Raw genomic sequence first — 121,896 nt, forward strand, 5'->3', positions numbered from 1 at the left:
ATTGATCCACAAATCAATGAGGAAGCAGTAGCTTTATGGAAGAAACGTCTGGAACTGTCAACAGAAGATGGATTGTTGATGTGGGGAAATAGAATTGTATTGCCAGGGACACTGCGATGCAAGTTTCTCACTCAAATTCATGGTCTGCACAGTGGTGTAGTGAGATTAAAACAGATTTGCAGAGATTTAGTTTGGTGGCCTAAAATTACTTCTGACATTGAAAGTTTTGTTGCAAAATGTGATGCTTGTCAGACGAATGCAAGAGCTCCAGCAAAAAGACAATTTATATCATGGACACCGACATCACAACCTATGGAACGTGTACATGTTGATCATTTCTATTTCAAAGGTTATTTATTCCTGTTGTGTGTTGATGCTCACACGAAATTTTTGAATGTTTGGCAATGTTCCAATTTAACTGCTCAGGAAGCAATTAGACATTTAAAAAGCCAATTTTACATACTTGGTTCTCCAAAAGAGTTAGTCTCAGATAATGGACAACCCTTTGCAAGTGAACAATTTAAGATGTTCTGCCAAAGGTTGGGCATTGAACTAAAGCATTCCTGCCCACATAAACCTTCGGAAAACGGGTTGGCTGAGAGAACAGTCAATACCGTGAAAAGGTATCTAACCCTCATAGGAGATTTTCCAAAAGGGGATGTTAGAAAATTAAATACTGAAGTAGAATCACTACTGCGTACAGTAATACACTGGCATAACAACACTCCATTGCCATCAACTGGAACATCTCCAAGTTCATTAATGTTTTCTTACAACACTGCAAGTAATATAATCATTAAAGATGACACTAAAAATGTTTATTATCAATGTGAGAAATTTTCAATTGGAAGTAAAGTATATTATTACTGCACTGAAAGAAAGATATATCGGAAAGGAGAGATTATTGAAAGATGCAGTTTTGCTGTGTATAAAGTAAGAGATGTACAAAGTGGCAGATACAGAAATGTACACTATTCATTTTTAAAGATTCTTCATGAAACAGGAGGAGATTCAAATCAGTCAGAAATACCCAAGGAATATGACGATAGTGCATATCATGCATATTTATATCCTCCGATTAAAAATGAAATGCATCGGCAGGAACTAAGCGACAGTGAAGAACACAATGCTCACAGTTCATCTCCGAAGCAAGAAAGTAGCTTATATTCGAAGGAAGCGAGCAGACTTGGTCCAGGAATAAGTTTGTCTTCGAAGGGAGGAAGTGATTTTGTAAGAAGGAAATCTCAAAGAGTAAAAAGGCCAAGAGCGTTTTACCCCTCATAAGTTTGTTTTCTCTAGAAGGGGAGAAGATTGATATACAGGGTGCTCGGAAATTCCCCTTACAAACTCCTAGGGCTAGTAGAGGGGACTGAGTAGACAATATTTGGAATAGGAACCCATGTCCGGAAACATACCGTTTCCGTGCTACAACCATGACAATGTGTCGGATGTGCCTGTGTTGGTATGCAACCGGGTAGGCAGTACAAGACGACAGAAGATCACCTGATGACCTAAAGTGGAATCATTTATTACAACCATGTCAAATGAGGTGTTACGTAAGGTACAGAAGTGAATGACGTGTGACTCAGTCCATAATACAAACAAATTTAATTTTTAACAATGCCAAGGGAACAAAAAAGAAACGTACTATTCATTGAGGAGCACCTGTGTCGACAGTGGAACGCAACAATTTGTAGATGTCACGTGCCATCAGGTGATCTTCTGACGTCATATACTGCCTACCCGGTTGCATACCAACACAGGCACATCCGACACATTGTCATGCTTGTAGCACGGAAACGGTACGTTTCCACACATGGGTTCCTATTCCAAATATTGTCAACCGAGTCCACTCTACTAGCCCTAGGAGTTTGTAAGGGGAATTTCCGAGCACCCTGTATATTATAAAATACATTATTGTATGTGGTGAACTAGCAGTTATGGCCAATGTACGTACATAGTCTGTGCATAGCAACGATTATGCATCTTGTTTATGTGTCTTATTGATGATTTAAGTTTTAATAATGTAATCCACCTTGTTACAAGTTTGAATATATTTAATTATGAAGTTCCAATCTTGAGATGTTTATTTCTGTTTATGTCATTAATATGAGGACATAACAGGCAGTTGGTTTAATTTCTGTTGCAATTAGTTCACCAGGCGACATTATATTTCCTCGACTACACCCCCAGCAAAGAAGAGAAACGAGATGAATAAATACCGGGTGACCAGAATTAAAGTTACTCAACTCAGAGCCCTCTGTAGCCTGTTTGAGGCATCGTAGAACTCTGAAATTTGGTGAATCAACTATGCAGACCATCAGACCATGGGGAAGAGCATGGCGATAAAAAAAGTTCAATTTTCCGCCACCAGGTTGAAATGTGGCGCTGTACTTCCACGATGGGTTGTAATAATGACGTAAACTGCACCTATGGATTTGCCTTTACCTTGCAATCTTGCAATAAACGAGAGATTATTTTCTCCCAACTTCTAGCCACTAACAAATGTCTTTCTAATTATTAACTCGCCTAAATCACTTAATGTGATTATTTGTACAACCAATCATGGAAGTGCAGCGCCACATTTCAACCTGGTGGCGGAAAATTGAACTTTTTTTATAACCATCCTCTTACCCATGGTCTGCATAGTGTATTCACCAAATTTCAGAGTTCTACGATGCCTCAAACAGGCTACAGAGGGCTCTGAGTTGGGTAACTTTAATTCTGGCCACTCGGTACATCTTTATCTCATATATGTATTTTCGATGATATTTTGGTGTATACTAATTATGATTGCCCCTAGGACTGACCCGTTGGCGCCAAAAGGTGGGGGTGTGAGCCCTGAGGATGAATTTCTCAGTATACTACAAATTTTTAATTGTACAAGATGTTAAATCCTTCTAAGGAAGTAATATTAATTTCCACGCTATTTAGATTAGATGTTTGTAGGATTTCAGGTTGGCTTCAGCTGGCTATACTTTGTCTCAGGTATTTCTGGAGCAAGGCAGCGCATAGCGGTAGAGACGGGAAGCTCGAGTGGACAAAGCGAAACAGTTGCAATTCCCTTCCATCTTATGTGTTCATTTATGGAACTGTCTCTCGTCACTACTTGCGGAGAGTCTTGTTTTCGTTTGCTTGCTCCAGAGAAGTCAGGGACAGAGTATATGTACCTGATCCAGGACAAGTTACCCACGTTCACATTATATTTGAAAAATTCGTCACGTCTACGTCACAATCAACACAGCTGAGACACCTGACAGATCCACCTTTATGCGTTCCACCTTATCCTATCCGCAAGAATAAGAAAACTGTAAATATCGGAGATAAAGCACATTGTAAAGCACACACACTTGAAACATTTTAACGTTTACTTTGCTGACTCTTTGTACAGAGCTGCATCTGAGGTTCTACGAGTAGAGTTAAGACACATTCAGTGACGTTTTATATCAGGAACTCGCTCTGCACTTTGAAAGAAGAGCATTCGAATTATTTTCAACGCTAACTTCAGCCGAAATGTAAGCAGAAGTAAATATGCTTTAATCACGTACACATGATTCTAATGCACGATACATACAGTTACCTACAGTTTTGCCTTGTGCACTCAGAACTTTAGATATTCCTAGAAAAGTGACATTTCACATCAAGCTTTGTGCTCTTTACACAGAACCAAATGATTTTTTTCTAATACCTAGATACGTAACCTAGGCTTCAACAAGTCAGATAAGAATTGAGAAACATATAAAGCTCTAGAACTCGTTTTTGGTTCATTTGTGATTTAATGGAACAAACACACATCTATTCATTTTAATACAGAGTGCTATTTGAATGGGGATGGAGGGAATTTCCCCACCTTCTGTCTTGAACAATTCCAACTTCTGCTTATGAACGACACATCCCAACCAGGGACTCACTAGATTTATAAACTGTTTTATTAAATATATCAAACTTATAGAGTTCCAGTTTATTTCAGTTAATTTTTTAGTCTCATTACTATATATAAAAATATCGTCAAGCAATTTATGGCGGACGTGTACCATACTATATCTAGTCTCTTTTAGATACCATTTATTCGTTATTCTCTCAGACGTCTAGAGCGTGTTCCACAAGTACTTATCTATCGAAGAATAAAAACTGTGCCCTGTTGGGCAGCTTTCCTTTAATGCTCTCCAAGCACTTGTTGAGAGCTGTAGTGTTGTGTTGCATCTTTTTACAAACTGAGTCGTGATGGTTTTCAATCGACTCGCGATAGATCCAAGAATTAAAGATTGATAAAACATTTGACATGATAGTTATTTATAATGGAATGACCTGTACTTTACGACGCTCGACAAGTACACTTCATTGAATTATTTTATTTCACTGCCAACTTTCTCAAATCGCGAAGATGGAGATGAATAGTTATAAAACAGAATCGAAAACACATTGCCACCTCACTACAAGACCTTGGGTATCGAATCGAAATTGTACCAATATTTACAGCTCAATGTGAAAGCGGATTCGGTGCTATGAATCTAACAAGATAAATTATTTTTAGAAGTTGTGATATTTTAAACTTGTTTTTTCTTTCAATATTATCTCCAGTACATTGCTTTTCTGCAGGAAAATTTGGAACAAAATGGATCAAATCTAAGCACCACAGTGCCCTTCACAAAGCAACTGGAAAATTATCGAACCTACGGGAATATCTTGTCTACTCACCTGATTCATATAATTTTCTTGTAGTTTATTTTAGAATTTAACTTGGAATGTTGTTGAATTGTATTCCATTCTATGCCAAAATTAGATTTTAAACAGTGTCCAATTAAAAGCTTGCCTAGTGTATAGGTAAAAATATATGGTGCATGCGAGGTTTAAATGAATGAAAACCTGCGTTTCTGGTGAACTATTGTTTGACGTCTATAAGCTTATTGAGATAGTAAACCCACCAAATCCATACCAAGTCGCACCCTGTTTTAATCTAGGAAAATTAGTATTCCATTTTAACTAGGAACGGTATCGGAGATGAGACAAGTCTAGACCCAGTCGCAGCCTCCACTTGTCTCCTGTATGAAGAGGTCCTTCTCGTTCTTGTTTATGCTTTCTCGTTTTGGTATCGATTCCGAAGTTTATAAAAACTTGATTTAGATTCACTTGATGCTCAGATAGGGTGATCAGGACTGGGTGTAGAGTTTAAATATACATATCTTACAAATAATTTATCTGATGAAATTATGTGGCATTTTCAATGCATTTATGTATGCATAAAAGGGAGAAAATGTAAATTCTGTTTATAGTGATGAAGTATGAAAAACTAATGTAATTATATTATTTGATAGGTCGTAAAATTCCCATAATTTCTTTTCTGACAATTGTGGAAGTATTTAGATTAGAAAAACCCTATTTGAAAAATCGAAAGGAATGAAGGAAATCCTATACTATTCTGAAACAGATTAATATCTTATAAATCAATCGACTACCTCTTCAGAAAAATGTAATTCACAAAGATAAATTAGCCTGCCAGTGTGATTTCCTGAAACTAAACTTTATCTTATTCCATCGCTTCACACTTTTTAAAATCAAATTCCATCTCCTTAAAAAGATTTCCAAGATCACAAATAAAGCGAACTGCTGCCACAGTGTAGTAGAATTCGTTTACAGTGGGTTGAATTATATTGCAAAGATGATAGTATTTTTGTGTTGAGCTATTAGAAAGTAGGTTATTTTGACAGAATTTTCAGAATGCCATGTATTCCTTATGGGGAAACAACTTCATCTTCAAGTTACGGTTAATCAAATGGAAGTTTCGACTTTTCTACCTGCCAATTACATCTTCAAACTGTTCTCTTTCCGTTGATATATTTTTCTATGTCATCGGAAGTTTGATATTCCCAACAGAACAAATGAAAATAATACTCCCATGGGCGCAATGATTTTTTTTTCTCCTTGCCTCCTTCCGCCATCCTAGCAGTGTTGCCAAACCTGATGCGCATAAAAGAGCTAAATTTAACTAAAATGGAGTTAAAATTTACTTTCAAGGTAGCTAGATTTACGAAGGCTGGATAAAGATCACCCATCTCAATAATCCACCGATGGTCGTATGAAATCGAAAAGAAAGGATAAGAATATTGTCATGTTCACGTCAGCCACGCGCTATAAAAACAGTAGCTGGGGAGGTAAGAGGGGGTGGGGCGACGCAGCCAATATAACAATATCACGTCACGTGCAATATGCTATATATAAGGCAGAAGCTGGTCTAAGTGGGCCGAAGTCAGTGATATAAGCATCATAGTGGGGCACGGGGTCGGGCGCCCCAGTTCACAGCCAAACGAGTGAACTGAAGAGCCAGATCTGGCTCCAAAAGAGCTAAGTTGGTAACAGTACCGCGGAAGGAAGAGCGGGGAAGAGCCTCGCGAGAACTGTTCTGTAGTGCACGGCTACATATCTACAGGAAAAATAATATTTTCCCAACGGCTCGTATAGCTCCAAAAGTAGGAAGAAGTCATGTAAGTAAACTTTGTTGCCTTCTGTTCGCTTACTTTACTCGCTCCTTAATTTTGAATGTGTTTTTAACTTGGTTATTTTACGTCCCTTTTCTGTCCCTGTTGGTTAATTGAGACGAAGGGGATGAATGGCGATAAGATGAAATCACAGACAAATTTAAATTTGTCTGTAAAGAAATTGATGAAAAGCAAATCACAAAGTAACATGGACAAAACAACAGAATCTGGACCCGACAGAGGTTAATACTGGATTTGGGTCAAGACACCAGTCTGCACTGCAGTCCAGGGTGTACTGTAAGAACATAGGCGTGCGCAAACCCTCTGATTAAGGAGGACGAGGCTTTTGCCCACATTTTGCCTTGATGAAAGTTCAGTCGGAGAAAGAAAAACCTCATTACATCCAGAGGTGCAACCAAGAATTTTTGTCTGGGGGGGGGGGAAGTATTAGGATAAACGTACCAATGCTACTACTACTACTACTAATAATAAAAATAACAACAATAATATAACATTATTATTATTGTAGTAGTAGTAGTATCAAAGACGTTATTATCCTCGCCTCGTAAATTACGCAAAAAAAGGGGTAAAAGTCTGTGCTATAGCATTTGTGTTCGAACAAACGATTTGATTTCTTTTTTAACAAGTTCAATTTCACATTTATAACGGGAAACAAGCACACAAACTATTTTTTAAAGACAGAAAATGCTTCATAAATGCATTCCGAATATAATTATTTTATTGCATTAACATGCATAACTTTCATGCACGATATACATATGTTTCACACATGCAACATGGAGCGACATAAAATAAAAGAAAATACATATGCAACATGCCAACACTAAATTGTGTACGTATTCAAAGTTTCTTTAATACATATATATACACAACATATATTATTTAAATACATTACACAATCAATTCATCTATCTCATAAAAAAACAGCAAAATTACATAAATTGTCTCTCATATGTGTACGCTCCCTTTCCTCAAAACAATTGTTCATGCATTTAAGACAAAATCAATTAAGTGAAGACTTACTTCTCCCTCTGGTAATTTACAATGCATTACAGAAAACAAAAACACACTGCGAGCGAAACGAGCAAGAAAAGTTTTAGATTCAATTTTTTTGCAGACTGAAATCAATATTGATTATATAGGGTACAAATAATTTCACGGGGCGCCATGGCATTCTCTGATTTATAACTTTTTTCACTTAGATCGTTTGGCGCCCAGGGCCGACTCCCGCCGCCCCCTAGCTACGCCTCTGAACTTGATAAGACTAAGAAACGCAGGTAGTGCTAGCGAAGCGAGCAAGAAAATTTTACGAAAAGTATTTTTATTTGCATAAAATTTGAAATTTGAGGCGGCAATTGCCCCCTGTAGGTACCCTTGACCATCAACGTTTGCCATCAGGATTAATCATCTAGGGGTGCTGAGGGGGTGCGGAAAAAAATTAGGGAGTGCGATGCTGAAAATAAAGAAAACATGAAACACGCATGCAACCTTTCAAAACTGGGAGAGGAAGGTGCAAGAACTAGGGGGGGTGGGGGGGGGGCAAGGACTATTTGCTTTGCCTTGGTAGATAAAGTTTAGCATAGTGCGGGGGGCAACTGCACCTATAATCTCCGTCACTGATTAACATAAATTACTGACTGAAATGAAATTATATGTGTGAAATATAATAACTTTGGATTGACATTCATTTTCCAGGGAAGCTGTGCCACCTTGCCCTCCCCCTGGACGTCCATGATGATATGTATTAAGTCTCCTACTCCAAGAAAGTGGTCGTACAGTGTAAACGTTCAGATACACGTTGCAGTCTTATTGAATATGTAGTGAAATACAAAATGAAATTATCCTTGCCTTTAAAAATACAATTTTTGAACCTTTTCAATGTAACCAATGGAGGTACAAAATACATAGTACACTGTACCTTCAGTCTGCCACTTCAGAACAAAACGGACGGAAGTTCATTCTAGGGGAAGCAAACATTGAAGTAAGAAACAAGACTAGGAGAATCGAAGAATAGCAGGACAATTGGATAGCCATGATGGTATTAGTTTTTACGTGTTCCTTGCATTTTTCTTCCAGCCGGTCAAGGGCACTTGCAAGGGGCACAGAGGGGCATGACCCCTATCGAATTCAAAATTTATACAAATAAAAATAAATTTCGTAAAATTTTCTTGCTCGCTTCGCTCGCAATTTCTGCTGTTCTTATAGTCCAAGTTCAGAGCCAAAGCTATGGGGCGGCGGGAGTCGGCCCTGGGAGCCAAACGATCTATATGGAAAAAAAAATGTTAAAGAGAATACCATGGCGCTCCGTAGATTATTGGGCCCTATTCAAACAATTTATTTCTATGAAACTTTGTATGAAATATTAATGATGACACTGTAATCCAAGAAGTCATTGATCAATCAAAGGATTCCTATTTGTTTCTCAGGTGTTAAAACATGTATTTCAACTATAAAATAATACAATTCACACAATATTTTGCAAAATGGTTAACGTAGCCAGTAGGCAAACATTGTCTGTAGTGATGCAAGAGTCTCTCCTTTGAAGGAAATAGAGTCCGTGGTGGACTAAGGACCCATGTTTTAATGTTTTAGCAAGTACAAGAAAAGTACTACAAAGTTTTACACAATTCATCAAAGTGTAGATAATATGTAAGCATTATTATTTAATTAATTTGATTTTTCTTGCATAACACAACACAATGTTGTTGGATTCTCGTTAGATTCCTTTGTGCGTAAAAATCTTGCATACTGGAAACTAGAGGGAAACATTATGAAGCACGATTTATAAAGGGCTCCCTTAATCAGTTTTGCAGAGAGGCCCAAAGCTGTTGGTAGTACATATTAATTCGTCTATCAACATTATCGACCTGTAAATATCAAGTAGATACAGTCCCTATTAACCTATTTATGTTAAACTTTATATTGTTTAGCAATCTGGAAAGGTCATCATCGAAATATTGCTATTTGATGTTGTTGGAATGTTTTTTTTTTTTTGTTCGTTGCTGTTTCAAGATATCATCCCTTTTCTGATACTTATATATTTTGGGGGAGGGGAAAAGTGCATCTGTGTACCCTGCTATATCTGCCAATACGACTCAATATATTAAAAATTTGCCCCCTCTAGGATTGACTTCGCCCCCCCCCCCACAAAGAATTTCTGGCTACGGGCCTGATTCCTTGTTCTCGTATTCGTGTATTTCCAGTTATTTTTTATGCCATTCATATTCTAATGTCTGAGTGATAATAATGTCTCACTGTGCTGGAAGCGCATCGCACATGTCCACACTATCCCAAGAAAGAGACAAATTCTGATATTGTGTACCATACATTTCCATCCGAATCCCGCGGTGGTTTAGTCGGTAAGGTGTCTGACTAACACGCGGCTACCAGGGTTCGATCGATTCCCTGGGTTGGTAAATAGTATGTATAAGATCGTAATTATTCCGGCCTTGTCCCCGCATAAAACGGTTCCGGTAAAGGCTGCCGTTGCGTGGTGCTAATCACATGACCGCCGAAATGACCCAGGCAACGAGAATGTGTGGGGCTACTACATCCACATCTCCTAAAATGTGCCTTCATGACACGGTGCTACATACACGGGTAACTTAGTTTACCTTACATTTCCGTCCGATGAGAAATTCAGAAACTGCAAATGCTATTGAAAAGACAAATTTCAGGTTGCTATTTTATATATGTATATTTATATATATATATATATATATATATATATATATTTGCCAGAATGTTACGAATGTGATTAAAAATCCGAATTATTAGGAATTACACCATAGATGAGCATGGAGGAAGGCGCCATTCCTATATTGATAATTGCAACGTGCCACCACTCGTAACTCCAGGGTATGGAGATCCGATTTGGCAACACACCGCTCCTTGCTCCGGCTGGTCAGTTGGGAGCACCAGTTCTCACCCAGGGATCGGGATTAAGACGATCCACCCTTCCTCCAGGAAGGAAACCACCAAATTGCGACACGTGACAGTAAATAAAATTCCAAATACTTTATAATTAAAATGTCCAATCTTTTATCACGAATCGCGCGCGTACATGCTGATTCGCACAAGTTAAAAAGTATATTTTGTTGGGTCATGCACGCTCGTAGGCAGTGATGAGCAACTTATTTAACACGAGAGTCCGCGCACCACCTTCACAGTAAATAGCAAGACCTCAACTGCTTACCTCAAGCGTGAGGCGCAGCATAACAGATTGTTCTATCTTACAATAATACAAACTCATAACATAAAATAACACAAGAAAAACTAATAATTTGTATAACAGATCAATGTTAATTAGCGATAATAAGCTAAAGTTCAGGTTGGCAACAATTAAAACTGCCAACGTGGAATTTTTTACATAGCCAAAAACACGTAGCGTGGTTCCCCCACTCCTAATATAAACATCCAATAGGAAAACGATATTTTATTGAAAACGAGGGAGAAATATTTTGCTATAATATTACAATATTAAACTATATAGAAATAACTAAACTGATTTTATCAAATAAATCATAGTATTTGCCCTTGCACATAAAAATGATTAAATAAAGATTTAGTTTATAACGAAGACAAATTACTTCAATCTTGTACATTGTTGAACAAAAATCGATATTACGAAGAAATGTATTTAAACAACGAAATCTGCGTGAAAGATAGAAATAATACTAGCCATTTTGGATTTGAAAAACAATGAAAACGTTGCATATATTATTTGGGATAATTATTAGCCTATAAATTCTGAATAAATGTTTAAAAAATACGCGAATAATATTATAACATAAGATAAAACTTAAATATAGACATGAATTATGAAAACAATTAGGTATAAATAATTTAATCCAAGTTCTTAACTTGAAAGTATACGAATAAGATAAATGCTGATCTACGACTGAAATTTGCCTAACATGGCGGTCGTTACATAATGATAGTTCCACATGAGGAGGTTAGTGATAATAACAGCGTTCTTGCAAGACGTGTGAAGTAGGGATGGCCAAATCCGGATTTTTGGAATATATGATCTTGAAATGAGGAAGACGAAACTTCAAATACAGCACATTAAGAGCTTTGCTAATAAATTCCACCTGAAAAGGTTATATTAAATTCGCACTGCCTCCGAAATCCAGATAGTAAAATTTCCGAATCAAGATATAACATTTTACGGAATCCGGATATTTCCGTATCCCATTCTTAGTGTGAAGGCAAGATGTGCTAGGAAAAAAAAATCTTCTGAGTAAGTGTGTCTGCTACCTCGAGAACAAAAAAAAAAAAGTTTTGTCATTTGTTTGCTCATTAGAAAACGAAACATTCGTAAACACAAAACAACAAAAACTACTTCGTGTTTTGTAATTGAAGAAATTTTTAAAAATAAATCGGTATTTGAATCCCAGGATCCAAAAAATTAAAAGGAACAATACCATGAAGCAAAAACAATGGATCCACAGCTGCTCTTTTTCCTGAACTACATGTAACTAAACTTGGTTAAATTTGTGTTTTGCTATGCGCCATTGTATTCATGTATTCTATGTAGGTTTTCTCTGATGCTCTTCATATGTGTTTTTCCTTATTTAAAAGAAGCATTGCACGCTTTACAGTGCTCGAAACACTGGCGCACGCAGGATATTTTTTTCAGGTGAGGGACTTATGTAGAATTGGATGGTATATAACTGCTTTCATTCAATTTCATTTGGGTGTAGAAAGGAGTGCGGACTGGTCGCCCTGCTATACCACGACTTTTGCTAAGACACACGCAGGATAAGAACAAAGAAAGGTCACTCGCTTTTCTCTTCCAATCTTCCATCTTTGTAGCCTACTCCCGCGCAATAAATATCTCTTTAGCTCCCAAGAATAACCGCTGAATGGATTGTGTTTGGCCCTGGTGGACCAAAATATGCTTGCCTGTTAGGCCGAGATGGGTCTGCCTAATTTGTACGATGCACGCCAAAGAAAATGATAGTACTGTACTTACTGCGTGTCGCTTTATCACAAACCCATGCCTCTGGAGTGGAGGACCATATTGTTTTCCATAAGGTGATTGGACTCGGATGATTGCAAATGACACTCACTGATAAAAACGAAGATATATTGATTAAAACAAAAGATTACATGTATGTACAAACTTGCTGCAATGCAACGTGATGGATGGAATGAAATCACCGCGCACACTCGTGTTGCCCACGAGACGAGACGAGACAAGACTTTGGTCTGTCTCGTCTCGTCTCATTTCTCGTCTCGAAAATATTCGTTTGTCCCGTCTCGTGTCTCATCTCGAAGGGTTCTGTCTCGTCTCGTCTCGAAGGGTTCTGTCTCGTCTCGTCTCGTAAAAGTAATGCAGGATATTATGCCAACAAAAGTTATAACTGAGAGACATCGCAAAATATTATTCTCGAAAATGGGTTAAACCTGTAATCACTTTGCTCACTGTAGTTATAGTGAGAATAAATATGATTCCTTAATATTTACTCATAAGAACATGAGTATTTCAAATAAAGTTTGTTGATTATCAATAGCTAGATAGTGTATAGAATCTGCCTTGCTTTTCTGACTCCCATCCACTCTTTATCCATCGTACACGTAAGGAGCTTTCAGACAGAAGGAACACGCGACAGGCCACAAGTCACACGGGGGTTTACACAGAAGTGACAAGCGACAGGATCCCCTTCCGTTCCGTCTATGATAAAAGTATTCACCGCACGGGCAGTATCAACAGATCGAGGCGATTCTACGCTCGATATTAAGAAAACGACCCAATTTCAGCGACACGCAAGCGACAAGAGACACGTGGTACTTCGGTTCGGAAGGTTATGTTTACTGAGGTTTTGTATCCAAGCGAAACATGTTGCTTGTCGCTTCTCTCCTGTGGTTTATTCAATGTGACAAGCGACACAGAAGTATCACAATGAAGCAACGAACGACAGGGACACTTCAGTTTATAAGCAAGCATGCACGGATAACAATCCTCGCGACTATACACGGTATCCAGAAAACGGCCTAAGCAGAACAACAAGCAAGCGACAAGCGAGACGTGCAGCTTCGGTTCGAAGAGTTTCCTGTGAGGAAGATTTCTTCACACCAAAGTTACAGGCGACAAGCGATACGAGTCGCTTGGAAGTGAACTTTCAGTAGTCAATGCAACCTATCGAACAGAAGACACACGAAAAGCTGCACGTATCTCTTGTCGCTTCGGTCCGTTGTTCACGGATGCGGGGTGAATGCTTTCCTTCAGACTGAAGGGAATTGTGTCGCTTGTCGCTTCGGTGTGAATTATACGTGTCGCTTGTCGCTTCGGTGTGAAGTTTCCACAAGATAGCTTTCAGGTTGAAGCGACAGGTGACAAGCGACTCATGGTTTTCGCACCAAAGCAACAAGCAACAAGCTCTTTTAGGGAGATTTCAGACGGAGCGATAAGCGACACGCGACACATGTTACTTTGGAATAAGCCAATCAACAGCAACGTTTCACAGCGTAGGAGCATGGCAGGCCGCACAAACCTGCGTTCGATTGGTGAAATCCTGAAGCGGTCGCGTCTCGCTTAGATGTGAAATCTCCCTAGAGGAGGGAAGGAAGGAGAGCCCCCCCCCCAGTTTTCTATGTTTCTCTCTCTCTCTCTCTCTCTCTCTCTCTCGGGGAGGAGGGGGAGAGAAAGAGGGAGGGGAAGGGGGGACAGGGTACACAAAAGAGAAAAAAAAGGTCATATACCCCTGTGTCCCCCTCCGTGGAAAGGCGAAGGAGCGCGTCTTCTCTTCTTTAGTCTATAAGCAAGCTTTTACTGTGAATTCACTACCAACAGACAGAGGCGACACAATGCACGCTATTAAAAAACGGCCCAGTCCTAACGACACGCAAACGACAAAGCAACACGTGCCGCTTGCCGGTCTAGTCGCTTCCGTTCGGAAGGCTGCATTTATTACTGTGGGTTCATTTCCAAGCGACACTTGTTGCTGTCGCATGTCGCTTATTACTCCTATGACTTCAGGCAATTTTATGTTCGTTACGTCAAAGCAGAGTATCTAATTGCACTAGCTTTTTACTAGGTTTTAGAGCCGCGGTGGTGTAGTCGTTAGGGCGTCTGACTGCCAGGCGGGAGACCCGGGTTCGATTCCCGGAGTGGGTGAATAAAGGTCGAAATTATTCCGCATTGTCCCCGCATAAAGCAGCTCCGGGGCTCAACAGCCTCATATCAATGGGTGCATGGGGGCAATCCTGGAGGACAAAAGAAGCCGGAGTGTGATGCTGATCACTTCGCCTCTAAAATGACCTTTCCCCCGCATCCCGTAAATATACCTTTATGGCACTGTGGTGTGTTACATGTACTTGGAACTTTACCTTTACCTTTACCTAGGTTTTTTGTGCAAAATCTTTGGAGTTTGCAACCAGCACTCGAGACTGCTGTGGATTTTAAGAAGACGGTCGCAAAATGAAAGAAGGGTCTGTTTGGGCAAGAAATTTTAGGACGATTGTCGCCAGTATGGCTGGAACAGGGCCGTAGTAAACAATGGCAATGACTACCTACGGATCGTTTTGCGCAAGGATGAATGGAAGAGAGCTCTTGGAGTATCAGATAGTTGCCAGATTTAAGGTATTCTGAGGAAATGTCAATAGAAGGATACAGGGATTTTACAAGTTGAGATAGCTGGGACACAAGGCTAAAGTCTCGGCAAATTCGTTACGGACAACGTGTGACGAATTAGGATTTTTCGAGGGCGAATCTTACAGATCTTTATTCATGTAATATAAGCTGTTTTGGGTTTCCAAAGAAAATGCTTTATTCCGAATAAATAAATATTTGCAATTGATTAGTTATTTTGTTTATATTTTTTCGAGACTTTCGAGACGAGACGAGACTTTTCAGGAGCCGTCTCGTCCCGTCTCGTGTCTCGTCTCGAAAACGAGACGAGACAGGTGGTCAGTCTTGTCCCGTCTTGAATTTTAAAAAGCCTATCCCGTCTCGTGGGCAATATCAATTATGACTTGAGACAACCGCTTACCCAAAATCTTCATCTAAGGAAAAATCCGGATGTGATGGAAAGAATTTTGTCATATCCGTCATCAGCATTCAAAATACTTCCAGAATCTCCCATTGGTTTGTAAACAACCGAAATTTCCCATCCTTAAATTTATTTTGTTGCGTTCTGTAATAGGTATAAGGGAATGGTGGATATGAGCATTTTGATTGTGAAATTGTGAAAAATCCTAACGTGGTGGCAACATGGATGTCATGTACGTGATCAGCAATCAAAATACTTTCTGAATCACCTATTGGTTTGTAAACAACAGAAATTTCCCTTGATTGTGAAATTGTGAAAAATTCTGACTTCGCTTTTTGTGTCACTTTCGCTAATTTGCGAAGATGTGGATGAATGATGATGTGATGAAATTGATGAATGAACACTCATAAACAATGTCGGAATTCGAACCCGGGACCCCTGGCGTCGTAGCGCGATGTGCTAACCACTCCGCCACGGGGGCGGAGTACCTAGCAGTACCTAGGTGGCAGCACCCCTATTGCGTCCCCACGCTTTTGATCGGCTATTGTTCTCCCATTTAAATACATGCGGAATTTGATGCCGAACGTGCTGCTATGCTATTACATTAAATTGCAAGTTTAATATCATCATGACCTCAGAAATGATGTCTGAACATGATAGTTGAATAATCAGTGCTGTAAGAGTAAGACTTTTAAAAAGACGATCGTCAACAACAGAAAAGATATCGGAACTCAAACAAGCCTTAAAATTTGCACAGCCCTTTTTGCGTCATTTGCAATTTTCACAATTTAAGTGATCTATTGTTGAGAAACCGGACAAAAATAATGCATAATAATTCCGCGCGACTGTACAGTAGAAGAGGTGAGACAAGAAACTCTCCCACCGATGTGCTGGATCGGAAACGCGGCAAGCGCATGCGCAAACTTCCCCTATCGTGCACACAGGCAGGGTTGCCGAACGTCTTAATGTTGTGTGAGCACCGAGAAACAATGCGATCGACTTGCCTGTCTTCATTTAAAGTGTGTGTTTGTTTTGTGTGCAGTGTACTTGCTAGCATGGAAGCTTGCAGTTCAGAGAAAGCAAGTAAACTCGGTGGACGGAAAGTAATCCACAGCCAAGGGCGAGAAATTGTATATAATGTCAATGCATTTATGAAAGACCAGGTGGGAGTTCGTATGTCCGAAAACCAATTGCAAAGGAGGGTGGCTCGCGCATGTGATGTTTCCTTCAGCAGTGTGAGAAGAATTGTACTAATAGAAAGTAAAGCATGCACTACGTTGAAGAAACACTTTCATACGCTCCATAGAACACGATCTCGCCGAAAAATCAAAAGTCATATAGACGAGTTCGATAAGTGTTGTTAGGCGTGTTGTGCACGAATTTCACCTTACGGACGGGGAAGGTATCCGAAGGGTTTTGAAACAAAGAATAGAGTTCCAAGGCAGTGTCTGGTGTGTGCGGAAGATAATACGTGACCTAGAGTTTAAGTGGGAAAAGCAGAAAATAATAGACAATTGCTTATAGAAAAGGACGAAATAAGAAGTTTACGTTCATCGTACCTCAAAGCCATAAAAATCTTTCGTCGACAAGGACGACCCATTGTTTCCGTTGACGGACTTATTTTCACAGCTCGACAACAAAGAAAGAAGCTTGGGTGGATGGAACCGCGGCTGCCGTCAAAGCACCGGTGTCTAAAGGGCAACGTGTAATTGTTGTACATGCTGGAGGTTAATGTTCAAATCTGGAAAATCTTTTGGCGATTAATACCACAAATTTGACACGAAACAGTGTTGTTGTTGTTGACAACGCCTCATGCCATAACGTACAAATAAATCCTGCGACTTCTTCCTCCTCCCGAAAAGACATTATGATTCATTCAGTGGCTCGTTCAAAACAACACCCCCTTTGACGCACACCAGAATTGTATTCCTTGGTGAAAATTAACAAACCCCGTTTGAAGATGTTCAAAATTGATTCCATCTTAGCAAAACGCGGCCATTCAGTTGTATGTTTACCACCATACCACTCAGATCGTCTTGCTTAGTTTTCTTGTGTTCTCGTTCTGCGTAGACATTTGACCCGTTTGCACTGCCAACCCTGCTTCTGTGCGTCCTTCCCCTACGTATGGCTTGGGCGTGAGGCCGCGAGGAGTTTCTTGTCTTACCTATTCTACTGTACATTTATTTTTATAGTTGTTTTTAATAACTGACTTTTTTCACGTAATATAATAATTTATCGTCAAGAATGGTTATTACATAAAATATTTTTTCTTCTGTTTCGTGTCTCGCAACCTCTAGGGCTATCTTATTTACAGGTATTCTAATTTTAAAATTGTTGTTACCAAGAAAAAAAAAAAGGACGAAAATACGAGGGGAGAACATCTGCTTAATACAATGAAAACATACGTTAATTTTAAATTATCGGATAGGGCATAATGTCAGTCATAGTGTATAATAATATATATATCATGCATTTACGCACTTAATACATTATTTCTTTATAATGTTGGAAGTTTCTTCGATTCCTACCCGCCGTTGAATTACACATGCTCGAAACCAGATAAAAAAGCAAAGCATAGATCTAAATTTTTGTATTATCGACCCATGGCAGCTAGAGACGACCCAAATGACGTCATGTTTAGTGTTCTTTGTGCATAAACGTACTATATTTAGCTCGTTTTCGCAACCATTCGGTTGCGCTTTAATATATTAATTCTTAGGTTCTGGAGAATGTAATTTTCGGAAACTTATGACTGGCTACATTATCTTAAAGCTTTGTTAAACCCATTTTAATTATCGATTTACACGAGAAATTCTTACCTTCATTGAAAATGACGTTTGAATAGCCATCCCATCCAGCTCCAATGTAAAGCTTAGGGCAACCAAATGACGAACGAAATTATTTACGGACACAACGGGGGTGGCTCCGCCACCGGAAGAGTTTGGCAATGAACAACCCCATAAAAGGGAAACGCTGCAGTCACACACTTATCCATTTTTTTTCCTGTTAGAGACACTGCCTAACTTGCTCACCCAACTGAATGATGTGCGTGCAAAAAGGAGTGAGGACTGGTCGCCCTGCTATACCACCACTTTTGTTAAGATACACACAGGATAAGAACAAAGGAGGGCCACTCGCTTTCTCTTCTTTCTTCAGTCAGGGCGAGTGAGAGGGATGCGGGAATCCACACTTGCTGGTTTCCTTCCCGTTTGAACGCAGAAATACAAAACGCTCAGGCGCGTGCCCAGGATTTTCGTAAGGGGGGGGGGGTTATGAATCTAACACATTTTCCAGTTCACAGGTCAAATTTCTTGTAATAAATTAGATAATTAATATACTTGGATTTTACCCCCAATGAACGCAATCAATGTATTTGCTATGGATGCTTCATGTTTTTATTGCATCATATAAAAGCACCTGCTTGAATATTTCCAAATTATTAATATTTTATATTTAATTGCTCAAATATAATTTTTAAACAAAAAGTATGTGCACTCAACATTGTAACAACATTAAAGAGATTAAGACTACTTGATGTCTTAAAGACAGTAATAAATAAGGTACCACAGTTCAACAATTTAAATTCTGAAATTTAGGCATCGAGGTTTCTGTGCGAGTTCTGACAGTATGTCGTCACAAGTAACTTTTATATCACGGTGAATGTTCAGAGCAGCTAACCCATTTAATCTTTCTTCGCAAATGGTATTTCGAAGATAGGTCTTCAAGTGCCTCAAAGTTGAGAATGATTTCTCATTTGATGTTGTTGTTACCGGGATTGTACATAATATGAGCAAACGTGTGTTTACCCAGGGAAATATTACTTCACTGCACATATCAATTGCTTCAAGAGCATTTACTAGACGTCTTTGCATTGCTGCAAGATGACGATACCACAGTTTCATTTCAGTGTGAGCGTCGTCGCCTTGTAATCAAGGTGTCCCGGGTTCAATACCCGGTGGAGGCTAATAGTGGTTCGGATCTCACTTTAAACTTTAGGCCCAGTCCCGATTAGCCTTACTGTGCATAAAGTGGATTTAAAAGATCAATTCAATCAACATTGTACTTGTTGTGGAGATGGTTTTGCTAAATATTGTGTACATTTTTGGCATTGTATTATTATATTATTGGTCAAAACATTTGTTTGACAGTCGACAAACAAATACGAACCGCTTCAGTAATTAACATTTTCTACTACAGTGTCATTAATGTGTCATATTCATTTTCATATTAGGTCTATGGAGAGGAATTTTGTATAATGTTAACGTTATGGAACTGCGAAACCAACTGTTGAAGGGGCCACTCCCCCCTTCCGCTCCGAAGCCCAGTACCGCACCACAGGATCTGTCACTGAGCCCGACAAAATCTTGCCAGACAGTGCTCGAAATGCAAATTCGTAGCCGAAAAGGGAGGGGATGTTTGATCGATTTTGGAAATACGAGGGGGTACATCCTTGTATGGATCAACATGGAGACAATACAGTAGGTGGAGGATGCTCAATATGAAAATTATTCTAATTGGGGGTATGATTTGTGAAACTTTCTTAACTGAAGGCAGCATCCCCTACTTCGACCACTGATGCCAGAAAAGATGCTTTCAGAAAATGAATTTATTACTGCACACGTATATTACTTATTGTATTTGTTGCGTTTGTACAAGAGAAACATTCAGAAGATTTGTAAGGAATATTTACAGTTAATAGGATGCCTATCTAGTCTATCCCGTGTCGTAATACAAACTTTATCCCTTTCCTACAAAATAATAAAACTGTCCATGCCAACCGTGATTTTATAATGTGGTTGCATACATATACACTAGCGACATTAGTGCCACTGCTCCGACGCCAGGGTTTCAAATACCTTGGTGGATCTATAAGATAGGTAATATCGTTTTTCGAGGGTTTGTGAACAAAACAAAAAGTAAATGATTTTAAAGTCCATTTTATATTCAGATACGTTAATCGGGTCTGGTCTTAAAGTTTAAATCGGGATACGTACCACTGTGCAATGCACCTTCACAGGGGATCAAACCCAGGACCTCTTTGATTACACCACCATCGGTGAGGCCCCTGAAATCATTGAGGAAACTTGTTCATCATAATGTTCTCTCGCCCTGCGAAAGTTTATTGGTGATATAGGGTGACATCCTACACACGTCTTCCAGACATACACACGCGGGCACACCCCTCCCCTGCACACACACGATTGTATGCTTACAGCACATGCTGTGCCCTCCCAGAAAAACAATTCTAAATCCGCCTATGGATATATCTGCTATCAAATAATGAACGGCACTTACCTCAACAGTTCCTTGACATAATTTTGCAACAAGGTTTGCAATATCTTCTGTTATGCCTTCTTGTTGAATATCAAGAGTCTGAAAGTTCGCACGTTTCACTCTCGCAATTCGGATGGAATTCCTCTTAACTTAAATCGACCTTTTCTGACGTTCTATTTGTGGAAGGTGAAGCTTCAACTTCCATTTTTTGTTTCTTTTTGAAATAATCTAATAATGTATTTCTCCTCTTTTTTCTATCCATCTTTAGTTCCACGTCAAAAATCTATTACACATGCAGAAACGTAACACACAACACGACCACTTCGACTTGCTACCTTGCAGACTGCAACTCGCTGCAACCCCAGTGAACACCAGGACTTGGGAGAAAGATACCGGGCGGTCGAATGTCTGAACCATGCATCCAGCTTGGTCCAGCTCAAATTACGTCACCAGTGTTGACAGCAACCAGTAGTGTCAGTGTCAGTAGTGTTGGCAACTGCTAAATTATTTACGCACAAATTCAAGCGAGATCTTTCACACATGTTACAAGAAAATTCAATAAACTGAAGGCTGGAAATTGGTTGCGAAAAAAATATCTAATTTGTAAAGAGCACAAGAGTAAAACGTATAATATTTTGGCATATTAATTGCTTTTATTTTGTTTATGAAACTGACTGGGCCAGTTGCGCTATATAACGCATCCCTCCCTTCCTCCCGGCATGCTATTGTACAAAACATCGATTGCCTACTTCGTAAAACCATGCCTCGCTACTGCCTGCAACAATTATTATTATTATTATAATTATTGATATTTTGAAATAAATATGCATCCAGGTGCGAAATAAGATTTTGACTTACTTTGCCTACTAATTGTAGTGATTCAAATCTCACAGAACTTTGCTCTGCTGGTATAAATGGTATAAGAAGGGGAAAGAAAGAAATGGGAAGTTAGCAGCACTGTCGTAACAGGAAAGGGAGGGTCATTCTCCTAAGAGGGTCATCGTGGGTGAAAGAAAGGGGAGGAGGGATTCCTTCAGTTCGCATTCCAAGGGGTACGGCTCTTTTCTTGACCATACTGAGAAGGAAATTCTCTTTCCTTTTCAGTGACTAAGGAATGAATGAATGCCTGTGCATTGCTGTAACTCAACTCCAATATTATCAAAAGTAATTGAAGAAGCAATACATTTCTCATTGCCAAATGTAAACATTTTACAATATTGGCAATTTATGAAATAAAATGTATTTCTGCTTTGAATTTTTTTAAATGACGAAACCAATGGGGGGGGTTTAACCCCCACCAACCCCCCCCCCCTGGGCACGCCACTGAAAACGCTCATTGTTATTTTAAGTCAATTTTCTGCTATTTGTGTTAAACATGACGATGAAGATGAATAATGAACTGGAAAAATTAATGATTGGACAAACACAATGACACACCATTGCCTGATCAGTGTTCAAACCTAGGACCTCTTCTCTATCAAAGTTGAAGAGATTTCCTTTGCAAAAGACGAAAATTAATAATAGTACCCGCACTTAGTTTTCTGGTTACACAAAAAATTATTTCCTCTGGTTACACAAAAAAAATATTTTTTTTTGGTTACACAAAAATTTAATACAGTTCGTGTGTTCTTCAAGAACGTAGTGTGTAACCTGACTGACTATGACCGAGCATCTTTTGAAAGGAAAAGTAATATTTTTGCTCATATCACCAAAACAGAGAGAAAATCAAGGTTTGAATGATTTCTCTTCCACCTTTAATGAAGTGCAAGGGGTGTGGGACGCAAATTTTTTGGTTGGGACGAAATCAGGACGGGATATTTTTAAGGTACTGACGTTCAAAACTGGAAAAATTATGTTATTTCCCGACTAAATTAGGAAAATATAGGGGGGGGGGATCAAAATTGCCCCATACTAAAAAATTTTAATTATGGGTGTTCCTGAGTAAACAAAAAATTATTGATCAGACAATTCGATTATTGATGGCGGGGAAAGAACTTACGGTTTGGCGAATTTTCCAATGTAAACAAGTGGAATACAGATCGTCACCGAGCTCATTTTCTTATAAAAGATCGGAAACAAAATAGATCACTTGAAATTTTTGAGTGACGTAGAGAAACAAAGGTACCTAGAAAAGATTGGCAATTTACCGGACCGTTTGGATGCAGATATAAACGGACAATACTAATATTTTCCAAGGCAATGTTGATCTACCATCAGCTTCGTTTTTGAAAAGACTTCTCCAGGTTGAAATGATTATAAACATTGAAATACTTCGATAGCAACAGTAAAAGAAATAATAATAATTACTACCTAATTAAATATATTTTATTCGAATTTAATTATTATTGTTGTTTATTATTATCATGCCATTCGATCCACAAGCCGAGTGAATATCCAGCACAACTATTTTCCATTAATACTTTTACATTTCATAGTTACTATACTGAAATGCACAGTTACTGTATTTTGTTATTAACTTTTGCAAGTGTCGTTCAAGAAAGGACTTTAGAAGTTAGAAAAAATACAAAGTTTATATTGTGTGACCTCTTCTAAAATTATAATTTCTCGAATTCTGAAAACTGTGGAACTATTTATTCTTTGAATTAAATGGTAGAATATGAAAAAAATATCCTGGCTCCTGTATTTTTCACTCATTTTGTCGATCTAATGCATATTTTACATTGATTACTCTGTTCGAATACTAACCAAGTTAAATTTATTTCTGTTATTAACAATAAAAATAACGAACTTCCTGCTTTTTTGCAACTTGAAATGAAGGATGCCAATTTCCAGAGGGGAGGGGAGGGGTCGACTGACCTACCGACGCCCATGGAGAGAGTGCTTATCAACAACCAAAAGGCAAATGCGTTATAATATGATTATAAATAGTTCCAATTTTTAAATGAAGTCAACACATGTCCGTTAGACAATTACAATTTTCGAAACAAGTAAGATATTTTCATTTGATTTGCTGAAGTGCCGACTGCAGAGCCTACTTCCTCGTGTTTGTGTCCAATCTTATCGCTTTTCTGCCGAAATCCACCGATCTTTCAATATCGGTTCTTTCTGAAAACTATGCGTAGATACCTGAGAACAATTGTTTGTACCCTATCTCATGTCGAAACCAAAATCCACACAAATATTGTTGCCATTTCCGAAAAGACACTGCCTTTACACCATTGAATTCAATGTTATTCTTTTCATAACCGGAAGAGCAGTCCCCGCCAGCGCCAAGGAAGCACAGAAATGTAAACATCCGGTGAATAGCGCTCATGCACACAATTTCACCCTCGGGTGATGATTTATTTTGCATTTCTGGAATAAAAGCTGCTAATTTCAATAAATTTTGGACATTTGGTAAAAAATATATGTACGGAATAAACTACTTTTAAACTCTATTATTTAGATTTTCCGAAGTCTGGATCGGAACAGAATTTCTTTCAGGTCCCGACTTTTTGGGTTCTCACTTCCGTTGTCATGACTGCGGAGTCTACTCCTGCTAATGGGCTTCCAATTTTCACGCCTGACAGCTTGAATGCAATAATTTTGGCGCCCTCGATCTCGAGGAAATGGATGAAGAAAGATCTGTGAAAGATTATTTAACCCTGATCGTAGTTTACATCCTCCTTGTACACACCCATTCGTTTCTTTAATACGAGGCGCATCCAGAAAGTAAGTTTCCCTATTTTTTTTTTTAAAAAAAAAACCAACACAGTTTCAGGAAACCATTATTGGCAACAGGTACAGCAAAGGTTCAGCTATTTTTCAACATAGCAACCACCAGAATTGAGACACTTGTCGTATCGTGGTATCAACTTTTGGATCCCACTGTCGTAGAACTCTGCTGCCTGTGAATGGAACCAGCGTGTGACAGACGTCTTCAGCTCTTCGTCGTTGCCAAAACGCTCACCGGAGGATAGGAATTTCTTGAGGTGCAAGAAAACGTGAAAATCGCTGGGAGCCAGATCAGGACTGTAAGGTGGATGATCAAACAACTCCCAACCAAATTCCGTCAAAACAGCTGCTGTGCGCCGAGCCGTATGTGGACGAGCATTGTCATGGAGGAGCACAACACCTGCAGTAAGCATGCCACGCCTCTTGTTTTGAATGGCACGTCGCAATTTCCTTAGTGTTTCACAGTAATGGTCAGCGTTCACCGTTTCAGTGGAGGAAGTCAATGAGCAAAATGCCCTTCCTGTCCCAAAACACGGTGCACATCACTTTCTGTACCGACAGCGTCTGTTTGAATTTCTTCTTGACCGGAGATCCACTATGCCGCCAATGCATTGACTGCTGCTTGGTTTCCGGGGTGAAGTGCGAAATCCACGTCTCATCGCCCGTGACGATCCTGTCGAGGAAATCATCGCCGTCATCATGGTACCGTTGCAGGAATGTCAGTGCTGCTCCTGAACGTTTCATTTTGTGTTCGGGTGTCAGGTTTTTCGGCACCCACCTGGCACACAATTTTTTGAACAGCAGGCGCTGCGTGACAATCTCATGCAACATGGATCGCGATATCTGCGGGAAAAGGCTACTCAACTCCGTAATCGTGAAGCGACGGTTCTCTACGATGCGCTGCCGCACCAGCTCAACCAGATCATCAGTGATGAGGGACGGACGCCCACTGCGCTCTTCATCATGGACACTTTGACGACCTTCCGAAAACTGCCGACACCAGCGACCCACCATCTGCTTACTCATAATGTTCGGCCCATAGACCTCACAGAGCTGACGATGAATGTAAATTGGCGCAATGCTTTGTGCATTCAGGAACTTTATCACCGACCGAACCTCGCATGCGGCGGGAGAAGGAATACGAGCTTCCATTTCGGACCACTGCTGCCTCGCTACTGGCATGCGGCGGGAGAAGGAATACGAACTTCCATTTCGGACCACTGCTGCCTCGCTACTGGCATGCGGCGGGAGAAGGAATACGAGCTTCCACTTCGGACCACTGCTGCCTCGCTACTGGCGCCGGGCGGGATCTGTTCGCCTGGCATATGATTGATACGTTTTAGCTCTGCTGCCCATGCGCAATTTACACGGCTCCTTATGTTTACTTTCACGGGAAAAAATAGGGAAACTTACTTTCTGGATGCGCCTCGTACATGACACAATCTCAGCTCCCTTTAGCGGCATGTTGTGAGCCTACGAACCGGAAGTTGTTGTGCTACAAGTATGGCGTCCGCGCAAAGGCACTTCCTTTCGGTGGATAGCCCCTATCAATGATATATATATATATATATATATATATATATATATAGCTGACTTCCCCTCTCCCCAACGGTTTTATGAATTCGTAACGCATCATTCTATGCAATAAAATTCATTCACTGCTATTAAATTAATCGAAAGTCAGACAAAAATACTTCGCGTATCATGTAAAGTGTACATTTTTTTTTACGGAAAGTAATCGGAAAGATTATAATTAGCAGGCTAAAGGAACCACTGCCTTAATGCAACATAAACAAGAACGTATTTAAGGTCTTCCAGGGGTCCGGACCCCCCGAAAGACTTAGCAAGTACTAAAAATAATGAAAATGTGCTTGTTTACCACTTCTTTATTCTTTTCCACCGTTGCGATCATACGGCTTTGTATGGCACTGCCAAAGAAGATTTATGCACACTACTATTTATAATAAAGTGCATAAGATATTATTCACGAACTTTACTTTTCGTTAATTGAATCTAGCATAGATTTTTGGCTTTTCAATAATTATTCCATTTTGTATCTTTTTTAAAAAATATTCCATTCTTTATGTTAAAACATTTTTTTGTTCCTTATCAGAAAAAATGTTTTAACATAAATTTTGTCGATCTTAACTATGCGCAAGCTAGATAATGAATACAACCCGTTATATCTCTATTCTTAAATCTATTATTTTTATCTATTCATGTAACAGTAACAATACAATATTAATTTATTTACACATAGTTATGAATGAACCTATAAAATATATTAACGTATAATTTTAAACATTAGTGTTATTATTTGGTTCTTCAGCCTCTGAAATATATTTCTGGATACGTGCCTGAATATAAAATATTCCATTCAGTTCGCTTATTTTATTAGTAAATAATAATAGAAACGTTTGTAATGTTAACAAGTTTTTGTGCATCTGAAATTCTTTGAAATCGCACAACACCCATGTTAATTGAATATTTTCCAAAGAAAATAACTTCCCCTGCCTTTTTTTAACAAAGTTTTAATTCCAGGGCTTTTTGAAACTTTGCAGCAGCTATGAAAAATTTTGCCACATTTATTCCTCTAAAAAAAAAAATTTACCTAAGTTGCATTTTGTTTGACAAGTTAACCGACTAATCCAGGGGATATCAAACTGCGCAGCAGTTAGTTACAAAAAATATTTGTCGCCATGAAAAATGCCATGCCATGAATTAAAAAGAAACACTTGTCTTTCTTGCCTTTTTCTATAAGATGATTTCAAAATGTGTTCGTTCAGGCTATACACAAAAAAAAAAACTTCGATCTCAAGTGTAGTGTGTTGGACCCTGTGGCTGAGTGGTTAGCACATCGCGCTGCGACGCCAAGGGTACCGGGTTCGAATCCCGTTCGGGCATGGTTGTTTGTGAATGTCCATTCATCATTTCATCACTCATCCCCATCTTCGCAAATTAGCCAAAAGGCACAAAACGCGAAGTAAAATAAATCAAATCAAATCAAGTGTAGTGTGTTGGGAAATACCTCCTCCATAACATATACGTGGTTTGTCCCCAGAAGCCGTAACTTAATCCTAAATATTTGGTAGTGGTGGTCAAGATTGACAATATTTATTTTTACGCATGATGTATATACTTCTTGAGGAATTGAGGGGGCAGAAAGTCAGCGCCTATGCTTGTTCCACAAATAAGATAATAGTATACAAATATGTAGAATGAAACAGGAACTGGCTTCCTTTCACGCATTCTCACATTTCTAGTAAGATATACATAAAATAGTTACGTATTTCACAGTAGAAATGTAGGTACACAATTAATAAATACATATCTATGAAAGGAAACATCCGACCCTGGCTTTTCCAAGGTTATGCAGTTATATGCACTGCAAGAAATAACCATATTTACGGCTACCGCGCATACAGCCAACGGGTTCTTGCAGTACACGGAGACCTCCTGTGTGACTTCACTCGTTCGTGGCGCCATATACACAGTCCGTCCAGTAGGAAAGGTGACTAATTTTTTTTGCCACGGAACCACCAGTGCCATCTATAGAGAAGTATATGTACTACGTAGCGACACATTTCGACTTTCTTCCGGCAAAGTTGCAAAGCACTAGAGTCGACGGTCGATGCATACGGATCTTGTGACTGACAGTACCTGGTGAACGTCGGTCGAAAACGGAGCAATGTGCCAAGATTAAATTCTGTTTCAAATTGGGTAAAAGTGCAACAGAGACGTTTCAAGTGATTCAAACTGTTTACGGTAGTGAGGCATTGAATCGTAAGAACGTGTTTAAGTGGTATGCAAGATTTCGTGATGGTCCAGGGTGCAGGCCCCCCAAAACCGAAGAAAGTGCGCATGCAGAAGAGCCGAATCAAAACCCTGCTCACGGTTTTCTTCGAATCCAAAGGCATCATCCACAAGGAATTCACTCCAGACGGTCACACTGTGAACGCTGAGTATTACGTGGGTATTTTGCATAGTCTATTGGCCAGGATTCGTAGAGTTCGGTCTGAATATCTGGAACAGGGCTCATGGTCTCTGTTGCACGACAATGCACCCGTGCACAAGAGCAGGTTGGTACGCCAGTTTTTTGGCCAAAATAGGGATAGTGGAGCTCAATCACCCCCCATATTCTCCAGATTTAGCTCCATGCGACTTCTGGCTATTTCCAAAACTGAAATTGGCGTTGAAAGGAAGGGGTTTCGACACCATTCCAGACATCCAAAAGACTTCGACCGTGCTTTTGGAGGCAATTCCGAAACAGGAGTACCAACACCGCTTCACAAAGTTCTACAACCGCTTCAGTGCATGTATTGACTCAAAAGGTGTATATTTTGAATAAACGTTATCGTAAACTACCAGTCCACAACGTCTTGTCTTTCATTCCTCATTAGTCACCTTTCCCACTGGACGGACTGTGTATATATCATTGGCCCTTATAGAGGACACAGTTCACCCCCCATCGTGCGAGACACTACCGCCTGCTCGATTCTCAGAACCTGTTTGCCCTGGCTGAAAATGAGGCAGAATTCGGAGCTATTGGGCACAGAATAGAAATATTAGGTTTCCGCATTTAGGGCCGTGTCCGAAAGGTGCAAGACCGTACTTGAAGCGAGCATCCTGCGAGTATGGTCTTGAAGTGTGGTCTTCAAGTCGTGGACTGGAAGTGTTGTCTTTCGAATTGCACTTCCACTGCAGCGCCAAATACGATCAGTAGATAAAACTCGATGTTTTCCTCGCGTTTTAAACACTTATTTTTCACCATAGAAATCACATAGCATTTTCAAATGTTCGTACACATACATTTCCACACATTAGAAGAACCATAACCAACAACATGCTGGCCATAACGTATATCTACCTGTGTCGCTGGCTTTCTACCTCCGTGATTTTAAACAAGTGAACAACGAGTGCGGAAACCACGTAACCTAGTCACCAACCATCTGTACTGCAAGCTGTGCACTTGCGTACTTCTGTTCTTGGCGCTTTCGAACTGTACTAGGTGAATTCACTTCCGACAAGACCATACTTCAAGTCTGTACTTTGTACCTTTCGGACAGAGCCTAGGACCGTTCGCCGGGAGAGTTCTACACTGTTGCCAAACTTAATGTAATTAAACCAAGTATCAAACCATTTGTCTTACAAAGAAAATGAATGTACGGACCATGAAACACACCTTTCAATAATGTCCCATAAAAATTTGAAGGTCGCAAGTCCAATAGTTAAGGAGAAAAGTAAAAACGTTATTGTTATTTTTGCATGGGGAAAACTTGTCTTTCTGGGAAGACGGCCGCGCTCGAACGAGTGGCATGACTTCACCTTAAGGCCCTATCACACAGAACTGGATTTCTAGTAGGAATACACTAGTTGGCGCTGAACTAACTTTCTAGGTAGCAATCATGGCCGCCTGGCTGACTGCTTGACTGGTTTGGAGGAATAGGACATGTTCTAATTGCTACTTGCTTTCCTCGACTGGATTCTGTGGAACAGCCAATCAGAGCAAAGTTTCGCCATGTGAAGATATTCTGTGAGTGTGCATGCAAATGAGCGTTTTTGTCTGTGGTTTCCGAGTGTTACTCCAGCAATGTATAACGTATACAGCATGAAAGGCGCGCTGAGTTACATCATCTATGCTGAGTGCACGGTGTTTACATTTGAAACAACTAAAATATTCTTCCATACGTCTACAATAAATGTTGTAAAGTATGTATTTAAGCAGCGCCAATGTTTTGTATCTAATAACGTTTTATACTAAACGTTATTCCTCTCGGTTGAATAGTTATCGGCTTTTAAAAATGTGAAGTGATACATTGTTTACATCTCAGGCGGCCGCCATTACAACTACCCTCGCATGGGAACAAAGGTCTATCGACGAGTACGCTGATCAGGCCCGTAGCTAGAGGGGGCCAGTGCAGGGACGTCGTTAGGGGGGGCACGGGAGGGCACTGGCCCCCCGAAACGTTCACGTGGCCCCCGCAAACTGTTCTACATTTGCTGAAAATTTTACTTTCATGACAAATATTGTAAAATAGTTTTTCAGTAATTTTTTTTTTCAGTTAGAAACACTGTTCTTAATTTGAGTGGCACGAACCCAAAACCACATTTCTTTCTCGTTTTCCTGGTTCTAGCTATAGTGGATGTCAGTGTAGGAACCTAGAACTTCGTTGTTTCTCGAAATTTTGAGGGAGCGATCTTTCCACCCCTAGCAGTCGCAGGTCAACAACAGGCAGGGTTGGGCGTTGAGTGTTGCCGTTGCGTCCAAACAATGTTTTGAGATTTAGTAGATTGAAGAACGACCGCTTATGCAGCGGTAAACCACAGATATGCAAACAGTTACAACTGGTCCCGAATCAGAGCGCAATACACGCTAAATAAGTATAATGGTGGCAGGATGCCTCATATCTCAGGGTAAGTAGTATTATTCGCACCAAATATCTATTCTACTATTGAAACAGTTTAAAACACGCAACGTGTTAAAAGTAATTATCTTCACAAACTGTACGATTTCTCGAGTCACATATTTTTCTCGAGACCGATTTTGAGAATCCTCCTTAACAAACGATGCCTCCCCGATTGCGCAGTGATAGCGTTGTTGCCTTGTAATCGGGGGGTCCCGGGTTCGATACATGGGTGGAGGTACACAGTGGTCCGGATCTTACTTTAAACTGTAGGTCCAGTCCCGATTAGCCTTACTGTGCATAAATTGGACTAAAAACACCAACTCAACTCAACTCCTTAACAAACTTTTCGAAGAATCGAAAATTTAAACAAGAACAAGTAAATACATTTTTGTAATTTTGAAGTAAATTATTATTATTATTGTTATTATTTTGGGTATTTTTGGTTCGTATGAATCTGCCTCACACAGTAAGCTTATTTTGTTGAGTCAAGTACAATAACAAACCCTTGCAATAAGTCACTGGAAACACATGTGAGGTTGCACATATATTTAAGCATCTATAAATATATAATAACCCGTGGGTCGACAGCCCTGGAAGGGCCTTGGTCTATCTCCCGACTGCCAGTCCCTCCCACAATCCTACCTATAATTTTAGAGGTGTAAAGATCTTTAACCAGTAATGGGGTGACGTGGAGTCAGCATGCCGAACCCACAACCGTTATAGGGGATATCCGTAAAAAATAATTATATTCTTGTGGTACGGAGTCGTTGTCATTTAACAAACTTTATTAATTTTTTCCATCAGCATTATTTAAAATGTAGTGCCATACTGAACTTACCAACTTAACAAAGGCACATTGATTGCTAAATGAGGCATTTTCCTTGTGTTGCAGAGCAGGTTCAGTTTTTGGAGTTTTGCAATGTTTTACATAGTCCGTTCGAAGAATTTTGAGAATATTGATGTTTTGTCAAAGGGACCACCCCCGAATAAATATCTGTGGATGTTTTACAGGTTTCATCGTATTTAAGAAGGTAATTTTTCCGGTGCAACTTTCCTCCGTACAACATGTCTTCTGCCACTCAAGCTGAAGAGCCGATTCATAGGTGCAACGACCTTGGCAGAAAGAAACTCTCATTGGCACCATGTTGACAAAAGACTCAAGAAGTCCCTCAACCGACAGAACTCGGATCCTACGGTGACATACACTTTGGTTGAACACAAACGGATGCATTGGTAGGAAATGCAGTGATTTTATGGGCCGTCCCTTTCTGGGAAGTCTGGGACCTTTTGAAAACACACTTTCGCTTCATGCACACCAGGGGGCCTAAGCCAGGTCACCCCTTCCCACAAAATCTTCTCTTCATCTGGCTCTGGTTATCGGCCGCACCGAAACGCACTGCAGGTAGCTAGGACTTTCTGGGTTAATTACTTTACGGTCCACCATGGACATATGCTTTTCAAATTGCAAGACACAAAATTCTACTGTTTGTCCCTTTTCTGGCGGGAAATGAATGACAAAGATGTCGCGGTTCCTTCAGGTTCCCACACTCAACCCTTGTGCTCATAACCTGCAATGAAGGGAAAGGCCATAATAAGCCTTTGTAATGTATCGGCTTTATATCCTTCCTTGGTAACTTTCCACTCATTTTCAAGAAACATCTGCTTCTTTTGGCCTACTGTGTTGATTGGTCGACAATTGATGACTGTCAGCTAGTTCGAAGAACAGTTTGATCCAAGAAGTGGTTTCATAGTTAGCTTCTGTAAAGGTAAACGTGAGATTCCGGTAGGATCACGGAGTGCTTGAGATCTCATTTTCATGCTTTGCGAGTGAAATTTCGATTGATTTGGTTCATTTTACTTCGCTCTTCTGCCACACTTGGCTAATTGCGAAGATGGGGATGAGTGATGATATGATTAAATTGATCAATGGACAAAACAAACAATCATGCTCAGTCCGGAATTCGAACCCGGCACACCTGGCATCGTAGCACAATGTGCTAACCACTCTGCCACGGGGGTACGCGAAGTGAAATTTCGAGTGTGAAGCTGCCAGCTTGTTTTCCTCTCGAAAAAGGTGACGTAGGATCGACTGATCAACCAAATGTCCAACACATTAACTTTCTAAATTGGTGTCCGACTACCACACAGGAGACCGCGTTTGACTCCCAGGGCGGTTGATCTCACATGTGATGAAGAATAAGTCACATTTCAATTAAGGAAGGAAACGAGGTATGTAGTCAACTTTATATAGTAGTGTGCATGCTCTAGAAATAATACGTTTCAAAATTCTGCATATTTTGTGATTTTTCTTTATTTAGCCTCCACCAGGGTTGTCAAAGGTCCATCTACCCATAAGTTCTATGGGTTGTATTGGGTTCCGTTGCAGGACCGGAACCTTTCTTCTCGCACAATTTAAATTCGGTCCTAGTAGTGTATTGTTCCATTAAAAAAAGTTACTGGATCGTATTTAAATTGATCCAAAAAAAAAATCCTGCACCGAATTTTAATCGATCCTGGAAAAAATGTTCTTGGACAGTGTTTAAATTCAGCCGCAAAACAAGGTTCATGCACCGTATTTAAATTTACCGAAAAAAGAGTTCCTGCACGGTATTTAAATTCATACGGAAAAAAGGTTTCTGGACCGAATTGAGGCCTAGAACCCGTTTACACTTGCTGATTTTCTCTCCCGGATGTGAAATGATGAATTTATTTACAATACCTGGACCATTAACAACCCTGGGATTGTTAAAGATTAGGGAACGCATACATTCTAATCCCATTATAGGACCGGAATCTATTCTCTCGCACAATCTAAATTCGTACCAAGTTGCGAATTGTTTCATTTCAATACGGAACTTTGACCCTTTTTAAACTGATCCGGAAAAAAATGTTCCTTGACCGTATTTAAATTCATCAAGTAATAAGGTTCCTGGACCGAAATTAAATTCAACTGGAAAAAAAATCATGGACCGAATTGAAAACGTTACAGATGAAGAGGTTCCTTACGGTCCAGAACCCATTTACGCTTGCTAATTTTCTCTCCTGGATGGGAATTGAATTTATTTAATATTCCTGGACCTTTAACAACTCTGGCCTCCACCCGCAAATGCAGACGCTGTGGCTGCTGCTTAAGCGGGAAAGTTGACTACACATACAAATAAAATTTATCCAAAGGTATATAGCGAATAATAGTTGCTTACATAATAATATCATGAAATACGGAGAGCCAAATTACTTATCAAGCATTTGCTGTTAATTGCCTATCCTAGTGGGAGCGAAAATCATTTGCCCTTGCTGGTGAACTCGGTTCCTGCAAATTCAAGACGGCGTTTTCTAATTTACATTTCTATTTGGGCCGACAACTCCGTGTTGGAGTGGTTAGGAGGTTACGCTACGAAGCAGAATGTCCCGTGTTCGAATCCCGGCCTGAGAATGTGTCTTCTTTGTGATGGTCCTTTCATCAAGTTAATCTTAACTCATTCTCATCTTCACGATTAGCCAAAAACTGTCAGAAAAGTGAAGTAAAATGAACCAAGTCAATCAATAATTTCTGTTTCGTTATTTTACGCCGCTTTTCCACCTCTTGTGTTAAATGCGACGATGAGACTGAATGATGATCCGAAGGAATAGCGATGCGAGACATGATGCAACCACACCTGTCCAAGGTCCGAACCTTGGACCTCTGGTTTCGTAGTGCGTCATGCTCGTGCATCGGGAGTGGAATCCTTTGAATGAAAAACTATAAAAGTAGGGTGAAAGAAAACAACATTGTACTGTGCAAAAAAGCCATGTTTAGGTCCTCTAAAGAAAACTAGTTATTCAGTAAAATTAATTTTGAAGGACAAAGGCTCCGAAGTGTTTTTCCATTCGGTGACGCGTGGTCATCACATCGAGTCCCATCTAGCTTTGAGAGTGGAATTCGCTTACATATTGATTTCAAGTAGCTTCTCAATTGTCCTCACGATGTTAGGCCATCACAGAAATTTTGGAGTTCCTACCAGGGATCGAACCTTGAAAGACTAGAGCGCAATAATTTGAGCGCGCGGGAATTTTGTTGTTTCTATTGCCATCAGATATTCAGTTTTGCACGCGCAAAGAAGATTACTTTTAAGAAACTAGATGTGAGCATAAAATTTCGTATATATCGTCATCATTCTCCAATGTGAACAGTACGACGCCACAAAAGACTCGTGCATATCCCATAGAATAGTGGTTAAGGGTGTCGCCTTGTAATAAAGGCCGCCGGATTCGATTCTGGTATAAACAATATACATGGGATGCCTATCTTGAACTCATTACACAAACATTTCATTTTCGCACCGTTGTCATAATTGTACACCTGATTCCAGCACCCTTTTATATCTAAACCCACGGAAGAGAGTTTTCTCTACTTCTCAATTTTCTTCGAGCAAATTTACAAATCTAAGGAGTAACGACAAATGCCATTGTTCTTGGTATCTCAAATCTGACATAAGAGAAAATACATGGATTTTTAAAGACTGTCTAGATGCCATTAAGTTAATGCGTTCATTGTGCATTTAGATTCCCGAATAATGGCCGTGGATTTCGCGAGTCTATATTCGTAAATTTTAGGGGGCTACAGGAGAATATAATGTTCTCTTCCAACAATATATATATATATATATATATATATATATATATATATATAAAGCACACACACATACTGTACATATATGTAGGCCTATATGGTATATTAATAGTTTGTTAGTTTATAATGGTTTGATAGAAAAAAATCTTAAGTTTTGGGCCCCCCCCGAACTGATCAGCCTAGCTACGTCCCTGGGCCAGTGAGAGCCTCCTTTGCCCCCCCCTCCTGTGAATAATACAGAACACAATCCTACCTGTTTAAAATTATATAATGTGTTACTCTAGCAACATAACAAAGACACTAATTGATGTTGTGATTTATTAGGGTGTATGGGATTCCGTATAATGTCGTATCAGGATTGGGGGGGGGGGTGAAATTCCCTTCCAGATTTAAACTTCGGGAACTTTATATATATATATATATATAAAGCACACACACATACTGTACATATATGTAGGCCTATATGGTATATTAATAGTTTGTTAGTTTTTAATGGTTTGATAGAAAAAAATCTTAAGTTTTGGGCCCCCCCGAACTGATCAGCCTAGCTACGTCCCTGGGCCAGTGAGAGCCTCCTTTGCCCCCCCCTCCTGTGAATAATACAGAACACAATCCTACCTGTTTAAAATTATATAATGTGTTACTCTAGCAACATAACAAAGACACTAATTGATGTTGTGATTTATTAGGGTGTATGGGATTCCGTATAATGTCGTATCAGGATTGGGGGGGGGGGGTGAAATTCCCTTCCAGATTTAAACTTCGGGAAATGATTTCACAATTTTCAGTATCTAAAACAGTTGTGACATTTTGAGTAGTCTTGTATTAATGGTGCCGAATGTGTTCGGATGTTTTTTCTTGGATGTGTTGCTATGAACTGGCAACTGCTTAAATTTTTGTTTCCCAAGTCTACCTTTTGGCAATAGTGATTCATGTGGTAGAGGGAGGGAGTGGATATTTTAATTTTGTTACTTAGCATTGCTTTTCTGCCACTTCTAGCTAATTGCAACAATGAATGATGACGTGAAATTGATGAAGAGACACTCACAGACAGTGCCGCAACCACAGGGGCCAGCGGGCATATTCCACCCCCTCCCCCCCCCCCCCGGACCTTGGACGGAAGTTCATTCTAGGGGAAGCAAACATTGAAGTAAAAAACAAGACTAGGAGAATCTAAGAATAGCAGGACAATTGGATACTCATGATTGAATTAGTTTTTACGTGTTGCTTGCATTTTTCTTCCAGACGGCCAAGGGTAACCTACTTGCAAGGGGCACACAGGGGCAATTGCCCACCCCCCTAGATTTCATTTTTTATACAAATAAAAATACATTTCGTAAAAACTTCTTGCTCGCTTCGCTCGCAAAGTCCTCTGTTCTTATCAGTGGCGTAGTATGGGCATTTCGGGTGGGAACGCCAAGTCCGAAGGAAGGGTCGGCCCTTTTTTGCTTAATATTATAATTTACTTATGATATTAGTCGCCACAGGTATGGTTTATTTGCCTGAAGTCAGTTGGGTTTTCAATAAAACATCAGCCATGCATGTTTTAGCTAGAAAATGAGATGCCTCACTTTGCAACAAATGTTTTGAACTCTGGTGTTTTAAACTTTTCGGTATGACGCAAATCATTATAACACCTACCTGAATCACAAGCGCCTGCACAACAGTAGACGTCATTGTTGTGGAGGATCCAACTACTGATTGATTTGGTTTATTTTACTTCGCTTTTCTACCACTTTTGGTTAATCGCGAATATGAATATGAGTGATGATATTGATGAAGGGACATTGACAAAGAACACCCGTGCTCATGCCGGGAGTCGAATCAGAGGCCTCTGTCGTCTTGGCGCACTGTGCAAAACACTCTGACACGGAGGTGGGCGGATGATCCAACTACACTCAAGTGACGTTACAGTGCCGATTAGTAATTCAGACCACTGCTTATTGCATCTTGAGAATGCTGATGAACATTTTAAAATAATTTTGTCCAGAGATCATTCGATGTTAAGTGTTTTCAAATGAATGCTAAACATTTCCATTGACACAATATTAAGCAGTTAGATAATAACGAAAAAATAATAATAATTAAAAAATAATGGTTTTGCGGGTTAAATGGTAGAGCAGCTGCTTCAGAAGGCAGGAAAGGTCACATGAACCAATCACGTAGCGTAGCCCTCTGCTCCGTACGCTGGCGTACGAGAGAGCATTTGCGCGCGTGCTGTAGAGATCCAAGCTTCCCCTTCAGATAGACAGCAAGGAATATAGAGTCCTTTACGCCGAACCTGCCCAGCGTCCGGCCAGGAAAGGGATTGAAAAAATGCTAGAACGAGTGTTGTTAGTGGAGCGTTGGAAGCTGATCGTTAAAATAGCTATTATAATGCCATGAAGGTCAAAGATATATGAAATTAGTCGTTTTACTTTATATTTACAGCATTTACGCATTTTTGAAATTTTAAATCGGGGAACGCCGGGCGTACGGGCGTACTATAACGCTACGCCACTGGTTCTTATATAAATCGGGGAACGCCGGGCGTACGGGCGTACTATAACGCTACGCCACTGGTTCTTATAAGTCCAAGTTCAGAGCCATAGGTACGGCGGGAGTCGGCCCTGGGGACAAAACGATCTATATGAAAAAAAAAAAAAGTTAAGGAGAATGCCATAGCGCACCGTAAAATTATTTGCGCCCTATTAAAACAATTTATTTCTATGAAACTTAATATCAAATATTAATGATGACACTGTAATCCAAGAAGGGATTCCTATTTGTTTGTCAGGTGTCAAAACATGTATTTCAACTATAATATAATACAATTCACACAATATTTTGCAAAATGGTTAACGTAACCAGTAGGCAAACATTGTCTGTAGTGATGCAAGAGTCTCCTCCCCTTTGAAGGACCATGTTTTAATGTTTTAGCAAGTACAAAAAAAGTATTACAATTTTTTGCACAATTCATCAAAGTGCAGATAATATGTAACCGTTATTATTTAATTAATTCGATTTTTCTTGCATAACACAACACAATGGTGTTGTTGGATTCTCGTTAGATTCCTTTGTGCGTAAAAATTTTGCATACTGAAAACTAGAGGGAATCATTATGAAGCATGATTTATAAAGGCCTCCCTTAATCAGTTCTGCAGAGAGGCCCAAAGCTGCTGTTAGTCATCAATTAACATTATCGACCTGTAAATATCAAGTAGGGTGGAGGCACATAGTGGTTCGGATCCCACTTTAAACTGTAGGTCCAGTCCCAATTAGCCTTACTGTGCATAAAGTGGACTTAAAACACCAAATCAATCAATTACAATATCCAGTAGGTACAGTCCCTACTAGCCTATTTATGTAAAACTTTATATTGTTTGGCAACCTGGAAATGTCATTATCGAAATATTGCTATTTGATGTTGCTCGAAGTTTTTTTTGTTCGTTGCAGTTTCAAGATATCGTCCCTTTTCTGTTACTTATAGCTTTTGTGGGAGGGGGGCAAGTGCCTCTGTGTACCAATGCGACACAATATATTAAAAATTTGCCCCCTCTAGGATTGACTTCGCCCCCCCCCCTACAAAGAATTCCTGCCTACGGGCCTGACCATAGAGCCTGACGCTGATAAGTATCGTGTGAGGCGAAAACTAGCAAATTGGTAGCCAGTCCAGCGCCAACTAAGGCATACCCATGGGGCATACCTACTGGAAATCCAGTTCTATGTGATGTGGGCTTTAATAAATAAGATTTCTTTACACTAAATTTCTAAGTGAGAGTATTAGGAGGGGCAACTCCCCCCCCCCCCCGTGTGCACACCTATGAGTACAAACAAATGAAGGGCACAATTTTAGCAGAATATTATGCCATATTGGTATAATTTCATTCTGAAATATGAAATCTAACCGAGCCTCCAATCCCAGCACAATCAAGAAGAAAGGTAGACGTAAATTTCAAGTCTAAAGTCGCTCTGGCTAGAGTTTGGACTTTAGGAACCCCAGACTTTTCGTCTCCACTTGTGCTAGTGTGAAAGAGGGGAAAGCGGTGTTGCCAAACGTCTGAGAGTCTTGATTTTTTTGTCCAGTCGTACAGAACATCTTTTCCTGTCAACATGCACCCTTCGCTCGCTCGCTCGCATTTCAGGCAGAGGCAGGGAGGCGGAGACACACGCATTCGCTTGCTACACCGCGGCAACCGGCTTCGCCGTGCTTGGCCTTTTTGGGGGTGGAGGGGGTGGACGATGAGCTGAAAACTCGGAATTATTGCGGAGGGTTAGAATTCTTTCTAGGGTATTGTGGAGACTGTTCGTATGAACACCTCACTGCAATCAAGGTTTAGGGTCCAGTTACTTGTCGTGGCATATTTCGTTTTGATCGCCGGTTAAAATTGCACGTCGAGTTCCGATTACTCAATATTATCCATCCTTTATAGTTTATATTAATTTCATTGTTGTCTACATAGCGATATCAAATAGTGAATTGTATATTGATTGGAAGTGAACGAACATTATGTGTTTTACTGATATCCTCACAAGAGTATCTACAGCATGTTTAGTAAGATCCTGAAATTTAGGTTGAATTCAGAATTTATGCGATATAGAATGGGTGGTTGGGTCGAGAGGGGGACTCATGGGGCTGCAGTTACCTCCCGAAATTGAGAAATTCAAAAGTTTCAACTAAAAGTATATATATAAAAAAAGATAACACTTTACTATACCAGAGACGGATTTCTTCAAATTTACAGGAGAAAGTACTTACGCAAATCATTTTCTGTAGCGTTGTTGATGTTCGGGAATGTAGTTTTGATCCATTTTAATGCGAATGCATGTGGTTTTCTACGAAAATCTATTTCCGATGCGCTATTGCTGCTGCCGCCATTTGCTTTCTGCACGGGAGCACAATACGCTCCCGTATTTTCCGTATATGCTAATTTGAACGAAAGGAGTGCTAATGGAACCTAACCTAACAGGCCTAACCTAACCTAGTAGGCATACCTCGTCCCCGTGATGGTTTGTGGGGCTGTCGTGAATTTTTTGGGCTAACGTCAATGGCTTTTGGGGCTGCCCATGGAAGGTTTGTGGGAAATAAGGAATAACAGTAAGTACTCGTTATTGTAAGAAATAAGACATTATTTTCGTTAGAAATTCATTATTTCACCTAAAGAAATGTTCCGCAATGCAGAATAATACGTTAGCAATGTAAAAAATTGCGAAATAAATCATTGATAGGTGTCTCCGGTATAGTAAAGTAGTACCAAAAAAAAAAATCAGGAAAACCAAATTGGTAACTGAAGAACCTCTTAAATCAACCTCCCAAATATAATTTTTGCCTTTAAACCACTCTTAACCGTGGTATCAGTATCGGAAGATATCGGTTGGATTATATTTACCGACACCGGCCGATACTTTTCCAACATTTTAATCTTTCGCGAGGCTTGCAAATATGCAGCAAGCACTTTCAGGGTGTCCTTGAATTTATGCATAATTCCAAGTTTCCGTTATTTTGAACCAATGTTGTATGGAAAAGTGTATTTTGTGATTACGTAATAGTATTTTCAGATTTTGATGTAATTCTTACGTTTAAAGCACAACCCTAATAAATTGATACACACAATTGGAAGTATTTACTTACACACTAATATTAGTCAATATTTTGAACAGCTTTTAATTAATACGCGTCATTTTCAAACAAGGGTATCGGTGAGATAGGTAAGAGAATCAGCATGGGTATGGATATCCGTTCAACTCTAATAATTATGAAATGTTTTATTACTTATTCCGACCCACGGGAAAAAATGCAGCTTTGTAACATCCACATTTACAATTCCAACCCTCCGAAATAAAATCCTGCTTACTCCAGTGGTACTATAGCATGTTATGATGCGTCTGTCTCCATTAAGCGGGACTTTTCCTTCCCGATGGACATCACGGACGTTCTGATAATTCCCAGAGCAGCTGCTGTTCTCCCGATCACTTTTTTAAAACGGAATAAAAGGGCCATTATTATCTCTTTCATTTTCAAAATAATCTCGCACTGCACATACTAATTCACGAGTCTGGCCGCGCAGAGGAATACCATGCCCGACAACGTTTTTTTCCTTCCGATTTCGCCGGTGTATTCGCGTTAGGCTCATCATCTTTCAGTATAAAAATCACAGATACGAAAAAAAGCACAAACAAAACGCACAATAACGCCGAACGTTTGCTGTCAGGCATACACTTGGCAACGCAGAATACCACGAGAAGTCCTCCTCACCACGGCATTCAGTTATGTCAAAGCACATGATATTAATGTAGGAAATGATAGAGTGGACATATACGCTAAACAGGCCAGAGATTTACAACTCATAAGTTTCAATAGGTTAATGTATACTGATTTATTACCACGAGTAAAAATCAAACTTATGGAACAATGGAATGAATGGTGCAAAGATCAATTTAAGTTTGTGGGCAACACATATAGATGGATTGCAGAATTTAAATCTAAAGTCCCTTGGTTCAATTCATACACACTCCCACGGCAAGTCATAGTTTTTATTAATAGATTAAGAACAGGACACGTACGTACACCAGCACATTTAGCAAAAATAAAAATTAAAACTCAAGAAAATTGTAAATGTGGCAATAATAATCCTGATGCTCAACATTTAATTCTAGAATGTCCAATCTATTCAGATCAACAAATCATACTCTACAAAGGTTTTCAACGTTTAAAAATTCCATTTCCAATATCACTATCATCCATTTTAACAGATTTATCCCCTTCATTAATATGGATGCTGTATGCATATTCTCGAAAATGTAGACTTGAAATATAAAGTGATTTTTAAGAAACAGCAAAATAGACAAAAAAAAGTGAATTATTTATAATAATTGTTATATATTTGTGATTCCGATTAATTTGTGAGACTAACTGCCAACTTTAGAAGAAAACATTAAAAAACAATAACGATGTCCAAAGTCGACAAGATAATGCTGACAGGGACAAAAAGAAGAAGAAGAAGAAGAAGAAATCACCACGGCAACTGGTCAAAGCCGATTGGTTCAGCGGTTCACGTGACCCTCCCTAACTTTCGACAGAAAAGACAAAAACAGAAATTCCAAGTCCATTGTTTGGGCGGAAGCATTTTACTTTATGCACAAAAAGGCTAATAGAGACTGGATCTACAGTTTCGAGATTCGAACCACCCTTATTCCCCCTTTGGGTTTGCACCAGCAATTCCTTAAAAGAACGGGAAGTGAAAGCTCTTTCGGGAATTTCCCGAATTGAGAGAGGCAAGCAATACCGCACACCGCGGACCAAATAAGGTAATGGTAACGCCCAAGGTTGATAGGGTAGCGCCACCATTCCTCGCTTTTCGGAAAGACCAGGCAATAATTGAAGACGGATAATTCCATGTTGGCTACTCAGTGGAAAGGTAAGGAACAATATTCTTCGTTGTACTTGAAATTACAGTGTACACAACACATATGTAAAAGGTATTTTATTGAAGAATGGAAGGTATTTTTTTTTGCTTCGAGTTTTACAATCAAGAGAGAGATTATTTACTGTAGCATCAAAAATTCTACCAAATAACGCATGTATAGTTTCACGATTTATTAAAATTTCGGTAACCACCAAACGTCTCTAATTCCCTTATTTTCGTATTTTTCACATTGATACTTGCATATTCTGCATTCGTAAGGATTCTTCTATTTCGCGTTTTGTTTTTTTGACGCAAATAATGTCAATTTTAGAAATATCGAGTATTTTTATATTGTTCGCTCTCGCTTGCGTTACATGCGATATGGCGGAGAAATCTTGACTAGCATTGTCCATGATCAGTGGTTATGCAGTGTTGCAACCTTCTTCATAGAAAAATACCTACTTTGGTGTTACTGATTTTGTATTTCTTTCCAGATTCGAAAAACGCAGGAACCATTCATGGATAGCCCCACGAACCATTCACGGATAGCCCCACGAACCATTCACGGCAAGGTTAGGTTAGGTAGGGTCACGTAGGTTACAATAGTTAAATTTGTTTTTAAAATTAGAAAAATATTTTTTTCGGGTTCGAAAACCCCACGAACCATTCACAAATAGCCCCACGAACCATTCACGGATAGCCCCACGAACCATTCATAAATAGCCCCACGAACCATTCACGGATAGCCCCACGAACCATTCATGGATAGCCCCACGAACCATTCACGGATAGCCCCACGAACCATTCACGGCAAGGTTAGGTTAGGTAGGGTCACGTAGGTTACAATAGTTAAATTTGTTTTTAAAATTAGAAAAAATATTTTTTCGGGTTCGTAAACCCCACGAACCATTTATAAATAGCCCCACGAACCATTCACGGATAGCCCCACAAACCATTCACGGATAGCCCCACAAACCATTCATGGATAGCCCCACGAACCATTCATAAATAGCCCCACGAACCATTCATAAATAGCCCCATGAACCATTCACGGATAGCCCCACGAACCATTCATAAATAGCCCCACGAACCATTCATGAATAGCCCCACGAACCATTCCAATTCCTTCAAAATTCCATGGTGAATTTCAAATTGTACAGGATCTTCAACGCCGTGCAATTTCACCACGCATCCTGTGCACGTCATGTTGTCGCAAGTTCATAATGACAAATGATGAACAGTAACGCACGTTTATTTACGTTCTACAACTGTTACAGTTACAAAACCGCGTATTTGGAAACACTGACCGGTTGTGACGTCATTAAACGTTCGCAAATATTTGGTTCACGTAGTAGACGGACAGCAAGGGAACAGCTTTCGTGCATCGGAGTGAAATTAATGTCGATATGTCTAAAATTTAGATTATTTGCATGCAAAAAATGAAAAGCGAAATAGAAGAATCCTTAGGAATGCAGAATACGTAAGTATCATTGTGAAAAATAAGAAAATAAGGGAATTAGAGACGTTTGGTGGTTACCGAAATTTTACCATTAAATTAATAGAAATATTTGAACATACCTACAAGAATTACGAATAATAAATGGTGCACAAAAGAAAAACAAATTAGACTAGAGGATCCTTATAAAAAATTGCTTCATCAAGAAGACAAATTATGCATTGAGAAAGATCCGTGATATATCCGCTGAAAAAAAAATAAGTGGGGAAGCAGAAATATTTTCAGACTGCAGTTTTATTTTTTATGCACATAAAGAAATACAAAAATGGATATTTGGGTACTACTTTACTATACCGGAGACACCTATCAATGATTTATTTCGCAATTTTTTACATTGCTAACGTACTATTCTGCATTGCGGAACATTTCTTTAGGTGAAATAATGAATTTCTAACGAAAGTAATGTCTATTTCGTACATTAACGAGTACTTACTGTTGTTACTTATTTCCCCAAAACCATTGACGTTAGCCCAAAAATTCACGATAGCCCCACGAACCATCACGGGGACGAGGTATGCCTACTAGGTTAGGTTAGGCCTGTTAGGTTAGGTTCCATTAGCACTCCTTTCGTTGAATTTATCATATACGGACAATACAAGAGCGTATTGTGCTCTCGTGCAGAAAGCAAATGGCGTCAGCAGCAATAGCGTGTCGGAAATAGATTTTCGTAGAAAACCACATGCATTCGTATTAAAATGGATCAAAACTACATTCCCGAACATCAACAACGCTACAGAAAATGATTTGCGTAAGTACTTTCTCCTGTAAATTAGAAGAAATCCGTTTCCGGTATAGTAAAGCGTTACCGATATTTGCACTACAAGCATGCTTATTTACCTAGTTTATATATTTTTTCACTGGTGAAGAGCGAAGTGGTCCTTCCACCTGCACTGCATGCATTGTGTCCAAAGCAGATGCATTGTTCATTTTTGGACACCTCCCATGTGGTCGCTAATTTTATGTTAAAATGGTGTGATTACCATTTACTCTGTATTTGGTGATTATATTGGATCTCGAGGGGGAGAGGGACTTTTGCCCGTAGTCCCCTTGATCTGGCCAAGAGGGACTTTTGCCCGTAGTCCCCTTGATCTGGCCATTGTGCTGCGAGATTAAATATCATCTGAGTTTCAAATTGATTCAGAATATGAATTAATGGTGATCCCCTCCCCCCAAATTAGACTCCAGGATGGAATTGGGTGCATCAATAATGCAGAAATTGTTAGGTTGTCTTGAATACCATATCGCCCTCCTTTGCAAATAATTCCTAAATTGGCAAGGGTATGGCATTATAGGCTTCTCTGTCATAAACTAATTCCAGCTAGAAATAGAACCATGAAAGAAAGAAACTTATTACATACTTCATTTTATGATTATACCCATTGACTCTGGACAAACCCAGGTTAGGCACCTTCCAATTTTCTTGAAACAGGTTTCTTTTACGTCCACTTTATACTCAGTTAAGGTAATTGAGGCTGGACCTACAGTCGAAAGTTGGATCCAATTCACTGTGCAATGTGTCCTACTGGGGATCGATCCCAGGAGCCTTGATTACAAGGCAATGGACTGGTTAAGTCATGACGTCACTTCCGTTGATAGGCAGCCATATTGTTTCTAAACAACTGGTTGCTAAGGAAGCTATTGAAGGGAAGGTGCGTTGTTTTTAAGACTACGTTATGACTTCGATCAAGTTCCATGCAATTGTAGAGTACTTCCACGACGAAGTGAAACTTGTAGAACGAGGTGAAAATGTGGTTGATTCAGGCCATGTCGATAAAGTTACGTATGATGGAGATATGTCTTTTCTTCGTGGATGCATCAGCGCCAGCATGAAGAAGAAAAGTTACGACGTGGAGGTAAGTGAAATGTGATTAATGTTCTCTCTCAGAGATCCTTTATCAAGAAAATTGGGTGCAATTTGTAACTTTGCGTCGTTATAAGCTGCAACATATTGCAGACCATACTGTGAAGAGAATGTCTCATTATTACTAGTATGTTGGACAACCCATTATTATCAAACTTCTCAGTACAAATTAATGTAACGAGTGAATTATTAAAATATTATTCGTTTCTCTTAACACTTCCTGCATCAATGTATTTGTTTGCGAGAATTTGAACATGTAATATTGAGCAGCAAGGGCGGGAGTGTAGCAGATATTAGTAATGTACAAAATTACTGTGAATTAACGGCCCAATTTCTTTTGGTTTTATTGCGATTTTATCATGCAATTTTAATATAGTTTGATTTTCATTTACTTCTGTTAACACTTACTGCGAAGTTTTAGCGATTACTTAAGTTTATATATATATATATATATATATATATATATATAATATATACCTTCGTAGTTAGGTTAGGCAGACCAGGTTTGGTTCTCTTAGCATTGAAAGTGCCTGAATGCATTCTACTAAGGTTCCGATTTACTTCTACATTAATTCCCACAAGTCTACGATACTTACCGTTGCTTGTCAATGAAAAATGCATTATCCATGCGAAGCATGCATGCGTAAGGTAATTTTGAAGTTGTGTTTTTCAACATAAATAACTAGTTTTCGAAATCCAAACAGTGCTCATTACTTTAAGGAAGGTTCAAATTTCGTGTGACAATGATTGCAAATTAGTCTTCATGCTAGGAGAATTTGAAAAACAATCAGAACCGTGACTGACATGTACACCCTCGAAAATTTCAACTTCATTAAATTTAATAGACAGATTTCAGTGTTAACGTAAAATAAAATATTAATTAATTTATTTTCCATTCATTAGATCATAATGTACATGATGTTGAACAGGTCAATTCATTTACAATAACATATATCAACACACTATTACAAGGTTTTAACATTTCTAGTAATTACATATGAAGGGCCAGGGGGAAAAACGATGAAAGTTCATTCGAGACAATTTGCCAGGAAATGAAAAACAAAGTATTTCTTTTCATAAGTACGTTAATATATGCCAAAATAATAATGCGTTTTTCAGGCACTTCTCATCGTTTCCCAACCAAGGCCATTCTCATTCTTATAGTACAGCTTCTGAACTATCAGATGGCGTTGCGATCTCAAAATGGGCGAAAAATCGACATCCATCGTTTCTCCCCCTGGCCCTTCATATGTTAGAATACATCAAAATTATTTTACAATTTGACAAGTTAGTAAAAAAAATATGAAAAAAAAAATTAAAATGTTATCATACATAACTTTGAAGTTAAAAATATTAAAGTATTATATTTTATTCTTCCATATACTCACTTCGATTGTACAGAGCTCTGAGTTAAATATATTTTTTATAGTTTTGTTTCAATATTTTTCATTTACATGTGGAAACTACATGCAACCAAGATGTCTAGTGGGACCAACGTCTCACCAATTCCTCAGCAGCCTGAACTCCTTCATATTTCAAAAAATTTCTGGGTGCACCTACTGCATGAAAAACATGAGTCATATGAACTGTAGCCATTAACTATTAAAAAAGTACTCTCAAACTTTAGTAAAGAGCTTGATTTTCATGAAGGTCAATAAAATATGTGAAATGAAGTAGATTCAACCAAAAACAGGAAATGTAATTTAATATATCATAAAAAGTTTCTTCTTTCATGTACAAGTAACAGTGTTTAGTGTGCTGTCCTTTCATGGAGCACAGCAAAACTAACGGTAATAGTATGGTATAGTGAAAACACTTTCACTCCTTTATTTCCTAATTATTTACATTTGTACTTACCTGTTATGCATAGGGGAACATTTTTGAACGTGGGATTGTTTTTTGCACTGAAAAAAGCGTAATTTTTAACATTACAAGTATTTATTGTTCGTTGCTAATTCGCTTTCGTTACACACAATATGGCGGGCAAATCTTGACTCATGTTGTCTATCGTCAGCTGATATGCAGTGTTTCCAAACTTATTAACAGAAAAATGCCACACAAACTATTCAGAGAAGGTTTTTAAGCGAAAATTGATCCACAAACCATTCACGGAAGGTTAGGTTAGGCAAACATAGGAAATTAAATTGGAAAAAAAAAATCACAATGCAACCTTCACAGTTCATTTAGTAAAACTATCGCGTGGTTGCTACACTAACAGGGGGTTACATAATTGAACTCGCGTAACATTTGATTCACGTAGTCGACGGTAATGGTCTCAATAGCTATCATGCATCGGAGATACATTTATGTCGAAAAATACATGATTTATCGGCCGAATAAGTTGAACGAAGGGAGAAAACACTTCCACGAGCTTAAAAAAGTCTACAGAAACTCAGTTCCGTAAGTACAGTAGTTTCTCCTGTAAATTTGAAGAAATGTGTTTTCACTATACCATACTGTTACCAAACTAACACTAAGCCTTCATTTTGAAGTGGTTCATATTCTCTTCTATCCTTGTAAACATTGCAGTGTATTTATCCAATTTTTCTGGCAAATCTTACACATGATTTAGTATTCTATAAAAATTAGTGTTATTTGGAATAGAAGTTAGTTAACAGAGTTTTTGTTTCTTTTTAGGTCAATTTACTCTCAACGGGCAAAGTGAAGGAGGCATCTTGTACAAATGCCACCACATTGCAGCACTACTAGTATTTGCCTGCAGAAATATTTCAGCAACAGATAAACACTGTAGTTGGAATGTAAAAAAGAAGGAAGACTGTGCAAAGAAAGTATTCATTGCGGAGGACCTTTTTCCTGTCTCCAAAATGTTTAAAGCCACTGTCAGCAATGTTCAAGCGAATGATAAACAGTGGTTAAAAAACAATTTAATGTCTCTTGGTGGTTGCTATGGATTTACATGGCTACTTAGTGATGAGCCACCAATCACCGAGAATGTGTCGTTACCATCAATGGAGGTTTTATTTTTTTCTGAAGAATTTGCCCAAGCAATGAATAAAGTTGAATTCATTGCAAGTAAGTGCCTTGTCAGTGTGGATGTGATTAGGGAAGTTGTCAGCATGACGAAAGGGCAGGGTGACAACCACTTGTGTTTTCAAGCCAGGAAGTACAGGCTTACAGCCAGCAACTTCGGCAGTATCCTCAAATCTATGCGAAATAAGAGATTCCCTCCCTCTCTCTTCAAAACTTTGTGTGCCACATACAATTTGGACAGAATTAAGGCTGTGCAATGGGGCAAGATCCATGAAAAAAAAGCCATTGATGAATTTAAAAATCAGACTGTTTTACAAGTGGAATCAACTGGTTTCTGGCTGCATGAATCAGGACTTCTCGGTTGCAGTCCTGATGGAATAATTGACTTTGACAATTCCGTAGTTGAAGTCAAGTGTCCATTTAAATATAGGAACTGCACATCGATTGAAGAAGAACTGAGGAAAGAACACTTGTATGTTGTTAAGTGTATTGGTGATCAATATATTTTCAACACTGACCATCCGTATTATCACCAAATACAAGGACAAATGCATATCACTGGGAGGGAGAAATGTTACCTAATAATCTGGGTGCCTAATGACATGCTAGTTTGTTTGTGTATGAAAGATGTAGCATGGGTAGAAAACATGGTGCACATAAAACAATTCTATTTGCAGCATTACCTACAATACTTGATGAATTCTCTTGGTATTGGGCCATGTTTGATTAGGGAAGGCAATTGAGATTCTTGTCAGAACCATTTTTTATAATCTGTATGCTGATATGAGTAGAGCTTATGTTGTTCCTGTAGAATAGGTAGGGCTGCAATGAGCATGGGGTCTCTTCTCAAGATTACTGCCATAAATTGCAGTGTGTCTGCAAACCTTCACCAACTTATGAGAATTTCCATACAAGGTACTGAGCTCACGACTGACAGGTTGGCAATCGGGTAACAGTATGATATAGTGAAAACACATTTCATTCGTTTATTTCCGAATTATTTACATTTGTACTTACCTGTTATGGATAGCAAAACATTTTCCAACTTGGGATTATGTTTTTTACACTGAAAAAAGCATAATTTTTCACATTACAAGTATTTATTGGTCATTGCTAATTCACTTTCGTTACACACAATATGGCGTGCAAATCTTGACTCACGTTGTCTATCGTCAGCTGATATACAGTGTCCACAAACCATTCACGGAAGGTTAGGTTCAGTTAGGTTAGGCAAACAGAAAATTAAATTGGAAAAAAAACCACACACTCTCACTTTCACCTTCACCCGTCATCTTGTAAAACTAGTGCGTGGTTAATACACTTCGAACGCATGGAACATTTGAGTCACGTAGTCGACGGTAATGGTGGCATGAGCTATTGTGCAACGGAGATACATGAATGTCGAAAATTACATTATTTACCGGCCGAAAGAAACACTATTCCGAGCTTCCAAAAGTCCACAGGAACTCAATTCCGTAAGTAGTTTCCCATCTTTTCTCCTGTAAATTTGAAGAAATGTGTTTTCACTATATCATACTGTTACCTGGCAATCACTTACATAACGGGTTGTGTTAGGTTAGGTTAATACCAGAAATATACAAAGTAAAATACTATGTCCCACAAAATGCACAATCTCATGCACTTGTGTCTGTATCAAAACATGGTTATTTACATGTGTACTCCTAGTTTGTAAATTTTCATTAATGCAACCTAATCCCCATGCATATATGTGTGTGTGTGCGTGTATTTTTTCTTCTTACAATACTGCCTACTGTATTTGTAATTGAATGTACTCGTGTTTCTTAACAATGTCTATACAGGGTCTGGAAAACCTTGAAGTGTTAAGGAATTTCATTTTTTTCTGAAAATGTCAGGGGAATTTACTGTGTTTGTGAAAAAAATCACTACAATAAAACCAGGATTTTGAAGAAAAGAATAAAGAAGAAATTTTGCATTTGTTGTGGATAAACAATACTTCAATTTGGTATATTGAATATATAGGTAGTTACAGTAAGAATAGCATATTAAATACTCTAGAAAAAGGGCTCTATTTTTTAACTATTTTCAAATGGAAATGTACTACAAGTGGCTTTTGGCATTTGCCACTTTCTTGCAATATTTGGGTTGTTTTTGATTGATATTAGGATTAATTCATATATTACTGAATGTTACTACAATTATGTATTGTTTGTAAATGGGTGTAAAAATAATTCTTTGTTTGCCATTAGTCAATACATGACAAGTAATACGTAAAGAGCTCACCACAGATGTCTCTATCCAGCAGCTAATTTCTGTTCAGTTTTCTCTCTTGTTATTACTAGGGAGCAGATTTTTTAGTGAAAGCATATTTTCTTGTTGCTACGGAAGTTAGCTATACTCAGTAGGAGTACCAAACATATGACTGCAATGTAATCTGCAAAGTCTTATTTTACATAAAAATGCATATTTTTTGCTTTCACACATAAAACACATTTGTGTCGGAACAACACAATATATACATGTTTTAGACATTCCGGACAGAACAAAGTTCCCAAATTCTTTGTGTAATTACATACTTCGGAGTAAATGCATTACTATCCTATTTGGGTCTCCACAACATAGCGTACACCACTGTTGGTGTTGTTTTGTCAACCATGTGCTGAACAACATTTTCAAGTCACCTAGTGCCGACCCCTGTGGTGCTATGGTTAGTACATCACATGTAAAGAATGTAATGATGTAGAAAATATTATGTGTATGTGCTCTTGTTTGAAAACATAATAGTACTTATAAAAATAAAATATGTAATTTTAGTTATAGGTACATTTCTATACTTACATAAAAATGATAACAGAATATATATGTAAAAAGATTTTGCCACATTATCATGGGTAACAAAGAAGAAACATTTAACGAATACATAATAATCACCATGCACAAGGCTTTTATTTATACACAGTTACCTAATATCACTAAAACAAGAAATGTCTACTTAATTTGTAATGGAATAAATCTTCTGTACAATCATAACATTCTCTTAGGAACTGGGAATGATGTTACACAGTATACTACAACATATCAACAATACATGTTAAGTGTTTCGGAACGAGTTTACAATACCCAACCACTCTCCAATTTCTATAAAATTTCGCCCACTCATTAATTGTGAACTCCTAATCACAAATCTGCATGTAATAATTGGCGGTGAAGTATGGAAATCGAGAAAAAAAAATGAAAAAAACTATGTTTTCTTAACGTAACGTAACTCTACCATAAGAACAATAGCTCCACGGAAGATGCAATTTTCTCAACATGAAGAAATCAACAGGCAAGACAAGGTATAGCTCTCTTAGCTAAAATATTAATTTTTATTTTTATTTATGCTAATGGAACCTAATCTAACATGCCTAACCTTAACCTCGTAGGCATTCCTCGTCTGACGCCAGCAAAATTGTTGCGCGTAAGGGAAGACCATTAACGAATTGCGAAAGAAAGATGGTTCCGAATTGCTGTCCATGGACAATCACCATGGTAAATTGCAAGGTTATTTTACAAGTTCTACATGTAAATGTACAATTTTAACAAGTGACCGCCAAATATGAAGTACAGATACGTAATCAGGACACTGAAATGAGTAAGTAGGCGAAATTTTATAGAAATTGGAGAGTGGTCCGGTATTGTAAACTCATGTCAATGTTTCACATAATGTAGAGAATGAAAACACACAAAAACATAAGGGAAGAAATGCTGTGCCAGAAACACTTGTACTTTCAAATAAACAAAACCTTGGTATTAACCTTTATTTCAATGTAGGTTTTACACTTCATGCCAACATGGATGCTGTTATTTTTGAGCCACAGCACAGGTCTGGAAAATGTAAATTTACACTTATATGAGAGAGCGCATTATAGGTGCACTGCTTCTTTGCTTATTCCGCATCAGTAGATTTGTAAAATACCTTAACTTCATTAATCAGAGGATACTGAAAATTTGTTAAGGCAGCACAAACCTGCCAAATTTTGGATACATGTGGCAAGAGAAACTGTGGAATGTAATCCAGAATAGTAAATCCTTTTATCCGGCAAATGGCACGCTCAACATGGATACGAGCCCTTGCAATCGATCGGGTTTGCAAAACCTGTTCTTCAGAAAACTGTGGTGTTGTTAGGAATGGAGGAACATTGACACTAACTCCTGGAGGAACAATATTTGAAATGAGGAAGCCTTTGTCGGCAAGTATCAAGTCACCTGGCTGTAACTGCTCGAGCAAATCACAATTTTGAACTATATCTTTATCGGACGTTGACCCTGCATAAAGATTACTTACAAACGTAATGGTTCCATTTGGTGCAACACCTACCAAGCCTTTCAATGTATTCCTATGTTTGTAATGACTATATGTCAACCGCTGCTTTTTCATGGAGCCTGGTACTGCTGTGAATACTTCGGTACAATCAAGCTCAGTCGGTAACGCGTCTGACTACCATGCTAAAGGTCCCGGGTTCGATCCCCGGCCGGTTCAAATCCAGGAACTTTTCTAACGGTGGAAGCGGCCCCGGCGCACACCCAGCGTGGAATAACATGGGTACCTGGGGGAAACCCTGGGGCGGTAAAGGCGGTCAGGGGCGTGATGCTGATCACATCACCCCACTCACGACCGGATCAAGAAAGTGTGGGGCGTTACCCCCCACCCCCTATACGCCTTCATGGCGTGGTGCTATGCACAGGGGAACACTTTACCTTTACCTTTACAATCAAGAACGATTCTGCAGTTTGTGAACTGGGAGAATGAACTTGGAAAAACAAGTTTGGTTCTTGTATCGGGAAGGAATTCTGTTCATTAGCCCTTCAAATACCACTTCATGCAACACATGCACCCATGTCAGCACAATATTTGACACGGTGCAGTACTGCAGTTGAAACGTAAACCCAGATCTCTGTGTGGCATGTTCAACCGGAGTTTCATTAATGTGAGAAGCAACTGGTCTTCCATCCTCACACATTCCACCTTCCAACCATAAAAATATTTAAATGGAAACCTGGAACAAAAATTTAACAATGTCTTGAAGGTTTCTTGATTTGGGAGTCCAGTGTACATCAAGATCATTTTTTCATCATTCTTGATCACTTGGAATGAAAAAGAATTTTGCATATATTGCACTTCCTTTTGCAAATTCTCGACATCTTTCTGCAGGAAGAAAACTTCAGCCTCAAGTGCAACATTGCTAGTCGAAGGTGAGGAAGCGCATGCTTTGTCATTGCTCTCTTCATTTGTAGTACACTCAGTATTACCAAGTGACTCCTCATCAGTGTTGTTCACTTCAGGATTTGTAACATTAGGCCTGAAATAAAGAACAGATGTTGAATATTCCAAACCTTTGGATAACTGTGACAACAATTAAATCAATAAAGGGACAGTAACGAAGAATGCCAGTCTTCAAACCAGAACTTTAACCTGGTACTCTGGATGGCAATTTCAATATTCTATCAATCAACATGCTTGGTTACACAAGGGCAGCTAAGAGAGTAACAAAGTAAATTTACATATCCCCCCCCGAGGATTCAATTCTTCTGCATTGGATTTAATAAATATCTTTGAACCGAATGTTGCAATATGCATGTCTATTAAACGTAATATATGCATAACAGTAGCATGTGCTGCTCAAGTTCAAAATGAGGAGTATCTCACCATGTTGTAATGTTTGAATTGGAAAAAGAAATATTGGATTAAAACTGAAATTATAAATCACAAAATAATAAATAATAATAAAAATATTACTTCAAGACAGGTTGGCAATTCCTGAAGTGACATAATCTTATTATTAAAATAACAGTTTCATGCACATTTTGTAATTCATTTTTCTACTGTATTTTAATCTCTGAGCTTCGCTAATAGCCGAGATAGCATAGAATACACTCTCCTGTCACATATCTAGGCACACTACCTTTAGCTTTCTTCTTACTCTAAGCACCAATGTTCCAATCTACCAGTCAGCGCCCAAAATGCTATGTGATCCAATGCCAGTTCGCTTGGTGTGAGATCCTGTTAAGGCATGATAATTTTGTAGACATTCATTTTATCCATCATTATCTGTCCTACCCATCTTCCTGATGACATGACAAGATGAAGTAAGTGATATGATTTTTTTGCATCCAAGGACTACAATTTTGTACAAGTAGGTAGGTACATCTGTAGTATAGGACATGTCAAATAGAAATACATATACTAAAGTTTGGTAATTTTAACATAAGATACACATAAAGTAGGTACATTTGTAGTATAGGACATGTCAAATAGAGATACATGATAATTTTAACATAAGATACACACATACTATATATCTGTGTATCATAACCCTTGCATATAAAGATATTATACTTGACAATTTCAGTTTGATGTGCAACAGCTAGCTGTGTATGTATGGTAACTAACCATACCTTTTAACATTTATTCTGTTTACACATACACAAGACCTTGAGTCCTTCACGCTCTGTCCAATAGATATGCCTGTATGCATTCAAAAGATGAGTGTTGACTCTGTATATTCTTGTATGCTGTAAAATGAATGTTTAATCAGCATGGTTTTGATTTTATTTTTAAACCTTTCCACTTTTGGTTCGTGTCTTAACACTCCGGGCAACTTGTTATACAGGGTGGCTCAATAAGTCACTTAACATCCCCGGTACAAGGCCACTGCAGCGCGCAACATGGAAATGGTGATGACCAATCTTTATCAGGCCAAGGGGGAACCACATTGACGCCACCCACACGGTCGGCGGCCATCTTGAATTCAACTTCAGAATTTTAAATGGGAAGGGGGTCGTGCGACAGTGCGACATATCAAAATGGGCTAGAATTTCACGAGAAATGCAGTGGTGAAGGTTTTTTCGACGTATCTTTAACCAGTAAAAAGTTATGACTGAATTATTGTACCAATTTGCTCCTTTTCGAGGTGTTAGAAAAATGCCTTAAAATTTGTTTAGCGCATCGGTAATGCATCGAGATCAAAGTGACGTCTAGGGAGAGACGTTCGCATGCCATTGCACACAATTTTAATCGGATACATCCACGAAGAGCTGCTCATTATGAATGGTTGTCGCGAACAATTTACAGTGTGACGCTTCCATTGAATTAAAAGTCCTTCACAGTGACAAGGCTAATGTTTATGTTCAGAAGGAAGTTCATAAACAGAATATGTGAACCTTGTCATCTGATAACTAACTTTGGACAGAAACTGCTTCACGACGTTCCCATAGCGTTCTGGTGTTCCTCCCTATTGAAAAAAACTCTGTAAAAAGTACCTTCTTCCATAAGCAAGGATGAAAAAAACCTGTTTATTTAACAAATCCAAGTAGCCCTAAGCATGTAAGGTTCCGTTGATGGAAAATTGACTAACCAATCGTGTTCCACACAGCACGTCACACCATTAACTTACCAACACTAACCATTCAGCTTTGATCTGTCAAATATGGGTTATCAGATAAAAAGCATCGAATATGCTGTTTATGAACTTCCTTTTGAACATAAACATTAGCCTTGTCACTGTGAAGGACTTTTAATTCAATGGAAGCGTCACACTGTAAATTGTTCGCGACAACCATTCATAATGAGCAGCTCTTCGTGGATGTATCTGATTAAAATCGTGTGCAATGGCATGCGAACGTCTCTCCCTAGACGTCACTTTGATCTCGATGCATTACCGATGCGCTAAACAAATTTTAAGGCATTTTTCTAACACCTCGAAAAGGAGCAAATTGGTAGAATAATTCAGTCATAACTTTTTACTGGTTAAAGATATGTCGAAAAAACCTTCACCATTGCATTTCTCGTGAAATTCTAGCCCATTTTGATATGTCGCACGACCCCCTTCCCATTTAAAATTCTGAAGTTAAATTCAAGATGGCGGAAATCAAGATGGCCGCCGACCGTGTGGGTGGCGTCAATGTGGTTCCCCCTTGGCCTGATAAAGATTGGTCATCGCCAATTTCAAATTCCATGCCGCAGTGGCCTTGTACTGAGGGTGTTAAGTGACTTATTGAGCCACCCTGTATAGGTCAAGTGCTGAGTTTTTAGGTCCCTTCTTGCAGAGAGTAAGAAATTCAATCGAATTTTATCTTTATTTCTCGTGTTCAGGCTATGGATATCTTCGTTGGTTTCAAAAGTACTAATATTTTGTTTGACGTATACCAGACATTAATAGATATACAAACGTGGTAATGTCAGCAAGCGGAAGTTACGGAAGAGATTTCTGCACTAATATTTCCCATTTACCCCTGCCACAAATCAAAGTGCTCTTTTTAGTAATTTAAACAGTATGGAGCTACATGCCTTGTTTCCCCAGCTCATGATTCCATACCTTATTACTGATTCAAAGTGTCTTCTTACAACATAACAAACTTTCTACTGCCAAGGCATCTTTATGGTGCATAATTAGATTTTTTCTGTTCCCATCAAACTTTTAAGAATGAAAAATGAAGTCCAGTGATTCTTTAAAAATGTGTTTCCCAGTCATCTACTTCTGGGTTATACCATGTGAATCAACCAATGAATTCAACATCACGTATTTTTAGAAATAGGTTACGTGTATATTGCTGAGAGTTTGCAGTTCAGCTGCAATATATTTCTAAGAGCTGGTAATGTAAATATTGGTCTCATGTATGTTAATTTCAACAATATTGTGTTTACATTTTATTCTCATTGCGGTACTTTAGTATTATACGGACTACCTCATTTGGCTACGTTAAATTATATTCCCCTCACAAACATGGTTAGGTTAGGCAAAAAAGAAATGCATAAACGACCATTTGCTTTCTCAGAAAACAGACAGGTCTGAAATCAGGTAGTCCGTATAATACTGAAGTACCCTCATTGCTTTTAAACGTTTGCTTTGAATTGTAGGAATTTATCAATCAAAATATGTTATCAAACATAACCTAACCTAAATGTAACATAAGTCCAGATCCCATTGGCAATTGGCATCTTATTTCCAAATTTTGTACAGTTACTGAGTAGTTGTATATACATGACACCCACACACCCCTATAATATATATATATATATATGTATGTGTGTGTGTGTGTGTGTGTGTGTGTGTGAAAAATAAAAAGGCCCAGTTCTGAGAAAATGGCTACCAAAAATTGAATTGTTGAGGACTTTCATTTGACATTGAGCAAGATGGGGGAAAAAGTACATATTGTATAATGCTGCTTTATTTCACTGGTACCAGTTTCATAGATGGGGGACACATTAAAATAGGATATTTTGTGTTTCGCATGGTTCATACTTACCAATTGTGTATTGTGGAACATAGTTCAAGGTGCCATTATGCTTTTTACACGAAAACAAAACACTTTTTCTACTAAAATAATGCATTTTTCTAACTGCTACCGAACGCACGTAACAGTGCGATATCGCTTACTTCGCAAATTATATTGCTTTTTTTGTTTTCGAATATCAGTGTTTCCAACCTTCTTCACCGAAAAATACCTACTATCGTGTTCGTCACGTGTGCAAATTGTACATTATGCACGGGTAGCTGACGGATAGCTCCACGAACCATTCCGATAAGGTTAGGTTAGGTTTGGTTCGGTTAGGCAAGCATAGTTAAAAAAAGGGGGGTTGGAAAAACTGACATGATTTCCCGGTCAAATAGATACCACGATGAAAGAAAATACCTCGACTAACGTTGGATACCTTAGAGAAACTAATTTCCGTAAGTAGTTTCTTCTGTAAAAATGAAGAAATGTGTCTCCGATGTACGAAACTGTTACCATTTCACTTACCTATATTTTCTTTTCTTCTTTTCTGGAGATGTGAATCTCATATATTTGTCAGCATTCCTTGTAAAAATGCTCGGCCCTTTACTTTTATCCCCGTTTACAAAATGGCAACTACAAATTAAGGAATGTTTCGATGGAGATCGATCTTCTCTTCTAATTTGTCACTAATTTGGTTATAAGAAAGAAACAAAACATAACTCGTATCCTAATATGAAGTAATCTAGCCCAGCAAAGTGAAAAAAAGCAATGGAAATTGCCTATTTTATGGGTCTAGCTACAAGAATTATCTTATGTACGGCTCCAGCTTGCATATGAACTTTTTCATTTTTTTTTGTTTGTAACTGTCTCTAGTAAAGTAAAAACTTAGTTGTCACTATTTTATACACTATTTATCCACTTACTAATTGCATCACATAAATAAATTTTGCGTAAATAAAGAAAAGCATCAGATATGAAAGTGAATAACATTGAAATACTCTACTACAAACTAAAAATGAAGTTTATCCTGCACTTACAAACGAGCGATATTTTTTATTCTGATTTACATGCCAGAATACACTTTCTTTTAATGAAGCATTCCAGGAAACCATTACAGTTATTTTATACCGAAGTTCGGAACGAAAAAAGCTATGAACATGTATTTAATTTTATTTCTACATCGGGATGATGATAATACTATCCATTATGGATATCTTTTTCTATGCATGTGCACAAATTTACTTTGCATGTACCTTATCACCTTCGCCCATTTCTTCTTCTCAACTACGTTCGTAGGGAAACGAAAGAAATTACACGAATCTCTCTCACTGTAATGGTTACAGTCTGGTACAAAACACATAACCATCGTTTTTTTGTTTATTCCTACGCACTGCATGCCCTATCAACTACGCTTATCAGTTGATTGGAAACTAGCATGGCGGTTGCCTAGGCAACTAACCGGATGTGACGCACAACTTAGCCAGTCCATTTCCTTGAAAGAGAATGAAGCAAATTGTAGCCTCTCCTACTCTTCAATTAATTGGTGCAGTACAATATGTGACTAATCAGCTGACCGAAGAGTTACTCCCTCATAGAGTTGGTTTGGTTTGAGTTGGTGTTTTAAGTCCACTTTATGCACAGTAAGGCTAATCGGGACTGTACCTACAGTTTAAAGTGGGATCCGAACCACTTGTGCCTCCACCGGTATCGATCCCAGGACCCCTTGATTACAAGGCAATGACGCTACCACTGCGCCATGGGGGAGGCCCTACTCCCTCATAGAGTTACCAGATAGCTATAAGGGCATGCTGTCCCAAAATGTAGGATATAAAACATTCTCAATAAATAATACGTATTTCTATAGAACACGTTAGAAAGCAATTTAGAAATGACACTTTTCAGTTTAAAAGAATGAATCGTTAATTGATTTTAAATGCAAAATTTCAAAACTTGCAATCATACTAAACAATGCAACTCTTACTACATGATTTAAGTGGTACTTCTCTGAGCAGCCTATTTTTCTAAAAAAATCAGGTTTAGTCAAAATATATTTATGTTAGAGTGGGCAGTCAAACTCTTTGAAATTATAGGGACCAGTACCAAACATTTTACAAACTTTATGAAAAAAATGCATTTGCATTATGATTTGTAATGGCAAATAAATATTCAGCAATTACCATAATTTGAAATGGTTCCAGAGTTTCATCTTGAGTAGTTTTTAGTTCAATTACAGGGTTTCTAAGAAAGTAACAAATCCAGAATTCTCTGGACTCTTCTTGGCCTTTTTTTCGTTTTTCTTAACGTAAAGTTGGAAATTAGTAATAAAAAAAAATGAATATTTATTTAATGAAAAATCCCTACCAAAGGGACAGTTAAGATGAAAACTGAAGCTGTATTTAAGAAGAGAATGAAACCTGCTTTATCTATTAATGCATCCTGGACTGCATTTGGCAGACTAGCAAGGCTCTGGCATCTGGACTCTCAGCCAGTATAATCTTATGTGGGGCTTGTGTCTGTTGTCCCTATATGTTTGTGACCTTACCACCATTCATCCTCATCTTCGCAATTAGCCAAAGAGGCAGAAAAGTGAAGTAAAATATACTAAATCAACCAATCAGTCATTGTGATAGCAAAAATTCTTGACCACAAGAATAATTTATTGCCTTTTTATTGACTTCTTGATTTCTTTGCTTTTTCTTGACTTTCAAACACCAGCAATAACTCTGTTCTCTATATCCCTGCTTTACAATTAAAATATTGAATTAGTATAAACCCTAAGGCAAAAAAATTCCACTCAGGCATTGAACAGTGACATCAGCAGTAAGAGGTCCCAGAACTTTGTTCATTACTTGCTTCCGTTTTCCCATTTGTTTTCTAGCCAGACAAACATTTATTTTCTTTTTGGTCAATGACTGAATATATATATGTTCTTCTTAAAGGTTCACATAACCACTGTTTGTAGATGCAAAATAATGTAACACAGTTATTTTTAGTGGTTTTTATTTTTTATTTTATCTGCAACGTTTCACCCTGGTTTCCCAAAACTTTTTAAAGCTACACCAAGATATACATACAACAACTGATGAATGACTGAATCAAAAGAAATTTCAGTATTGGAAGTGCAGTAATTGACTTGTAACTGGCATGATTTTTTTCTTGTTGCATATTTTCCTAATTAATATTATGTGATGCTCAAAATGTAGGACATTTATGATATTTTTCAAATTCCTCCCGGATGCCGGACATAAGGTAAAATGTAGGACATCTCCGGGGAAAACCAGGCATCTGGTAACCCTACTCCCTCAGCACTTGTCTTTTTAATCTGGAGAACAAGTTGATTTTTAGAGGTGTTAAATTTAAACTGTGAATTGCTATTACTATCAAGTTTATAATGCACTGAATTTTTCTAGAGACTTTTACATTCAAATTAATGTCAAAATATTCATAAATGCAAATTTTGTAAGCAATTGATAATCTTGGACTGACATCTATGACTTAAGCATACAACCTTGATATTTTTACAATGTAATTTCATTATTAATCAAGAGCAAATTAATGGATGGAAGAGGGTATGTAAAATTTTACATGTGTGAGAAATGAATCAAGCAGGAATGTGTAGTTATGAATATTCTTGGTGCTCTAATGCAGTCAGGGTACCATGATTAAAGGGCACACCAGGATCTTACCCAGGAGGCCAGTCCAGACCAGGGTAGCCTCAAGTATTTTTGTTGTCAGGACTGATTTTGTCCACCCCTCATAACAATAATAATCACATTTGTAACAAGTACAATTTGTATTTCTGTTAGATTTTCAGATAGAAACTTATGTTACGTTTAGGCCGTTCGCCGGCGTAAACTGCTTGGCTGCAAGAGGTTATGTGTATGAAGAATGGAATAAATTACTCTCATTGCTCTTTACCAATATCGCGTTCGTGCGCTTTGTTTACGTACACAAAATGCTGCCGAAGCAGAAGGTCGTGTTGCTACGGTATCGTCATCAGAATTCCATCATACTCTGTGTAAAATCACATCATAAAGTGACGTCACGGTGACAAAGGGTCGGCACAATCTTGTATGAGAAAGAAAAAAAAATGTTGCGGCGAGTGCTGTCGCGTGTACGAGATATATTTAATTTTCTTCTTGTTCTGCGAGTTATTGGTGCAGAGAAAAAATAGCAGAATTTATAAGAAGAAGCATAATTTATACGCGTTATTCAGCGAGGTAAAATATATAGTTGAGCAGTTGTTACTATTTCTGTTCGAATTTTCGTCGTGGCGAGGAACTATGAAGGATGATGATGATGATGATGATCGTCTTCGTTAGGAAGTAGCTGTTTTATACTGCCAGTGTTTCAATGTTTCTTGCAGTGTTGTCAACTTCTGATATATAAAGTTCACTAGTTGTGAATTCTTCCAGATAAAGTCCCTCTAGAGTACGAGGGATATAAGCTTGCACTCCTGAATGTAACTTTAAGGCATTCACATTATCTTCCTCTGTACGTGGTTGATCGAGAGTTACCATTTGTGGTGTGTAAAGTTTCATCCTGACCGATGCTGCCTTTTGTTCAAACCGTTTTCCTTGCTTGATCCCTTCAATTCTGTAATGGTTTTTGTCAAGTCGCTCGATTACTGTGAACGGGCCTTCGTACTTGCCTGAAAACGCTTTGGACGTCTTTGATAAGCGTCGATCGTTCCACAAAAGTATTTGATCGCCAGATTTAAACGCTGCTTGAGAATAGTGAGGATCAAGCCGTGCCTTGTCCGTTCTGTGGCGTTTGAGGAGATTATCTTGTGCAAATCGACGCGAAAGCTTCATGTGTTCCAGTCGTTCATAATTGCTCACATGCTGCGGCGGGGTTTGAAAAATTGCATCCGGTAAGGTGCGGGGATGATAACCCATCAGTAAATAAGTAGGTGAGTACCGTGCAGATGAATGCGGCGTGTTGTTGATAGCTGAGACCGCTGTTGGTAAGAAATTGGACCAATTATTGTGTTTGGCATTGACATAAAATTTGATCATTCCTTCCAGCGTTTGTTGCGTTTTTTCAACTAAGCCAAGGCTCTGATGAAATCCTGGGCTGACAAAGCTTAGTTCAATTTGGAATTTGTTGGCCAATTCTTTGAATAAATCTGAAGTTTGACCTGGAAGTTGGTCCACTATGATTTTTTCTGGAAAGCCAAATGGTAATATGATTTTCGTGTACAAAAAATCCGCCAGAACTTCAGCAGTGAGAGAATGTCTCGGTGCGGCTACTACGTAACGCGTGGCTGCGTCAGTGCACGTGATCACGTAGCGATGTCCCTCTGGTCCTGATGTGACATATGGACCGCATTGGTCCAAGGCGATAATTTGGAAAGGTGCCAGAGAAGTCCTTGTTTGTAGTTCGAAGTGCTTTGGTTGGCGGGACTGCTTAAGTCGTGCACACTGTTCACATTCTTTGCATTTCTTGTAGATGAAGGATTTCTGGGAAGGAAAATAATAACGGTCCTTCGCATAGGCATATGTTTTATAGTATCCAAAATGGTTGAGAGCGTGTGGAGAAGAGTGCACTTGTTCGAACCATATATCTTGTAATGCATGTGGGATGCAAGTCAGTAGCCTTTCTTGTTTGAACTTCGGGTCCTCCTGTAAATAATATCATCTAGGAGACGGAATTGCTGGCTGGTTCTGTCATATTTAGGGTCGGCTTCTTAATTCCAATTAAATGTAGGTAAATATTTTTGAGAAAAGGGTCTGCTTGTTGTTCTTTGGCAACGTCAAATTCACGTGTTCTCAAAACAGATACAATTTCATCTTCCAGGAGAGGAGAAAAAGCTTCATCTTGGATCCTCGTGTTACGGCTAATGGCGTCCGAGGCACTGTTGTCTGTTCCCTTTAGATGTTGAATGACGAAATCGTAGTCGGACAAAAATTGTGAAAAACGCCAAAGGCGGCCTTTGAGGGCAGTTGATTGTCGTAAATTTTGAATACATTTGGAATCGGTGTGTAATATAAATCTTTTGAAAAGGATGTAGTGTCGGAATGCTTTTAAAGCAAATATTATGCCAGAGAGTTCTAACATGTTTATATCTTGTTCTCTTTCCTTATCATTTAGTATCCTGCTTGCATATGCAATCGGCTTAACATTTCCTTGGGGGTCTTCGTGAGCAATGACAGCCCCTAGAGCTATTTTGCTACTGTCCGTGTATATGTGAATAGGAAGAGAGGGATCGTATCTGGCTAATACTGGACTCGTGATTAGTGAATGCTTTAAAGCATTGAATGCCTCGTTTTGTGCTTCTGTCCATCGAAATTTTCTCTCCTTCTTCAGCAGTTGTGTAAGAACTGATGCGTGTTTGGAAAAATGTGGAGAGTAACGACGGGAAAAATTAGCCAGGCCCAAAAATTGGCGTAAAGTCTTCTTGCTTGTAGGTGTCGGATACGACTTAAGAGTTTCTAGCATCTTAGGTGAAATAGCGCATCCTTTTTCGGATAAATGGTGTCCAAGATAGACAATATCATCGTACAGGAATTTTGCCTTTTTAGGAGCCAATTTTAATCCAGCGAGCCTAAGTCTTTCAAAAGTGTGACGCAATATCTTCAAGGAAGTGGGTACGTCATCAGAGACTGCCAGGAGATCATCTGCATAGAAGAACAAATGGCGGTTGTCAACGACGTTGAGGGCTAAATTCAGCGCTATCGCTAACGCTGTTCCCGACGTGACAAATCCTTGTGGGGCATAATTAAAAGCGTAAGTCCCCATCTGCGGCACTTGAAAACTCACTTTTTCATGGCTACTTGGTGTGAGGCGTATCTGAAAATAAGCCGAGAGGATGTCCATAGATGAATAATATTTGAAACCTGCCGCCCTCTCTACGATGTCTAGGAGATGAGGTGCCGGAAAACTTATCTTCTTGGCGATGGCGTTGATTCGACGAGCGTCGAAGCAGACGCGGTACGTGTTATTTGGTTTCTTCACAAGCAAAATAGGAGAATTCCAGCGTGGCGCTAAAATAGGAGAAACGACACCCTGTTGTAGCAGTTTCTTGATTTCTTGTTGCATGATTGGAAGTGTATGGGGTGGTATCCTGTGGGGTCGAGTGTACACCGGAGGCGAATCTCCTGTATCGATATCCAGTTCATACAGGGTGCAACTTCCTATATCGTCCTCTTTCCAACTAAAGACATCAGCGAACTCGTGCGTCAGTTCTAGTAGTTTATCTCGGTCTTCTTCACAGACGTTGGGGTTGATGTCGATCTTCGTTTTGTCGAAGTTGTTCCGAGATTCAGAAATGCGCTTTTGGAGTTCTTCAGAATTTTCCTTCAAAAAATGTCGATGTGGCTTCCTATCGTCGCTGTTATTTTCCTTTAGCGGGTTCCAGATAGGTTCCGTCCTTGCCTCGGCAGGACCGTTTGTGTCTCCCGTTTCCTGCTGGCCAATTATTTCCAAGACAGCATCAGCTCCTATCGTCGTGAATGTCGGAATGGTAACTGGATCATTGGAAAAATTTGTAATGAGGACGTGTGGTTCGTGTTCATGCATGAGGGAGGTAGGTATGCAAGTTCCTTTAGGGGATGAAAATCTAGGAATTGGGTTTAATATATGGCTACTGTCGCTGGTTGTGCAATTTATAAGCTGTACTTTTACCACCGCTTGTTCTCTAGGGTTTAGTTTTACTTCCTCCTGTGTTGTGTAGTTGGGTTGGATACACTGTTCTAAATGTTCCGTGGCGATTTTTGATAATTTGTGTACTTGTTCCTGAGCATTCTTTTCTCTTTGCAATTTCCAGGAGCCAAAACGAGTAATTTGCAAGGTTCGTCTACTTGTGTCTATGACGGCTCTATGTGCCGTTAGAAAATCATTTCCCAAAATGTTGAGGTTTCCTGGCCCTTCATACAGAAGTGCCGTGTGCAGAAAAGGTTGATCGGCCAATTTGAAGTGTAAGTCGGTTTCGTTTGTTAGTGAAAATTTTGAATTGTTAAAAGCACTTAAGACATGAAATTTCTGTTTTACCTTGATATTTCGAGGTAAGTCTTGCCTGTTCATGACAGTTGTGGTACTACCTGAATCTAAAAGCATTGGTATTTGCTTGTTTCCTACAGTTATGTCAACGAAGAAAAGGTTGTTGATTTTTGTTAGAGGAAGTGTGATTTTCTGAAATTTTTCTGAAATTCCAGCGTTAGCTTCCTCTGCACTGGCAAGTGAAGTAACAAGATTACGATTTTGCTTCTGTTTAGGTTTCTCCTTTCTCGCATGTCGTCCTTTCATTTCATCTGTACATTCGGAAAACGAGAACAGCTGTTTGAATTCGCCTTCAAATATCTCTTTGTCAGAATTTGCATGAGTACAAAACGTAATACAGTCTATTTCATCAGGATGTTCTTCTAAAAATTGCTTCGCACATAAAAGGGCTATATTGGCTGCGGCTGCTGAGTCAAACCCGAAAGCACCTGTGGCTAGGTGTGGGAAAGCAATGGATCTTTGGCCTAAAGCTAAGAGTAAATTTAGGCAATTAACATAGCATTTTCGCAAAATTTCAGGGTTCTTGTTGTTTGGAGTGACGGAATGAAAAATATAATTAGCAGACAGATTGTACGCTGGGGTAACTTGGACGTCGCCAGGCTGTGTTTTGTTGAAGATTTTAAGTTCATCGTCCAGTTGCTGTCCGCATGCTCTAGAAAAAGCTAAAGCTACTCCGCCGATAGGTAGAAAATCAGGGTTGCAAGCTGAAACCAAAACATTTGCATCTGCTTTTGTGATATCAGCTGTTATGATGTTAATCTTGCCCGGTGCCTCCACCATGTTACGTTTAGGCCGTTCGCCGGCGTAAACTGCTTGGCTGCAAGAAGTTGTGTGTATGAAGAATGGAATAAATTACTCTCATTGCTCTTTACCAATATTTAATAGAATCACACAAGTGAGAGGGGGGGGGGGGGAGATCACGCACGAGCCAGCAAAATATCTAAACACTGACAATAATAAACCCAAAGTGTCACCACTGTACCTGATTTCCTTCGAGGTTCCTCGGTTGAGTCACAACGTGGCGCTCTATCGGTCCATTGAAGGTGTCCTCAGTGGGTTCGCCCAAACCTTTTAAATGGACCGACTTAACACTGTCACTCGCAACACACTTCGCGCTTCGCTCCCTCGACCAAGACTCCCTCGGCGACCTCTCGTTACCCGGGGACTGCTGGCGTTTTTGATTACACAGCATTTTATTTCCGGCTCGTGACACTTATTCATGAAGCAAGTGTCGTTTCATACTTTGAATGCAAGAACAGACATGGTATCAATATTTGCAATGAGGTGAGACTTGGTAATCTTGTCTTGTTTCATGTGCAAGGAGGTCCGTCTCATTCATGGTCTCACATCAAGTTGTAAAAGTGTATCTTGTTCCCCACTTGATCTCAAATTTAAACCTGAATGCTGCAAAGATAAGCACTAGGGAACGGAACTTTAGGTAAATAAATGTTTTTTTTCTGCGATAAGATAGACCCCCTCGTTTTTGCCAAAATTCTGATCATAGCTTTATATGTCAACACAGCAAATTTTATTTTACATAAAAACACAAATTCTCCAGTTTTTCGTATGTACCTAGTCATATCATAAATACTGACACAACATTGAAAGTGAATTATGACGAAAGAGTTAAAGATACTTTAATGTCCTGATTGTATAGGTTACTTACAGGTCTAACGAACACACAACACCAATCATTTTTCAAAATGGCCACCTTTGGCCTTCACACAGGCCTGAAGTCTCTGCGGCCACTCATCTACAGCATTACGCACTGTCTCCGTAGGGAAAGTCACCACCGCCTTCACCAGGGACCGTTTCAGACTGTCAATATTGGCATGCCTCCTCGTACAGACCATGCCCTCAAGCACTGACCACAATTTGTAGTCTAACGGGTTGAGGTCAGGGCTGCTAGCAGGCCAATCAGCTGGAGCAATGAAGTCCGGGACATTGCTCTTGAGCCACTCCTGGGTAGAGTGTGCCTTATGGGCTGGTGCGGAATCCTGTTGGAAGGTCCAATGTTGGTTCCTGAACAAAGTGTCACTCAAAGGCTTCACAACAGAGTTCAACACAGTATTTTCATACACTCTGGCTGACGTTTTCACCCCTTTTTCACAAAAATGCAGCTTGGTGGTGCCATCGTACGCCATGCCCCACCAAACCATGACTGAGGCCGGATGATGACCCCTCTGGATCTTCGGGGCTTTCTCCCGAGCTTCGTGGGATGTTGACGCATACACCCGGTCATTTTGGCGATTGAAAGTTTCCTCAATGTTGAATATCTTTTCATCTGTGAAAAGAATTTTCCTGTGGCCATTGTTGGCGTAACGCTGAAGGAGGCGGTTTGCTTTTATCACCCTCTGCTTTTTCAGACGTGCATTGAGGAAGTGACCTGTACTTCGCCGGTAAGCCTTCAACCCCAAGTCACTTCTTAACACACGAGACACTGACATTTTGGGAATGTTCAGCTCACGAGCAAGCACTGCCTGCTTTCGTACAGGATTTCTCCGAATACGGGCTGCCACTGCTTGCACTAACTTTTTGGTTCGTACGCTGCATGGGCGGCCTTGCCTTGGGCGATCATCAACTGTCCCAGTCTCTGTGAATCGCTTGATGGTCCGATACACGAAAGATTTTCTGATATTCAACTTTTTAAGTGTTCTGAATATCATGGGGTCTGTTTGACCCACTTTATGAAGCGCTATTACTGCCACACGATTTTCGTAATCGCCCCACTCCATAGCTAACCTTTTACGAACACACTTCCTCTATGACAGCTCAACTCACAATGGCCCACTCCAGCCTCTTGCACAGGAAGGTTGGCCGCGACCTTGAAAACCGGTTGTACACACTGCCTCAAACTTTGTGTCAGTCTTTATGATACGACTAGGTAAATACATATTTTGCGAATTTTCATTTTAAATACATAAAATCGCTCATGGACTTCAGCTACCTCGAAATCCTCGAAGGAAAAATGTTTATTCTCCGCACCTCTTTCATATCGAGAGTGTTAGGTTTGTTTTGTCTTTGAACATGCTCGCTGGCAGACTTCTGGCTCTTCGCCTACGATCCTATTGGGGGAAAAAATAACCCCCACTGGATCTAACGCACAAGTGCTAATGTCTAAATGTACAGAATTTTTTGGGAAAAAGCAAGGTTTTCAAACTTTGTGTCAAATTGCACGTTGTTTTGGAAGGTGAAGTAGAGGGAGCTTTGGAAAACTTCAGCGTTAGTGACATTTCGTGCTTCAAATATGCAAGAATTGTTTCTTGTGACGTGGAGTGATCTTTCTCACAATATAAGATGCTTTTTAAAGATAATTGTCACAGATTTATAATGGAGTTTTTGGAAAAAACTACGGTGATCCACTGCAACTTTTCTAAAAAATAGCTCACTAAGAGGCAAGCATTTAGAAACTGATTTCAGGTGTTCAAAATGCATGTAATATTTTGTTTTTGTTACAAAATGTTTTTTTTATTTTTGTCACATATTTTCCTGTTTTTATCACATATTTTCAACATTTATGACACATAAAAAAGTAAATATTTCTGAGTTTTTTGGCACATAAAGTTCTGTTCCCTAATAATCACGATAAACAAATTATATAAAATTAATATAGATATCCCGTGGTGCAACAGCCTGTGAGGGGCAGGGCCTACCTACCGACTCCTGGCCTCATTTCCACCTGTTGAGGTGGGAGATCATCCAACCACTTAAGGGGTTTTGTGTGGTCAGCATGACCAATCACTAGTCGTCGTTGTAGGTTTCCATGACCGGATTATGCTACCCATTCGTCTCTTTCAAATTTCCTCACGATGGTGGGTGGCCACCAGTCCCATGCACAGGCCAAAATCTCAGGAGAGAAGTTGATATGCTTCCCCCAGGAGATTCGAACCGGTGGCGTCTCATAATTGAAGCCCTGTTGCTTAATGCTGAGCACAGTGATGATCAGATACAGCACCACAGCCAATATTTTTAGTTATTTCCCAGCACATCATTATTTAAATTTTATATCGGTCCACCACCACTGTTATTATTTGCTGAAATAAGGGAATTGTGTCTAGTCCTATATTTAGAAACCTTGTAAACAATAGGTCTAGAAATATATTTTGGGGGGTCAGAAACCAAGTATCAAACCAAGTGATAATACTAATGTTTAAATTAAAATAATTATATTAAATTTAAATAATGTCAATTAAGATAATAAATATATTAAAACTGTAATGGTATTATTACATCAATAGCTAAAAAGACGATAAGTGAATAGATATATAACAGTACTATTATTATCTAGCTTACGTATAGTTAAGATTGCCAAAATTTGTGTAAAAACAATTGCTCTGGCAAGGAAATTATGTGCATAAATCTTCTTTGGTACTGTGAATTCAAAGCAGTATGATCACACAATATAATCCTTGCCTTCTACCAAGGGTGCCCGCAGGATTTTTTTTTCAGGGGGCAGGGCAAGATTTCATACCTTTCCCTCAAGTCATAGAAACTTATGTTTTTACAAATCACAAAATTAATATTAAATTGAAAGTACCTTGGTGGTGTTGTCAAGTTCTGTCTTGAATCCCATATTTAACATAAACATTTATTCTTTGTTAATGAATAATGAATAGTTTTTTGTCTTTCTGTACATTTTCTCAATGCACAGTGGCAACACTGCGTTTCAGCAACTAGTAGCGGAAATTAAATAATACCCACTCAACCCTTAATTCTCCACATATTATAACAACTCTTGTATAATATTAGCTACTGTTTGCGGAAATAGACGTTGGCGAGTGTTGTAAATTTTGTTAATAATTAGGGCAAGACATTTCATGATTTTGCCAGGTGAAAACTTTTCTCTTGCCGACTGTGAATTAAATCCAGGAGACATTGCTTGATTTCAGCATGCTCCAATTGTATCAGTAAAAGTATACAGGAGCTCCTCAAAGTTATTCACTACTAGCAAAGAATAGGCAATTATTTTAATTTTAAAATATCAGCCAATAATTGTTCATTTTAATTCAGATTTATTGTGAAAAACTATTTCAATTTGTGTTTTCAGTAACGATACAGAATACAGTAATTGTTTTTGTAAATTGATATTAAATTGTTCTACATTTGCTATTTCTGCAATAATAATCAAACTGTTTCTTACAAGAGGTGTTCAGGGGCATTATTCTCCATCCCAAACAAGATGCAGTAAATTTAAGCATATTAAACTATAATCCATTAAATTGCTCCCTAAAATTTACTCATTTTCTGGTAAGAAACTAAAAATACAAATATGTTTTTAAAAATCTTTTTAAAATTTTTGTCATCTTTTTTTTTTTTAACTATTTTTAGGTCATGAATGCATTTTCTATTTTGCATGTTTTTAGGTATTTTTGCTCATTAAATGTCAAGCCCTAATAATGATCATTTTATAATTATTCAAGCTTGATTCCTTCATGATTCTCTCGGATGCAAAATGAAAATGATAAAACCATTATGATGATTTATTTCTGACACACTTTCCTTTAGGCCAGCCACACACAGGATCTGACAGGACGTGACACAACAAGACAAGGCACGACGAGTCACTTTGCATCTGACAAAACGAAACAAATATTTATTATTGTTATCATATCATTGCTTTTTTCTGGAAAGAAAGTTTTCGTCACTCTACAAGTTGGTTTACTGTTATTATTTGTTATTGTTTTTATCATAAGAACTGCTCTAAATACTATAGTATATAAATTATCATGCATACATTTACACGCACGCACGCACGCACGCACGCACGCACGCACGCACGCACGCACGCACGCACGCACTCACTCACTCACTCACTCACTCACTCACTCACTCACTCACTCACTCACTCACTCACTCACTCACTCACTCACTCACTCACTCACTCACTCACTCACTCACTCACTCACTCACTCACTCACTCACTCACTCACTCACTCACTCACTCACTCACTTCTCTCTCTCTCTCTCTCTCTCTCTCTCTCTCTCTCTTTTGTTAAAATAAAATTATTTTAGTTTCATTCTCACATATAAAATGTTACTTGTATGGTGTGCTGTTCCGTACCCCTGAAATAGGCACGGATTTTTATTATTATTGCATCCAAAGTAAATGTATAAACACAAGATAGATCACATCTGTCATTTCAGGAAATTAGGTTCTCATTTAAATTTAGTACAAGAACTTTATTTTATTCCTTTCATCTATTCTTCACTAGGATTAATGTAACAAAGAATGAACTTTTGTATGGTGCATTAAATTAATAAAATGGATGTCCAATGTCGCAGCAGGAACAGTTTTTTCCCAGAATGGAGTTCCGGTGCATTCCGGCTCACTTTAAGAGCTCCCCCCCACCTCCAAAAAAAGCAAAAAGTTTAATTTGCACACTGCAACCACATAGTTATTCCAGCAAAAATATAAAACTAGCCTGAAGATTGTTTTTCTTGTACAATTTACAATATGTTTTGTACATTACAAGATCATTTCTAATAAGCCTATTTTTTTCACGTAAATGTAATTGTAATGTAATTCACCTCCTGTGCCACTTCATTCCATAGTGCATCAACTTTGTCTTTATTATGGTGCTCAGTCGATGAATCATACAGTGGAGGCCTCGCTTGCACAAGAACAATTAGCTGCTTTGGATCAAGCTCTATTTTACTTATATATTTGCTGTTAAAGGATACAGTGATGAGTCACATGCAGGTGGTGCACTGAGAAGAAAGGATTTTCACATTCGCAGAGCGTTTTGTCGCATTGTGATCCTACGAGACCAAATTCCCGGGACCTTCACTGATTTGTCGCAAATAATTGCAACGTGACTCGAGTCAAATGTTCCATCCATTGTGGGGCGGCTCATGAGAGCCCCATGTTAAACGTTCCCTGAGTCAGTTTGCAACAAAAATGACTCATCGGATCCGGTGTGCGGCTGGCCTTAGTCCTGTACTGTGATCATGCAGTCTAAGAAGTCATGGTTTATGCTCCAGCTACGGGATGCATACAGGTTCGTGTCTCCTGGGGAAGCATAACAGTTTTGCTTCTGAGATTTCAACCTGTGTATTGAACTGGTGGCCACCCACCATCTTGAGGAAAGTTAGGAACTATGAATGAGTAGCATAACAGGGTTATGAAATCCTACAACCACTGGGGTTCATCATGCTGACCACACGTCACCCCTTAACTGGCTGGATGGTCTCCCACCTTGAGTGAGTGAGTAGAATCAGGTGGGAGTGTGGCCCGCAGTCTGTATGTAGGACCGGGCCCTCAATGGGATGTTGATTATTATGGTTACTCTTTCCTTTAAATATAGTATAATTGAATCCAAGTAGGGAATATACGAAGATATTTTATAATATTGACTAGACTAGTGAGTCAAATGGTGTTTTGACCTTTTGTTTGTTGTACTGCAACACACTGTGGTGCGGCAATGTTGCCAACTCGCAACATCTGATTCTGCCATGATTTTTTGAAAGTGTTCATCTGCTTGCTGACTCTCAGATTCGATAATCTGACGAAGCATGACATTTTTACGTGGTCATTGCAAAATTTGCCAAACATCAGGGTCAATCTTTCAACGGAGAGGGGGCACAATATTTCTCTGCGACAAAGGGCAAGGTCATTGTAAAAGCTCTTACCACAGACCTTACGACTACAAAATACACATAATTTTATCCCATACGATGAGAATTATTAAATATGATGGAAACTGAAATGCAAACACCTCAATTGTCACGTTTAAAGGTAAGAAGGACCTTTATGTTTCACCGCCAATTGTTGTTTTGATAATGAAAAGCAGATTCATATCATTCAATGTGTGCTTTTCCTCTTAACAAGTGGAAATAACAGACATTCAAGTGGTGTGCCCAGGATTTTCGAAGAGGGGTTGGGGGGGGGGGGGTTACGTGTACTTTTTAGTAGTCATTCCTGAAGTCCTCATTTTGCCATCTTCCTGCCTTTTCTTTCTTCTTTTTTTTTCCAAAGAATATTGAGCCTAAGCAGAATTATGATCCTCACCACCCCTCCTTGAGAACGCCACTGGACACTTGGAAGAAGCTTGATGACTCCAGACAAACCCTGCCGTGGTTGTAAACATGGGGATGGGGGCTGAAAAAAGGGTCTGTTATGACCCAGACCTTCAAGAGTGGGGGAAAGTACAGGTCGTTGGAACTGTCTGCCTGTTTGGAAGCGTTCGGATGTTCTCGGTACCAGCAGAGATGAGAGAGATTCGCACCATTCTGCGATGAGCTGGGCCTACGAACACCATTGCCTTCAATAGGAAACTTGGCGGAAGGGTTCGGCGCGAGGGGCATTACTGGGACCTCATTTTGATGCGCTAAGATTAGCGAATCTCTTGCATATTTCGAGCTGTTTCTTGCTGTCGCTTAGCTTATTTCGCACAAATATGCGAGTATTCTGAATTATTATTTTTACTGCTTCTCTAAAATATATAAAATGCAATATTTTTATTATTTTGTTTGGTCATCACCGCATATCTCTGATATAATCAGAACCAGAACCTCTTTATTACCTTGAAGATCCAGGCTGTGTACAAAAGGTCCAAAAAGCAGGCTTGAAGTACAGTCTTATCAGAAGTGGCGTCACCTAGTGCACTTTGAATGCGCTAATTAAACAAGCAATCGAGCCCACAGCATGCATCATTGCAGACTTGTTTACTAGACTCATGCACTTGTTGTTCACTCCTTGAAAATCATGCAAGTCGGTCGGCCAGATGTTGGTTGTAATTCTTCTGATGTGTGTAGGGTTACCAGATGGCTGTAAGGGAAATGTAGGACATGCTGTCCCAAAATGTATGACATCAAGTCAAAATGTAGGACACAACACATTCTCAATAAATAATACATATTTCTATAGAACATGTTAGAAAGTAGTTGAAAAATGACACTTTTCAGTTTTTAAAAAAAATAATTCTCAATGAATTTTCAAATGCAAAATTTCAACACTTGCAATCATACTAATCAATGCACCTCTTAATATTTGATTTATGTGGTACTTCTCAGAGGAGACAATTTTTATCAAAATTTCAGGTTTAGTCAAACTATATGTTAGAGTGGACAGTCAAACACTTTGAAATTATAGGGACCAATACCAAACATTTTACAGACTTTATGAAAAAATAATTTCTCTCGTGAGTCTGTTGTGCTGATGGTAATAAAAGTACTCTCTCAACATTTGAATTATGACCTGTAATGGCAAACAAATATTCAGCAATTACCGTAATTTAAAGTGGTTCCAGAAGTTTCACCTTGGGTAGTTATTAGTTCAATAACAGGGTGTCTACCAAAATAATACATCCAGAAATCTTGACGTTTTCTGTACTTTTCTAGATCCCTACTTTGGTAAAGTTGGAAATTAGTAATTTAGAAAATAAATATTTATTTGATGAAAATCCCTAGCAAAGGGCCAGTTAAGATGAAAACTGAAGCTGAATTTAAGAAGAGAATTAGATCTGCTATTTCGTATTAATGCATCCTGAACTGTGTTTGGCAGAGAAGTGAGGCTTTGGCGTCGGGACTCGCAGCCAGTATAATCTTATGTGGGGCTTGTGTGGGTTGTTCCTATATGTTTATGACTATCAATTTATCCATCTTATCTTACCATCATTCATCCTTATCTTTGCAATTAGCCAAAGGGACAGAAAAAAGTGAAGTAAAATAAACTAAATCAACCAATCAATAGCAAAAATTCTTGACCACAAGAATAATTTATTGTCTTTTTATTGACTTCTTGACCTACTTGTTGATTTCTTTACTTCTTCTTGACTTCCATGACTTTCTTGACTGGCAGACAAGTTGAATAACTTTGTTTTCTATACCCCTGCTTTACAATCAAATTATATTGAATTTTGAATAAGAATGGGTAACACCTTGTTCCATCAGTATAAACTCTAAGGTAAGAAATTCTGCTCAGGCATTGAACAGTGACATCAGAAAGTGGTCCCAAAACTTTGTTCATTAATTGCTTCCTTTTTCTCATTTATTTAATAGCAGGACAAACTTTTTTCTTTTTGTTCAATGACTGAATCAAAATAAATTTCACTATTGAGTTTGGAAGTGCAGTCCATAGACTTGTAACTTGCATGATTCTTTTCTGTTACGTATTTTCCTAATTAATTTTATGTGACGCTCAAAATGTAGGACATTTATGATATTTTTCAAATTCCTCCCGGATGCCGGGCATAAGGCTAAAATGTAGGACATGTCCGGGAAAAACCGAACGTCTGGTAACCCTAGATGTGTGGTAATGTAAGTATAAGAACTTTTTAAAAATGCTATGTGATTTCTGTGGTGAAAAACAAGTGTTTATACATTGGGAAAATCAATGTGTTCATTCGTCTTTGGCGTTGCAGTCGAAGTGCAATTCGAGAGATTTTCATTACTAGTCGAAAGCTTCAAAACTGAAAAGAGAAACCATTCTCAAAGGATGTTTGTTCACTTCAAGTACAGCCTTGCACCTTTTGGACACAGCCAAAATTACCTACTCTCTCTGGGTAATTGCAGATCTTTTTTTTAAAAAAAAATTTGCAAATAGCTTTAGAAATGTTTTCTTCTAGAGTTAGTAGTATATCAATGTAGTAAACAAATGTATTAATTTTAACATCTCTATAATTTCCTTGAAAATGAAAACATCTTATCTTATGAAAAACATCTCCAAAAAGGATTAGCTATATAATTTTTTGTGAAGCAATTCATTACTTTTTCAAACATTTTTTTTCTTGTTAAAGTATAACCAGAAGAAATCTTTATTTTTTAAGTGCTTGTAAAGAAAGCAAGTATTCTTGTTTTTGTTACCAGTTTGTTTATATTTGTCATGATATCTTCTTTTTGTATTCATCATTACTTTTCAAGTTTCTTGGTCATCTAAGGCAAACTCTCAGAAGCACATCCAAGTTTTAGAGGCATATTATTTTCTAAAATTTATTGGACAGTACCATTATCATTCTCAATAAGTTCATCCTCATCACTAACAATTAAAAACATATCGAAATATTTTAAAAAATCAAAATAAACATTATTATAATCACCTTTGGATAACTGAAATCATTGCTTGTTGAGTAGGTTTCACAGGCACAGTCCAGGACGTGGTATAGAACAGGTGGATCATAAGATACATTGAACTCAATTGACATTTGCTAGGGCAGGTAGCTGTTTCTACAACCTTTTCTGCTTTCTTTTGAACATAAAAATCAGTACAAATAATGTTGGCAGTGCTCCAGCCAATACCATCTACATTGAAATCACCGACTAAAATAACTTCATTAAAATTTCTTGCAAGACCCAATCTAGGTATTTAATAAATGTGTCAGTTAAAATCTTGTGGGAAATAATGGAGACCGAATAAAATTGGTTCACAGCTGAAGGTCAAGAACTTTATCCAAGGTCTGAAACAATCAATCTGTTCATGGTGGATGCGGTTTTAGTATTTCATACGTGAAGTTTGGTGTTTTCACGTTGCGAATTTGGATGATTTCCGATTAATTTTGAAGGCCCATTGTCTTCATTAACTTGGGATGTAGTGTCTAGGACAGTGCATCGCTGCTTTGTTTATTCCTGGGCATGCTAGTTCTATTTTATCGCATTTGGCAGTGTTGGTGCATGTTTCTTGATTTGCATCGTCTACTGTGCTTTCAGCTGGCAGCTGGTTTGGTTTCCGTAGACTGGCAGGTTGGGTTGTCTACTGCAGCTTGGTGTGACATGGTTCTTGATCCTTGCAATGTTCGGAAGAGGGTAGTAGTGTCTTTTTTTTATTGTGCACTGTAGTCCAATGACTGGAAAACCTGGCCAAAATCCCAAAATTGAAATTGCAAAAGTAGATTTCTTACCCTTATAATTCTAGAGTAAAAGGTCCATTCTATTGAAAACTACCTGATGTTACACAATAAGTGTCGTCCTCAGTTGGCTAGCAAGCCTTGAAGTGCGGCTATGATGTTTGTTTGTTGCAGAAAGGACTTTTCCACGTAGTTAGTTTTGCGTCTTTATAAACATTTATAGGATGCCAATTGCGGTTTGAATCTTATTTTTTGTTAGTTTTAAGCTTTAATTATGAGGATATACTTTTTGTCATCTGGTTTAATCAAGTATTAATTTGTTAATGTGCCGGAACTCAAGTTAGCCACAGATTTATTCTTTTTCAATATTTCTCCTTTGAGTTACAAAACGAATCAAACAAGCTCAAGTTAAGATTCAACCATCTTATGTTAGAATAATGTTTCTAGTTTCAGGATCCAAAAGTAGTTTTTCCTATTTCTTGCCCCTTTTTTAAAAAAAAGTCATAAAATGCAATTGGATATGCGAGATCTTCACTCTTCTTAAGTTGGGTTGGGATGGACATTTGGGCAATTTCAATCTAAGCAGAGGGCCAAGGAAGAGGGATTTCAGGACACAGAAATTTTCTTCACATCCCTTATGCAGCTTAAGATACACTCTGAATGTAAGAAATTAGGAAAAGTTGCTATATAACAAAATCTTTGACTTTCAACGACAAATTTTGCTGGCCGATCAGGCTTCAATTATAAAAGGAAACCACGGCTCTCACAGAAAAGTGTTATATGTGCTTAGGCACTATTCTATAGGCCTATATCCTATGGGCACTATGGGCTGGGTCTAGACATGGTGAAATTTGAGATGGAACCAAGCAGAAAATTGAGCTGCACTTCTCACTCTATCAACATGCCAGCTTCCATTCAGAAGATACTTGTCCAGCGATTATTTCGGCTGCTCAAGATGCTGGAAACAAGCATATAAAGAAGTATTATCCGTAACATCATACTTGGACCAGTTCTCGGGAGGAAAAAAAATGATGAATGTAATCCTTCGACTCCTTAAATCCAGTCATCTCCACAGAGCAGTCTGAGATATATATACTTCAAAACGATGCATTAGACTTCCTTAAACAGCCCCTCCATCCATATATATACGTTGAAACCGATAAGAGATGGTAATTGTAAATTCGTTGGACAACGCATAAGTTGTGGTTTACTGTATTGAGAGTGCAATGGGCATTAAAACATCATAATAAGCAGGGGCGGTGCCAGAAGTTTTCGACCGGGTGGGCAGAAGCTGCATATTGATAAATTAGGGTGGGCAGTACAAACGTAAGGCATTATGTGAGTTTGACTAACACGTGTCTTACCCCCCCCCCCCCACTTCCTCTCTCTCTCACTCGAGATTTCCCTCTTACTATGTGTAGAAAGCGATTTGGACACAAGGAATTCATCAAACGTAATCATTGTATCTTTTTTACAGATCATTTGGTCTGTAAGTGTGACCTTTTCGAATGTCAACCTCCCTCCTGAATAGTACACTCTGGAAACTGTATTCTTGTAGGCAAATGAAACTCTGGTGCCTGTAACCGCAGTCAAGATAATCCTCTTGGTGTTTTGTGTCTCCTTGCGTGTTTGTGTGCGACCCTTCATGACGTTCAACCTCACCGTCACCATTGGTCAAAACTAGCAGAAAATCGACTTGAAATATAACAATGAATCAAAGCAGTCTTGATTACTTTCCACAAATAAAGTATCAACAGTTCATAGCACTTCGAAAGTTGAGATAGTAATTTCAACTCCTGCTTCATTTTATATCAAAACAGATAACTCTGCGAACAATGGCGTGGTTTTATCTAAGTCTCAAATATTTTTGTCCGTACGTGAAAGAAATAGTTTAAATCTCTGGCCAATCCATGGGTGTCCGGTAGGAGGGGGTGAGTGCAAGGGAGGCACGCCCCCCTGGAAAATGGGTGTTACCATAAACGTATACATTACACACATAATATATTTCATTTCATTCACAGTAATTTATGTTAATTATTGGAAGGGTGCGGCAGGAACATGATGGCTTCCACTTTAGTAAGTGTTTTCTTGAGGGGGCAGCACTATTATCGGGGGGATATGTCTCGTTTGCCTCCCCTTGAACAAGTTACCATGCTTGTCCCTCCCTGGATAAAAATGATGCGGATGTCCATGGACAAATCATAATAATAGTGTAATCCACCTCTTAAAAGGACGCATCTTATGTTAGGATAAAATGATGCGTTTGACGGAGTTCTTTCTGTATATCATCTCTCCGATCGCATAACACTCTCGTCTTATAATTAAGGAGTCCCGAGTTCAATCCCCAGTGGAAGCCAATGCACACTCGTTAGGATTACAGTTTGAAATTAAGATCTAGTGACAATTAGCCAATTTGAGTATGTAGACTTTTTTGAAAAGAAAAATCACTCCTGGATTATTGATCTGATTATTTATTTTTGTATTTAATTTTGCTGCCTCATAATAATAATAATAATATTATAGATCTCTGCTACTCTCGAGTCAAGGTTTCTTTCCACCCCTTCCTTCATCTTTGAAATTCATGCAAGTTAATCATAAGAATTGCATAACTGATAGTGTTGGAAGAGAACTTGTAAACAGTGCTAGCCACTAATTACATCAGTTCAGTAATACTATAGATTTTTTCCAAACCTACAAAACTGTTACATTAAAATTTGGCCACCTCGGTATGGTAGTGATTGTGATTACTCGTTATTAATTAGAAAAATTGTAATTTTAGAAACATTGCATTATTTGAAGATGACATGTAAAAAAACTGATCGCAGTGAGTTATGACGCCAGGGGTCCCGGTCTGAGCATGGGTGCTTTTGTGAGTGTCCCTTCATCATCATCATTCAAACTCATCATTGCAATTCCCCGATGGCGCAATGGTAACGTCATCGCCTTGTAATCAAGGGGTCCTGGGTTCGATACCCGGTGGAGGCACATAGTGGTTCGGATCCCACTTTAAACTGTAGGTCCAGTCCCGATTAGCCTTACTGTGCATAAAGTGACTTAAAACACCAAATCAAACCTAACCATTCATCATTGCGATTAAGGCAAAGAAGATGTTTTCTTTTTGTTTATTTTATATTACTTTGATCAGGCCGAGATTTATGTGGAGGGCTGGTGCTGACAACATCAAAAACTCACTCCCATCTATGCACAGTTTCAGTTAGTCTATAACGTTTAGCCCAAGTCATGTCAGATGGTTAGTTATAGTTTTTATACTTCCACATTCCTAATATCGTCTTTTCTTCAATATATGGCTGATTTCAAAGCATTTTTTCCTCATGGAAGGCTGGGAGTTGCAACCCTCCAATTCTCCAAACACTCCTAATCCTGATGAACTCTTGATCATGTACCTCATTACAGTGAGTATCCCATAAAACTTACTAAGCCTGTTGGTTGCCTCTAATCATAGCAGTGTTCATTAGATTACATTTTAGATAAGAGTTCTGAGAGTTCCTTTAACTTTCCACTGACAAAATTATGGAAGTAGAAAGAGATGCTTAAATTAATTTCATTCAACAAGATATTTGCTCTAATCTTCATAAACTTAGTTATTAGAGAAAAGTTTCGCCAAATGACAGCAAAGCTTGCTATGGATGAATCGAAACTTGTGAACTTTCTAGTATCTACAATATTCACAAATAAAATATAGCTACATGGAGTGACGACCAGCCTATACTTACAAAACCATTTACATTTCCCTGATTGTACATATGTATTGAATTTGATTGGGTGGGCAATCGGGTGGGCACAGGAATTTTTGGGTGGGCGCTTGCCCACCCGTGCCCACCCCTGTCGCCATCCCTGATAATAAGGAAAGCCACAATTCCTATCATAATACTGTCCATTATTGTGTTCCTTCGCTAAAATGATAGAATATTTTTAAAAATCTGCATTCTGAGGTCATAGACCAAAAAATGAATTTTGACGAGGTTTTCCATGCATCTGGACCACTCTGTTGTGGTATGGGATTTTTTGAAGAGCGGGTTGTCACTTTTGGTGTGCTTGTCCATTGTCTAGGTTTAGTGCTGGATTCCGTTTTGCAATGCAGAAACACCAAACTTCATATATGTTGTTGCCCTTTTGCTGTTTCTAAGATATAAGAGTCTTCTCTTTCTTCCCTCTTTGTAGAACTGACAAACATTCAGAGGGGCTTTGACTTTTTTGCACTGATTTGTTTCATTTTTGTATCATAATGTTTGGTTCATAATACTGTTAGAGGTTTTATCGGAGACCTGGATGAGTTGGATTGGGTGCTTAAATCCTTACAATTGCCATGCTTGGAGCTTTTGCTGTCTTAAGGACTTTACTTTCTCCAGACAACATGATTGTGTTTTGTTTTCCTTGCACTGGTATAAATTGAAACACACTGAAAAGGAATGCTGCTGGTGCATTTTTTTTAAGCTCCTTATTTAATTCTATATTTTGAGCCTTAATTACAACTTAAACATTTAATTTGATTGGTTATCTCTTTCATTGTCGAGACCAGTGAAGTCACATTGTCCAAAATGCTACTTTCACTGAGACACTTGTCATTATTAACACTACACTTAATAACTTGATTGTTATCATCATTTTATATTTTGATTTGATTTTGAATTTAAAATTTTGGGTGCATCAGCACTTTGGATATTTTGCACCCGTCACTTTATACGGGGTCCAGCCCCTTAACTGAACTAAAATGTAAATTACAACATATATATATATATAACGTTGGGAGATTAAATATTCTGACTTAGGTTAACAGAACTAAAATAAACATAACTAATTTCGTGTCGTAACTAAAATATTAAAATATTTGGTTAAAAGCTGAGGCTGTCCGCACACACAAGGACAAGACACAGGACGACACACAGAATTATACTGGCCAGGGCCAATCGCCAGAGCCTTATTCATCTGCAAAATGCAGTCCAGGGTGTACTATGTGGAAGTGAGGTCAACAATTGGGCATACTACGTGAAAGACTGCCCCTTTCACCCTTTATCATCATTTTGTTGGTCATCACAATCATCATCACTAGAATTCAGGGTTGTTAAAGGTTCAGGAGCCAGGAAATTCTAATGGGTTTGGAACTTCTTTTCTATCACTGTTCATATCCATACTAGGGATGGCCAAACGGATCCGGATCTGAAAGTTCCAGATCTGGATCCAGATCCGAAAGTTCCAGATCAAGATCCGAGAGTTCGTATCTCAATCCCATTATAATATTACCACACCTTAAAAGGTATTATGATCTTCGATTACAAATAAATTTTTCATTAGTTAGTCCTACAAGATTTTTTTTTTCAAGTGTTGTTCCTTAAATACTTTGCTACGCATCGGCTAACACACTCGTGCACAGAAATAATCTTACTTGTTTAATATAAAATTTCAAAGGTGATTTTGTAATTGCCACTGAAACGAATATGTATTCATTCGATTGTACTTATTTGAAATGGAAACACACATAAATGTGAGACATTCCAGGATGAAACCTTTAACACATTTAACAAGATAGAAATTTTGTACAAAAATTATACAATTGTTTTACAGTTACAGTTTTAAAAATTAAAATAAAACATTATAATATATGCAGTGTTCTATAATTACAAAGTGTAAGACTAACAAGGGAGGTTATCAAGTGTCCCCCTCTGATTTCCATGAAACTTGGCAGGTGTATAGAGGGGCCTAAAGGAAGAAATACACGTTTTTTTTTTGTTTTGGCTAAAAAAAAAACTGTTCTAAGGGGCAACACCCCCCTCAAATGTCAAGATGAGGACAAATTGAAGTGAGGATCTGACCCCTGTGTCCCCCTCCGATTTCCATGAACCTTGGCAGGTGTATAGAGGGGCCCAAAGGAAGAAATACGCATTTTTTTTGTTTCGGCTAAAAAACTGTTTTAGGGGGCAACCCACTGCTGCCAGCCCCCTTGTTATTAGGTATTAGGTAAAACTATTTTGTATTCTAATTTCTTTGAGGTGAAGAGTGAAAATGTGGACAGCATATAGCTATTATTTTGTTCACAAGTTTGCGAGGGATAAATTCACAGAACATAAACAGCAGCTATTAGATTTGTTCATCTTGTTTGTGAGTCGAAATCTAAATACCGGCAAGTGTTTAGAAGATTCTTTAGACTTTAGAAAGTACTTTCATAGGGGAGCTAATCTGTGGAGGAGCTTCCTAATCTGTAGCAGCCTCTCGTTTGACAAATATCTGGGACTTAAACGTCATCATCCACATTCCTTTCACAGCTGCGTCAAATGCCAACAGATCCATAGTTTTGGGAACGAAAAGGAGTTTTATTGCTTCGGCCGGGGCACGGTAGGCACTATGATTGAAGCGAATATTGTACATTTCTACTTGTATGATATAAATACCTGTATCATCAAAAATAGTATATTGTGTGTATTAAGGGATGGTGTCAGTAGCAGTCAATTAACACTTCAATAGATGTTTTAGAAGATATAGAAAAAAACTGTAGTATTTGCATGATATTTCTAAATTTTATGTTTTATAACATAATGCCCCCCTTGATTTAATACTATAAAACTTTTGAAAACTAAACTTGGTTTACAAAGCCCCCCTGGAGATCAATTCTAACTATGGGCCTGGTGGGAACACATTCACGAGTGAAGTGTGTGATGTTCATATGACTACGACCGAACGTACTGAGTATTGTTGTGCACAGTCCTGTGTATATATGTGTGTGATGTGCGTATGACAACGACCAAATGTACTAAGTATTGTGCACAGTCCTGTGCCATACACCTGTGTCTGATAGGAACATGGCCACGATTAATGCAGAACAGTGTTTCAACCAAGGACCATAAGGACTCGGGGATAGGAGCTGAACCCGTGGAGTGGGTAAGACAAACAACAGTGAACAACAGTGCGACAGCCCAAGTGATGTATTAATTATCCCCTTTCTAAATTTTCAAGAGAAAAGAATTGAAATCATTTGTACTCATAAACTTTGTTTCTTTACTTTAATACACATCTAAATTAAACTCAAGTTGAATTGTTTCCAATTTTATTAGTATTTATTTCTTAGTGTTTACAATGAAAACCTTCAGTGGTATCCCATCCTTATCGACTAGCTAGCTGGAGATAGACTGTGGTGATTGTTTCATTGATATTTGGTTGTATCAACCGAAGGATAAGCTCTTAATACTGAAGGTAGCGACACCCTAATATCTGGGCATCACCGGCATTTACCACTGTTTGCCGATGCAATGGGAGAGACCATTGCATCTAAGGATGCTAATTTGTACCATCGCATCTATATTGGGTTCTGCTGCAGGACTTTTATCATGGAAAATAGGTTCCTGTACCATATTTAATTCTGAAAAAAGGTTCCTGGACTGTATTAAAATTGATCCGGAAAAAAGGTTCCTGGACCAAATTGAAATACTTTACAGATGAAAAACTGATCCAGAAGAAATGTTCCTGGACCGAATTTAATTTGATCCTGAAAAAAGGTTCCTGGACTGTGTTTAAATTCATCCGGTGAAAAAAGGTTCCTGGACTGTGTTTAAATTCATCCGGTAAAAAAGGTTCCTTGAGCCATACTTAAATTCATCCGGAAAAAAGGTTCCTGGACTGAATTGAAATACTTTACAGATGAAAAGGTTATTTATGGTCCAGAAACCATTTTCTCTCCTGGACCGGAATTGAATTTATTTAAAATTGCTGGAGTTGAACTTCAAACATATCTTTGCATGTGTTTTGCAATAAATTGAATTTGTTGTTTTCCACATATTCCTTTAGCACAGACCCCACAAATAATAATAATATGCACACAGCATGACCGTTTCTTTGTTTTCCTTTCTTCATTCATCTCATCAATTCATCATCTATTCTCACTGTTGTGATTAAACTGCAAAGGTGAAGAAGTAAAGTGAAAGGTCTAAATACAATGAAAAACACACAATACATTTCCTTATTTTGTTCTTGTAATGGTAATACATTATAAATTCAAAGGAAATATATACCGGGTGGGGCACCTAAAAGTACCACCGGAAATATTTTGTAAACAACAATAAATATTGAAAAACTGCTTTTGCATATATATAGGTATGAGAGGGGCTCATGAAATTAATGGACACAATACATTCACTACATAAGGAATACGGGTTTCAACACAAACTTAGTTTTTTTTAAAATGGAAACCACATTTTATTTTCAGCTCATTTGAAAGTACAGAAAAAATCATTAAGAATGGCGTTTGTTACATTGTAATATGTCAAGTGATTCTCAAGTAATTGTAACGTGAAGTTGAGCGCAGAAGGTGCATCCTATGCCTGGTGGCAGAGCCAACCGCACATGCCGTCGTGCATACAGTCTGCACGCTTGTGCTGCATTTTTCCTACACTCGTCATAGATAAGTATCATCTTGGCCTTTTCAGAGTTTGGAAATACTGTTTTCTTAGCAACAGTTTTGACGTAGTACAAACGTCTGGGTAATCAGTGTACTGTGTTAGGTTTTTGCTGTATTTGATAAAATTTGTTAAATCAATTCGAAAGAAATTTGTCTCTATCCTTGTGTATCTATCACTAGTTTCCTTAGGCTTGATTTTATATTTTTCCTTCAAACGAGATTTGGCAATTAAACATTTATATTTCCAAGGAACTGCTTTCAATGTCTCAGGCCAATCAATTTGGTTTAAAACAGGATCTCTTATTTCTTAATGCAAAAATAATTCATTTGGAGTGTATCCCGTTACTTCAGATCCGGAATTATTTAAAAGTCCTAAAACAAAACTTAAATATTTTGACCAATGTTCATGATTTTGATTATGTACAGTCTTAATAATCTAATTAACTCCTTGTTGTATCGTTCAATAGGATTGGCAAACGGATAATAAACTGAAGTTGTGATATGCCTTATTTTAAATTCTTCCACAAAAGTTTTCCATTCTTGTGACTTGAATTGCGAACCATTATCAGACAGTAGACTATTACATACAGGATAATGATAAAAATATTGCAGTTTAAATTTATTAATTACTTCTCTAGATGTTGCTTTCCTTAAAGGATATGCCATAAGAAACTTAGACATTACATCTATTACAGTCAATATAAATGTGTAACCTTGAGATTTCGGAAGTGGTCCTATCAAATCAACTGAAATCAAATAATGTGGACTGGTAGAATAAACGTGTAAATCATCCTTTTCATTTTTCAAAACAGCTTGTTTAGTTCTGGCGCAAGTTAAACAATTATTCAAATACTGTTTAATACTGAAGTTCATCTTTGGCCAATAATATAATTTCTTACATTTACTGAAAACCTTTCTGTATCCAAAATGTCCTTGCAAATCATGCAGTTTATGTAAGATTTTCGGTATTAATGAAACTGGCACAACTAATTTCCAATTACCTTCAGAAACACATTTTAAAAATAAAATGCTATCTTGGAAAGCATTCTGAGTCTTACAAGACTTGGAAAGATTTCCGTTCTCAATCTTCTGAATTAAAGCACTACAATATGCGTCACGATGTTAAGACTCCTTCCAGAATTCCAAAGTATCTTCTTCAATAATATCTAATTTTTAAGTTATTAATAAACAACTCGGATAAAGAAATATTTCCTGTAGTAGTATCGGGATATCGACTTAATGTGTCAGCAGCTTGATTGTTTACCCCCGAAACACTTAAGTATATGTACCCGAAAAGCAGCTAATGACTCTCGGGTACATATACTTAAGTCAGTGCATGATGTTCGTGCTCTTGTTTAGAATGGCGAGGCATACAAATTTGTCATTTTATTATCAAAATGTTTGTGGCTTAAATACTAAACTAACGGATATGTATCTGAGTGTGTTAGCGAACAATTATGACATAATTGCCATAACTGAAACTTGGCTTACGGCTAATGTAACGGACTCTGAATTTAGCGATAATAGGTATGTAATTTTTCGTCAGGATAGAATGGATAAAAGGGGTGGAGGTGCTTTAATAGCTGTAAAAAGTAATTATTATGTAAGAAACATAGATGTTAATATTGAAAATGTTGAGATTGTATGCATTAAGATTGGGCTTGAAATTTACTCTTTAATTGTAATTTGTGTATACTTCCCGCCAAAGTCAAATGTTATAGCTTATCAAACATTTTATGCATTTGTAGAAGATATGTTTAATATATGTAGCTGTAAAATTATAATAATTGGAGACTTTAATATTCCGTCTATTATTGAGTCGACTCATGATTTGACACAAGGGAATCAAATTGAAATGGAATTGCATAATTTTGTGTCTCTGACTGGTCTTGTTAGCATAAATAATATTAAAAATATCAATAATAGAACGCTTGATCTAGTATTAACGAACGTAGATAATTTGCCGGAAGTTCGAATGTGTACGGATCCTCTCGTGAAGATTGATAGACATCATCCACCGTTAGAATTACATGTCAACACTTCTAATGCAAAAAGTAATATTAAAAACAGAACTACTAACATTCTTAATTTTCGGAAGGCGGACTTTTATAATATGTATAAAGACATTAAGGAAGTGAACTGGGATGCATTAGGTAACTTTGATGATCCAGATAAAGCTGTATCGTATTTTTACAAAATATTAAATGAAGTCATCACGAGACGAGTACCTAAAAAGAAACATAAGAAACGGTCTTATCCATGCTGGTTCACTCAAGAAATTATAAATGTGTTAAAGTCAAAGGAAAATTATAGGAAGAAAAAAAAACATTCAGCTATTAATCTATTAAGATTTAAGGAGCTTCGTAAAGAATCAAAGAAGCTGATTAATGCTGCATATAGAGCATATATTAGTAACTCCGAAGAAGCTATTAAAACTAATCCAAAGTGCTTTTGGGATTTTATTAACAATAAGAAGAAAGGGAATACTCGAGTGAATACAATGACATATAAAGGTACGGTTCTTGATTCTAATCAGTCTATCGCAGACTCGTTTGCTGAATATTTTAGTAGTGTCTTTGAAAAAGAGGATACAGAGCTGTTGGATATTGGTAATTTAACCATGGATGTGAGTCACTGTTTAGTTGTAATGGAGATCAAGGAGGATGAATGTAAACAGTCTATTCGGAAATTAAAATCAAGTAAATCTTGTGGGCCAGATGGAATACCCTCGTATGTATTTAAAGGTTGTGGTGAGTGGTTATGTTATCCTTTATCAGGGTGGCGACAGACCTGGAAAACCTGGAAAACCGGGAAAAGTCAGGGAATTTGAGGTGTCAAAAAAAGTCAGGGAAATGTCAGGGAATTTTGTCTTCATTGACTTCTTTAATTTTTTTTATTTAAAGATATCCTTATGGAACTCTGCACGGGAACAGAAAATTGTTATAACTCGGGCACTATGGGAGCAATCTACTTCGGATAAGTTTTGTTTTTCAGCTAAAACATAAGCGCATGCAACCGTGTACAATTCAGAACGCCGGAACCGAGGAAGGGGGTTTGGGGGGCTCGACCCCCGAATTTCAATAGAAAAAACAAAAATCTGAAGTTTGCCCCCCTCTTCTCCCACTATTTTGGGGAGAAGGTGCAAACTTTAGTATTCTTTTTAAAGAATGGACATTTATTAAGAGAATGAAACATGTTTCATGTTCTTGGGTGTCATACAAGTAGAATAATAAGCCAAAATGTAATTTTTTTAATGAAAAATATGTAATTTGCATTTTTGGAGGAAAATTGTTATAACTCGGGTACTATGGGAGCAATCTACTTCGGATAAGTTTTGTTTTGCAGCTAAAACATCATAGCATGCTACCGTGTACAATTCACAACGCCGAACCGAGGAAGGGGGTTTGGGGGATGCGACCCCCGAATTTCAATAGAAAAAAACAAAAATCTCCCACTATTTTGGGAAGAAGGCGCAAACTTTAGTATTCTTCTCAAATAATAGACATTTCTCAAGAGAATGAAACATGTTTCATGTTCTTGGGTGCCATACAAGTAGAATAATAAGCCAAAATGTGATTTTTTTTTAATGAAAAATATAAAAATATGTAACTTACATTTTTGGAGGAAAATTGTTATAACTCGGGCACTATAGGAGCAATCTACTTCAGATAAGTTTTGTTTTTCAGATAAAACATCAGTGCATGTAACCGTGTACAATTCAGAACGCCGGACTGAGGAAGAGGGGCTGGGGGCACGACCCCCGAATTTCAATGGGAAAAAAAATGGATTTTGCCCCTACTTCCCCCGCTATTTTGGGTAGAGGGCACGAATTTTATTATTGTTTTCAAAGAATGGACATTTCTCAAGAGAACGTAACGTGTTTCATGTTCTTAGGTGCCATACAAGTTGAATAATAAGCCAAAATGTGATTTTTTTTACCAAAAATATGTAATTTGCATTTTTGGAGGTAAATTGTTATAACTCGGGCACTATGGGAGCAATCTACTTCAGATAAGTTTTGTTTTTCGGATAGACCATCATAGCATACAACCATGTACAATTCAGAACGTCTGAGCGAGGAAGGGAAATTGGGGGAGACCGACCCCGAATTTCATTGAAAAAACATAAAAATCTGAAGTTTGCCCCATCTTCTCCCGCTATTTTGGGTATAAGGCGCAAACCTTAGTATTCTCTTCAAAGAATGGACGTTTCCAAAGAGAATGAAACATGTTTCATGTTCTTGGGTGCCATAAGCCAAAATGTGAAACACTGTTTTTTTTACTAAAAATAGGTAATTTGCATATTGCTCAGAAAATTGTTATAACTCTGGCACTATGGGAGCAATCTACTTCAGATAAGTTTTGTTTTTCGGCTAAAACATCATAGCATGCAACCGTGTACAATTCAGAACGCCGAACTGAGGAAGGGGGGGTTTGGGGGGCGCGACCCCCGAATTTTAATTAAAAACTATAAAAATCTGGAGTTTGTCCCCTCTTCTCCCGCTATTTGGGACGAAGGCGCGAAGTTTAGTATTCTTTTCAAAGAATGGACATTTTTCAAGAGAATGAAACATGTTTCATGTTCTTGACTGCTATACAAGTTGAATAATAAGCCAAAATGTGATTATTTTTTTTTACGAAAAATAGGTAATTTGCATTTTTGGAGGAAAATTGTTATAACTCGGGCACTATGGGAGCAATCTACTTCGGATAAGTTTTGTTTTACAGATAAAACATCAGAGCATGCAACCGTGTACAATTCAGATCGCCGAACGGAGGAAGGGGGGTTTGAGAGCGCGACCACCGAATTTCAATGAAAAAACATAAAAATCTGAGGTTTGCCTCCTCTTCTCCCGCTATTTTAGTGAAATGGCACAAACCTTAGTATTCTCTTCAAAGAATGGTCGTTTCCAAAGAGATTGAAACATATTTCAAGTTCCTGGGTGCCATACAAATTGAATAATGAGCCAAAATGTGAAACTCTGTTCGGAAATGTGGCATGGATATGTTGCGGAGAGGGGGGAGGTTGGTCATCAAATGAATTTCCCAGGCTTGCTCCAGACCTGTGTCAGAGTTTCCACCCAAACATAAGAGTATGAACGTCCAAAAAGCACATTCATTTCCTAATGAGCACCATTATACCATATGGTATCATCAGGCCAGTACGACCTTACTCTGATGATAACATATGGTATCATTGGGGGAGTAAAGGTTAAGCCTCTAAATATTACGTGCAAAATGCATTGAATTATCATTTTTTCTTGTCCATATGGGAGTAGTAAGGGGACTTGTCACGTAGTAAAGCATTTTGTTGGGCAAACTGAAGGAACATGGAAACAAATAGGTTCCATTGATACATACGATTTTTGTTGAATATCGCCACCTGACAAAGTATCTCACTACAACATGCGACAGAAATTGCATGGACTGCAAATATGCTGCTAGAATTTTATTACTCTTCTGGCTCACTTCACCTTATTTAATGTAGCAGTGCTTATGTAGGTCTTCTTTCATCATCCTGACGTATTACTGGTTTCGCACAAGTTAACATACGTTTACAGTGACATTCCACTATTCTTAGATATCAAGAAGAATTCAACCAAACGGGATATATATTAAATACTATCAGGAAAAAGTGAAACATAAACTGCATTGGTGAACGTTATAAAAATTGGCAAGAGCATGCTCCCAAACTCAAATTTACTGTAACACTAGTATTGCATTGAAATTAACACCACTCTGTGTCCTGTCTGTTTAAACTCGTGAGAGATGGTCATTAATCTCTCACAGGGCAAGGTTAATATCCAATATTATGAATCAAAATACTAATAATAAATACGTAAATATTTTAATATCATATTTACTCGATTCATTCAGTCATAAAAGCAAATCACTTTCTTCAAGGATTGACTTTTCTCTACCAGCCCTGCTAAAGTTTCAGTTTCCATCTACTGATTTATATGAGGGGTGGCCAGAAAGTAATTTCCAATTAGTAGGGACATTGATTTTTCGCAAACGCCAAAACCGTGAAAAATGGTAATTGCTGCGAAGTTATGTTTAGGAATGTGCAGTGATGTCTGGACACATTTTTCACCCCTTCGAAATATCGAAATAATGCGAATTTGGCATAAAATGCTAATTGTTGGCATTTTTAACGATTTTTTTAAAAGACATGTCCTAAAAAAATTAAAAATTCCATGAAATCCAACATTCTTGTTTTTTCTAGGCCATGTTTATGTACATAGAACATGCAAGTTTTCCAACATTTTACTCAAGAGTAAATTGTAGAGTTATACGTACATGGAATAATTCTGATAGACACATTAAATCATGTATTTCCCACAATTTTTTCAACTTCTATCAAAACCATTTGCATCACAGAGCAAAGTGGTAGGGTTCTAACAGGAGATCGAGTGCATATCTACCGTCACAAGGGAGCCACATCTTCGTATTTGTCACAGAAGATGTGTTTTGAATTACCAAGCTAAGTGTGCACCATCGGCATTTGTCAAGCGAGTAATAATGGAGCTCGGTCGTTAGGGCATCTGACTAATATGCGAGAGACCCGGGGTCGATCCCCTGCGGGGGAGAACCGGGATGTTTTCCACCTATTCAAACTGCTCCGGCGCCAGCATAATATGAAGCTGGTACCTTGAGGAAACTTTGAGGGATAAAGGTATCCAGGAGTGTGGTGCTGATCACATCACTAGCCACCTTCAGCCGTGATCAAGAAAGTGTGGAACCCTAACTCCACACCCCTATACACCTTCATGGAAAAGTGCAGGGGAGCACTTTACTTTTACCTCCTCAAAAACCAGTTCCAACATATCAAACTGTCACGAAAATACGTAGACCACGTGACCTACAATTTAAAATAATAGTTTAAAAGCACAATGGAGTATTACATTTCGGTATATTTGGCAGATAAATGTTCTAAAACAAAAACGCGAATTTTGGGAAACATAACACTAACAAGTCAAAAAAAGATAATGCCAATTTTTGGTGCTATAATATATCGGTATCTGTCACGTGAGATTGATTGATTAAAATTTTTTTGTTGCGTCGCCACTTATGGTCATTATGCACCCTTCAGTATATACGGGGGAAATTCCATTATCTAAAATCCTTACCTTAAAATTTAAAAAAAGGGGTATGTAAAATAACTCTCCCAAGACAAATTTCAACATATCAAACTCTCATGAAGATGTGTAGGCCATGTGAAACAGTAGTTTAAAAACACCGTCAAGGTATAATTTCAGATATTTGCCAGAAAATGCGCTAAAATGAAAATGTGAATTTGGGAAAAATAACACCATATAGTAAAAACTAAAAAATAAGAAAATACACCAATTTAGAAAAAAACTACAAAATATTAAGGTCCCTACCGATTAGGCATAAATAAAACAAGAATATCAGTAGTAATTTATTGCATTAGTAACAGTGAGTCCTAACTTAATTTTCGGCATAATCACCACCGTTCTTCTGGCATTTGTCGTAGCATGTCACTAAATTTTGTATGCCCATGGTATATGTGTCTGACAAACAAAGACTGGAACTATCTCTACCGCAGTGTAGCTGTCAAATTCTTGCCCTGCCAGAAACCTCTTCAGTTAAACCATGAGATGAAAGTCGGTACATTAAAGGGCAGGGCTGTACTGGGAGTGGTCCAAGATCTCTCACCTGAAGTGATGCAAAGGGCCTGTGTTGTGTTGTATGGGGTTGTGCACATTCGATTGGCCTTCCGTGAATTGTCTGCAACATCGTCTGACCATACTATCGTTCACGACGTCCGGTCTGCACACCTCACACAATTGCTGGTGGCTCTGTGCCAAATTCCGAGCGTGCAATGTAGGTTACATCGCAGTCTGTGGGAGACTGTATGAGAGCTGCAATCTTTAACCTAGAACTCTCCTAAAACGGCTGCATTACGACTATTACCATTTACAGCTAAATGCCACTTCTTCCTGCCTGCATGTGTGTGCGTCTCTCTCCGACCACTAGTGTTGCGTATAGGCACCATTGTAGCTTTTTTCAGGATTCCCCTCGTATATGAACTTTCAGAAGCTTGTATTATTAGTGTTCTAATGTGTGGTTAGCTAAATCAGGTACCTATACAATGCAATTCTATAAATTCCTTGCGTTAAATTTCTAATACCTACATAACCTTTTCGTCAGCATTAATGGTATAACTGCATGTTGTCAATTTCACAGTACTGCACTTGGATATACTGTACTGAAGCAGAAATCCCATTGATAATGTAAGGAAATATGACACTTTATTTTGTTCGATTCAATTGTTTCACTTATATGAAAGAGTTAAGTTGTTTGCTTTACAGAGAAGAGAGAAGTAGCTTTATGCATCGAAAATTGAGTCCACACTCATGGTTCTTGCAAGCAGAGGGTTACAAACCTCAGTGGAAATATCAACATATAATCCCGAGAATGTATAAGGAGACTGATAAATTACAAATTGTATTTCTTAATCATTCACTCTTCACTCTTATCTCATTTAGTCCTAACTTTAAAAATAATCAAGTATTTTATTTTAAACTTACTGCGTACAACAAAATTCCGTAATCCTTCCCTAGCTTGTGAATTGTAATAATTTTCCAAATTCACTATTTTGCAGTTTGAATTCAAATCATAGAGAACAGAGAAATTAAGTCAATTTCATAGAAAATAATATTGGTACTTAACATATCCATACCTGGATCTGTATGAGTTTATTATTTCCATTTGCAAAAACATCGCTTTAGTTTAATTTGTAATTGTCAGGGAAAAATGTAAATTTTGTCCTGGAAAACCTGGAAAAGTCAGGGAATTTCATTTTTGCTTGTTTGTAGCCACCCTGTTTATGTAAAATTTATAATCTGATTTTAAATTCGGGTAAGTTTCCTACTTTATGGAAGATAAGTAAAGTTTGTCCCATATTAAAATCTTGTAACCCTAGTGACATCACAAATTATAGACCGATTTCATTAATATCTGTACCTGCTAAAATATTCGAACAAATACTCTACAATAAAATATTTTTCCATGTTAAACTCTATTTATCTTCTTGTCAACATGGATTTATACCGAGAAGATCTACTGTAACTAATCTCGTTACCTTTACTCAATATATCGCTGAGGCAGTTAATCAAAATCAAGCAGTAGATGTAATTTACACTGACTTTGCAAAAGCGTTTGATAAGCTAAATCACCGCATCCTTTTACAAAAATTGGTACAGTTCGGTTTCTCGGATGATTTAGTTGCTTTATTTCAGTCTTACATATTGAATAGAGAGCAGTATGTTCTTTATAATGCTTGTTCATCGAGTACATATATTAGTCATTCGGGTGTTCCACAGGGATCCAATCTTGGTCCCTTATTGTTCTTATTATATATTAATGACTTACCTTCTGTTGTTAATTACTCAAAGTGTCTCTTATACGCAGATGATTTAAAACTCTACAAGAATATTGTAAAATTTAAGGATCTTACAGAATTACTGTCCGATTTGAGTGAATGCCATCAATGGTGTATAAGAAATAAGCTCTATTTTAATGTTGCTAAATGCTTTTCCATAACATTTACAAGAATTTCATCTCCATTTTTATTTAATTATACTATTGGTAATGTGGGTCTTCAGAGAGTCAATATAATTAAAGATTTAGGAATAATTCTGGATTCTAAACTCAGTTACAAGAACCATGTTGATAAACTAGTAGTTAATGGTTTCAAAACTCTGGGATTTATATTTAGAAACACAAAGGAAATGCAGTGTAGTAAAGCATTAACAGTTGTGTATAATGCTCTGGTGAGGAGTAAATTGGAATACGCTAATGTAATCTGGAGTCCTTACTTCCAATTATATATTGATAAACTCGAACGAATCCAGAATAAATTTTTAAGATATCTGTTCTTTAAAAAATACAAAAAATCGTCTTATGTGTTAAGAGTACCTTATAATATGCTACTAACTGAGTTTGAATTTTCCTCTTTGAAAACTAGATCTGATATTGCAAAGCATATTTTATTATATAAAGTTGTTAATGGTCTAACCGAAACAGAAGAAGTTTTGCAAAGATTAAACTTCTGTACTAAACCTCAATCATTAAGATTGCGTCAACCGTTTATATGCACTTTTTCCAAAAATTTGGTCCATCAGAATTCTGTGGTCATTAGTATGTGTAGACTACATAATAATATTGTTAAGGATAAAATTGATGTAGATTTTGCATTCCCTTACGCAAAGTACATATCAGTAATAAAGGGCTGCTATTCAAGACAAAGTTAAGATGTAACGATAAATGGTATTTAATTTTCTTATTTTTATGTTGTGTATTGTATGTATTGAATTGCACTTAACGTTATGGATTTGTATATTATCTTTTATGTTTATGTTTATATGTTCGATAATCTGAAAAATATCAAAATGAGAGTTGGGTGTTTATCTCTTTTGCTTAGTGCGGGTTTTAATATGGAGTTTCGTTATACTGTTTGAAGTCTGAAGCTTCAGCTTCATGTATATTGGTACTATAGTATTATTCTAATTTTATAATTTTTATTTTGTTGTATTAGTTGTATTATGTTTGTCGGTGGGTATATTGTATTGTATTTGTATTGTATTTTTTATCTTTTTATTTTCTTTTTTTCTTTTTTTGTGTTGCATAATGTGAGTATTGTTGTAATATCCCATTGTAATTGGAGCATTGCTCTGTTATGGGATTGCTTATAAATAAATAAATAAATAAATAAACATGGTGGATATCATAATCAAAACCTTGCAGTTTTAAACACCATCTATTTAAACGTGGATTTAAAGTTCTTGCTGACTCCAGCCAAGAAAGAGATTTATGATCTGTGAACAAATTAATTTTAGTTCCGGCTACATAAATATAAAATTTCTCAAAAGCAAAAATAATTGCTAAACATTCGATTTCATGTGTACTGTAAGATAACTCATTACCACGAAGAACTCTACTTGCATATTGAATAATCCTGGGATTATCTTCTGGTGTGTCTCCATTTTGCCATAGAACACCTCCAATACCTTTCTTTGAACCATCTACATTTATGTTAAAAGGTTTAGAAAAATTAGGCTGTGCTAAAGCTTCTGGAGATATAACCAAATCACGTAACCTTTCAAAAGCTTCTACATGCACTTCCTTCCACTTCCAGAGAATATTCGACTTCAGAAGTTCATAAAGTGGATGGGCAACTTCTGCAAATTTATTCACGAATTTTCTTCTCCAGTTAACTAAACCCAAGAATTTTCGAAGTGACCTTTTGTTATTTGGTGTTGGAAAATTTATTATAGCAGAATTCTTGTTACTATCTACCTTAATTTCATTTCCAGAAACAATATGTCCAAGAAAAGCAATTTCTTTAGAAGCAAATTTGCACTTTGAAAACTTGATGGACATATTAACATCTTTCAATTTTTGCAGAACAGCTTCCAGGTGTGTTAAATGCTCCTGCCAAGTTTTACTAAAGATCAAGAGATCGTCTAAATAGCAAACAACAAAGTTGTTGAATTCTCTCGTGAAAATTTTGTTCATCCTGTCTTGAAAAATAGACACAGCAGATCGTATGCCGAAGGGAAGATATCGAAATAAATATTGTTTACCACGATATGAGAAAGCAGTATAAAGATGTGATTCTGGAGTTCATGGGATCTGGAAATAGCCACACGATAAATCAATAGAAGAGAAATATTTTGATCCCAAAAATCGTTGTAACATTTCATGAATTGGTTCAACTCTAACTTGAGGACTGGTGACATGCTTATTCAAATTTCTAAAATCTACTACTGGTCTCCATAAACCACCTTGTTTTGGCACAATGTGTAGAGGATTTAAATATGGGGAAGATTCTTGATATATGATACCCCAACTTTCCCATTTGGCGAGTTCTTCTTCTAAATTCTTTCTCCTAGAAATTGGTATAGGATAAGGTGCCGTAGCAATAGGTACGTTACTGTCTAACTGTATCTTATATGGTTCTACCTTGGCATGTCTTGGTTTGTCAGAAAATTGTTCGTGATAATTCCATAAGAGTGAAAATAAATCACGTTTCTGTGAATCACCGATATCTTCAATTGCAAATACTTTCTCGTGAATATCCCTCTGAGAAGGCATATAATTTGCTTCAATATCTAACATATGTACATATTTTAACATCCTACATGACTGAAATTCATTCTCAGTTATGTCAGTATCATGCTTCACACCAAATACAAGCTTGTCAGATTCAACACTTATCGTACTAGAATCCTTATTATCTAATGTTGTACAAACTTGCTTTCCTGATGAAGTTATTAAACTTATATTCTGATTCCTAAAATCCACAATTGCTTTGTACTTTCGTAAGAAAGGAACACCTAAAATAATGTCTGCATTAAGTTCTTTTAAAATGAAAAATTCCATTCGAAAGTATTCGCAGTCAATCTGAATATTTATCGTCTTACAACCGACAATTTTGCAGTTTTTATTTCCAGCAAATCCACATAATCTAATGTCATCCACCTTGTCCAACGTAAGATTACCAATACATGATGATATCTTACACCAAACCTCATAATTCATAACATTTGCTTGGCTACCACAATCTATTATACAAATGATAAAACTTTGTTTAAATTGATGGTCAATTCAGTGTATGGCAAAACAATAGAAAATGTCAGAAAACATATTGATGTTAAAATAATTACTGACCCCAGCCGGAGCAAAAAATTGATTGCAAAGCCCAACTTCAATTACAGAAGAATTTATGATGAGAATATGGCACTTTTCAACATGAAAAAAACAAAGATCAAGTTTGATAAGCCTATTTATGTAGGGGCTGTGGTATTGGAATTGGCCAAATTACACATGTTAAAATTGTTTTATAATGTGTTGAAGCCTTTTTATAAGGATCGTGTAAAACTGATGTACATGGACACAGATAGTTTTGTTCTTGATATTCAAACAGAAGATGTTTATCAAGATATAGCACAGCCTGAATTGTTTAAATATTTTGATACCACTGAACATTCAAAAATTAAACACCACAACAAAAAGGTGCCTGGCAAGTTAAAAGATGAGACACTTGGTGATGTTATTGTGGCATTTGCTGGGTTAAGGGCCAAGATGTACAGTTTTGAAACATGTAGTGGTGCTGTTGCCAAAAAGGCCAAGGGCATTGGCAGAGTAACTGTTGAAAAAGAGCTCCAATTTGAAGATTACAAAAATTGCCTCATATTATGTAGCACAATCAGAACATCAGAATCCAGAATTCAGAGTGTGGATCACTTGTTGACTACAAATGTTGTAAGAAAAGTGGCTCTGGACCCACATGATGATAAGAGATGCATTTTGTCATGTGGCAGACATACTTTAAAATGGGGTCATTTTGATTTGAAAAGTGGCAAACAATGCCCAATTACAGAGCATGATTTGAAATAAATAAACATGCCTATGAACTTATTTGGCTTCAAAAAACAGGCTATTATGGACCTGCCAACACCACAACCCTCTTCTGATATAATATCTAAACTAAGTGCTTTGTTAATTATTCATCTGAACAGCATACTTACAGATGTTGATGATGAAACAGGTAAAACATTGTACATATTTAACAATAATTTAAATCATTACCAATTACCTGTAGGTGGTCAATTGCAATTTATTACAACCCCTGAGGGTAATGTCAAGATTTCAATAGGGAGAAATATTTATAGAATTAAGCACTCAAACATGATTTCTGGCACTGTATATACTGTTTCTGCTGGTGACTGCTTATATATTGAGGTCCCTGGATCCTATGACAAGCTTATACCTTTTTTATAGAATTAAGAATTAGATATTCAATAATAAATAACCACTAAAACAAAAATGTCTAATGATATATTTGGCCATACAAGACATGAAGATCACAGTGATGAGATTCTGATGCTTGATGTCAGAGTCAAGAAATTAAGAAGTGATTTACAAGCTTTACAAACCACACTCAATGCCAGTCTTCAACTAGAAATTACAAATTTACAATCACAATGCATGGACCCTCTTCTTAAAATTGACTCAGAACTCAAATTATTGCTTCAGAAATATACTGATTTGGCCACATTGGATAATTTTCAAAGTTTAGAAGAAGCTGTAGCAGCTCTTCAAGCCAAATTTAAGACCCACCCCACCAACTCTGAGCAATTGAAACAGCAATTGGAAGAGCAGATTAATAATGTCCAGACACAGCTCCAAACAATTGTCAAAAGCATAAAATCACAAGTGTTTCAAAAATGTTCATACTTAATAATATTCTAATTAAGATAACTTTTTTTTCGACAACCACCTAATTCCTTTACTGATGAATGTAATTTCTGACCAATTAAATTAGCGGCTACTGATACATTAGTACTTTGAAAGGGGAACTGGTTAATTTAAACGTTAACAGTCCTTACAAAAAATATAAGAAATTGTTCCGAGAATCATTTCCAGATGCACGGCTCTGTAGAAACAAAGCATAAATTCCAGCCACGTTCTGGAGAATATGCATGTAAGGATCAGAATTCGAAATCAAAACTTCGATGTTTACCACTTCCCTTTTTCTAAACTTAGGTTTCAGGTCCAGAACATGCTCGGAAAGCCCAGTCTTCGGTGATTGTTCATTTATATCGTTGCCATGCTCGTTCCAGTGAGTTCCCATGCTTCTTCCGGTTTGTCCTATATATGCTTTACTACATGAACAAGTTTTTTGATTGTTGTTGCTTTTTACTGTGGACCCCTGGCAAGGGGTTATTTCCCACCCTGTATTTGTCTTGTGTAGTATCGGTGGTGTGTATGTATGTGTCTTGTGTTGTAGTTGTGCTGTCTAGTATGTTTGTGTAGTAGTTGTGCTGTCTAGTATGTTTGTGTAGTAGTTGTGCTGTCTAGTAGGTTTGTTTTGCGTAGTAGTTGTGCAGTCTAATTTGTTTGTGTTTGTCTTGTGTAGTAGTTGTGGTATGTTTGTGTTTATATTGTGTTATAGTTGTGAAGTGTTTGTGTGTGTCTTGTGTAGTAGTTGTGCTGTCTAATGTGTTTGTGTTTGTTTTGTGTAGTAGTTCCTCCATTCATATTGGGGGTTAGGCGTAGAGCTGACAACTCTGCACTGTAAAAAGCCATGTCAAGAATCAGCAATATAAGGCCATGGATGTTCCCAAGGTAAAATATTCCGGAGGTAAAATAGTCCCCCGTTCGGATCTCCGGGTGGGGACTACTTTGGGAGGTCCCTGGACTAAGGATAAGATCTACGTTAGGAATAAGAAAAATATTAAATTAGGCACCTGGAATGTTCTGAGCCTTTACCGGCCTGGGGCATTTCAGTGTACAGTTAATGAGATAGTCAAGTATAAATTAGATGTAGTAGCTGTCCAGGAAGTTAGGTGGCCAGGAGAAGGGAATTGTAAAACTAAAAATTATACTTTTTTCTATGGTGGTACTGAAAATCATAATTTTGGAACAGGCTTTTTCATAAATAATAGAATTATCTCGGCTCTTAAAACAATAGAATTTATTAATGATAGGATATCATATGCAGTTTTACAGGGTAGGTGGTGTAAAATTATTTTAATAAACATACATGCACCAACGGAAGATAAAGATGATAATACTAAAGATGATTTTTATACAGAGTTAGAACAGGTCTTTGATAAATTTTCTCAGTATGATATGAAAATTCTGTTAGGTGACTGTAATGCACAGATTGGGAAAGAAGAGACATTTAAACCCACGATTGGTAAAGAAAGTCTTCATGAATTAAGTAATGATAATGGTATAAGATTGATTACTTTTGCAACCTCAAAGAATTTAATTGTGAAAAGTACCACTTTTAAACATAAAGATATCCATAAATATACCTGGTCTTCTCCAGATGGTAAAACTCATAATCAGATAGATCATATTCTCATTGATAAGAGAAGGCATACTAGTATAATTGACGTTCGTACACATAGAGGTGCTGACTGTGCCAGTGACCATTATTTAGTAATTGCTAAATTAAGAGAAAGACTCTCAGTGATAAATCATAAGCAACAAAATCTAAAAGTTCTAAAATTTGATACAGGAAAGTTTACTGATGAAAGAATTAAGAAAGATTACCAAATTAAACTGTCAAATAGATTTGATGTTTTGCAGGATTTAAATGATGATGAAAATATAAATGAAACAGACGTAAATAAGAATTGGGAGCACATACGTAATGCAATAGAATCAGCAGCTAAAGAAAGTATAGGATACCATAAACCGAGAAAAAGTAAGCCATGGTTTGATAATGAATGTCATAATCTAATAGAAATAAGAAATCAGGCTAGACTTAGGTGGTTAAATAACTCTGATGATACAAATCTAAAAAATTATAATAGAATAAAGCAAGAAGTTAACCGCACGTTTAGAAGTAAAAAAAGAGATTACTTGAAAAGCAAAATTAACGAAATTGAAACAAACAGCAAAAATAAAAATATCAGAGATTTATATAAAGGTGTAAATGAGTTTAGAAAGGGGTGGCAACCTAAATTAAACTTGATAAAAGATAAAGACGGTGATTTTCTAGCTGACCCAAGCGATATTCTAAATAGATGGAAGAACTACTTTAATGACCTTTTAAATGTCCATGTAGGAGATAAATCAGAAGTAAATGAAGTACACACAGCAGAACCTTTAGTCCCAGAACCTAACTTGACTGAAGTTAAAGATGCTATTAAAAGGCTAAAGAATAACAAAGCACCTGGCATTGATTTAATACCAGCTGAGTTAATTAAATATGGTGGAAATTCATTAATTTGTCAAATTCATAAATTAATTTGTTTAATATGGAATAAAGAAGAAATCCCTCAACAGTGGAAAGAATCCATAATTGTTCCTGTGTTTAAAAAAGGTGATAAAATGAACTGCAATAATTACCGTGGAATTTCTCTACTCTCAACAACATATAAAATATTATCTAACATTCTTTTAACAAGACTAACCCCATATGCTAATGAAATTATAGGTGATTATCAATGTGGATTTAAACGCAACAGATCAACTACAGATCAAATTTTTCACATCAGACAGACACTTGAAAAAAAGTGGGAATATAATCAAAATGTCCATCAGCTATTCATTGATTTCAAAAAAGCATATGATTCGGTCAAAAGAGATAAATTATATAATATATTAGTAGAGTTTGGAATACCTAAGAAGCTTGTTAGTATGATAAAAATATGCACCAGTGAAACAGAAAGTAAAATTCGTGTGGGTATTAATATGTCTGACAAATTTACAATTCATGATGGGTTAAAACAAGGAGATGCATTATCTCCATTGCTCTTTAATTTTGCCTTAGAATATGCTGTTAGGAAGGTAAAAGAAACTAAAGAAGGACTAAAATTAAATGGTGTGACTCAGTTGTTAGCATATGCAGATGATGTAGACTTACTGGGGGATGATGTGAATACAATTAAGAATAATGCTAAAATATTTTTCAAAACTGCTAAAGAGATAGGTTTGGAACTTAACAAAGAGAAAACTAAATATATGCTTACAGGCCGAAACCAAGTGTTAGGTAATAATCAAAATCTAATTATTGATAACAACTCGTTTGAAACAGTTTCCAAATTCAAATACTTAGGAGTAATATTAACAAATGAAAATTATATTAAAGAGGAAATAAAAAGTAGGCTTAATTCAGGAAATGCATGTTACTTCTCTCTTCATAAACTTTTGTCTTCTCGTTTAATATCTAAGAATCTAAAAGTTAAAATATACAAAACCGTAATTTTGCCTGTAGTATTATATGGGTGTGAAACTTGGTCCCTTACATTGAAAGAGGAACATAAATTGAGAGTATTTGAAAATAGGATCCTTAGGAAAATATTTGGACCTAAAAGGGATGAGGAGACAGGTGAGTGGAGAAGGTTACATAATTTAGAACTACATAATTTGTATTCATGTCCAGACATTATTAGAATAATTAAATCAAGAAGACTTAGGTGGGCAGGCCATGTGGCACGAATGGGAGAGGAAAGAGGAGTTTACAGGATTCTTGTTGGGAAACCTGATGGTAAGAGACCAGTAGGAAGGCCAAGACGAAGATGGAGGGACAACGTCGAGATGGACCTAAGGGAAATCGGTAGGGATGGAAAAGAGTATATAGATCTTGCTCAAGATAGGGAAAGATGGAAGGCCTGTGTTGCTGCAGCCATGAACCTTCGGGTTTAAGAAGGCTAGAGAGTTAGTTAGTTAGTTAATTCGAAAGAAAGAAATAAAAATGTATAAGGTGCAAAGTATAAAAGTTGAAAACTTAAAGATTTGTCATAACCAAACATGAAGACTTGATTGTTCCGATGTACTAAAAATTATGATGTAAATGAATGAACGCCAATAAGAAATTAGAAAGATGTTAATGTACTAACCTTTATGAATGTAACTCATGGCGGAATGTTTAAACTTTATACTTTTTAATGTACAAATATTTGTTAACAGTTTGTGTTGAAAGCAATATTTCCTTACATAGTTGAACGTACTGTGTCCATTAATTTCATGAGCCCCTCTCATACCCATATATCTGCGAAAGCAGTTTTTCAATATTTATTATTGTTTACGAAATATTTGGGGTGGTACTTTTAGGTGCCGCACCCGGTATATATATATATATATACTTGATATTTATGACTCGCAACAACTTGTTAGTAGCAATGCCCTGTTAGTGGAACAAGAAATTATCTTCTTTAATTTTTATGGTGCTTCAAAATTTTGGAAAATTATATAAAATAACATTTTTGTTGACACATTATTAAATAATAACGAACAATTATTTTGCACAGGTTACTACTTGTAGTTATGGCATACAGGGATCTTCAATATGAAACTGACTTTACAGAGAGGATGGCATACTGGGATCTTCCATATGAAACTGACTTTACAGAGAGGATGGCAACCGTGTATCTGTGTAAGCGGCCTGTTCGAAGCTCATTTTCGGGTAGCATAAATGTGAACATGGAAGCACTATGGCACTGGTCCTTAGTTTGCAAGTTTGAAGGTGGTGGCTGGAGAACCGCAGAAGGTTAGTTTCAGTGGGTATACTATATTGATAATATCCTCCCCTCCCCAAAGCAATAATAATAACAAAAAACACTGCAGGGATATTTCCTTGTCCTTCCCCCTTGAATTATTGGAAAAAAATCCCACATAAATATTTACTGTCTTGAAGACAAAACATCAGAAGTTGAAGCACCAGAACATGTATTTATGGACTTACGGAAAATAGCATGTACTCCAAAACAGTACGTTTTTCACATAAAGACTGAAATTTTGAGTTTTTATGAAAATTATGGTGTCATTTAATCATGCACTGTTACCTTGAATTACTGTCTCATTTTATATAATGAGAAACAATGTTTTTTATTGAGAGGGTCTAACCTATTTACATGCAACTTCCTTGTTGAATATTTTTTGCACAGAGAGTTGTTAAATCTAGCTGCCTAACAACAAACTCAAGAGAAAAAAGTGGATAAAAAATTAAGTATTTTCTGCCTCCTTCCTGGACATCAATGAATGAGGAAAAACCCTTGTGTATGCCAAGAATGTCAAAATAATGCATAAAATGTAGGGGAAGTTTGGTGTACAACATTTTCAGTTTAGTGTATGAAACCATTTGTTGCAACCACATCCAAAATTTATAGGCTTTCCAATGCACATAGGGCATCTCCAATGGCATAGTGGTAATTAAGTGTAATTAAGGGGTGTGGTTCGATAGCCAGTGGATCCCACTGTAAATTGTAGGTCCAGTCTGGATTAGCCTATCTGTGCATAAAGTGGACCTAAACCAAAAATTCCATTCAATTACATTTCCAAAGCACAAAGCAGTCTCTACATATGCAATGTTAGGGGTCCTGTGATCCAGCTTTCTTTAAAAAATAATACTGCAATAAAAATAATAGTCATGCACCATGGCCATGACATCTAGAGTGTAAGTTTTGAGTATGTAAGGATGCATGCAGGTTTGGATATATTATTATGCCTACTTTTTGAAGACTCAAATGTCCTTTTTCACCAAGTTTAACAGACCCAAGAATATTTTTTAAATTTTTATTTAGTCCACTTTTTCGGCTTCGCTGAGGTTGCAAATTAACAACATGGTCATGATAGGCTAATCGGAACTGGACCTACAATTTAAATTTGGATCCAAAACTGTGCAATATGCCCAAAAAGGAGATCGAGCCTAAGACCGCTTCTTCACTTTACTTCAGTTTATTGTGGCAATGGGAGGAATTCAACGACATGCAATAATGACCATCTATTCCAGTCCTGGACCCCTATCTTTTGCAGAATTATACTATAATATCTAGAACATCAAAGTCAACTTGGTTTCTGTTTATAGTATGACATATTGTTTGATTTTCAGGGAGGTGGGGTACCCTACTGAAATTCACCCCTTTCAACTGTAACCACTGGATCCGCCAGTATTTCGTGAGGCCTAATTTCAAGATAAGAAAATAGAAGAAAGAATAAATAACACTGAATTCAAGTTTTCTCCAGAAAAACACACTTTTTAAGTTTCTACTCCTTGAATTAAAGTGATTTTGGTACATAATTTTATTACCCTTAGCTACCTACCCCTTTCTTAGAAACACCAGATCGTGCCTACACCTTTTGAAAGATTTACAAAACAGTTTTTTTCCCTTTGAAATTAACTCTTCACATCTTTGGTGTACAAGTGATGAATAACAAAGCATCTAATTTTATTGTATTGGTTATATTATAGATTTCGTTTAATAGTAAACTTATAAAACAATCAGGAAGTCAGACAGTTGAAAATACAGGGTAATAAAAAAAGAATAACACTATATGGGAAGTAGAAAATTAGCTTAAAGGAGCAAACTTTGCTGCAATCTGCAATGATATGAATTTATTCGTGTTTAGGGTGTTATACAGTATGTTTAGTGTGTGACAGGCTAATATATGCAGTCTTATTTAATAAAAGAAGTAAATGTAGATGGTAAGTAGTACATTTTCTATTTCCCATGTAGTATTAACATTTTTTTTTGGATCACCCTGTAGAAGTTATTTTTTGAATGCTGACACCTCATAGTAATAACATTTTTGTTTCAGATTAAGTTTAAAGTTATTACCTGCATAAAGTATGTCTTGCTTGTACCTTGATTTATATAAAATTTCGTAGGTAGAAATTCCAGTGAAAAAAAAATGCAGGTTCAACCAGAACTTCAACCTGGGTCCCTGACATACTGCCCATTGCTCTACTTATTCAGCTATTGAGCCAACCTAGTTTTGCCAGATTTTTGTGCTGCTGCTGTCTTACCTTTGTGGAATTGTAGTTCACAGGGTGGCGACAGATCTGGAAAACCGGGAAACGTCAGGGAATTTGAGAGGTCAAAAAAAGTCCGGGAAATGTCAGGGAATTTGCCTTTATTGACTTTCTTTTTAATAGACGATGGAATGAATGTGCGAGGCGTTTGCTTTGAAAGATGTCATTATGTAACGCTGCATGGGAACAGGAAATCTTGTTGCTAAATCTCGGCCTCAACTTTTAGGTCCCTTTTATGCTCAACACAACCACAGCGCCAGAACAGAAACCAGTGATGGGTGGAGGGGAGGGAGAGAGAAATTTCCGGAGGGGCAGACCAAATTTGATAAGCCTCTAAATGTCACGTGGAAAATGCATTGAATTATTGTTATTTTTGTTATCTGTATGGAAGTAGTAAGGAGGCAGAACAGTCAACAGATGGAGGTGGTGGGGATGGGCATTATCACTGTGGCACTGTCCGATAGTTGTTGAACGTTGTACCTAGTCTTACCATAAATACTGTCCCAAAGTTGTAAATAAATAGACACAAAATGGTGAGAGATATTGTAATATCAGAATAACATGAGATGCATGGATGCATTATGAACCAAAATCACAAATAATTATTCGAAATGGCCACCTTTAGCACTGACACACTTCTGAAGTCTTTGTGGCCACGCATCAATTGAATTACGCAACACATTGAATGGAAAATGAGCAACTGCCTTCAGAAGAGACCGACCGCTTTAAACTTTCAATATTGGGATGTCTCTTCTTCCAAGCCATCTCCTGAAGCTTGGACCACAATTTGTAGTCCAAAGGGTATAGGTCCGGACTTGCAGAAGGGCAATCTGAAGTGGAAATGAAGTCTGGAACATTTGCTATGAGGGCACGCTCCATTTCTGTGAAAAAGGGGTAAAAACATCAGCCAAAGTGTACCAGCAGACAGTGCTTGAGACACTATGCAAGAATCTTACCGACACCATCTTCCATGGAGAGAACTGGAGCTTCCAGCAGGACTCAGCCCCAGCACACAAAGCACGCACCACCCAGCAGTGGTTGGAGGCAAATGTTCCTGACTTCATTTCCACGTCAGATTGGCCCTCTGCCAGTCCAGACTTAAACCCTTCTGACTACAAATTGTGGTCCAAGCTTCAGGAGATGGCTTGCAAGAAGAGACATCCCAATATTGACAGTTAAAGCGGTCTCCTCAGAAGGCAGCTGCGGAGTTTCCACTTGATGTGTTGCGTAATTCCATTGATGAGTGGCCACGAAGACTTCAGAAGTGTGTCAGTGCTGAAGGTGGCCATTTCGAATAATTATTTGTGATTTTGTTTCATAATGCATCCATGCATCTCATGTTATTCTGATATTACAATATCTCTCACCATTTTGTGTCTATTTACTTACAACTTTGGGACAGTATTTATGGTAAGACTAGGTACAGTGGCATTTTGTCGGACATTCTGAAGGAACATGGAAACAAAAAGGGTGCTATGCAACCTTGTAATTTGTTGAATGTCATGGTACATGTCGGATGAACATGTATGCTCCATTGATGCATACAATTTTTTTCGGATATCGCCGTCCGACTAATGTTGAACTTTGACAAAATGTTCGCTACAACGTGCGACAAAAATTGCATGCATGCCATTCTTATGAAATTAATTTTTATTGGATGTCTTCGGACTGCAACATTTGAGAAATATTCCATCCATTAACAGAGTCGTGTACATCCGAGTTTGTCTTGTGGGGTACAACATTTCATTGAACAAACTTTTTGGCTCCTTATATGCATGCGATTTTTGTCGAACACAGCAGTTCGATACTTGTCATTCTGCGACATCTGACAAAAATCACACGCATTGTGCTCTCATGAATCCGACATTTCTTGGATGTTCCAGTATGACATTTTTTGTCGGATTCAACATCCAACAAAAATAGAGCCCTAGTCTGCTAAACCACTGCAAATATGCTGCTGGAATTTTATTACTCTTCTGGCTCACTTAATCTTATTCAATGTAGAAAAGTGTACAAAGGTTTTCTTTCATCATCCAGGCGTAATACTGGTTTTGCGCAGGTTAACATTAGTTTACAATGACATGGAACTATAATTCCATGTCAAGAAGATTACAACAAATCGGGATATATATATGTTGAATAATGTCACGAAAAAGGAAAACAGAAATCTGCATTGGTAAACGTCATATAAATTTGACAAGTGCATGATGCTCCCAACCTCAAATTTTCTGCAACACTCGTATTGCAATTCACACCACCCCCCACCCCCTCCGGTCCTGTCTGTTTAAAATCGTGGAATGTCCAATGTTATGAAATAACATTATAATAATAAATACGAAAATATTTAATATCATAATTACTGGAATCATTCAATCCTAAAAGCATATCACTTTCTTCAGTAATTGACATTTCTCTGCCAGACCTGCTAAATTTTCACTTTTCATCTACTGATTTATACAAGGGGTGTTGAGAAAGTAAGTTCCAATTAGTAGGGACCTTGATTTTCACAAACGTGATAATAGTGAAAAATGTGCAAAGTAGTGTTTATGAATGTGCAGTGATGTGTGGACACACTTTTCACCCGTTCGAAATAGTGAAATAAAGAGAATTTGGCATAAAATGTGAATTGTTGGCAGTTTTCGCAAATTTTAAAAATGTACTTAAACAACGAAAAATGACTCGAAATCCAACTTTCTTGTCTTTTTTAGGCTTAAAGAAACAAAATGTGCCATATTTGTGTATGTAGAACACACAAGTTTTCCAACATTTTATCGAAGAGAAAATGATAATGCATGTTGTAGGTACTTGAAATAATATTGACAGCCACATTCAATCAAATATTTCCCAGGATTTTCTCAACTTCTATCAGAACAGTTTGCACCACAGGGCAAAGTGGCAGGGTACACACAGAAGCCACATCATCAGTATTTGTCGCGCAAGAAGTGTTTGAATCACCGAGCTAAGTGGTGCGATTTTGGTGAAGATCGAGTGCTCATCTACCACAACAGGGGAGTCGTAACATTGGCATTTGTCGAGCGAGAAATAATGAAAAATAACTTCTTAAAAAATCGGTTTCAACATATCAAACTGTCACGAAAATACATGCACCACATGACCTACAATTTAAAACAGTAGTTTAAAAACACCATGAAGGTATAATTTAATTTATATTTGCCACAAAATGTGCTAAAATGAACCAGTGTGGAAGAAAAATAACAAAAGATCAAGGTCCTTACCGATTAGGCATAAATAAAACAAGAATATCAGTAGAAATTAAAAGCATTAGTTACAGTGACCCCTAATCTAATTTTCAGCATAATCATGTAAAAGAGCTTGCATGTACTCAGCTGTATGGGGTCGTACGCATTGGATTGACCTTCATCGTCTGATCTGTACTATCGCTCATGATGTCTGGTCTCGGTCTGTACACCTCAAGGTACATAGTGTACACCTCACACGATTGCTGGTGGCTCTATGCCGGATTCTGAGCGTGCAAAAATCTGATTCCCACACATACCTCGCAGTCGGTGGGAGACTGTATGAGAGCTGCCATCTTTAACCTAGAACTGTCCTAAAACACATAAAACGGCTGTGTTTTACTGCACCAGATTACAGCCACATGGCACTTCTTCCAGCCTACATATGCATGTTGCACTCCGACCACTAGCGCCGCATACAGGTACAATTGGAACTTTTTTCTGGATGCCCCTCGTACATAAACTTTCGGAAGCATGTTATCATCAGCGTGTTCTTGTTTTAATATTTGATTAGCCAAATCAGGCACCTTTACAATGCAGTAGATTCCCCTTTCATAAATGGCTTGCATTTAATTTTTAATTTATATACAGATTGATTGGTAATTCAACCTATTCCTGGAAAGGGGTAATACTAGAGCACATTTGCAACAAATTTGACCCTATGCACCGGGGGTCGGTAATCAATGGTTTTCGAGTTCTTGCAGTTTGTAGATTTTTGTGACATATTCCGACTTGCGACCAAAAAACTACTAATTGTGAAAAAACTGCTACACCCTGGACACTTAATCGACACGTTGCTAACAGCTGACGAATGAGTGACTACTGGGAAAAAAATTCATGTCCAAAATTTCCATACCTACAGAAAGAAACAGTCATTGGTGCACACGTCATGAAGAAATTTGGAAATTATCGTTTAAATCAGAGGATTACTCAAAAAAATGGTAACACACTTAGCGTAAAAATTACGGAAAAAACTTCCTCGTTTCATAAGCTCTCCAAAAAGTTACAAATGTTGTCAACTGGCACACGGGTTTGGGGGAAAAATCTGAATAAAAAGCGGAGAAGGCACATTGTAGACCTCTTTGTGAAGTGAAAAGAAGTTGTCGGTTGTCAGAAATAAAGGAACGAAAATGAGTGAAATAATAATGTTATTTACCATTCTCATGATTCCAGGTTGTCAGAATTAACTGTTACAAAAACTACAAACCCTGTTAAAATTGCCTCCCCCGGTTACGTATTCAAGCGTGCAGCCTGTGGCGTACTTCAGACACAGACACAGTCACAGTCACTTGCGTTGGTGTACTGTAGACTAACTCTTTCATGCGACCCCAAATGTAAAAGTCGCATGGCGTCAAATCCGGACTCCTCGCCGGTCAGCGTTTCGGGGCTGCCTCGACCAATCCATTGCATGGGATAATTGTCATCCAGCCACTGTCGCACACCCCAGATATAGTGGGCTTAGCAGCCATCATGTTGGTAAATCATACCCCATCTTGTGGTGAGCGGCACATCCTCCAGCAGTGTCGTCAATTCTTCCCTTAGGAAGTTTTCATAGGTAATGCCGTTTAGGTTTTGTGGCAGAAAGAATGGCCCGATCACATGATTCCCATCCACACATTTATTGAGAATTTTCTCTGGTGAGCATTTTCTTTAGATTTTCTTGGGTTATGACCCTTAGGGGCCAAAAAATGCGCATTATGAAAATTCGTAATACCATCGCGGTCGAGTTTGGTTTCGTCCGTCCACAGAACTCTTGTCAGGTGAAGGGGGTCTTCAGTGTCGGTATGTAGTAAAAATCGACAAAAATCGATCCTTCTGACAGGATCTCCCTTCTCAATAGCATGCGACTTTTACATTTGGGGTCAAATGAAAGAGTTAGTCTTCAGTACACCAGTGGATTCCCAAGAAGAGTTGAGAGAGAGAATTGAGACGTAAGAGACAGAGTGTCAACGTGAGAGACTGTGTCTGAAGTACGCCGCAGGCTGCACGCTTGAATACGTAACCGGGGGAGGCAATTTTAACAGGGTTTGTAGTTTTTGTAACAGTTAATTCTGACAACCTGGAATCATGAGAATGGTAAATAATATTATTATTTCACTCATTTTTGTTCCTTTATTTCTCACAACCGACAACTTCTCTTCACTTCACAAAGAGGTCTACAACGCACCTTCTCCGCTTTTTATTCAGATTTTTCCCCCCAACCCGTGTGCCAGTTGACAACATTTGTATCTTTGTGGAGAGCTTATGAAACGAGGAAGTTTTTTCCGTAATTTTTACGCTAAGTGTGTTACAATTTTTTTGAGTAATCCTCTTTGATTTAAACGATAATTTCCAAATTTCTTAATGACATGTGCACCAATGACTGTTTCTTTCGTTGGGTATGGAAATGTTTGGCATGAATTTTTTCCCCAGTAGTCACCCATTCGTCAGCTGTTAGCAATGTGTCGATTAAATGTCCAGGGTGTAGTAGTTTTTTCACAATTAGTAGTTTTTTGGTTGTAAGTCGGAATATGTCACGAAAATCTACAAACTTCAATAACTCGAAACCCATTGATTTCCGACCCCCGGTGCATAGGGTAAAATTTGTTGCAAATGTGCTCTAGTATTACCCCTTTCCAGGAATAGGTCGAATTACACCCTTTTCGCCAGTAATAATGGTATAACTGCATGTTGGCAGTTTCACAGACAGTATTTCACTTGGATATACACAAGGGTTAAGTTGCTTGCTTTACATAGAAAAGAGAAGTAGGTTTGTGCATTGAAAAATGATTCTGCACGCATGGTTCTTGCAAGCAGAGGGTTCCAAACCTCAGTGCAAATATCGATATATAATAACAATAAAGGCTAAAGAGATTGAAAATTAATAATTCGTTTTTGCATCAATCACTTCACTCTAATCTAATTTAGTCGTAACTTTAAAAAAAAATCAAATATTTTATTGAAAAACTGGCTGTATATGAAAAAATCCCATAATACCTCTCTATCTTGTGAATAGTAATAATTTTCCAAATTCACTATTTTGCAGTTTGAATGCAAATCATGGAGAAATAAAGTCAATTTCGTGGAAGCAAATATAGGTACTTAATATACCTGGATCTGTATGACATTCTTATTTCCATTTGCAAAAACATGAATTTTGTTGATAATTGTCAGGGAAACATCTAAATTTTGTCCTGGAAAAGTCAGGGAATTTCATTTTTCCTTATCTGTAGCCACCTTGAGTTCAGTATGTATAGCAATGTCACAGTATGCCAGATCTCCAGGTTCAAGTCCTGGTCAAGCCTGCATTTGTTGTTGGAAGTTTCTACATAATACGAGGGGGTATCATAAAGTTTTAATTATTGCCATGAACTAAATGAAACAGGTACTTTATTTTATATTGTGGTCCTTACTCTACATAGTCACCATCCAGATGCACACATTTCTCCCGTTTCTTGACCTTCCGCAGGCCATCATTGTAGAAGTCCACAGATTGCATCAAAAACCAGTGTTCCACCTATTGCATGACATAATTTGTGTTGTTGGATCGCCGACCCCAGAGTGGATTTTTCATTTCATGGAACAAGTTAAAGTCACTTGGAGCTAGAAAGTAGAATAGGAAGGATGCAGCAATATTCCATAGCTGTATCACCTTGCTTCCACAGCAGCAGCTTGAGATGAGTGAGTAGGTGCATTGTTGGTAAGGAGACAGACTGCGGAGCTCAGTATTCTGACACCTTAGACATGCAGAGTTCGTCGTGAATAATTTTCCATACACTGCCATAATTAAGACCAGTTGAATCCATGATCATGTGGAGAGTTCCTCGTCAGTCTTTCAGGAGAGATCCTCTGCTTTCTTCACTGTAGCCTTATCATCTGTGAGTGATGGAGTGATGTTCGTCCTTGTCTGTATGGAACATGTGGCCACTTTGGAAATTCCTCTTCCACCTCACAACAATGGCCTATGAACAATCATCACCATAGACAGTCTTCATTTCATCATGAATTCTCATGGCACTGAAACCCTTCAAATGCAGGAACTTAATCACGCTGCGAGCCTGACTCTTCTACATCTTGCAGGTTACTGACATCTACGGCACATGTCAAAAAAGTAAACAACATACTATGAACAGTTTTACACCATCATGCACACAAGGATCAATAATTACACTGGTGAAATTTCATTCACATAGTTCAATAACTTGCAGATGATAATTAAAACTTTACGATACCCCCTCGTACATATCTTGTGTGTGTGTGCCAAATCAGAAGATAAAAGTTTCTGTTTCTGCAATCTAGTTTGAGAAGGTGACTTAAATATATTGCATTTTTCTTTGCACAGGGATGGACGATTCGCGTGGAAAAATTGTTCCCGTGTATAATAAGCAGCGACCATTGGAATTTGATTTTAGTAATAAACTGGGAGAAGTGCGATTGTCCCCATACAGATTGTGGTATTATGTAGTGACCAATCAACACAATGATACGATATATTCCACAGTGTTTAAGAACTGCCAACATTGGCTTTATGCTTTGTGTTGCAACATCAGTCCTGAAATAGCAGAAAATGCAAAGACTCATCTCACCATCATGGATGCCGTGGTTGGTACGACTGCAGTCGCTGCACTAGGTACCATGGCTTTCTTGTTTGTAAAACTTGCTGGTTTTATATACAATCAACATTTTTGAGACAATCCAGAAATACTGCTGTTCAACAGTGCCACTCAAATCAGGGATGTGTGTGCAAATATGAAATGTTTACAAATATTGAAAGAACATCAATATAAAATTTGCTGGAACAAAAAAATTAGTAGTTAACCAATCCCACACAAAAGTAACAAATTTTTGTGAGGGAACTGATGGGTGAATTCAAACTAAATTAATAGGAATCTGATGACATACGTGTGAATTTTGATCCAAGGTAACATGTGTTGACATACCATATTTTCTCATGTATAATGCACACTTTTTTTTTTCAAAACTTTTGCTCCCCCCCTACCCCCTTAAAAAAATAATTCGGACAGCCAACATGAAACGACACATGCTTTCACTATGTCACTGCGTATAGCATGTAAATATCAACAGGCACAAATACAAATTACTAGGTTGGATTCCTTTAGTAATATTAATTTAAATATATATATATATATATATATATATATATATAAATAGCCGTTTCCCATGATCTTTCACTTTGTATCGGAACATTTTGAGCAATCGAGAAAAGCAGCACCATCATAGAAATTGAGCATGCACGTCCTGTCAAACAGGAAGCATACAGAGGTGTTTGTCTGTCGTGGGAGAAATAATGGAAAATAACTTTCTTAAAAATTGTTTGAACTACAGAAACTGTCAGGAACAGATGCTAGTAACTCCTGGAAACTGTGTATAACATATATATATATATATATCAAGAGGTGTAAATAGAAATTACTCACGTGGGTTTTTCAATATTCACCGGAAATCATCGGGTGCCTCCAGGAATGTTCAACATTGGAGCAAACCCAGGTAGCAAGGTCTCTGGAGGCACTTATACCTGGGTGTTGTGAGATAGCAATTGCTACTTCAAGCCGTAAGAATTTCATGTGCTACCTGCGGTCAACTTAGTACTCTGCTAGTGGCAAGATGGTGGATAGGTGCCACATGCAGAATAGCTTTTAGGGTATATACATAATTTTAAATACATTATATAACATTGTCCGTAGTTATTGATATAAATAAATGTAAATAGATATCTTTGTTAACTTTTCTGGGCCTTGAGTAAAGTTTGACATGCAGTGTGAAAAGCATGGATCACAAGATGATTCTCAACTGTTATCAGCTGATGCTTCCTGCTACTCAACTCTGCATCCAAGAAAAGGCCTAAAACTTTGTGTTGTAGCAGGTCAACATTTGCTGCTATGTTGAGTTATCGTAGAGGCACCTATTTTATTGTAAACAGTTTTGAGATACCGAGCATGTATTCACTGTGTATAACACATATATATCAACAAATACAAATTACAAGGTTCGTTTTCTTGAGCAATGATATCTAAAAAAAAAAAAACGTACAATAGTTTTAGGGCCATATTCAATGATTTTTTACTTTATAATGGAATATTTTGCAACACCGAGAAAAGATCTGGCAAAATTCAAGTATGCACCTCCCATCAGATGGTTGTTGTGCCACGTAATTTAGTTTATAAGAACAACAAATAATAAAATTGCCTTGAAAGTCATTCTTACAACAAGCCATAATAGAATATAAAAAAAGAAAGAGAAAAGAAAACACATGTTGCAAAGTACAAAGTTGTAACAAATCAGTACGGTATATTATACTGGTACTTGATGAATATTGGTAAAAATTTCATATTGACCATCCCTACATATACACATTGAAATAACCTTATGGAATACATATTTACACAACTGCAGTCATGGGTATATGAAGCAGGGGCTTCAGAATTCTGAAATATCTGTGGGAACAAGTAGAAGATTGCACTTTTTATTGTAATAGACCTGTCGTTACATTGTAGGCTGTAAGTTTTTCAAAATGTTATCCTGAAGCAAATATTCCCTTCCAGTTATCGAATGCAAAAGTATCATCATTGTAATAGAAATAATGTAATATTTCTGTAAAATTTTAACGTCTTTCACAAAAGACTCATTAAATCAAAATATGGTAAAAGTTCTGCTTGTTACCTTCTTGGCTGAAGCCAGCGAAGCTGTTTTTGAAATTCCCTCTTCTTTCGCAAAACAACCATGATTTTCCAAAATCAGAATAATTACATTTCCTTTGAATTCCTTCCAGAGCATTCAGGCAAATGTTTATGTGGTTTGCTATCGCTGTTGTCTAGATAGTTTTGTGAGTACATGAGTCCATTACGATATTGCAAATATTTACACAACAGCAAAAATAAAGTACACTGCTCTCCATAAATTAAGCAAGAAATGGTGATCATCCAATAGAACCAAACACAAGGCCGGAGGGTGTACATATTTTATTTGTAACTGCGAGGGCATGATGATTGCACTTTATGACTCACCTGTTTTCCCTAACGCATTCGTTGCTTTCTTTCAGCGTGCCCACCACTCTTCTCTTTTCTCCAACTGTTTTCTCTTTTACCTCACATTTTCTTGTTGTTGCTTAATTTCTGGAGGGCAGTGTACATGAAGATTCATGTGAATGCTCTAGAACAGTGGTTCTCAACTTTTTTCAGTCCGGTACCCACCTTGATTGATATTACACTTCATGCAACCCATAAGCATGGACGCCGGTAGAATTACTTGTAGGGGTTTGCATCCAGTTTATAATCATATTTTTGCTAACATTTAGTACTTGTAAGAAACCCTCTTTTATGCTTGCTTAAACAAATAACACCTTACTTCATTCTAGAGAAGTAAATATGCAATTTGAAATACTAATTTACTCTGGTCTTAACATCTAACTAAACACACATGCTGAAAGTAAAATCATTTTTTTTTCTACTCTAAAAACTAATGTGACAATTGGTGCAGCCTTTTCCGCATAATCTGGGGTATCTTGGGTTCAATGGTGGTTAACTTAAGTCGTAAATCTGAGTGCGATCAAGTCTCAGAAGAAGCTGCTTATGATCACAGGCCATTTCATCGCACAGCACAGAAAAAAGTATTGAATTTAAAAAGCTTTTTACGATGACGACGAGCTTTTATGAAGTTTACGATTTTAATCAAAAGGTTGAAAACCGTTTTGTAACCACTCGGCATAGTTTTTAGCAGCCAATGCCTCCCAGTGAGAAGTGTAGAATTTAGACTAGAATTACGTGCAACATGTGTTGAATTAAAATTGTTAAAAGAAAATAGTAATAGGATTTTAAGACACAGTAAATAAATTTTCGAGCCCAACTTTACAACCTACAAAACACCCCCTCAGGACCAAGCAGTGGGTCATGCCCAAGACTATTAGAAGGAATAGGCCGGGGCCATACCTGATCACGTGGTTCTTGACGAAAACATGACGTCACCCGGGGAACAGATCTCTTCACGGCCTGGTTTCACAGCAGAACCAAAGCAGAACTTATGAACAAAAAGGATCCTTTGTTCTGCCCAGAAGCTAACACATGATAACACATGTCTTCAGAATTGGATTACACAGCTATTAACATTTGTATTGCAACGGTTGATTTAGGTCGTCACATTTCTCAGTGAAACATAAAGTTTCATGTAAAATTGAAGTTAATATGCCTGGCCATGAGTTTTGTTAAACGAATAACGATAGAAAACAAAAGTTATGAATATGTATAATATGTAAAAACGAAAAGACTTATCTATTGCTCGTATTAGGAGTGAGAGAGGAGCTGTTTTACTGTTTTCACTTTAACATCTTCAATTTGGTAGCTTTGCTTCGACTATTGATATTTAGATCTTCACTAATTTTCCATATTAGGATTCCAGTTCGGAATCTTATGACTCTTTGAACTGCACTAGAAGGGATGTGAGGAAGTTCACAAACACTTATATAAACTTTCGACTTTGAACGAAAACTTTTAAAGACATACTGAAGAAATGGGGGGGGGGGGGAGTTCTTTCTTTGCATCTGTAAAAAAAGAATCAGCAGGTTGTGAAATACAGGTGCCCCCAGGAGGGTTTGTGAAAGCTGGTTGCATCCATCTAACTTTCTTTAGGCGGGGGTGGGGGGGGGGGTTGTGATGAAAATTTGACTGAAGAAACAATAGAGCAATGGAGGAGAGAAGTTGACTACGTTGTCATTTAAGCATCACTGCTATATAAATAGCAAATTGTGGATTCCCCAAGGGAATTGTAACAGTTACTATGTTGTTTACGAGACTAGGCACGAGAAGAGATGGAATTTTCACAAGACAGACCAAAGTGTCGTCTCTGGGCAACACTATCTACTATTTGAGGTGCACAATGTCCAGCTATTAAGTATTAAACTTTAAATTGTCACGTGAAATCTAGTTGGTGATTACACTTGGTAGGGGAAGTTTCCAACTCTAGTAAGGTTTGATTGATTGAATTGTTGTTTTAAGTCCACTTTATGCACAGAAAGGCTAATCGGGACTGAACCTATAGTTTAAAGTGGGATCCGAACCACTATGTTTCTCCACGTGGTATGGAACGGGGACCTAACTTTAGTAAGGGAATTTAGCACTAGGTTAGGAGATCTCCAAGTTTTGCTATTGCCGTTAGTTTGGTGTGGAGATTGGAATTAAATTATTTGGATGAGGTCGATATTCAACTCTTCAATACCAACAGTGAACCTAAAATTGGTATTCAAATTTTAGTGGGGGACTGGATTTTAAATTGGGGGGAGGGGGATATGCAGCTCTGATCTTACATGGTCAATTTACTTCTGTAATGTAGCAGGGTCGAACATTAAACTTCGGCAGGGGAAAAATTAGCGATTTGGTATAAAATTTGTATACTGATTCACTGTTTTCCACTTTTAAATATCTTACCACGGACCCTATTAAGATGTTCTGTTGTTGCATACCACCGTCCCAACCAAAACTGAACTCTGTATATACTCGTGAGAATCTTTATTATAAATTACAATATTCATTTTTTTATTCTAATAATTATAACCCAATTGAAGTGTATGGAGCCTGATGAGTAATGAGGCTACTGATATCGCAATTCACTAACAAGTCTCGTTATGTGCGTTCGGTTCAGTTATATATTATCACTCGCTGTTTCCTTTTTTTCGTCGCAGATCGTATGTCTCGTGCCTCACTCTGAAGGCATTATAAACGGCAAGAACCCAACAATACAGAAATACAAGAAAAAAGGAGCGAAAAGAACAAAACAGATCAGCCTTTACACGTTTCTTTCCGTAGGGGGTAAAGGCTCATCTGGGTTTCTTCCGCCGATGACGTCACAACCATGCCAGTCGCGAAAAGAGGCGTGTCTGCCCCAGCCTTTCCTTCTAGTAGTCTTGGGTCACACCCCATAGGTTCAGAAACTATGCTGTAGAAGGAATTCTAAGCAGATGTAATTTTTCAGTCCTGTGGAAAATGATAGTGGTTTTTGAAAGGCAGAATTTCAAAAACAGCTTTGTTGGCTTCAGCGGAGACTTAAAAATTGAAAGCAATTGTTATATTATAGGGATGAGCCAATACTGATGTAGTGTTATCGACTGATACTTTTCCAGATACAACAAAAATGTCATGTCATGGAGTCAGCATATCCTGGAAATTATGCAAAATGCTTAATTGTAACTTTTTTTTAAAAAAAAAAAAAACGTTATGAAAAGTAAAGGGTGTTATGATTAAGTGGTCATCTCATGAGAAGTTATGAATATTTTAAAGTAAAACTGGTATACCGATTCAGTATGATTCCATGGAAAATGTATATATTAACATTTATAAATATTCTGAATGCTTTGAAATATTAAATTTTTAGGTATCAGCATTAGTGATTATCAATAAGAGTATTGGCATTTATATGGGCTCAGCTCACATGAAACACATGTTCACCTGTATTTATGGTTTAGTTTCAATCCCATAACAACACATTGGTGATAGATAGGGAGACAAATTTATGGTAAATAAAAACTAAGGAGAGCGGTAAATAAAATGTTAGATCAGCAGTATATACCAGCGGTGGAAAAAAAATAATTGGCACACACTTTTTCATCATGAGAGGAAACAACATACAAAAGAGCTATAAATTGATAAACTACTTCATTTTTATATACTGTACACATACACAAGTACTTAGCTGTCCAACCAAAAATAAAACATCGA

At 37.8% G+C, this 121,896-nt stretch overlaps 1 protein-coding gene across 1 annotated transcript; it reads left to right on the forward strand.

The window, feature by feature from the left end:
• The first annotated feature begins 42,839 nt into the window (after positions 1-42,839).
• On the forward strand, positions 42,840-119,820 carry LOC146004343 (uncharacterized). Its single transcript, XM_083143130.1, has 3 exons — positions 42,840-42,855; positions 105,436-105,674; positions 115,515-119,820. The coding sequence occupies exons 2-3, from the start codon at positions 105,452-105,454 to the stop codon at positions 115,859-115,861; spliced, it is 570 nt and encodes a 189-aa protein (XP_082999256.1). The 5' UTR covers positions 42,840-42,855; positions 105,436-105,451; the 3' UTR covers positions 115,862-119,820.
• The last annotated feature ends 2,076 nt before the right edge of the window (positions 119,821-121,896 follow it).

This window comes from Lepisma saccharinum, chromosome 21, assembly GCF_977018435.1.
Source record: "Lepisma saccharinum chromosome 21, izLepSacc3.1, whole genome shotgun sequence".
NCBI lineage: Eukaryota > Metazoa > Arthropoda > Insecta > Zygentoma > Lepismatidae > Lepisma > Lepisma saccharinum.

What these genes read in the sequence shown, in the direction of transcription:
- LOC146004343 (XM_083143130.1), top strand. Translation starts at nt 105,452, where the DNA reads ATGGCATACAGGGATCTTCAATATGAAACTGACTTTACAGAGAGGATG. An exon ending in TGGCTGGAGAACCGCAGAAG is followed by an intron (nt 105,675 to 115,514) that starts GTTAGTTTCAGT and finishes TTCTTTGCACAG; the next exon opens with GGATGGACGATTCGCGTGGA.